The 141558-nt window shown below is 50.1% G+C and overlaps 3 protein-coding genes and 1 long non-coding RNA gene across 7 annotated transcripts; 1 reads left to right on the plus strand and 3 right to left on the minus strand.

Moving 5' to 3' along the window:
- Positions 1–7229: 7229 nt before the first annotated feature.
- Positions 7230–89335, minus strand: CUEDC1 (CUE domain containing 1). Of its 2 annotated transcripts, none has more exons than XM_066364648.1 (11): positions 88876–89314; positions 27317–27972; positions 23068–23195; positions 17855–17981; positions 16716–16908; positions 15755–15838; positions 13565–13636; positions 12635–12728; positions 11559–11617; positions 10809–10879; positions 7230–8735 (listed from the first exon to the last, which is right to left on the minus strand). In XM_066364648.1, exons 2-10 carry the CDS (start codon positions 27659–27661, stop codon positions 10812–10814), a joined length of 1170 nt encoding a protein of 389 aa, XP_066220745.1. In that variant the 5' UTR covers positions 27662–27972; positions 88876–89314; the 3' UTR covers positions 7230–8735; positions 10809–10811. The 2 variants fall into 2 exon arrangements, with proteins under 2 accessions (XP_066220745.1, XP_066220746.1); XM_066364649.1 differs by lacking the exon at positions 7230–8735 and adding an exon at positions 8750–10239 and having other exon boundaries at positions 88876–89335.
- A 12893-nt stretch (positions 89336–102228) lies between these two features.
- Positions 102229–118730, minus strand: VEZF1 (vascular endothelial zinc finger 1). 2 transcript variants are annotated; one of them, XM_066364652.1, is made up of 6 exons: positions 118556–118730; positions 113180–113874; positions 112351–112414; positions 111111–111294; positions 109483–109620; positions 102229–105569 (listed from the first exon to the last, which is right to left on the minus strand). In XM_066364652.1, exons 1-6 carry the CDS (start codon positions 118586–118588, stop codon positions 105142–105144), a joined length of 1542 nt encoding a protein of 513 aa, XP_066220749.1. In that variant the 5' UTR covers positions 118589–118730; the 3' UTR covers positions 102229–105141. The 2 variants fall into 2 exon arrangements, with proteins under 2 accessions (XP_066220749.1, XP_066220748.1); XM_066364651.1 differs by having other exon boundaries at positions 111111–111312.
- Positions 118631–120888, plus strand: LOC136392491 (uncharacterized). The gene is made up of 2 exons (XR_010748944.1): positions 118631–118736; positions 119926–120888. It is a non-coding gene; the product is annotated as an uncharacterized lncRNA (long non-coding RNA).
- Positions 120889–136884: 15996 nt separating this feature from the next.
- Positions 136885–141001, minus strand: SRSF1 (serine and arginine rich splicing factor 1). 2 transcript variants are annotated; one of them, XR_010748945.1, is made up of 5 exons: positions 140667–141001; positions 140095–140279; positions 139191–139363; positions 138314–138991; positions 136885–137398 (listed from the first exon to the last, which is right to left on the minus strand). XR_010748945.1 is itself a non-coding variant. In XM_066364653.1 (4 exons), exons 1-4 carry the CDS (start codon positions 140858–140860, stop codon positions 138797–138799), a joined length of 747 nt encoding a protein of 248 aa, XP_066220750.1. In that variant the 5' UTR covers positions 140861–141001; the 3' UTR covers positions 136885–138796. The 2 variants fall into 2 exon arrangements, 1 of the variants encoding a protein (XP_066220750.1); XM_066364653.1 differs by having other exon boundaries at positions 136885–138991.
- Positions 141002–141558: the final 557 nt, after the last annotated feature.

Genomic DNA, 141558 nt, shown 5'->3' on the forward strand with positions numbered 1-141558 from the left:
GGGAGAATGTTTTTATTTATCCCTCCAAGTTTGACCTGGAAAGAGTTTTTATTTATATTTGAACGTTTTAATCCAATGAAAGTTTTGAATCACCCGCACACACACACACACAAAAAAGTTCATTATCTTTGTCAGCAAGAAAGAGCATGGAGTCCTCCCAGAGTCCGCCCTCTCCACGGGAGGCTGGTGAGAAGGAGGAAAGGAATGTGTGATGAGCAGCTGCTCCTTGTTTGTGTTATCTCCCTGGATCCACACACCTACCCACAAGGTGGCTATTATTATCTCCTTTATAGATTAGAAAGTGAGGCCTCAGGGAATGAAGTAACTTGTCAGAGAGGTAACTGACACAGCCAGGCGTCCCTCCAGCCCAGCCTGGGCCCTTTCCAGAATCCACAGTGCCTCCCTAGCTAAGCCTCAAGTGGAAGACTGGTTAACAGAGGTCAGGCCAGGCAAAACTGGCCCCAGGGAAGGCAGAGGACAGGGTGATTTGAGGCCCAGGGCTAAACTAAGAGGTGGGCATCACTGCTGCCCCAGGGACCTCTGGGACAGAGAAGGGAGAGCACCGCTCTGGCCGCTGGGCGAAGTGCAGAGGCTCCAGCCTCCCAGGCCTAGGAAGGTCTAGGAGACTTTGCTGGAGGGAGAGGCTCCAGCCTCCCAGGCCTAGGAAGGTCTAGGAGACTTTGCTGGAGGGAGAGGCTCCAGCCTCCCAGGCCTAGGAAGGTCTAGGAGACTTTGCTGGAGGGAGAGGCTCCAGCCTCCCAGTCCGAGGAAGGTCTAGGAGACTTTGCTGGAGGGAGAGGCTCCAGCCTCCCAGTCCGAGGAAGGTCTAGGAGACTTTGCTGGAGGGAGAGGCTCCAGCCTCCCAGGCCTAGGAAGGTCTAGGAGACTTTGCTGGAGGGAGAGGCTCCAGCCTCCCAGGCCCAGGAAGGTCTAGGAGACTTTGCTGGAGGGAGAGGCTCCAGCCTCCCAGGCCCAGGAAGGTCTAGGAGACTTTGCTGGAGGGAGAGGCTCCAGCCTCCCAGGCCCAGGAAGGTCTAGGAGACTTTGCTGGAGGGAGAGGCTCCAGCCTCCCAGGCCCAGGAAGGTCTAGGAGACTTTGCTGGAGGGAGAGGCTCCAGCCTCCCAGGCCCAGGAAGGTCTAGGAGACTTTGCTGGAGGGAGAGGCTCCAGCCTCCCAGGCCCAGGAAGGTCTAGGAGACTTTGCTGGAGGGAGAGGCTCCAGCCTCCCAGTCCGAGGAAGGTCTAGGAGACTTTGCTGGAGGGAGAGCAAACACGCTCCCAGCTAAATATAGTCTTCCCCGGCCTCAGAACACGTTTCTAATTCTGTCGGAGTCGGAGCTAGCTGTCAGCCCAGACCACAGACACACTTCCCTGCTCTGGCTCAGGCCCGCCCTCATAGGCCACTGCAGGTACCGCTGCTGAAGAATTCGAAGGGTTTATTCCAGGTTCAGGGAAAGAACCTGAAGACACAAACCCTCAGTGGGGGGGCGGGGGGGGGATTGCAAGACAAGACTTTTCTCTAGATCTTCTTAGAGAAGTCTCTTCCTCTACCGAGCCTTCAAAGTTTCCCCCTCCAGCGTCGTATCTCATCTTTCTGTGACCAAGGGTGCAGAATGTTGGCGGATAGAACAGGGGCACCATGAAGATGTGAGGGCAAGATGGGTCGGGAAGCCTCTGAGCCTACAACAGGAAGTGTGCGCCCAGGGCGTGTTCATTCATAACGCAGGAGGAAGGTACTGGGCAGCCAGGGGAGGCATCAGAAGTGTGTTTTCTTCCCTCCACAGCCTCTCAAGGCTGCAAGAGGCTGAGACACGCATGCCAAGCACTGCACCAGGAACCTGGATTACCTCTTCCAACTGTCCAGCCACCTGATGCCATAGGCAATGCCCTGAAAATCTTACCGAGGAGGAAAGGGAGCTTATACATTCTCCAAAGGTCCTAATTCCTTTCACGATGCCGCTCGGCCCCAGTTCAGTCCCGCTGCATCGCGTTGCAGGTGTGCCCGCTGATCATGTCACCTTGGCACAGTTCCACGGCGCTTCAAGCCTGTTTCCCCCTCTGGTAAAATGCGGATGGCAGGATCAACTGTCTGCATGGCTTGTGCAAGAGTAAAAGTGGTCATTCCTAGAAAGCACTAATCACAGCGCACACAGTGAGTCCTCATGGTCAACAAGTCTGATGGCTTTTACAGCATCACTACTGCTGTTGTGTCCTGCACACCACAGGTCACCACCTGGGACTGCAGCACACAATATTTCATTGATTGCCTTACTGGTTGATTTTCCTGTTAAGTGATTCATTCGTCCCACAAACATTTAAGCATCTGCCTGACCCTGTGCTGAGTCCAGTGGGTTAGACAGACAGACAAATTCCTAATTGATAACTTATGCGCTGAGTAACTTGTTGATTGTATAGTTTGCTAGGGCTGCCGTAACAAAATACTCCAGGCTGGGTGACTTAAACAACAGAAATTTGTTTTCTCCCAATTCTGGAGGCTGGAGGCCAGGATCAAAGTGTTGGTAGGTCAGTTTCTTCTGAGGCCTCTCTCTAAAGACTTCTCCATACACAGTTACATCCTGAGGCACAGGGAGCTAGGACTTCAACATATAAATTTGGGGAACACAATTCAGCCCATAATGGTGATAAGTACTTTGTTTGCCCATCTAGAGCTACCTGCCCTCTGTGCCCTTCCTCACCTGGCTCTGGGCCCCAGGAGGCTGACTTGTCTGGACGGCACCCCACCCAGCCCCTTGCCTTCAGCTGCCAGTTGAGTTCCAGTTGGTACTGCCAGCGGGAGGCATTGGCAGAGGAGTGGGAGGAAGCAGGAGAGTGGACCAGTCTCTGTTCCCCTGGCTCCCTGCCCGCACAGCCCAGGAACTGAAAGTCACAGCTCCCACCATACCGACCCTTCACAGCTCTCTCTCGCCAGATTCCAGTCGCTGTTTCTTCCCTCATCTCTTCAGACTTAGACACAGCAAACTGTGCCCCTCCATTATTACTAGCCTTGAGGTCTAGACCATCCCTTGTGGCTTCTCTATACTCTGCCCACATCTTTGTGAACAGTGCCTGGGAGTTTGTTACACAAAAAGAGGAAGAGCATCCCCAATATCAGAAAAGCATTGTTAAGTAGAAATTCCAGCATATTGACAAAATCATTAATATTGCTACTCACCTTTGGCCAAAAAAGCCAGGATCAGGGGAAATTAGCTGTTGCTTTAAAAGAGGAGAAAGGCAGCCCTGGCCAGTTGGTTGGAGCATGGTCCCAACACACAAAAGTTGCCTATTCGGTTCCCCATCAGGGCACGTACAGAAACAGGTGGTTGTTTCTATCTCTCTCTCTCTCCCTCTCCTTTCCTCTCTCTCTAAAATCAATAAATAAAGGCCCTGGCCGGTTGGCTCAGTGGTAGAGCGTCGGCCTGGCGTGCAGAAGTCCTGGGTTCGATTCCCGGCCAGGGCACACAGGAGAAGCGCCCATCTGCTTCTCCACCCCTCCCCCTCTCCTTCCTCTCTGTCTCTCTCTTCCCCTCCCACAGTGAGGCTCCATTGGAGCAGAGATGGCCCGGGCACTGGGGATGGCTCTGTGGCCTCTGCCTCAGGCGCTAGAGTGGCTCTGGTCGCAACAGAGCAATGCCCCGGAGGGGCAGAGCATCGCCCCCTGGTGGGCGTGCCGGGTGGATCCCGGTCAGGCGCATGCGGGAGTCTGTCTGTCTCTCCCCGTTTCCAGCTTCAGAAAAATACAAAAAAAAAAATCAATAAATAAAAATAAAAACATTGAAAAGAGGAAGAAAGCAATAGTATAGGTTCCAGGCACAGTCCAAGGAGCAGGGGGAGGAAGGGCAAGGAGGAAGGTTTCCAGGGGGAGGCGCTGTGTCTCCCGCTGCCCGGGGCTGTTTGGGGCACACACTCAGCCAGACTGGGTGAGTGTGTCCCCAGGGCCTGCTGCCTCCCTCCCTCAGCTTATCTCTGTCGCAGCTGGCAGCTCGGTGTTGTAACTCTGTTTACTTGTCTGAGGCTGTCTAACTAGGCCTCTCCAAGGGCAGGAAACGGGGCTCTTATCTCCGCCTCTCACACCCAACCTGGTGCTTGGCCTAGAGCTGGCTCTTAGAAAGTTTTCTAGTGAACAGCGCGGATGAATAAAGCCAAGTTAGAACAACTGAGGATGCAGCCATCCCAGGCCTCCCTTGGTGCCGACTCACATCCAGCCCTCCTGCCTGGAGGCCCTCCCCAGCTGCACTCACAGGGAGAAAGCTGTGGTTGACGGGAAATAACCATCCATCCCTCCACACACCTGGTCATTTCCAGTTCTGGCTGTCCTTTGTGCCTCACTGATGGATAGATCCCTTTTACAAACCTCCGGGCCTCAGTTTTGTCATCTGTAAAATGGGCATAACCACAGCACCTACCTGATAGTCTTATTGTGAGGATTCAGTGGGTTAACACCTGCAGAGTGCTTAGAACCCCGTGCCTATGTGGTAACCGCTCAATAAATAGGAGTGATAATAACGATTTCTGACCATTCCATGCTTAAGAGCAATACATCACGATTTATTGAACCACACCTACAATTAAATCACACCTGGCAATTTGCAAGGAATTTTCACGTGGCTGCCCATTCATTTCTTCAGCAAACAGCAATTCTGCCACCAAGGAGAACTGAGTTCAGGCTGGGGAGGGACAAGCACTTTATTCCTGCACCTGCCCTGGGAGGTCTGTATCTTCGTGGTTCCTTTGTAGTCAGGGAAACAGGAGCCTGCGGGCCTGGAGCAACACTCTGACCTTTTGTTATTGGAATCACTCTGTTGGAGTTATCCCAGCGGGGATAAGGCCCTTGAAGGCAGACATTTCTGGGCTGGTGTGGGCTCTTCTTTTCTTGTGGAAGGCAAAGCATCTCAATCTTTAGTGTGCACCTGAACCCCCTGGGGTTCTTGGGAAATGCAGATTTAGACTCAGTAGGTCGGGAGTAAGGCCTGGAACTCTGCATTTCTAACAGGCTTCCAGGTTGATGTCAATGATGACCGTATCCGCAGACCACACTTCAAACAGCGAGGTTAGAGCAAGGTTGACTCATGCTGAGTTTGTACTGAGCTCCACAGCTCCTTACTTCAGAGTCCCTGGCATAATCTTTTTGGCTTGATAAGGATTTGTGCCTCTCTACTCTCTAGAAATGACAAGCAGGGGAAATGCTGGTTGTGTGGAGCCTGAAGCTTGTATAATCTTAGTGTCCCTTTTAAGAAAAAATATGTATAGCCCTGGCCGGGTAGCTCAGTTGGTTAGGGCATCATCCCAATACATCAAGGTTGTGGATGTGACCCCCCCCCCCCGGTCAGGGTACATACAAGAATCAACCAATGAATGCATAAATAAGTGGAACAACGAATTAATGTTTCTCTAAAAAAAAAAAATCAATAAACAAAAAAAATTTTCTAAGTGCAAAATATCTGTTTTGAAATTTTTACAAAATATAAGACAAGTGAACAGAGTAAATTCTCTTTGTTTGGCCTCGGGCCGAACAAGTACTCACATCTTCCTTCTGGGAAAATGGTGTTTGGCCTGTTAGTGACCTGCGACTGCCATTTCCGAGATTACCACCAGGTGGCAGTAGACTTACACAATCCCATTCAACACTCAACTCCCCGCCCCACTCATCAGAAATTTCCAACTCTTCCTCCAGCTGGTCTAGCCAGCTAATCCAACAAATTAATCTATGTTTTGATAATGGACAAAAAGAGTTCATGTGCTTCTCTCTCGGTAGCATATTTGCCATTTATGGGAAATTCTAAAAGATTGTTTTTTTAAACCAGATCAAGAATGCTAATAGGTGAGTACCAGGCTCACTTTGGATCCTATGTGACTATGGAGACGTTTTTAGGCAGGTGGACCCTTTCGTGCTCCACAGACTGCATCTATGCAGGGGTTCTAATTCTTACCACCTGTTTCCTCTCCCTAATATACAGTTTAGTGTTTCAGCACCAGTGCTAGCATTCAGCTGCCAGAGTTCATATCCAGGGACTACCACTTACTAAGGATGATGTTGAGTAAGGACCTTAACATTTCTGTGTCTGTTTCCTGATCCATGAAGTGGGAATAATAATACTGATTTCTTTTTTTAATGTAATAGCTGTAGGGATTAGGTAAAATAACATAAAGCACCCTAGAAAAGTGACTAGCATACAGAAAAGCACCCCTGATTGGCCATCATCTTCATCGTCCCACGCCTTACCTACTTTCTGCAAACCAAGTTTCTCTCCTGTCTTTTCTCTGACCTCAACCCTCTACCAGGTGCCTCAAAGGACAGAGGAAGGGTTGAGACCCCAGCCTGGTGACCACCAGGCCAGTTCTTCTGGGCTGAGAACTGTCATTTCTACTGAGGTCCCAGGACAGCTGCTGTGTCCCAGGGGCTGCACGGGTCCGCGGCTCTCACTAGAGTGTACAGAGCTGGGGTTAGAGGATACTCGTGGTTTGCCCGGATCCCAACGTGTCTGGAGCATCACCAGCTGTCCCAGATGTGCCCATTTACCAGCTCACCTCGGTCCAGCTGGGGGTGTGGAGGGAAGCTGGGAGCCTCCACGGTTTGTCCTTAAGGAGAGAACCAAGGCCACTAGTTCAAACATGGCCTCAGGGGGCAGAGCGGTGGCCTTGGCCTGGGTTACCTGGGGCCCAGAAAGCAGATGTGCAGGTGGAAGCCGCAGGAGGCCTTGGGGCTCAGCACAGGAAGACCCCTCTAACCTTGAGAACTGCCCTGTCTGGAAAGGGCACCAGCTTCCCCCTTCAGTAGTAAGTTCCGCGTGGGAGGTAGCCCGGCTGGGCTGGGCAGTAGGGAAACCAGAGCTGTTTAAATGGAGATGTCTGCGGACCCTTTGAAGTCTGAGATTGAACATCCCTCCAGCCTCCAGTCGGCCTTCTCTCCTGAAGCTGTTTATTTAAGGAGGTGACAAGCTGCAGCTTTTGCCAGAGGCTGCCTTTCCTGTCCGTGTTTTCTTTGCCTATCAGCGAGCAGTTTGCTTTCTCAGGGTAAACAGGAAAAGCCAGCAGGTCGGCAAGGTGGCAGGTGTCGCCTCCTGAGGGAACTGTAAGGAGGTCTGAGCCCTTGGGGCCTTACAAACGCTACGGCTTAATGGGGGCGTGAAGCAGGTGGCCTATGGGAGTGACACGGGGCTGCCGGGGCCAAGCCCTGCGCGGGAACAGAAGAGGGCTCAGCCCACGCCGCCAGCCACATCAGAGCACCAGGAGAAGAACACCAAGTCTTTATTACAGGAAGTCCTATGAAATAGCCCCAAGAGAAAACCCACACAGAGGGGAAAAAGGAGGCGGGAAAAACACTAACAAAACAACACGCACAGACGTGGGGTCGGGTCCTAGCGCGGAGAGAGGCCGGGGCCATAGCCCAGGGGCCCGGTCCTCAGCCCCCGGGGTCAGCCCCAGCAGGAGCTCGGGATAGGGGCCCAAGGTGCCTGGACGGGGGCCACAGCCAGCGCGGCACGCCGCGGAGGGCAGGGCCGGCCCCACGCGCTTCCAAACTTGGGCATGCCAGGCGGCGGCGGCGCGTCTGGCCCCTACGCGCGCGGCGTGGGCGGGAGGAGGTGCGATCGCGGTGTCGCCTCCGCCTGCGGCCCTGAGCGCCCGCCACGCCCTCGCTATCTCGGGGTGACTTGAGGCCATCGGGCCCGCAACGGCTTGGCTCCCAGTTCCCGCCCGCCCCGCGCGGTGGGGTGCTTGCACACTCGAGGGGGTGGGCGGCTGAAACGTCGGGCTGCCCAGGACTCCCGGGTCTCCTGCGAGGTCAGCGCGTTCCCATCCCGACGGGGGCGGCGGGGGTGGGCAGAGAGACGGGGCGGTCTCCCTCCCATTGGCAGTGGTTGGTGCCGGCTAAGGTTAGTAGAACCAGAGTTTTCCTCCTGGGATCATTTACCTTCTCACTCTTGGCAAAGGGCACCCAGCAAGCTCTTCTGCCCCAGGCGCTTCCAGCCAGGGCGGCAGCTCTTCTCCTTGCCCAGACCATTCCTGCCCAGCCAGAGTCCTCCAGCTCCGGGGCGGCCGCCTCCCCATCCCCGCTGGGGGTCGCGCCAGCCCCTATCAGAGGCAGCCTGAGGGGCCCAGGCAAGGCCGTGGGCAGACACCTCTCCCGTGTCCCATCACTCCTCAGGGGGGGCCAAGTTGCTGCCCAGGGCTGCCCCACCTGGAGGTCCGTGCAGGGGCTGTGCCCAAGGTTCAGCAGGCTGAGAAAGATGCAGGGGACAATGGGGTACAGGGCTCAAAGTGCCCAGGGGGAGCTGGGGATGGGGCAGATGAGGCAGCGTCTGGGGCCCAACAGGGGAGGCGGGGAGGGGGGGAGCAGGGGCTCCTCCTTCCGGTCAAAGAGCCTCTGGTAGGGTCGTCCTGCTCTCTGTGGCACTCCAACCTCTGCATGTTTCTGGGGCTTTGTTGTTTTTTTAGAAGGGGGTTGGAGCCTGCATTTCCATTCATCGCCCACAGAACAGCCTGCCTACAAAGGGGGCCCTGGTTGGCCACTGCCCCCCCCCAGGTCCTTCCTCCAATCACAGCATGCAACTCTGAAGTCCTAAGTCCCATGGAAAGTGGCAGTGGCAGTGGCGGGGCTGGACTGTGGCCGAGAATCGCTGGGCCTTGGTCCTCAAGCACCATCTGTCCGGCTGCAGCTCGGCTCTCCAACTGGGGCCGGGTTGCTCTCGCTGCCTCCACCGGGTCAGGTCCTCCCCAGCGGGGAGGAAGGCTGTCATCTGGTAAGGGAAAGGGACGGGAGACATCTTTTTCAATGGAGCTCAGTGGTCTTTCATCACCGGTTCCCAGAGAGATGGTTTTGGGCAGAGCTATCAAAGACAGGAACCCGCTCCTTCCTCTGGGGACTCTGTGTCAGCCTTGGAACTCCGCCTGGGGACACACACCCAGTCACAGAATCCAAGCTCCCAGAAAAGGTCCACCTTGCAGAATCCCAGGGACTCTGGCAGCTGGCGATGGAGTAGGAACCACGCTTCCAGTGGACACGCTGCACGGGAAGGGCCGAGCCGCAGGGAGGCGCCCGCCCATTCTGATACAGTCCTGGCTCCGGTGAGCCAGCCCGAGGGCACCTGCTGCAGCAGCGAAGTAAACTTGTGCCCCACGCACCGGCCTGAGGAGTTCGCGAGCCTTTAGTACTCAGAAGACCCACTCAGAGGGCCAGGATGATCGGAATTGACGTGTTCTGGTGATGGGGCGGACAGAGTAGGGGCAGCGGAGGGACCAGCGGCTGTGAACCAGGTGAGGAGAAGGGAAAAGGAAGAGAAGTGAAATGGAAAAGACGGCGGGTCGGGGCGGGGAGGAGAGACTGGCCTTCAGTGAGTTGACATCTAGAGCTAGAAAGATGACCGCGGGCCCAGCTGGGGTTACGGAGCAGACTGGGGGGACAGACTGAGATGGAGATCCAGATTTTGGAGTCAAATGCACAGAAGTATTGCTGACACTGTAAAAGCAGGTGGTGGCCTTGCTGTGGGGAGTGAGAAGATTTCAGAAGGTCAAGGGCAGAGCTACCAGGAGAGCTGGGATTGAGGGAGCAGGAGAAGTAACCGGAGACCAAACAGCACCCTGAGACTCAAGTTGAGAGGAAGAAGGCCCAGGATTCTGGGGCCACAGGAGGCAAGGGAGGGCGACTTCAGGAAAGACTGTGGGCACAGCGTGCAGAAGAGAGGGCCGGGGGACGCAGCACTGAAGAAGGCCCTGCGCCAGCAGGTGTCACTCTGGTGGTGGCAGGAGGGGTCACCAGCCTGCAATGGGTGAAGGAGGATGCCACTTTTTTGTAAGTTGGGTGATTTTTAAGATGGGGAAGCGGAGAATGTAGGCTTGAAGAAGAGGCTGGAAGGGGAAAAGCTAGAAGACTCAGGAGAGAAAATGATGGGCAAGGTCCTGATGGCTCTGGACTGGACACGGTTTCCCTGGGGACCCCAGGGAAGGGGACAGCAGCAACACCGTCAGCAGCGGGCCCTTCCTGTGGCGCTTGGCGAGCCTCCCAGGGAAGTGGGGGTAGAGATCCGTGGATGAGACAGCCCGAGAGAATGAACAGGTCTGGAAGGGCTCGGTGGAGGTGATGAGCAGGCCAGCTGCCCACTGGTAACTGTTCCGGGCTGTGTCTCTGTGACAGCTGTCCTGAGGGCAGCAAATACACCTGCACAGTCTGCAGCAGGGCCATGCCTGCCACACCGTCAGCTCAAGAAAGCCTGTTGATGCCCACCGCTGGGACCAAGGCAGCAGCTGGGGGGAGGGGCCGGAAGAGTGACTGTCGCTAGGGAGTCCTGGAGGAGGCGCGGACAGTCCCTTTCTCCCACAGGGATGCACAGGGAGGGGGAGAAGGTGGGACCAGGGCTCCAGCCGGAAACAGAACTGCCCTCAGAGGGGCTGTTTCCTCGCCAGCTCGTGGCAAATGCGACACCGCCTGCCCGAGAGGCCAGTGGGAGCGCTGTGTGTACACCGCTTGCGTGAGGCCATCCCTGCTTCTCCTACATTGTCCCCTCAGTGTGCCGGGTGTGTCCTGGACTATTGTCGCAGCTAGGCTGCAAACTGTTCAAGGGCAAAGCTGATTTGTTTTTCCTGTTCCTAGCATTTGGCACCGATAGGTGTGATTACCTTTCATCAAATGAATAAATAAAACAAAATGCAAAAGACCCATGTTTCCTGCCACAATGACGAGAGAGGAAACCCACGGCCCGCGCTCTCTGGTTCCGGAGCCCAATGCCTCTGGACTCCTGGGAAGACACTAAGGATGTGGGGCATTGGGGTCCCGGCCTCAGGCAGTCCCTGGGCAGCTGTGGCCCAGGCCTTACCTCTTACTGTCCTTCCCTTAGGGTTTCCTCCACCTTGGGGACCTCCTGTCGCCTTCCCCGGAAGTCTTCATCTGAAAAGCAGAGGGACACTGCCTCATCCTCTACCCTGCATGCCCCCAGACTGGGGCACGTGCTGGCCCCGGGGGAGGGGGCATCTGGTGGGAAGGCAGCAGAGCACAGTGTGGATCAGGACACCTGTCTGCCAGCCTGGCTCCATCACTGAGCTCCAAGACCCCGGACAAGACCTTCCCTCAGCTCCCTCATCTATAAAGTGGGGTGGGGAAGTTGGACTCTACAGATGACCTCGAAGGCCCTCAAGTCCTCGTTTCTGGACGCCTCCTGACCACTGAAGGCCCCTCTCTCGGAAGCACGAGGACCAGGGCTTGGCTTTGCGCCAGCTGAGTTGGCAGCAGCGTCTTGCTGAAGGGCCTCTGGGTCCAGACACTGGACCTGCCCAGAGCTTGGTTCTCAGGTTGAAGCCTGTCTGCGCCTCGCACTCCAGAGACTACCCCCAGCAACAGCACCTGGGATTCTGAGCTCCAGGTGGAGGTGTGGCTGGGGCACCCCTCCAGGGGTGGAAGGGAAAGGCAATATGGTCCCAGTGGGAAGATCCATTTCTTTGGGTCACCCGCCCACCCATCCTGGATGTGTCCCCAGGTTGGGTCCACCCATAGGACACACAGGCCCTCTTCTCGGAGGGCCACTGATCACTGGCCGCTCAGAGACCCGCTCCCCGCACTCCGCGCTCACCGCAGGTGTGGCCCTCCACGTCGTCCAGGAGGTTGGCCGTTGACGCAGCCGCCCCCAGCCTGCCCGGCCATTCAGGAAAACTGTCCTAGGGTGGGTGGGCACTGCCTAGCCCTCCAACTCACGGCCCTTAGTCCTCCACCACCCACTGCAAGCTCGGGAGGCTCCTGCCACACCAGCCTTACCCCCAACACCCCCAAAACCTCCCCCTCCCCAGGCTCCTTTCCTCTCCCCCAGCCCCCAGCCCGGGAACAGAGAAGCTAGTCCCTCCTGTTCCCCTTTGGCTGTTCCAGCTTCTAATACCCTGGACCCTGCTTGGCCAGCATGGCTGGGAGCCCGGGGTAAGGGTGGGAAACCGTCTTCTCCCTCGAGGGATTGAAAGTGAGAAAGCAGGACCCATATGCTTGAAATGAGGCGGGGAGACCTGAGGACGAGTTCAGGTGGAGACGTTAGTGGGAGAACCAAGTCTTCTCCCAGGATGCAGTGTACTCCTGACAAAATGTACGAACGCTGCAGGTTACCTTCTGAGTCTCTAGAACAGGGGTCCCCAAACTTTTTACACAGGGGGCCAGTTCACTGTCCCTCAGACCGTTGGAGGGCCGGACTATAAAAAAAACTATGAACAAATCCCTATGCACACTACATATATCTTATTTTAAAGTAAAAAAACAAAATGGGAACAAATACAATATGTAAAATAAAGAACAAGTAAATTTAAATCAACAAACTGACCAGTATTTCAATGGGAACTATGCTCCTCTCACTGACCACCAATGAAAGAGGTGCCCCTTTCGGAAGTGCGGTGGGGGCCGGATAAATGGCCTTAGGGGGCCGCATGTGGCCCGCGGGCCATAGTTTGGGGACCCCTGCTCTAGAAGGAAGATGGGGAATGGGATGCTGGTCCTTTCCCCAAGCCTGGTCACGGTGGTCCAGATGGGCACAGAGAGACGGGACAGCGGGTCTCAGGGAGAGGGGCAGGCCGCAGGAGCGGGCGGACCCGCAGCCGGGAGAGTGCCCAGCCCAGGGTCCAGTGCCTCAGAACCCGCCACCCTCACCCGGGACCGGGCCAGAAAGGATACGACTGATGCTTCAGCAAGTGTTTCCTCTTTGACTTCCTCATCTTGGTCTTCTCAGAGAAGGCCTTGGCCAGTTCAAACAGCTTCCTCCGAGTGGCTGGGGGCACAGGGGCCTGTGAGCCAGCAGCCAGAGCAGCAGGGAGCCGCCCGCCCGGGCTCAGGGGCGGCTGGGGCGGGCCCTCTCCTCCCTGCTAGGGCGGGGGCAGCTGGGGAGGTGACGCCCGGCTGGGGCCCCGGGGGAGTGAGGTGGCCACCGGGCTTGGCCCGCAGGGGCAGCACAGGCTACCGGGAGCTGGCCCCGGAGAGCTGGCCTGGGGACAGCTGGCCGCCCGAGCCCTGGGTATTCCTCCTGAGCCTGACAAACAGCAGTGCACACTGGCTTTCCTCCCCGCCGCCTCCTGCCGCCCCCGGCCACCTCCAGAGCTGGCTCTGGGATTTCCGTGACTAATCCCAGATTTTCCCTGAAATGGAGCCTGAAAGGATGGCGGCCTCCTTCACAAACGGCTGTGTGTCTGTGCAGGGGGTGGCGAGGGGCAGCGGGAGGCACGGCCTGGCTGGCAGGACTGCAGGCGGAGGTCACGGCCCCCACAGGCCTTCCCACCTGCAGAGAGTGGGGGTAGCGAAGACCTCCCAACTCCGGCCGGCTAAGCCCCCTCCAGCCACAGAGAATGTGAACACTAAAGCTGGGGGGGGGGGTGCAGCGCATGATTTTTCTGCAGACAGCTGGCCCAGGAGGATTTAAAACTTAATTTGTACCCAGACTCAGCTGCAGAGGGAAACGAGGCAAGAAGGCTGAGGAAACCAGCCTGCAATTTAAATGTCACTCGGTTCGCCCAGAGCCAGCTGCACAACAAGGTCCGGGTGGCTCCCTCCCTCCCGTGGCCACGGGGCCTGGCTGAGAAGATCGGGGAGGGCGACACTGGCTGGACTCACATTTCCCCATGTGTTTCAACTTGTCCCTGAATAAGGCATCTTCGGACACAGCGGGATTGGCGTCGCTGGCTCCTGCAAGGGGGAGACACCTCTGAGGGCCAGCATGAGAGGCAGAGTGGCTTCCCCAGGCACAGGGAGGCGGGTCAGGGCTCCCCGAAGGACAGGGGTTCACCCGACCCTGCTCTTGGAGGAAGGAAGCAAAGAGCAGGCCCCTCCCTTGACCAGGATGGAGCTTCGGCGAGGAGGACAGCTGGGGTCTGAGGAACGCTTCTTCCCCACCCAAGCGGCACATTCCCCCTCTATAGTAGTTAAAAGGCGGGGAGCAGTCCTGGCCGTGGTGGGTTAGCTCAGTGGGTAGAGCATCAGCGCAGCATGCAGATGTCCTGGGTTCAAGCCCCAGTCAGGGCACACATGAGAAGCAACCATCTGCTTCCCTTCCCTTCCCTCTCCCCCTTCTCTCTCTTCCCCTCTTGCAGCCAGTGGCTTGATTGATTTAAGCGTTGGCCCTGGGCGCTGGGGATAGCTCAGCTGGTCCAAGCATCGGCCCTATACAGGGGTTGCCAGGTGGATTCCGGTTGGGATGCATGTAGGAGTCTATCTTCCCTCCTCTCACTTAAAAAAGAAGGGGGACAGTCCTATGATCTGCTATATGTGTGGAGAAATAGCTCCCACGGGCTCCCAGCTGGCTGCTTCCCTGACCAACTCCATGTCCCTGAAGTCACATTGGTAGCTTGACATCAGCCGTGGTGAGAGTTCTTTACGCCATGCAAGTCACCAGACACTGCACACCCAGCCTTCCCCTGCGCCCCGACCTCTATTAAACATTCACCAGCACTTGGTGTGCCTGCCTGCATCCCACAGGGTGTGAGAGTTACTGAGGTAACGGGCGGAAGGTGTAGGGCTCAGGGACATTCGCCCGTGGTGGTTCCCGTGCCCTTCCCCCCGCGGTCAGCCCCCTCCATTACCCCCCCCCCAACATGGAGTTTCTGACTGGTTACAATGAGTAGAAATGAGAATAGGCCTGTCTCGGTGTCAGGACCCAGGTGGCCACCTCAAGTCTCCCCCCTTCCTCAGCCCTTACGCGGGTCTCTTACTGCCCTTTTAAAGCCCCTGCTCTCCACCGTGCGATTCGGCTAATCCAAGTCACCTTGTTTGCTAAGTCCCCTGTGAGTCCCTCTGATCCATCTCCGCGGCCTTGGTGTCTATAGTTAATTCAGGATCAAGGACAGAGTGTGCCGTTAAAACTCTCAGATGCACATCTGGTGGGGGCTGAGCTCCCCGCCTGTTGCCTGTGAATCAGTTCCACGGGATTTTCTCCTTTGAGCCGGGATCAGCTGAGCTCCCCCACCCTTCTGCTCCCCAACCCCCACTCCACAGCACCGTGTCAGGTCTGCAGATTCCGCTTCTGGGTGGGTGGCCTGTGAGTGTGTGGAGGGCTCTGGCCGACGAGGGGCCACTGTGCGCATATACAGGCTGAGCCCAGTGCCAAGTGTGGAGCAGGGGTCTCTGGACCCTCATCTGTGCATCCCAACAGGCTGCTGTCCACCCCTGACCCTCCTTCAGCCTCTTAGGGCTCCTGGAGGGGTCTGGCCTTCTCTTGAGGCAATTCTGTTTCTCACTATCTTATATATTACACATGAAGTTCAAAAGTCTCTTCCTCCAATACAAGGGCAGAGCCTGGCCCACAGCAGATCCTCCCCAACTACTGAATGAATGAATGAATGAATGAGTGAGCCCTTCCCACACTGATCCTGCCCTTCTCCTCTGACCCATCTGCTCGAATCAATAGTGTGTCCTCAGCTTTGCTGGTTTGCTCTACCCAGTTCCTGGCTGTATCCCCGTAAGTTCCCCCTGAGCGGAGACCAAGGCTTGTAAGTCTCTGAGTCCTTCTTGGCCTCCTCCCCACATGGGACACAATGTGGTATGGCATGGCCCGTTCTCACCCGAGTTCCCAACACCTCCGAGGAGCTGAGCCGGCCGGTTAGCCCCCCCGACACCCCCGGCGGTGGGCTCCGGCAGCCGCTGGACTGTGAGAACGCAGGGCTGCCGAGTGGAGGGGTCGTCTCACCCCACTGTGACCCTCCTGCCAGGCCATTTCCTCGCCCTACCCCCAGCTCCACACATGCCAAGCACAGCTGGGGTGTGCGCCCCCGTGCCCTCCAGCCCTCTCTCACAGGAAGGCAAGGTTACCTGGGGCAGGAGAGGGGAAGCCAAAGTCATTCCCCACCGCCACGCTGCTGGACTTGGATTTCTGGGACTCGTATTTCAGTCGATCTGGAAAAGGACCACGTTCAGGTCAGGACATTAACACCTGGGCTGAGACCTAGGGGGCGGTTGGAAGTCAGACCCTGAGACACGCACATGAGCACACACAACATCTGCTGGCTGTCAAAGAATCGGTCAGATCACAGAAACTACTGCCCTGAAAACATGGGAAGGGGAGACTGTCAGAATGAGGAGGACCCTGAGAGTTCGTAGAGTCCAACCCCTTCATTTAACAGGAAATGCTCAAAGACCCCCAGCCCTTTTGCTACAAAGCTACGGCTGGCCGTGGGCCTCCGTCTCAACTTACCCTTGTCCCTGCCCACAGGTGTTTCCCTACGACATGCTGTCGGACACACACACACACACACACACACACACACACACTGCCACTGTGACACGCACAGGAGCCACCTCTCGCAGCCCTCTGGGGCTGCACTCCATCCCAAACACACTCTCACCCTACAGGGGAAAGGCAGCCAGGCTGGAGAGCATGGTCCCCAAGCCAAAGACAACCCAGACACCCCAAAACTCAGGAACCCCTGCTTTAACGTCCTCTCCTCGGGAGACTCTCACTCTGGCACCTGTGGACCAGCCACTCTGTTCCTGGAGCTCCAGACACATCACGCCAAGGCCGGCGCCTGGCACTCAGCAGATGCGCAGGGGGAGAAGAGGGCCTAAGCGGGCACACCTCTCTTCCTCTGAATACGGGGGTGGGAGAAGGGGTAGCGGGTGACAGGTCCCCGTCTGGCAGGATCCTGGGGCTCCCACACTGATCGTGGCCGTAGGGGCCATGTCTCAACAGTGCAGAGGTCACCCTGGCCCCTGCTCCCTGCCTCGCCTGCACCCCAAGGCCGCAGAGTGGCGGCCGAGCCCCGCCGTGCGCCACCTCTCTCCAGGGCCAGGAGGAAGTCTCGGTTGCGCTGCAGCTCCTTCATGAACTCCTCATTCTGCAGGAAGAGCGCGATCCTCTCGTCCTCCAGGTACTGCTTCCAGCGGCTCTCCTGGTCCCGGGTCCCGAGCCCCGCTGCGGGGGGCAGGCCTCCCTCTCCGCTCCCGGCCTTGGAGCCCCCAGGGTTGCCCTGAGCAAGGGAGTGAGCATGTTGAATGCCTGTTCACAAGGGCACGCGGTGCACAAACATCTGTGCACATCTGGTGCACACCTGTCCTTTCCCAGGATCTTCCAGCTCCACCCTGGGGCCTGCACCTCCTTTTGAGACCCGGTCATAGGCCAGGATCCAGCTGCAGCGAGAGCCAGGGTACTCTCTGCTGGGGAAGCAGCAAGGGCTTAGAAAACACCTTTCCTCTCTTGGACCTCCCCACCCCTTTACCTGCAAACTGCTCAGTAGCCTACTCACAATTCCCACACTCAAAAGTCCCCGCACCAGCTGTCTCAGGGAGACACCCCTCTACGAAAGCACCTTAGGACATGACAAGCTCTGGGGGCAGGCGGCCTCTGGCCCTTTCCCGGGAGAGGGAAGGAAGGTGCTCCAGCCCTCTGCCATTGGCTGTCCCATCTCCCTCAGGCCTGGGAGGATGGCTGCGGCCTGTCTCCTCAGGGCTGTCACCTTCCCTGGGGGGAACAAGAGACCTCCAGGCCCAGATAGGAAATGAGGTTTTCAGTTCAGCATTCTTTCCCTACAAACCCGGGGCAACAGAAATAGCTCAGCCGGGGCTTAAATATCAGAAAGTGCAACTGGCCAGCCGAACTGTGTGGGCCAACAGGGACGCTGCGCAGGCAGGTGGGGCGCCCCCACGTGTCACCTGTACGCCGTGCAGCTGCTGAGGCAGGGACGCTGCGCAGGCAGGTGGGGCGCCCCCACGTGTCACCTGTATGCCGTCCAGCTGCTGAGGCAGGGACGCTGCGCAGGCAGGTGGGGCGCCCCCACGTGTCACCTGTATGCTGTCCAGCTGCTGAGGCAGGGACGCTGCGCAGGCAGGTGGGGCGCCCCCACGTGTCACCTGTATGCCGTGCAGCTGCTGAGGCAGGGACGCTGCGCAGGCAGGTGGGGCGCCCCCACGTGTCACCTGTATGCTGTCCAGCTGCTGAGGCAGGATGCGGAGGAAGTCATCAGGGAGGCTGCCCAGCAGGGGCGGGTTCCAGTTCCGATAGTGCCTCTGGCTGGAAGGGGTCGCGGGGCCCAGCACATCGATGCTGCAGGGCAAGAGGCAACAAGGAGGCGGGAATGGTCAGGCTCAAGCACGGGTGTCCTGGCCCACCGCACCGGGGTCCTCCTGCTCAGAGGGCACTCCTGCTCCCCACAGCCTCTGCTTCCAGCACAACGACCGCCACGCCAGCTCATCTTCTCCACCAGGCCTCGGCCAACCCGTCCCCCGGCCTGGGACTGGGTCCCTGCTGCCCAGACGGTCACTGCTCCCAGCCACAGACCTCTCAAGGTCTCTAATGTCTCTAACCCTATGGAGCTCTCTGCCCGTGGTGCTGTGCTGGGTGCTGGGGATTGAGACACAGATGTTCCTGAGTGTCCTCTAGAGCCATCAGGAGTCATGGCCTTTTATGCTCGTGTCACTAGCACTGAGTAACAGGTGTGCTCCAAATGAACAGACACATAAGCCACCAACAGCCCAGCCCGCCTGAATGCTGGTATGCAGGGGTGGGGGGACATGGGGACACCAGCATCCCCAGAGAGTAGAACAAATCCCGGCTCCAGTTCTGGCACAGCCACAAGCCCGCAGGGTGGTCTGGGGTGAGACCTGCACCCCTCCGGATTGACCTTCCTCATCTAGAAACTGCTGTCTCCCTGCCAGGGCGGAGGGCGCCCTCACCAGGCTGTGTGAACAGTGTTCTGAAAGGCGGCGCAGACAGGATCTCGTTCCAGGGAGCGCTGGGGCAGCTCTTCCCAGGCAGGGGGCCTGGCAGTCTGTGCCAAGCACGGCAGAGGCCACCGGCCAGGTGGGAAGCAGAGGAAGAGAGGCAGTCACTTGCGCCCTCCCTGACCCCAGGCCCCCGCCTGCCCTGGGCCTGAGGGCAGCCTGGGGCCCGGCCAGCAGCTCCCACAGCTCCTCGGAGGCCTGCAGCGTGGCAACCGCAGGACACATGTTCCGCTGAATCAGGGAAGTGACACATGCAGAAGGCAGCCAGCGCCGGGGCGGCCGGAGCGCCTCTGGCCCTGGGGCCTGGCTTTGATTTGGTCTCCAGCTCCAGGAATCCCGCGGCCCCCTCGCTGGAGGGGGGCTTTTCCGGCTGGGCCGCTCTGCCGGTGGAAATGACTTCCTCTCCTTTTCTATTTCGGGAGGGCGGCCTGGTGGGGGCCGGGGGGAGGGGCGGGGGCGGCAGCAGATGGGATAACAAGCTGCGAAGTGCGGGGTGGGAGCGCATGGCTGGAGCCCAGGGAAGCCCGGCAGGCGGCCCGCCCCCGCGCTGCAGGAGGGGGCGGTCTGCAGGGGCCGCCTCGCTCCCAGGAGTTCCCGGCAGCGCTCTCTCTGCACGGCTCTGCCTTCTCTGGCCCCGCTGGAACCTTCCATTTTCCCAAGGCCCTGAGAGCCGGGAAAGAGGGCGCCCCATCGCTCAGGGACTTGAAGACCACCTTTGATTAATCCCGCACAGAGAAGTCCTCTCCAGGGCCGCCACCCTTCCTTGGGCTTCGGGGTCTTTATCTGGGACACGGGTGCCCACCCCAACTCAACCACACCTGGAGCTGCCCAGGAAAGCTGCGGAGGGGGTAGGGGAACCCTGCAGCGGCATGGACTCCTCTGGACATCTTACTGAGGGCCCAAGACGGGAGGGGGTGAGGAGCAGTAGCCTGTCCTCAGTTTCCCCTGCTGCTGGCCCCGAGGTCCTGGAGCAAAGGCAGGCGTAGCCCCTCCTGGCCCGGTGCCCTGGCACCGGCGGAGATGAGGTCAGCTCCTAGCTGTGAGAGACAGGGGGCCCTGGGCCCAGGCAGCCCGGGCAACTCCACTGTGGTCCGGAAAGAATGTCAGAAATGAGCCCAAAGGCAAATAAAAAACTCCCAAAGCTGTCATTTCAAGGGGGAAACAGCAGGTGGCCTAAGTGGAGGGGTGCCTCAGGGTTGGACAGGCTGGGGGGGGGGAGGAGAGAGAAGGGGGGCTCTGAGCCTGCCCCTTGGGGCCCTGGATTAGAACCCCCTCCCAGTCAGACCTCCAGGGGGAACCCATGGAACACCAAACCCCAGAAGGATTCAGAGTCAAAACTGCCAGGCAGGATTTTTAGTTAAGCCTGGATCCTGAGGCTCAGGGGGGTCAGGCGCTCTCCAAGGGCACCCGGATCACTCAGGCCAAACCCGGGCCCTGGGGTCCTGGCATTCCAGGCACACTTCCCTGGGATGACCCGTGTCTCTGTGCCCCAGCAGGACAAGCTTCCAAATCCCGGCCCAGCTGTAGTCTCACAGGTACCCCAGTGACCAGAGGTGACAGAAAGGCACCAGGCCATTCCTCCCCCAACCTCCTACTCGAACTGATCTCCACCAGCAGCCAGAGGGAGATTCTAGAACACTAACGGACCCTGCCACTCTCCAGGAAACCCACTGGCTGCAGGAGAGGGCCCAGCCCCTCCGAGCACCCACAGGGACCGTGGGATCTGCTAGCCTCTCTGGGCTCATCCAGCCATTCCATACTTCCCTGAGTCCCCCAGGTGGTTCCCTCTTGGCTGCCTCCAGGCCTTTGCACATGCTGTTTCCTTTGCCTGGAATGCCCTCCTGTCCTTCGCTTCACCAGATCACAGCTTGGACATCAGCTCCTCTAGGCAGCCTTTGCTGTACCCCTGCCCCCACATCTATGCCTCCCCTAGACTCTGATCTCCTTGGGGGGGGCATCAAGGCAGTGCTCTGTTCACTACTGCATCACACACATAGTTCAGCATCTATATACTGCAGGCGACTCAATAAAGGCTGGAAATGAAGGTCCCGGATGGAGAGACCGGGAAAAGCCTAGGGCCGGATCTGGGCCTAGCGGGGCCATCCTGGAGCAAAGGGGCACGTGCTCAGAGGCTGGCCCTGGCTCTTAGGAACACTGGCCTCGGAGGGAAGCCTCGCCACTGGTCTCAGGGCTCAGTGTTAAAGCTCAGAGGTCAACCCTGCAGCAGAGGGTTGGAGGAGCTGTGGACCACCGATGAGCAGGGATCAGCACTTCCATTTCATTGATGAGGCACATTGAGTAGTGAGCCACACTGCTTAAACGCCACACAGCAAAGGCACCGAAAGAATCCGAAGGGAGGGGGGAGAAAGAGTATTCTGCTTCTGGCCGAGTCCACAGCTCAAGTTCCCTTCCCTCAGTTTACATCCACCCCCAGTGTAGCAAAGCTTTCACTTCTGGGTCAGAGACCAGGGTCCGAATGAGGCCTCCTGAGCGTTAGTCTAGTGCAGGGGTAGTCAACCTTTTTATACCTACTGCCCACTTCTGTATCTCTGTTAGTAGTAAAATTTTCTAACCGCCCACTGGTTCCACAGTAATGGTGATTTACAAAGTAGGGAAGTAACTTTACTTTATAAAATTTATAAAGCAGAGTTACAGCAAGTTAAAGCATATAATAATAATTACTTACCAAGTACTTTATGTCGGATTTTCGCTAAGTTTGGCAGAATAAATCTTTATAAAACAACTTACTCTAGTTAAATCTTTTTATTTATACTTTGGTTGCTCCACTACCGCCCACCATGAAAGCTGGAACACCCACTAGTGGGCAGTAGAGACCAGGTTGACTACCACTGGTCTAGTGCCAAGGTCACCTTGCCCCTAACTGGGGCTCCCATCACTGGGCTGCACTGCCCCTGCCCCCCAGCCCTACCCCAAGCACAGCTACTGAAAAACCAGCCAGAGTAGGGGAGGGACGACATGGCCAGGATACGCACGCCAGGTTCACAATGGGACCCTGTCTCTTATGGCCTCAGTTTTCCCTTCTAAAAAATGGGTAGAACCATTCTGCCTAATAAAAACTGAACCAGTTGCAAAAGCACTTTGGGGTAAAATTTTTTCAAAGTCAAAGGGAAATCATTTAGCCCCACCCCAGGCTGAAAGTCCCGCCAAACCCACCCACTTACTCCCTGTCCCCCACCCCATTACAGCCTCCTAGGACCACTTGTGATAAAAGGAGCCCAGCTTTGTTCCTGTCCGACTCAAAACATTGCTCCCCTACCTCCCCCCATAATCTTCTAGGCTCCTATCAGCTCCCGAGCTTCAATCCCAGAGAATTTTCTCATTGGGGAGGCGACAAGGCACAGCAATAAAGAACCCTGGTTTTGAAGTCAAAATGGCCTAGCTTCAAACCCCAGCTCTGTGGTCTCGGGGAAGTCATAGGAACTCTCTAGACTCGGTCTCCTCATCTGTACAACGGGGCTGACAACAGTGCCTACCTGAGAAGCTGTTAGAGGATTTGAATGTGACGGTTTCCGGCGCTCCGTTCAAGGTAGCTGTCACTAGTGTCTATACCTGTGTGATAGCAGGGTCCTCCCTACCACTGTCTGAGCCTCCCAGGACCCCCAGAAGAGAAGATCCACTAGAACTAGCCCCTTGACCCACTATTCCCACCCCTGTTACTACCCCTGGCCAGAGTCATTCTAAGGGCATTCTAAGGACAGAGACACCTGGGCCCCACCACAAACATGAAGCCCAGGAAAACAAGCCCCTCAGAGACCCAGGGCACCTAGCTGGCAACCAGTTTCGTGTTTCATTTCCATATTACCGAGTCCCTGACCTGGAAGAAGTCTCCAAGGACCTAGCAGTCTAGGCCCCTGCCTCCCGTTAGTGAACTATCCCAGAAAAAGAGACACTTGCTCCCGTTACTTTGAGAATTCTTCACGATATCCTTAGACCAGGGATGGCAAATACATACCCACCCCATCAGTTACTGGTGACAGTCTGGCAGTAGCGCGTTGAGGGGGGCTTTTCGCAAGTGAGCGGGCAAAAGCACAGTGGTCGGTTAGTAACGCGGGCCGTGGGCTCGAGAGGGGAACTGTCACTACACAGTTCATGTACTTCTCATTTGCACTCTGCCTCTCCCTTGACTCCTAGAAAGCAGAGGCTGGGCCTTGACTCTGTGTCCCAAATGGTGTTCAGCTTAGCACCTAGCCTAATGCGGGGGTTTAATGAATGTTTGCTCCCAGAAGTTCTCCTTTGTATCCGGCTAAAATGTTTCTTGCTGCAGTAGAAGCCTGTTCTTGCTGAGGGATCAAGCCAAGATTCCCACTGGGTTTGTGCTCGCCCCAGACCCCTGGTCCCTTCCCCACCCACGGCCCTGCGCACTGCTGGAGAGGAGCAGGGGTTCTCACCGGGGAGGTGGAGTGGGCGGAGCCAGAGGGTAAGGCCTGTCGAACACGTGCATATGGTAGGCCGGAGGGGAGTACACAGGCGGGGGCTCTTCATCAGAGCTATCAGGTTCCAAAGTCCTTTCCAAGATCTACATCAGAGAGAATAAAAGAAATGTTAACAACCCTTCCTTGAACTTGAATAACATTTATACAAAATCCAGTGCGTTGCTGGTGGGGATGCACATTGTTACAACCGGCACTTTGCAAAAACAGTCTGGCTTTACATACTGAAGCTAAAAGCATGGCTACCCCTGACCCTACGAGTCCAACTCACTCAACAGACATGAAGGCACATGTCCCCAAAGGAATGTTCCGAGCAGCATTATCCATCCAAGTAAGGTTCAGAAACAAGCAAAGCAAATCACTGTGATCGAAGTCAGAGCAGTGTGACCTCCGCCAGGGTGGGGAGGGACATGGGGACTTCTGGGTTCCATTAATGTTTCCTGATCTGGACGCTGGTGAAACGTCACTGAGCTGTGCACTTACGATTCGTGGACTTTTCCATACGGGTGTTATTGTTGAAAACTAACTTTAACACCATCCACGCCCTCTCTCAAAGACTTCCACATGGATTATCTTGCCTTAACCTCACACAACTTGGCAAAATAGGATATGGATCGTAACCCCATTTTAAAGATGAGGAAACTGAGGCCCAGGTTGACTAAGTGACATGGCAAAAGCCACACAGTGTTCTTGGAACTGAATCTCAATGTGGACATGGTCTCTCCAGCCAGGGTCCCTCCTTCAGTCGCAATGCCTGCACCCCCAGGGTGGCTTCTCAGGGTGGACACGCCAAGGGGGGCGCCCAGGACACCTCGCCCTCCCGAGACTCCTCTCTTCACCCAAGAGCCAGAAAGAGGGATGGGGAACGGCCAAGGGTTGGGCAAAGGCTGCGGTCCCATGTGGACTGACCTGGACCCTTCCCCAAAGTTCCATAGAGGAGTCTGGGGCAGGAGGCAGCCATCAACCATGAGATCCCAGACCACACAACCCCCACTGGCCTTTACCTCAGCCTCCTTCTCCTCCCGGCTCTGTTCCCATCTCCTTGGAGACCGAAGAATGTGGGAAGGGCTCAGAGGCTGTCAATCAGCCCGAGTCCCCAGGCCCCGTGTTTAAGCTCAAGTGAGTTTGCAGAAGTCACTGCTAACCTGCCTCCGCCCTGCCTCTGCAAGCCTGGGCTGGGCCGGGCGACATGGGCACATCCCTGCCCCGAGCCCAGCCGTGCCCAGGCTCCGGGACTCTCGCAGGGACTCCCGGCAGACGGCTAGGTGGTGAGAGAGCACGCACACACTCACACTGCCACGCTCTGCGCATCACAGCCAGCCTGACCCAAGGAGGCCTCCCGCCCTGGAATGCACTAACGTTCTTTCCTTTGAGGCGGAAAGTATTTAAACAGATGCTTTTGCAGAAAAAGAATGTCGATGCTTCGCAGGCCACTGCTCTGCCTACCCCAAATTTCCACAGGAATAAAAGAGAGAGAGAGAGAGAGAGAGAGGGCGCTCCATTCCCATTCATGGGCAAACCCGTGGGGCCTGGCACAGGACAGTGGCTCAGCGACTACCTGGCACAGCCAGAGACCGCGCTGCTGCTGGTCCCCACACACACACACACTCCCCGGTCCCCAGACTGCACTGCTCAGAGGGACAGGGTTCCAGGCTGGGGCCTTGAGACCAACTTCTGGAGTCTGGGCCTCTCCCGGGCAGAGGCTGGCCTGGCCTGTCCCCACGGAGGCTGGTCTGAGTCAGTACTGAGGAAGGGAGAGCTGGGCGGGAATCGTCCCCAGAAGGAAGCTGCTTGGGGTTTCCCGTGACTGGCCCGGTGGCTGGCCCCCCACATTCAGGGAGGTCAGGTCTCCACAAGCACACGGGAAGACCCCATGGTTCTCAGCCGCTCCTGCACCTCAGTGCCGGCTCCTGGGGCCGCGAGAGCCAGACGTTCATCGGAGGCTCTGGGACAGAATGAGGAAACGCCAAGGAGGCGGCAGCCGGCCAGGCACGCTCCGGAAAGGCCGATCCCCAGGCTCCGGGGAGGGTAACCCCAGCCGTGCCCCCGCCTCCCCCTCCCCTCTCCCCCTAGCCCCACCAGCCACAGTGAGGTTGTTCTTCTGGCTCGAAAGGTGTTGAAGTTTTCGGCTCTGCAGTCTCCCAGCTTAATTCAGTGCGGGTGATGGACGCCTGCCAGGTGTTCTAAGGGTCAGAGTCTGGCCATTTATCTGACAAAAGATGTTCCTCTGCGGCAAGGGGACCCCTCGGGCCAGCCCACCATCCATCAGCCCCCGGAGAAGGGGCTTTCTCCAGTTGACAGTTATTGTCATTCCAGCTGCTGCTCATAAATTTCCCGAAGCACTTTCAGCTGGCTCGGGAACTGCCCGCCAATGGGCCCAGGCAGCGCTCCAAGCGGGTGGGGGCCGGGGGGAAACAGCCCAGGAGGGGTGTTGAGAAGGGGCTCGATCCGGAAAGCAAGATTCTTAGAAAAACAGAAGCCTACACAGCACAGGCCCATCTAGGGGACACGAAGCCTTGCAGGGCCCGCAGGGCTGCGGTTGCTGCGGACCGAGGAGGAAACAGTGCCCTATGAGGCTGCAGAAGGGTCCGCGTTTGCAGAGAACCTTCCCTCCAACTCACCCTTAAAGGGTGTGTCTGCAAACGCACATGCATACTCACCCCTCCTTTTCCCAAAGAACCCCTTGCTTTTCCAATACTCCCTCCACTTGCTAATCCAGGCAGGTCAAAGGAGTGATCTCCAGGGGAATGAGAAACTGTGTAAAGACAGCAGCAACATTTATTCATTCAACAATCTTCCCCGAGTGCCTGCTACGTGCCAGGACTGTCCCAGGTGCTGCAGGTGACAGGGGATAGTGAGCCAGAGGTCACTGCCCACAGAGCTTCTCCTCTACCTGGAGAGAGACATCTCAGGCAGCACGCACTGAGGGAGGAAGAGCGTGTAGGCTTTGCCCCTGCAGGGTGATTCTGATTGCGGTACAGCGGCGACCTGCAGGGCTGTGTTGAGTCGGACTCTGAGGCCATGGCTGGGTCTAGGTTTTCCACTCTAAGCGAGGTTAATAATCACGCCACCTCAAAGTTTGTGAAGACTAAAAGAGATGATACATCTAAAGCATGAGGATGGTGCCTGGCACAGGCCTGGACTCAATGAAGAGCAGAGTTAAAACCCATCCACTGGGTCCTTCCACCCATGGCTGCCTGTCATGGGCCACGTGCCCCTGCAGGCACTAACCCTCTCACTCAAAGACTGTGTGTCCGTTCCTCGCCCTGCTCTGCAGGTCCTGTGGAGACTGAGGGACCAAACCCATGCTGAACTCTTGGATGGGGCCAGGGAAGATTGGCTACACCCAGCAGGGGGCCTTGAAGCACTGGACTGGTCACATCTCCACAGCCACCCGCCTGGAGTGAGTGCAGAAGAGTTCGGTGTCTGTCACTCACTGCCTCCTCCCTCAGGCCTCAGTCAGAGGAAGTCTGCTGTCACTCCTCTCCCACGGCTCTGATACTCTAGGGAGGGACACAGCCTCACGCTCTCCGCTCTCTGAGTAAGGCCTTGTCGGCCTCCTGGGCTCGACTCATTCTGGATCCTGACAGATGGTCTTGCTGCCAGTTCCCCAATGACTCATGCTGTTTCGCCTCTGAGCCTTTGCACAAGCTGTTCCCTCTGCCTGCACACCTTTCCTCTCTCTCTTCACTGTTCTTTTGGGTCTCAACTTAGCCATCTCTCCTCTCCTGCTTCCGTTTCTCTCCATCATAGCACTTACCACTCCGGGATGTCACTGCCTGAGTCCTGTCCCTAGTCTCCCCTGCACCGGGGCTCTGTGAGGCAGAAACTCTGTCTGACTTGACCAAGGTGGATGCCCAGAAGTTTAAGAGTAGCATTTCTTGAAAAAATATAGACTAGAAGGCTCTAGCCTGGATTGACATTCACTGTGTTTGATGAGACCCAGGTATCTGTATTTTTAACCAGCTCCTTGATTCCGATGACCCCTGACGCAGGCTCTAGTACCACGCCTGGCATACCACTGAGTAGATGCTCAGTGCTTGTTGAATGACTGCATGATTTCTGCCCATAAAATAAGGCCACTGACTGGCTTGGGGACCATTTCCCTAGGAGAAAGAAGGCTGCTCGCTAGTGCGGACCCAGGCAGGGGTCTAACCCAGGAGCTCTAAGCTACAAAGGCCCTCGCACTGTCAGGGCACGCCCCTACCTCTGGGGGGATGCTGTCCTCGGAGTCCGAGCTGTCTTCGTAGACGCCGCCCCCGCCGCCCTCCAGGTTCATCTGCAGCAGCTGGTCGATGGTGGCGTCCACCGCGCCGCTGTTGGCGCGCAGCACGCATTCGATGATGTCGTAGTCCATGTTGGGGAACATGGTCTTGAAGTCGTCCATGGCCTGGTTGAACTCGAGGCGGCGCACCTGGCGGGCGGGCCGGCTGTTGTTGAGCTCCTGCGAGGTGGCGGTCGCGCTGCCCCCGGCCCCGCGCGCCCCGCCGGAGCCACCACCGCCACCGCCGCCGCCGCCGCCGCCGCTGCTCCGGCGGAACAGGCTGGTCATCTTGCCGAGCCGTTGGGCAAAGGTGCTGCCCGCGGGCGCCAGGCCCTTGTCCCCGGGTCCCTGCGCCGTCGCAGCGTGCTCAGTGGGTTCGGGAAGCTACTCCCGCGCCTTCTCCAGCCCCTGGGCGGCCAGGTAGGGACGGGACAGGCACGGTCCCCGGGTCAGAAAACTACGGCGCGGGGCCGCTGGCGGCCCGAGGGGTGCGGGCCTCGCCGGGCGGCGGCATTCGGACCTGGGCCGCGGTGGGGCTGGATGGCTGGTCATCCACACCCCCGGGGCATCCTGGGGGCCGGCTCCACCGAGGGTCCCACCTGAAACGGAGGAAGACAGAGTCAGGGGCAGAATGCAACAGACTGTAGCTCGGGGTGATAGCTCTGGGGATTAGGAGACTCCCGCCATGCCCACAGGGGAACCGCTGCCTTCTGCTTTCTCTCCAGCTGCAATAAGGAGCCAGCCACAGCTCTTCACTGACACTCTGCGCCAGGCACCACCCTAGTGTTCTGTGTGGGCTAACTCAAGACCTCACGAGACAATTGCTAGTATTCCCATTTTGGAGATGGGAAAACTGAGGCATGGATGCTTACAAAGTGGAGGAGCTGGAATTTGAACCCAGGCCTGTGGCCTCGCAGCCAGTGGTCTCAACCACTACACCCACTGCCAGAGACCCTTGAGGACCTGGTTGGGGCAGAAGGAGCTCTGTAGAGGTGATGTCCTGCCTCTCTGGTCTCTGTCCCCACCCATACACACTCAGTTTTCCCATCTCCAAAATGGGAATGCGTACTAGCAATTGCCTCGTGAGGTCTTGAGTTGGCCCTCATCTTCCCTCCTCAGGGTCCCACCATCATGGTCCCACAGCATGGCGTCCAATCTATGCAGAGCCCCGCTAACTCTGTGACAGAAAGCCCTCCAACCTACCCAGATCCATGCCCGTAAGTCACTGCCAAGGTCACACTTCTGTGAGTGCCGTCAACTGAGAGTTGACTGTGTCTAAAATCATTACATCCTGAGTTTCTCACATTTATCCCAACTTTTACAGTAATTTTGCAAATTATAGAAATGAGGCAGCTTTATTTTAAGGGACTGTTGTATCAGAGGATATTCTTAAGTTTGATGAAATAGGTGCAAACCTGTCTTCCCTTTTTTTAGGACCTGAGTCATAATCTTAGCAGCTGATATAGAAATGTTTGGGTGAGAAAATCAATGTGATGGTCTTCCTTGTCATGATCTCAAGAGTCAGATAACTGACAGCGCTGGGAAGGTGAGACCCGAGGGAGCGAGGAAGGTGCAGCAACCCTGCCTCACCACTGGCTCAGTCCCCTCACAAGTAACACAGGACCTCAGACTGCCCCTCGATACCTCCCAGAGCCACCAAGCTGAGATTCTAACCTCCACCTCCTTGGAGGGGTGTGGAAATAGCCCAGGGCTCCAGTTCTGGGGCTTTCTGGGTGGGTGTCTGCCTATTCCCAGGGAGGTGGGCTGAATTTAAAAATGGAAAACTAGGAGCACATAGGTGCCACCCAGCCCCCGCCCCAGCACTGGTGTCACAGAACTGTAATCCCCCCGTGCACACTTCCAGAGGAAACCAGCTAACACTCTGGTATAGCTACATCTAGATACTTTTTCTGTGCATATACTACTATATGTATGAATTTATTGTACTAAAATGTGATCAAACCATAAATTCTACTTTGCAGCTTGTATTTTCTACTTAACAATTAATTATAGCCATCTCCTCGTGTCAGAACATACCGATCTACTTCATCATTTTTAATGCCTGTTGACTGAGCGAAGCATGATTTATTATTCAACCTCCTCCTCCCTGTCACTTTCCAGATAAGTAAGTCACAGCCCAGAGAGGCCAAGCCATTTCACAAGGAAACACAGAGCAATGACCTCAAGTGGTCAGTACCAGAATTGTTATGAAAATGGACACAGGAAGGTAGCCAAGTATGACACGGCCCCCCACAGCTGGCTTCAGACACCACAGCGCCGCACCCCGCACCTCGCACCACCCGGGATGCACAGGGAGGCTGGAGGACGCTGCAGGGACTGCGGGGACGTCCTGCAGGACAGGTCCCGCCCTGGCGGCTGCCTCTGTCCTGGGCTCTGAAGCCAGCTCTGGGGCCTCCAACAAGGACCACAACTTAAGAAGCTGTGTCCACCGCTGCCACCTGCTGCCCTGGTGTCATCACACATAGGGGTCAGTGCCTAGTACAAATGCCTCCTGGCACCACCATCTCCTGCCCCTGGAGTAATTCAGCAAGAGAGCTAGAGGGATGTGGCTCGCATTTGGCCAAGGACAATCCCTTAGAGAAAAAGGCCAGGTGGAGTAAGAAGGAAAATGACGGCCCACACTGTCCCCATTAAGAGCCCTCTTGCCTGACCTGTGGTGGTGCAGTGGATAAAGCGTCGACCTGGAAATGCTGAGGTTGCCGGTTCGAAACCCTGGGCTTGCCTGGTCAAGGCACATATGGGAGTTGATGCTTCCAGCTCCTCCCCCCTGTCTCTCTCTCCTTTCTCTCTCTCTCTCTCTCCTCTCTAAAATGAATAAATAAATAAATAATAAAAAATAAAAAGAGCCCTCTTCACCCATGGCCCGGGGCCTCTCTGAGTGTAGGGAAGCCACTCTCGCATGGTTACCATTTACATAAGTGCATGGGTTCAGACGCAGGCTGCAATTCCTGCCGTCATGCCCCAGCTGTGGGACCTTGTTCAAGTCTCCCCTCCTCTCTGTGCACAGTGTCCTCACCCACATGTATGGAGCTTCAGTGAGAATTCAACAAGATAACCCTCAGCTCAGGGCCTGGAACATGTTAGCTCTGGGACTGCTGTCCCCACTGCCCCAGAAGGCTAGCACAGAGCCAGGAGCAGGCGGCACGTGGCCATGCTGCCCCCCAGAGTGGATGGGGCGGGGGAGCCTGAGGGATCCTTCCCCACCAACTGGATGGCAACCTCGGGAATTCCCTCTAGGAAGGGACACTGGTCCTCGAAGCCTCAGGGGAAGCCTGGCTGGCCGGGACAGCTGGAGGCACAACAGGGCAAGAAGGCTCTTCCATTGACCCCCAGCGCATAGCCTAGAGGAAGTACTGTGTGCTTATGTGCGGGGACAGGTACAAGGCGACACCTCCAAGCCAGCCCCACCCCCTGCTCCACAACGCAGATGAAGCGATGAGACCCAAGACCAGGAGGGAGTTGCCCAAGGACACAGAGCCAGTGGTGGCAGAGCTGAATTTCCCATCCAAGGGCGGCTCTGCGCATGAAGAGAAGGTGGCTCAGAAAGGGTAATGGGAATGCAGTGGGGGGAAGGTCTGACGTATGGAAGTACTACACACTTTCACAGGACCCTGCAAGGACTCCCAGACTCCCCGGCCAGGCTACCTATAATTAGCACCAGGCGGGGCTGTGAGGCCCCCACCTCTCAGAGGACCATCCCCCTGCCGGCCCCCCACTAGACTCAAGTGCAATCAGAGCCGGGACCTGACTGAGTGTGGCTGCAGTGACAGAGCAGGGAAAGACCGGCCTCAGGGTCACAGTCCCAGGCTGCCTTTTGCAGCCAGCACGGCTCAAATGGACAGCAATTTCAAACACATGAAAGAATTAAGGCAGGACGTTTAGGTTTATGAGCTGTGCCAGGTGCTTTCTCATTTAACCTTTATTACAACTCCAGAGATAGAGGTCATCCGTCTCTCCATGTTATAGCTGTGGAAACCGGCTCAGAGAAGTTAGGTGACTTGGGCAAAGTCACACAGCCAGAACTTAGGTCAGAATTAGGAACCTGCTACCTAAAAGCTAAAATTGTAAAGTCAGGCTTGCAGGGCCAAGAGCCAAGAAGCCTCCAAAATGCAGCCATGTGTGCCCCAGGCTTGAGTCCAGGCGCAGACTGGCTGACATTCAGCAGAGGAAATGTGACCCAGACAGCACTGAGGGAGGGGAGGAGGAGAGAGGAGGAGGGGTGTCTGTCGGTTGGGCCCCAAAGCTGGCTCTGTGACCTTGGGGAAACCTCCTCACCACTCTGAACCCCAGCTGCTGGGCACAGGCAGAGAAATGGATAACCCGGCCGGTTTCGGAAGCAGGAAGTGAATCAAACCCGCTGCTGAGCCCTTTAGACATCTGGAAGGCTGACTCAGAGGCTCTCCTGAACTCACAGCTGTCAGTGACCTGGGGACTGGGGAGCAGCCGTCCCCCACCTGTCCTCCCCCCAGTCCCAGGGAGCCAGACCTTTCACTTCCTAATGAAGGAATCCAGGCCTGGCAGGGCTGGCAAACTGCCAACCTCCCCTCCAAGCCTGAGTGGACGGCCAAGGCCTGAGTCACTCCCTCCTGGTCCGGAGAAGTGGGCAGTCTGCCCCAGTGTTGTTCTGACCTTGCCCAAAGTCACCCCAGCCAGTCTCCTGTGGGCTGGGGGAGGGGCCCACAACGGGGAACGGGAGAGCCCAGGAGCCACCGTCCCGGGTCCCATTCTGACCGGGCCCAGTGACATTGTGTGACTTGGAGAAATTATTTCACTTCTCTGAACCTCAGCTTTCTCGTTCACAAAAACAGGGGTAATACCTACCCAGCAGGGGTGCTGTGATAGAACTTATAAGGGCACCCCCCTGCCCCCCGCATAGTAAGCGCCCAATGAGACAGGCTGGCGTGGCCTCAGGACTCAGGACTCAGGCCTTCTCCTGGGCTACACTCACACCCTGAGTGATCTTATCCAGACCCCTGGCTTTAAATACCATCTATGCACTGAATACCAGCTCCCAAAACCTCGGGCCCCGAGGGCTTCTGGGACATACCCTTCAACACCACACCTGCCCATCCGACCCGCTGCCTCCATCTGAATGCCCAACAGCAGCTCCGGCGTAACAGGTCACCCACCTCATGAGTCCCTCCAACCCGGCCTGCGCCTTCTCGCCTTCTCCGTCTTTACTAACAGCGACTCCGTGTGGCTCAGGACAAACACTTGGGAGTCGTTCTTCAGTGTTCACGCTCTTTTACACCCCACACCTGATGGCAGCAAATCCAGTCCTCCCTGTCTCCAGCACAATTCCAGAACCCTGCCCCCTCCCCGCCTCCACTGCTAGCACACCTAGTCTTTCTCCCTGCCTCCCCCATTGCCTCATGGCATTCCTCTGTCTCCAACCCCAACGGCTCCCCAAGTTCTCAGAACACAACCCAGATGGGCCTTACTGTGGCCCACCAGGCCCCACACAGTGTGTACTGTTTGACTTGGCCATCAGACAACACACACAGGTGCACACGCACACCGGACCCCCTCCCTCGCTCTGGCCACACCAGTTCCTCGCCAGTCCCTCCACAAGCCCCGGATGCGCCCACCCAGGAGCCTCTGAACGCACTCTTCGCGCCATCTACTACGTTCTTCTCATAAATGTCTGCACGACTGCCTCCCTCCCTTCCTTCCGGCCCCCACTCAAGCAGCGCCTTACCAGAGAGGCAGTACTACACCCCACCTGCCGTGTTCCCTCACCCTTCCTCCGCATGAAACAGGTCACCGGAGAGACTTCACAGCTCAGCGTCACTGGCCACCTTCCCCACTGGAATGGAAGTCCTGTGAGGGCAAGGTCTTCGCTGTCCCCACCATGGTGCCCCCGGGCCTAAGAGAGTGCCCGGCTCTGTCAGTAGGTATGTGTTAGGTGGGTAAGTAAAGGGAAGGAGAGGCTCAGGTCGCCTTCTCTTCCCTTCCTTCTTGGGCTTATAACACCGGGGGGGGGGGGTTCCAAAGACCTCTCTCCTCTGAGCTCTCATTTAGGGGCCGTGCACTCCTAGCCCTCCCACTTCACAGACCAGGCAACCGAGGCTCAGGCAGTCCAGGGGCATGATGAAGATCTCATGAGCCTTGGTCGCCTGGCCTGAGGACCACACTTGTTGTATGCAGGCCGATGTCAGACTGGTCCCCTTTCCAAGCCAGAGTTAGCTCCAGGGGGCAGGAAGTCGACCCCCTTCAAGATCTGACTTGGTGATCCACTGCCCCCAACCCTTCCCTGAAGACCAGGCTCAGCGCTGAAAGGCAGGGGTTAAAAAGGGGTGGGGCTAGAAGGCCAGAGGCCCCAATTGCCAGCACTTTCTGGTCCACCCCTCACTCTTCTGAAAGTGGCCAGGACTGCCCCAGCCAGCCCTGTCCCTACACAACCTTGGCTTTCTTCTCTGAAAACCCCCCATGGACAGGGACAAGGGACAGATTGGCACTAGTGAGCCATCTGTAGCAGCTTTGATCACAATCTGCAGAGGGACTGTCTCGTCTAAGATCTGGGCCCGGCTCCCTGCCACCGTGCCAGGCCACTAGGTGGAGTCCCAGGGCGCAGGCCAGGGCGGCTACTAAGGGAAGGGCAAACAGCAGCTCCTCTCTCAGAACCCGAGAATCGGCCCTGCCCCCACCCCGGGACTGCCTAAAAGGGAAAGGAACCATCCAACCTCCCCAGGGGTCTTAGAATCCAAGATTCCAGAGTTTCAGAATAATTTATTCCCGAGGTAGGAAATACAGTACATACATTCCATTAATTTACATCCCGTGTCCTTGGCAGACATCACTAATCCATCCAGGTATTATTTTCCTCAGAACGGTTTTTTTAACAAAGCGTTCTGAGCAAGCCACTACCAAGTGATTAGAATTGGCAAGCCAGACACAAGCTGCTTGCCAGCCCTTTCATTTCCCGTACAAGAAGAGGAGGCCCTTGCTAACTTTGTCTCATCAAGAATCCAGGCTGCAAAAGCCAGCGGGGCCAGAATGAGGTCATATGACCCCCGGGACGCTTGTGTAACTGTGGTTCAGTTCTGGGGAAACCTCAAGTGGGTAATGTCAACGTTCATGGAGGGGCGCGGGGCAGCTGCGTCCTCGTCAGTCCGATTGTCACCCCAGACATGGTGGGGGCAGGGCGCAGGACATCTGCTGAGCTTCTTGGATCCAAGCTGGAGAGGCCCCACAAGGGAGCGAAATGAAGGGAGAGTGGGACCAGAAGACAGAGGCTCTCAGGGGTCTGTGCAAGAGTGGGATGAGTGTGTAAATGTGCGTGTGTGAGCGTGCAGCGGGAGAAGGGGGGCGCGGTGCTGACAGAGCGCCTTGTCCTGCCCCTGCACGGGCTTGTTTTCTTCCCAAGCTATTAATGTCGCTGCAGCTTCAAAAGCCGGGTGACCTTTAAATGCCGGGCCTCCTGCTCCTGCCCAAGGCTGGGAAGTGGTTTAATGGAAACTCAAACGGCCCCAGCTGCTGGGGCTGCAACAAAGCCAGCCTCATTCCCCAGGTGCCCGGGCTCCTGGGCAGCCACACTTGTGCCCACCCCCAGGGTGGCGGGCGTGGGAGTCAAGAAGGGCAGAGAGGACCCTGGGGCCCAGCTTTCGGGGAAAGAAGTCCTGGCTGGACCTGAGAGGAGGAGCAAGAGAGGGAGAGACAGACAGGCCCTGCCATTCCCTGCTGTGTGGTCTGGGGTTAGCCATTTACCTCTCTGGGCCATCCCCCACCACTTAGTCTAATCTAAGGGTGGGGCAGGAAAAAAAGATCTTTTTCCCCTGAACAAATCTTTTAAAAATCTGTAGAAAGAAAAAAAAAAAAAGATATTTTCTCTCCTAATTTTTTTTCTGTCTCTTGCCTCAACCTCTGTGGGGCAAAGTCTTTAGCCAGTGGGGGCTGACAGGCAAGGACCAAGACAAGAGGTGTCCCAGGGAAGGTAATCGGTTCCTGCCCCTGCAGCCTCAGTTCTGAGGACACCATCATTCATGGCTGTCCCTACCGCCCAAATATCAGGCTTGGCTGCCATCAAAGGCACAATCGAGAAGCCAACCCTGCCTTCGGTCGAGAAGACCCAAGATGGTCGTCAGGCCTGAGCGCCGCGTGAGTCGTCGGCTTGGCTTGCCTGACAGCTAATGGTAATAATAATGCTAATGATAACAGAAAGCTCTTGCCTGCTTCCTGACGTGCCAACCACTACTCCAGGTGCATTCTGCATGTTAACTCCCTGCCTCCTCTCGACAGTACTTACCACCACTGCTGTTCCCACTCTATAGATAGAAAAAGGAGGCACAGAAGAGGCAAGTAATTTGTTCAAGGTCACAAAGCTAAGTGGCCACGCTGATATTTGAGCTCAGGAAGTGAGTTCAGAGTCAGCCCTCTTAATCCCTGGGCTCGACCACGCCTCTGTGTTCCCTAGAGCTGAGCACAGGGCAGGGCACACGGCAGAAACGGCAGAAATGCAGTCACTGTGCCGAGCCCTGCGGGGCAGAGGTGCCCCGGAGAGGCTGGGCAGCTAGGGAAGAGTCTGCCGGCAAAGCCTCTTCAGGGAGGAAAGAACCATGGCAGTTTCCTGACAAAAAGCCTTTTCCCCACCCCACCAAGGTTATCGAGTTGCTGGGGCAACCGTTTCTACCTCTACCTGAGACGGTTGGGACTATTTCCACAACAATCCCTCTCACCATCAACAAACAGCACCAGCTCAGCCAAACACTCAACCCAGCCGCTTGGGAGGAGATCCAACCTCACCGCCTGACCTGGAAGCCACCCCTCGCCTGCCCTTGGCCTCAGCAGGCCCTCGAGGCTGGCCTGAATGTGTGTGTACCTGTGTACCTGGGACTGAGTGCAGTGGCCCACACTGGGCGGCGGGGGCCCCTGGCAGCTCAGGTGTGAGGCCGCGAGCTGGCCTGGCTCCAGGCATGAGCTCATGCTGGCCCGGGGCCAGCCCCACCCCTTGGGAAAGAAGAGCCGGCTACCCTTCCCTGGGCCTCTTGTTTAGGCAGTTGGGTGAAGTCCCCTCCACAGGCGGGGCTCCGTGGTCTGGGGCAGAGCCCCAAAGTCTGGATACCCACAGGTGACGTCTCTGGGCCTCTGGGACAGGTGGTCAGTCAACGACACCACATTTAGTATTTAACTCAGTATCTGAGCATGCTCAGGGAATGCAGACCAAGGGACCAAGATTAGGGTTGAGTGCTCAGGGTGAGCAGTGGAGAATCCTGGGTACAGAAGTCCCAACTGCTGCCCCTCCTCTCCCACACCAACACACGCTTCTTTGCACCCACTCGTTGACCCTAATTCCACTTCTATGAAATTCATAGTATATAATGGAATTCATATCTATAATGGAATACTATACAGCAGTAAACAAAAGTGAGGTCTCACTATATGTCTCTATGCCCAAAACCTATTGCTAAGGGGAACAGTGCAAGGCAGAGAACATGAGTAAAGAGATGCTCGGTTCGGCTCCAGACCACCATAATAAAGGGAATATAGCAATTAAGCAAGTCGTAATCGTTTTGCAGGGGGAGGGTCCTGCCTTCAATCTGTAAACAACGCAGCATCTGCAAAGTGCAATAAAGTGAAATACAATAAAACAAGATACACCTGTATACGGCAGTGCATTGTGGTACGTGTATGTCTGTACGAATGGAGAGGGAGGGAGACAGAGTACTCGGAAGAGACTCATAAGAAACTGATCAGACAGGTTGCCTATGGAAAGCAATAGGTCAGAAGAAACAGGTCAGGGCAACTTCTCTGTAAACCTCTGTATCTCTTTTAAATGTCGCTTCATGTTCATTTATTAATTTTAAAATTAATAAATCCGTGCCGGCCTGACTCTGCCCTGGAGAAGCTCCCGAGGGCCAGAGAAGGGACTGGGCCCTGGGTGGCCCAGGCCTCTCACTTCTGCTGGGGCTGGGGGAGAGGGGGCGGTTTGATGGAGGCTCCCTGGGCCACGGGCCCATGGGCACACGGGCACAAGGGCACACGGGCCCAGTGGCCTTCTCAGAACTGCTGCCAGTGACAGCCGAGGAATTCAGGCCCAGGGCCTTGGGGAGCGGGTGGTTAGCCCTGAGCTTCAGAGGAGCTGCAGGCAGCTGTGGCTGGCAGGGCCATCACTCCCCAACCCCCCAGTGGCCAGGACACCATCAGAAATTCCAACCCAGGGAGAGGGGCCCAGCCCAGACAGCAGATGAGATTGTTTAGAGCTGCTTACCAGACCAGCTTCTCCCTCCAACCACAGGCTGCTCCCTCCTTCTCGCCCCCGCCCTCCTCCACCACTGCAGCGGCAAAGCTCCCATCCTGCAGCCACAACCCAGGCGTCCAGGGGCAGCTGCCAGGCCTCCTCTCCCCACCTGGACCCTCCCTGGGCCACACGCGCCCACACACGCCCTCTGGAGAGGCCATGGTTAGAAAGACAGGAAGAAATCTCATGTTCTCACTTCTGACATGTATTGCTGAAGGTCACAGAACTCTGTAGCCACAGAGCTGGGATTTGAAACCCCATCTTGAGACTCCTGGGCCCGTGCCTTCTCCCTGTGCTAGCGGACACACAAGCCCACTCCAAACCAGCTCGTGTGTCTGGGTGTGCCCCAAGCACCAGCTCACTCAAACCCTCTCTCTCTCTCTCTCTCTCTCTCTCTCTCACACACACACACACACACACACACACAGTGCCACACACTCGTCTCGGGGCCTCAGCCACAGGACACAGACACCTGCTTAGATTTCTCCTGAACTCTCCCACCCAGCCTTGCACTCAATCCATTTCTCACTCCACCAACTCCAAAGCTGTGTTTTTGAAATTATAGCCAGCCTCCTAACCCCACACTAGTGTGCAATCACAGCACCCTGGCCCTCTGCGTGGCCCACCCTGCACGCCGCTCCCTTTACTATGCTGACGGCAGGGCTAGACGTGGCCCCGGGCCCCTATCTCTTCCCCATTTTTGCCCAGGATGGTTTTCACAGCATTTAGTACAGCAACAGTGAGGTCGGGCTGACCGGACTCGCAGCAACACTGGTCAGAACCGGGGCGTGACCCACTCCGGCCAAGATTTCCCGGCTGCCTGCAGAACCATCCCCTGGAGGGGAGTGCAGGAAAGGGCCTTGGCCGGCGGGCGCTGGTAGCCTAGCCCTCAAAGCTGACAGTCAGGGGGAGGAGGCAGGAGCTTCTAGGGGTCCCAAAATCTACCTTCTTTGCCTCCACGGGGCCTCAGTCTCCACCTCTAGAAAATGGAGAGAAATAGTCCCTACTCAGTCTGATCTTTCCTGTCACTGAAACCTCCCAGGGATGCAGGGACGTGGGTGGGGGAGGGATCAGGATCAGAGAAAGATGCCACTCTATGAGGTACAAACCGTGAGGCCTCTGCAGAATGAGGTGGCTGCATCCCAGTCCTTCAGGGCTGGAAGGCCCCGTGCCCTTACTTTACCTACAGAACCAGACCCCTTTCCTCATATGAAATCCTCAGCAGAAGTCCGTTCTGTAAAGACATTAATCAGAAGCCTGACCTCACCCCCTTCATCCAGCAATTATGTGTAATCAGAGAGCCTGCTATTTACTGCGTGCTAGGCAGTGTTATGGTGCATGAGGTCAGCTAATGCTCACAATAACCCAGTGCCATGGACTATCACCTTCTATCTTTATCAGGGCCATTTTACAGGTAGAAACGCTGAGTTCTGTGTGACTCAGAGGCCGTCCAGGGCAGAGACCAGTGTACCTGTCAAGTCTCCTGACACAGCAGTGACCTGCACGTGTTTTTAACACCTGGGTTTAACCCCCTGTGCTCTCATCTCCCAAGCTGTTTATACCTCTGCCTGTTTCCCCCACTATTACCAAGCTGCCCTAGAGGAAATGAAAACTTACTTCAATATCAGTCTAAGAAATAATGCTCTTTGCACTATAGCATTGTAGCTCAGAGGGTGGTGAACCTTCAGCAGACTCCCCTGGGGTGTTTGCTGAGCACACGGATTCTCCCTCCTACCATTCAATCAGAATCTCTGGGGGCGTGGTTGGGAGTCTGCCCGTTTACAAGCTCCCAAGGTCAGCCTGATGCCCAGGATAGTGCGATGCAGTTTAGAGCCCTGGATTCTGGTGTTAGCTCCATCACAAACCAGCCAGGTGACCTTAGACAAGTCACTTTACCTCCTCAGGTTCCCATCTGCAAAATGGACAGGAAGGATGGTAAGATCTCCAAGACCACTTTCCCCCCTGACATCCTCTGGGTCTGACCTGAGTCCCCAGATGGTCCATCGGTGTATGAATTGAGTTTCATGGACAATTCAGTCCCTTTAGCAGCCAATATCCTACCCTGTAGGCACACATTAAAAAGAATTACTAACTTTCTGATTTAGGGAGATCTACAAAAATACCTCTGGCTCCAGGCCCTAATTGCTTTTTGGATTATCCAAGATATCTTCCCTGCCCCGTGATACCAATTTTCTTCGCTCCAGCCTGGGCCAGCCAGATTCTGTAAACACTGGGTCCCACACCTGAGCTTAGTCAACAGTCATCAAACAGAGACACTGCCAAATCACCCTACAAGCCCAAACTAGTCCAGTTCTGTCTGTCACAGGGAAGCAGCAGCCTTGGATGTGTGGACCCTGTCCCTTCCTCCAGTCATAGGATGGGCACGAGGAGCTCCAGCCTCCAAACGGATTACAACGTTATCCAGACTGAAGGGGTATGTGGTGACAGCATGCGAAGCGTCCAGCAGTAGCAGGGACCTTCCAAAAGCAGCTACACATGCCTCATTTCCCCCGCTCCTGGATAGCGCCATTAAAAACGACGTTATTTCGCTGGTGCTCAGGCATTGCTTGCTAGTGGCAAATATATGACCCACTCATCCTTCAAGGTCTATGAATCCTTGAGTGTGGAATGTGGGGGTTATCAGGCCCATTGCCTGTGGGCCCGGGGTGAATTCTGATTCGTGCTACCTTTGTGTATGGAGGACCTGCACGCGCGGCACACGCGGATGCGCATGCGCAAAATAACCAGCGGGCAAGGACAGGCAGTGGGAAACATCTGTGAATTTTCCCCAGGGTCTGCTGATCCTAGTCATTTAAGAATCCTGAAATAGATCATTCTGTCACTCTGAGCACACTGTCTGCCCCAAATGACTGTGTTTTACACGTGTACAGCACGAAACAGTTTGCAATCCTGGAGAAGTGGCTACAAGCCCTTTCCACTCAGCCAGGCTCTAGGCTGGGCATGGACCCCAGAGCAGGGGACACCCCCTGAGCACTGCACAAGGCACTTTCCCTACAGGGGACCCTCACGACAGAACTGCGAGGTAGGAAGTGTTATTTTGCAATGAGGAAATTGAGGCACAGAAAAATGAAAAAACTCACCCCACGTCTCACAGGCAGGAAGTGGTGGGGTCAGGATTTTACCTCAAAGCCCACACTTCCAACCGCTCACCGCACTGTCACCCCACTTACAGTGGCGGGCCTCTCTGGCTGGGCAAGGGACAAAGAGAGAAACTGAGGCTGGAGAAGGGCTGGGAACCTCGTCAGCTTGGCAAGGGGCCCGCGTCCAGGCGGCCTGACGCAGGGGAGAGGCGCTGCGGAGAGCAGGCCCGGCAGCAGGGAGGTGGGAGAAGTGGGCGCGCGGAGCTCAGAGGCGGGCAGGCCAGCCCCAGCACAGGCCCCCTCAGCACTGCAGCCAGCCAGGCGGAGGGACCCTCTCCGGGCTCCCACTCCCACCCCAGCAGGGCCTCCCTGTCCCGGTCTGGGCTCTGGTCAGGTTGGGTTTCCATCCCAACCACACCGGCAGCAGAGCAGCCCGAGTGAGTCAAGGCCTGGCAGGAGGAAGTGGCCACACTTGAAAATCATTAACACACAGGGCTGAGCTTGGGGCCTTTGTTCTTGAGCAAGGACTGGAGCATTTCACTTTCAGGAAGGAGCCGGAGGGTGGGGCAGGCTCACAATTGCACAACCGGCGCACAGGCTCAGACACACGCAGGTCCCACGTGGACATCGGCTCAGACACACGCAGGTCCCACGTGGACATCGGCTCAGACACACGCAGGTCCCACGTGGGCATCGGCTCAGACACACGCAGGTCCCACGTGGGCATCGGCTCAGACACACGCAGGTCCCACGTGGACATAGGCTCAGACACACGCAGGTCCCACGTGGGCATCGGCTCAGACACACGCAGGTCCCACGTGGGCATCGGCTCAGACACACGCAGGTCCCACGTGGGCATCGGCTCAGACACACGCAGGTCCCACGTGGGCATCGGCTCAGACACACGCAGGTCCCACGTGGACATAGGCTCAGACACACGCAGGTCCCACGTGGGCATCGGCTCAGACACACGCAGGTCCCACGTGGACATAGGCTCAGACACACGCAGGTCCCACGTGGACATCGGCTCAGACGGCCCCGGGGAACGCACCGGCAAACCCACTGCCCTCACACCTGGTGGGTCCACACGGACAGAGCGTACTGGCCAACCGAGCTTCCCTGCTCTTCAAACAGAGAGGCCGTCCAACAGGGGGTTCAGGAGGGTGGGCTGTGGTCAGCTGTCTTCCACGTCAGAGAAGCCAAGCAAAGGAAGGACGCAGAAAGGCGGCAGAGAGTGGGAAGTCAGGTCAAGGCACCACTACCATGGTGGCAGCCCCAGGTCCCAGGGATGAATGACGCCTCCACATCTGGGTGGGAGAGGCAACCCCCGCTCTGGGAAGACTGCCTTCCTGAACCTCCCTGTCCCCTGCACTCCCCTCTCTCAAAAGACGGGCATCCCTCTTCCAATCATGCAGGTGTCCTGTGTCCCCGGTGTCTCCCAGATGCGAGGCAAGAACAGCAAACAACTTCACAGGCCCCCCTTGTGCCCCGAAACACCGTGTCCAGGGCAACGATTTTCAGGGAAAATGTCAGTTGACAAGGAGAAATCTGTTTTTAAAAATGTAACACAAACAACAAAAATAAAACAGGCTTTGAGCAAGCCCCCCAGGCCCTTGGAACGAAGACTGTCCCTAGGTCCCAGGGAATGGGCCCTGCTCCCCAGCCCACCTCGCAGGGGTCAGTCAGAGGCTACGGTTCCACTCTGCTCCCCCCCTGCACCTCATTAGAGCTTAACCTCCCGGCCCGGAGGAAATTGGGAGAAATGGGACTCTTGTACTTTGTCAATTATAAAGTAAACAGCTCTTGAGGGGGGTGCCCTCCTTTGGGGGGGTCCTCACCTTCCCTAGGCTCCACTGTAGGTGATGGCCTGTTAAAGGAAGCTGCCCTTTCCATCGGTGTTGTAGGACCTCTGCCTGGCAGGGGCAGGCCACCCACCGGGTCCAACTCACCCCCCTCAAAGCCTCTCTGTTTGTAAAGGGCTTTCAGGGACAGGAAGCAATAAACAGAGTCAGGTGGCCAAGACGCAGGGGCTGATGATGCAGTTTATGGATTTTCCAGGCCTCTTTGTACTCTCCCACCAGCAGCCCGGGGCTCTGCAGAGAAAGGTACAGTACTGGCGACAGACAGGTTGGTCTGTGGTGTAAAAGGTGGCTTTGTGACAGGACTCAGCTGGGTCTTTCTGAGCCTGTGAGCGGACTGCATGCCTCGATGGCTCCTCAAGCACTTTCTCCCAGTCTCCAAGAGACAAAGAGAAACCCCCATCACTAGAGCCCAGCCTTCTAATAGGTACAACTTCCTCTCTCTCTCTCTCCAGCCCGTTCACCTCTCCACCAGGTCCGTGTGGACCTAAATTACCTGCTTACTTCCGAGGAGGCTGACTCCAGAAGGAAGGGTGTGCCGGCCAGGCTGCCAGCTAGCTCAGGCCAGGTGGGTGGCCAGCTTCACAAAGACGCTCACAGCTCAGCTTTCTGTAGCTGCCCTGGGAGTGGAGAGCAGCTTAGGAAAAGCTGAGACTGGTGAGGAAAGTGGCTCTGGGCTCCACGGCTTCCCCAGTGCCAAGCTCAGCCACGCTCCCCAAAGGGGCTGGAGCTGAGGAAATGGTGGCCCACGTGTGCAAAGCCCTGAGTGAACAGCCGCTGTGACAGCAAAAAACTAAAAAATAAAAAGGTATTCTCCTTCTTGTCTCTCTATACCCAGCAACCAATAAATAACACAAGTCGTGTCCACAGATGGAAACACATTGCAGCCGGGACCTTGGCCTAAAGTCCCAACCTGGAATGACAGGAAAAACCAAGTTGCACAGCCTCGTGTACACAAGAGTTTTTTGTTTTTTTTTAAGTGTCCTTGCATATTTGGATATGCACAGGAAGATGAAAATGTTGGCGTGAACACTAAGCGGCAGTTATCTAAGAAGCAGGGTTGTTCGCTGCTTACTTCACGCACCTCTACATCCTTTGAAGTTTTACAACAAACGTGCATTATTTCTGTAGCTTAAAATTAAGAATTAGAAAAAACAAGGCACATTCCTGGTGGAAATGTAAATGGTACAGCTGCCGTGGAAAAGAGCTGGGTGGTTCCTCAACAAGGTAAATCTAGAATTACCCTGTGACCCAGCAATTCTCCTCCTAAGTATATACCCCAAAGAACTAAAAGTGAAGATTCAAACAAATATTTGCACACCCATGTTCATAGCGACGTTATTCACAATAGCCCAAGCGTCAGTCAACCAGTGAATGGATAAACATAATGTGATACAGTTGTGCAATGGACTATTACTCAGCCATTAAAAGGAATGAGATTCTGGTATATGCTAACATGGAAGAAGCTTGAAAACACCTTAAGTGATATAAGCCAGACACAAAAAGACAAGTACTATACAACTCCACTTTTATCAGGTACCAAAAATAGGCAACTTTCTAAAGACAGAAATGAGAACAGAGGTGCCAGAGGTGGAGCAGATGGGGGAATGGAGAGTTATTGTTTGGTCTGATGAACAAGTTCTAGAAATGAATAGTGGTGACGATTATACAACATTGTAAACATACATGCTATCAAATTTGCCATTTAAAAATGGTTAAAATAGTGAAATTTTTTGTCATGTATATTTTACCGCAATAAAAATACATAAAGAGCCTGACCTGTGGTGGCGCAGCGGATAGAGCGTTGACCTGGAACACTGAGGCCACTGGTTTGAAACCCGGGGCTTGCCCGGTTAAGGCACATCCAACAAGCAAGCAATGAACGACTAAAGTGAAGCACCTATGAGTTGACACTTCTCGCTTCCACCCTCTCCTCTCTCTCTCTGTAAAATCAAAAATAACCCCCCACCCCAAGAAAGAATACATAAAGAGAAATCAGGCAGGATGAGGCATGGGGCTGTGGAAGAAACTGAATCCCTGGGCAGAAGGGGGCACTGCTTGGACTCTTCAGAGAGACAGCAATCAGCACACAGGAAATCCTGCCTGCACAGAGGAGCTCTGTCCCCATCTGCATGGAGTGGGCCCGGGGACAATGACACCCCTGTTGATGAGGACTGTTCACATGGTCGGCAGTCACACATGCCACGAGGCTGGGAGGAGATGGCGGCGCAGGGCTACTTTCTGAGGCATGTGAAATAGCGGGGTTATGTATGAGACGTTAGAAAAGGTTAGTGTGCTAGAAAATGCAGCGTGCAGTGGAGACCTTGGGGAGAAGAGGAGGAGAGTGGGGGACGGCGTGCTTATACCTCAGGGGGGTCGGAGGGAAGGTCAGGAGAGAACGAGAGGAAAAAGAGAGAGAAAGAATAAGCAGAGGTCTGTCCTCGAGGGTGCTCTGGCAGGAAGACATCTCATTCATTCATCAGTCGTTCCAGAAACGTCACAGAGCACCCCAGGTGCAGGGGGAAAGTGGGGTTGAGGGGATAGGAGGACCCGCTCACCTGGTAAATACCTTAGTGTACTTTCAGTCCCACCACCCACCTTGCCCCAAAAGAAACATATATATATATAAATAAAACAAGGGCTGCCCCCACCTCCACCTTCTCTCAAAGGGCGAAAGCTGCTTTTACTTAAGGCCAAGCACGTCCATCCAGAATGGGATGTAAGTTCAACATGGCCAGCGTGGGCTGGCCTCGCAGGTAACAGGGCCTCCTTCACACAGGCGTCCCTGTCCCCACCTGCTACCGGGCATCCACCAATACCAGGTTCTTCCTTCCCAAAGGGGAAGGGCAAAGAGAGGAGCGTGGGCATGCCAGGGTGGGCCACCCGGTTTGGAGGCTGTGACTGCTGAATCCAGACTCCTCCCATCTGTGGTTTCCCGAGGTCTCCCCTGCTTATCTCCAACTGCGCAAGGACAGGGGAGCCGTGCCTGGGGGCACCTCGGTGGTCCCAGCCGCTCCGCCTCCCTCCAGATAAGAATGTGTAAGCAGTGGCTCTGCTGTAAAAGGACGTTGTATCCAGGGCCTTCCTGGAACGTGCAATGTGGGTATACGTGCGTGCGCACTGGAGGAGAAGGCAGGCGGCTCTGCAATGTCTCGGCCACTCACGGCCTTCGCGGAGACCCACTCTTAGAACTGCACTGTCCAATAAGCCCGCCGCTGCTCACAGGTGGCAAGAGAAATTTAAATTTTAATTAATTAAAACGAAAAGAATCTAGAATTCCAATCCTCCGTCGTATCACCGCATTTCTAGCGCTCAGCAGCCACCCAGGCTGACGGCCGTGGTGTTGAACGGAGCATTTCCTGGGTTGCAGGAAGTTCCACCAGGCAGTGCTGTTCTAGAACCCAAAGGGGAGCCCTCCTCCTCCAGCAGAATGACGATTGAAGGGCTTTCTTACAATTGTCTGGGGGAGACCAAGGACTGTGGACAATTGATCCCCAACAGAGAAGCCCTTTCGCAGCCTTCTGGGAAGTGGGTCCAGGCAAACACCCTCTTCTTGTGGGCAGGCAGAACCACGGTGCGCACTAGGCCCTCTTCATCCAAGATCAAAGCTTTGGCCCGGCTCCTGTGAAACTTGACACCCCAGGCAGAGAGGAGAAGCCCAGTTGGGAGCCCAAGTTCTGGTTTCAACATGTATGGGGGGGGGTGGCCCTCCAATTTGCTTTGCCAGGAAGAAGGGGGTGCGCCCCATGGTGGCCCTGGCAGTGCCTCCTTGGGCTTCTCCAGAGCCAGGGAGGGCGTCCGGGGAAAAGAGCAGCTGAGCTGAGGCAGGGGTATGTGGAGAGCTGGGGAGGGGAGAGGCGGCTTACTAAGGAAAAAAACATCATTTCAAAGAACCTGATGGGTCAGGCTAAGGAAATGAATAGAAAGGGGTTCTGAGAATGCAGATGACAACTGGGTCTTTTTTTTTTTTTTCTGAAGTTGGAAACGGGAGGCAGTCAGACAGACTCCCGCATGCACCCGACCGGGATCCACCCGGCACGCCCACCAGGGGGTGATGCTCTGCCCATCCGGGGCATCGCTCTGTTGCAACCAGAGCCATTCTAGTGCCTGAGGCAGAGGCCATGGAGCCATACTCAGCGCCCGGGCCAATTTTGCTCCAATGGAGCCTCGGCTGCAGGAGGGGAAGAGAGAGACAGAGAGGAAGGAGAGGGGGAGGGGTGGAGAAGCAGATGGGCGCTTCTCCTGTGTGCCCTGGCCGGGAATCGAACCCGGGACTCCTGCACGCCAGGCTGACGCTCTACCACTGTGCTAACTGACCAGGGCTGACGACTGGGTCTTAGGAACTGTATCTCTGAACTAACCAGGGAGAAAATTTGGTCAACATCAATCCCACCCCTGCTGCACCCACCACCCAGCTACGTGAAGTAGCTGGGACCCCTTCACTTAACCGACCTTCTCAAGGACTTCACCACCAGAGTCAAAGGACCATCACCATTCCCCGCAATGGGCCTCAGCTTGTCCTGAAAGCCAACCAAAATGAACTATAAATCGGCAGTGTTTCTGCCAAAGCCCCCGGTTCAGGGCTGGGGGCTGGGGGCTGGGAGGGGAGTGAGCCCACAAACTAGAAAGCGTGAGAACAACAGGAAAGGAAGACTCGAGGTGACAAGCTGAGAACCCGGGCTCTGGTCCTGGCTCTGCCACGTGGATCCTTGAGCAAGTTTCCCTTTTCCTCTGAACCTTTAAAAAATAATAATAAAAAAATAAAACAGGTACAGAGAAACTGCACAAAACGAAGGCACATTTAATAAATGAATTTACCAAATAAGGCAAACACCTTGCAGCCACTCATGTCAAGAAACAAAACTTGGCCAGCCAAGCCAAAGCCCCGCCCACATGCCACCAGCTGATTTTTGTAGCAATCACTCCCTTGCATTTCTCTGTCACTCAAATGTCCATCCTTGGACAGTTTAGCCTTGACTGTTGTCTTTCAAGTCTATTGTAACCTACAGATTCCTCTCACCCGTTTCTTCCTTGTAATTTATGAGTTAAAGAACCCAGGCCGTTTGGCTATCGACTTCTCAACTGTCTGCAGTTCACAAAGCAAATTTCCTTTTCTCTCTGATCCTCAGTTACTTATTCTTGACCAGCACTGTTCTGCTCATTTTATGGGGCTCCTGTGGCAATAAAAGAGACAGACTGGCCTGACCTGCGGTGACGCAATGGATAAAGCGTTGACCTGGAAGGCTGAGGTCGCTGGTTCAAAACCTCAGGCTCGCCCACTCAGGCACATACGAGAAGTAACTAGTACAACGTGATGCTTCCTGCTCCTCCCCGCCTTTCTCTCTCTCTCCCTACTCTGTCTAAAATCAATAAATAATCTTTACAAAAAGAGAGAGAGAGAGAGAGACAGCCTGAAAGCTCATCAGGAAACGCTTATTTTTGTTAAGCAAAGAATGCAGGATGCAAACTGATACATATGGTATGCTTTCAACTACATAAAGAAAAAAATGCGTAGGAAAAAAGGACCAGAAGGCAATAGGCCAACATATCAATAGCTGTACTGACGGTGGAATTCTGCATGCTCCTCTTTTTTCTATCTTATATTTTCCACAATTAGCACATAACAGTGTGACAGGGGACAGGTCATTTTTAAACATTTTAAAGGAAAGAGTGCTCTTAAAGTGTGGCAAGAAATTGAAAGTGTCACCCAGCTTGTCCACAGTCCCGTCCCAGGACCACCTGGCTTTACTTTCTGTTCCCACGGCCACTGCCAACCCAGATGTGCTCCTCTGTACCCCGGACTGCTTCCTTTGAAGCCTCCTAGCTTGTCTTCTGTCGCCCTCCTGTCTTCCATCTGTGCCGCCAACGGAAATTTCAATCAAGCCGAGTCACTTCCCAGTCCTCCTGTCTCCCATATAAAGATCAGACCCCTATCTTTTTTAGCATCAAGAGTCACTACCCTTAGTGAGCATCAGGGTGACCTGTAGGGCTTGCTAGACACACACTGCTGGGCACCACCCTCAAAGTTCCTGGCTCCCTAGGTCTGGGGTGTAGCCCCAAATTTTGCATACCTAGCAAGTTCTTGGATAATACTGATGCCACTGGTTCAGGGACCACACAGGAACACTGACTGACTGGCATTGCTCTGTGTCCTCCTAAGCAGCCCTGTCCAGTCTTCAAGACCTAGCTCAAGTTCCCCCGTTCCCCGAGGCAGTCTCTGGAAACTTCTGCCGGTATTGCTCTCTCTCTGCTCTTCCAGACCACCTCGAGCACTTACAGTGGGCCAGCGGTCTGAAAAAAGGGGGAGAGCACGTAGTGGCCGTAATGACCGCCGACATGCCACTTCATCAGCTGCTGTCTCCCTCCATCAATATCAGCTCCTAAAGGCAGAGGCTGGGCCAGATCAGGCGGTGGCGCAGTGGATAGAGCATCGGACTGGGATGCCAAGGACCCAGGTTCGAGACCCTGAGGTTGCCAGCTTGAGTGTGGGCTCATTTGTTTTGAACAAAAGCTCACCAGCTTGGACCCAAGGTTGCTGGCTCGAGCAAGGGGTTACTCAGTCTGCTGAAGGCCCGCAGTCAAGGCACATATGAGAAAGCAATCAATGAACAACTAAGATGTCTCAATGCACAACGAAAAACTAATGATTGATGCTTCTCATTTCTCCATTTCTGTCTGTCTGTCCTTGTCTGACTCTCTCTTTCTGTAAAAAAAAAAAAAAAAAAAAAAAAAAGGCAGAGGCTGGGAGAGACACTTCAGCGACTCCCGCATTCCCCAGGAGGAATTCTGCATGTCCCAGCTGAACAGAATCTGTTTCATTCACAGGCACCCCAGTGACATCCACACAGACTTGTAATTATTCACTCACTCCTTCCCTGTCAGTCAAAAACACTTAGCAACCCCCTGTACGTGAGAATGCACGTACAGAAATCCCTTCATGGGGACGAAGAATAGGTTACAGAAGAAGCCCGCAGCTTGACCAGGAAGTGGCGCAGTGGATAGAGCATCGAACTGGGACAAGGAAGACCCAGGTTCAAGACCTCGAGGTCGCCAGCTTGAGCCCAAGGTCACTGGCTTGAGCAAGAGATCTCTCGGTCTACTGTAGCCCCCCAGTCAAGGCACATATGAGAAAGCAATCATTGAACAACTAAGGTGTCACAATGGCAACGAAAAACTGATGATTGATGCTTCTCATCTCTCCGTTCCTGTCTGTCCCTGTCTATCCCTCTCTCTGACTCTCTCTCTCTCTCCGTAAAAATAAAAATTAAAAAAATAAAAATAAAAATAAATTTTAAAAAAAAAGCCCGCAGAAAGGGCGCTGGGAGGGACCCTTCCAACTGCAGCCAAATGCCACCCCTTCCCCGACCCCAGAGACCACCACACACACACAACCGTGGCTGAGATGCAGGTGTCACTGCCACCAGCAAGGACACACACAGTTGTGGCCACACCCACATGTAGCCATGGTGAAGGCTTGGCCACTGGTCGCAGACACAGGGTTTATGGGCAGTTGTTGCTAAGAGAACAGATGTCCAGGCAAGAAAGCAGAGCAGCGGACAGAGTGGTTGTGGCTGTGCAGGCCTGGGCCCCAGGAGGGAGACAAGAAGACACCGCCTCTTAAGGACAAGCTGGTGAATCTGAGGAGCAGACCCCTGCCCCACCCCCTCAGACATCGGGGGCCCTGGGCACTGAGGCCTCTGCAAGACGTTCTGAGCAAGCTGAGGGGACCGTGGCTGCTCTGGGACGTCAGGCAACTTTGACTTCTTTGTGCCCCAGCTGACTATCTGACATCTTTTTAAATAGTAGTCAAGTCAAAGAACGAGGTGATAGAGATTGCCTTTGGAAGAACAGAAGAACAAAGAACGCTAATGCCAATAAAAATTGTAGAGCAATCATGCCACTCTGTAAAAGGAAAAGAGAAACTGCAAGGAGCCGTCAGTGCCCGGGGGGGGAGCCCGAAAATACAAGGCTCCCAGCAGCGGTGACTGGTGACCGCAGCTGGAGGGAACAGCAGCATCTCCGAGCTTTTGAAAGACACAGGTCCAGGGCTTCCTACGGAATCAGTGTCTCCTGGTGCACACAACCCCCATCCTCCAAACCCAAGCAAGCCAAAGAGGTTTGAGTATTCTGGGTCGTTATTACTTAAGGAACATTACGCCAGAGGTCAGGTAGCAAATCATCTTCTAAGAGGGGCGGGCGAGGCAGTGGCCACAGGGGCTGTAAAGGGCCCCGGGTGGCTGGAGACCAGCTGCGAGGAGCAGAACGTCAGCAGTGACTACTTCACCCTGGACTGCTCCTCCCTACGTTCACCCCTACGCCCCTCACCCAGCACGTTTCCCTGGTCCTGCACCCGACTGCCTTGGCTCCAGCCGCTGCTCCCTGACCAGCTGTGACTCTTGATTTCAGGATTCAGACTTCAGACCACCTCCTCCAGGAAGTCTTGCCAGATGCACTCCTTGGCTCACCCCCACACAGCTTTCTTCCGCCTGTTAAATTCTTACCCCTCCTGCACAATCAATATGGCAGCACTAGTCACATGATATCACAGTTACTAGTGTGCCAGTTGGTAGCCCCAACACACAGTGCCTACCTGGAAGGCAGGGGTTCTTTTTTTGGTTTTGTTTTGGTTTTGGTTTTTTTTTTTGGTCTCATTCAGCTCTCTGTCCCCAGCACTGGGCTCAGAGCCCAGCATAGAACAAGCACAGAGTAGGCAAGCAATATGTATAGATATGCTGATCAGGAGAAAGGGAAGGGAAGAGAGAAAAAAAATTTTTTTTTAATTAAATTTTCTTCCATCACCATTTATACCCCCTTTACCCTCTTTTACCTACTCCCAGCCCCCAGGACGGGAAGAAATTTTAAATCAGACAGCTCCACTAAGCAACTTCTTCAGAACTCTAGGGAAACCACAGCAAGTATCTTTTTAAAGCACTTCCTGTGTGCACAGGGAGGACTGAGACACGGGAGGTAAGCATGCCCACCGCGGCAGAGTTGGACAAGAAGTGGGCAGTCTGGCTCCACAGTCCTTGCCCTCAACCACTCTGCTCTGGTATCTGTGGTTCAAAGGGAGAAAGGCTGCTTTAAATCTGGAAAAACAGAGCTGCCTCTGAAGTTCTTGCTCTCTGTGGCTCTGGGGTCACAGCGACTCCATACTTCACCCTTGGACAAAGCACTGATCCAGGTGGCTGTCCACAGGAGCAGGAGCACTTTGTGCCTCAGGTCCCTCTCAGCGAAATACCAAGGACATTGCAGCATCCAACTGGGGAGCCCAAGAGTCAGTGGTCCCAGGCTGGGAGCTCTTGAAGGCCAATCTAGAAACAGGAATAAGGATAATGCCATCCAGGGCCTTGGCATGAAAAGGCTGTTTTCTCCTGTGCCCAAGTCTCCTGGCGTCTGGTTTGGGAACAGCAGAGGGGTGTGGCTTGCACCTACCCCACCCGGCTGCTCTGGGTCCGGGAACAGGCCAGTGAAAAAGGAGAATGTCCCACCAATCCAGGGGGCTTTACTAAGAAGAGGCTATGAAGAAAAGCAGGAACCCTGAGTAGCACAGAAGTAGGCAGAAAATAAAATGTATTCCTAGTCAATTAGAGTATTTAAAAACGAACCATATGCCAGGTACTTGGCAAGGTACCTCCCCACAGCCTTCATTTAATTTTCACACCAACCCAAAGTGGCAGCTACTTTTTTCCTTGTCTTTTTAAAATATATATATATAGATAGATAGATGATAGATAGATAGATAGATAGATAGATAGATAGATAGATAGATAAAGGAAGGGGGTAGGGAGAGAGGAAGAGAAGCATCAACTCATCACCCCACGTAGATTGCTTTTCATACGTGCCTTGACCGGGGATGGAACCTGCCACCTGTGAATCCAACCTGCGACCGAGGGATCAGGCCAGCAACCCCGGCACCGCTGTGCCACCACCGGTTCAGGCTCCCCTTGTCTTGCCAACAGGAAAGTCTGGCAGCAGGAGAGAAAGCGAGGAGGCAACCCTCAAAGGCTGAAACGTTTGGCCAAGGCTGAGTAGAGTTAAGGACCTCTGAGTCAAGCATTCAAGATAATTGTTCTTTGTCCTCAATCTTTCTTAAAAGCAGACAGAATAAAATGGAGCTTAGACTAGATTCCAGAAGAAACTTCTTGACATTAAAGAGGCATTATAGAGAGTTCACTTCCCGGGATACACCCCCAAAAGTGGCAGCTCCAGCTAGTGCCCCTTGTACAGGCAGGAGGCTGGACACCTTGACCTTTACCACCATGAGAGCATCACCCTAACACACTCAGCTCTCCTCGGGAAGCTTGGCTCCTGCCCCAGTCTCGAGGGATTCTGCTCAATTTAACAAGCAAAGGGGTCTAGAGAGTTCAGATGTGAAAATGAAGTGCAGAGTTTGTGGATTTAATGAAACAGGTTAATGTGAGCGCGTTCCAGTTAGCAGGAATGCAGGGTTGTGAGAAGTCTGCCGTATCCCTCTTGAACAATGCAGTTTGTCAAACGAGCCATGAGGAGAGGACTGTGGGAAGTGTGGCAGGCAAACCGCTCGGACAGAAACCTGCCGCTTGGCCTCCAGAAGCCCCGTCCTGCGTGGGCCGCCCTTGCTTACTCGCTGCTCAAACGCTGGGAGGCCCGTGAGGACAGGGCAGGTCTCGGCTGCCCCGGGCTGCTCAGGACAACACGTGTGCTTTGGCCTGGGCCAGAAGACTCCCCTAATAGGCTGTGATTGGCCTGGAACATAGAACACCCTGGGCAGAGGGAAGCTAGATCCTAAGCGAGGTGCTCAGTCTGAAGAGAGGTTCCTGTTTCTGAATGTTTCATTTCAAACCAGGCTTTGCTGGTTTGAATCTAACACAGAATTTACTATTCATCATAGAACAATCACGTGGCAATAACTTTGCAGACTCTACCCAGATGTGAGGTTTCCTTAAGGTATAAGGAGCCACATTACCAACAAAGTTCAAAACCTCTCACCCCTGCAGGAGAAAACACGGCCCAGAAAGGGTAAAGGCCTCTCCCTCAAGGTCCCACCAAAGAATCAGAGCTTGTGCCCAGCTCTCTCACCCAGCATCCCATCCCAGGTGGCCAGCAGCTCACTGCCCTGAGAATGCAGTGGGCCCAGGGGTCCGAGAGTGTCTACAGACCACTGCATAGCTCGCTCCATCTGATAGCCTCATGATGCAAGAGGCGTGGACCACACGGGCAGGGCAGTCCGGGCCAGGCACCACACCCCAGAGCCCCTGGCTAGAACTAACCATAACTTTCCATTCAGGGCATTCCAGGCCACCACGAGGCCTCCGGACAATCCCTGCACTGCCCCCACCTTCCCCCTTTGATCCCCAAAAGGGGAGGGGACTGGAGAGCAAAGAGAAACCTTCACTGAGCATCGTGGATTTACCCAAAGCAAAGGCAACACAAAGGCTGCACCTGTTTCCATGGAGACGCGATTAAGCAAAGAACAGAGGGAGAAACACAAGCCCATCACCGCCTTCCGGGCCAGCGTGATAGATGTTGGCAGGCCAGAGCCCCGGCAGGAAGACAGCGGGAAGATGAAAGGTAATCAGAAGATCTAGAAGCCATACCAGGAGCCCTTTCAATTAGCAGAGAGGGTGGCCCCCACTCTTGAGAAGGATCCTGAACAACAGCAACAACAAAATCCCAAAGAGAAATCCAGAGTGGGTGATCATTCACTTTACAGAAGGATTCCTCGCAGGACAAAGGGATTCCTTGAAACCCGAATCCCCAGGGTGCACTGAGGTGCTCGTATGGTTTCACTGGTTTCTCCTCTGAGGCTGAGGAGGACAGAGGAGTAACTTTCAGTTGAAAGTTTGTAAGAAAAGATGACAAAATGCCTAAGGGGAAGGGAGGGGAGGTGGGGACAAGACATCTGTTTATAAGATATCTGTTGAGAGTGTGAGAGTGGCCCACAAGGAACCGAGACGGCCGCTTTAAAACAAAGGGGAGCGGGCTGGGCGCCGGGTGGAGCCACAGAGGCCGAGGGGCCAGGATCACTCGGAGGAGGCCGGGTGGCCCCATGCTTTGGGGGGTATGGCACTCTCAAAGGCAGTAAGCTAAGAGCAGATGTGGGGAGCAGAAGGGTCAACCCTCATCCCCCCAGGGGTTGAAATGCTCCTGGGTGAGGGCCGCAGGGAAATGCCAGCGGTGGGCTCAGCAGACGACAGGGGCCCGGGAGCAGCAACAGCAGCCTCCTGGCTTCCCTCACTGTGACGCGTACTAAACACCTCTTCACACGTGTTGTCATCCTGGGAGCCACGCCGTGCACAGCACAGCCCTGCCCTGGGAGAGTCTCAACCAGGCCTTCCCTCCGCTCAGTCTCCTCCTGAGCACAATTCCTACAGAGAACACACACCAAGCATAACAGCACCAGTGATATATACCGAGCATGTCACACGGGCCAGACGCTACGTAGCCATTGTCTCATTTATCGTCCCAACCGCCCCACGAGGGACAGAATGATTCTCACCACCATTTACCAACGGGGGAGACAGGCACAGAGAGGAAAGTCCCGAATCATGCAGCTAGTACTCAAACACAGGTCTGCCCAACTCCAAAGCCTGTGAACACGAGACTAAGCGCCGGCCACATCGGCCCACTCAACAGATGGAAATGTTGAGGATGACAGAATGCAAGCGCTGATGCCCGGCCGGACTCTGAAGACTTGCTCTCCTGACCTCCCCAGGCTTTTTTTTTTTTTTTTTTTTGCCTTGTGATGCCTCCCCTGGGAAGGCCAGCTGGCTTTGTTGGTGTGATACAGGGACTGCTCTGTGGGCATGGAGTCAGCCTCCCGTCCTGGATCTCAGTTTTCCTGTAACCAGGAGGCATTAATGTAGTGTGAACCCACCGTCTCACTGAGAAAAGAGGGGCCAGGAAGAAACAGAAGCCGTGCATCCAAGATGTCACCGGGAAGTCCATGGGAGGAACAGGCTGAGTCCTAGTTCTAGCAAAAGATTCCCAAAGACCCACAAGCTCTGGAGTGAGCCATGAGCAAACTCCCTGGGCGACATCTCCAGGAGGCATCTGGTCCAACGGTCTTCCCTCCAGGGTACATTTGGGAGACCCGGAGACTTCCTGGGGCTGTCTGATTCGGTTGGCTTTCAGGGAATCAATTTCCCAAACCTCCACTTCTGTGTGGAGTCCTTCCTTAAAGTGAGGTGCTGGGAACCATCTGGTCTACCCTCCTCAGTTCTTCCCAAAGGAAAGGCCTACGGTTAGCCATCCTACTTGTACCCTCCAGCTCTGCTCTGGGGTGTAAAAGCCACCAAACAAACAATTGGGAAATGCAGCAGACCTGGGAAGAAGGAGGGGGGGGTATGGAGAAGGGGAACTTATCTATATATCTTATCTCCCCATCTGTTTATTTTAGAATTAGAATTAGGAAGCTAGGAAGCTGCCACAGGGTCACTTGTTTAACACATGTATTGGAATAAAAAAAAGTAAGTTGGACTTTTTCTGATACAAAGTCTGATTTGACTGATGGCTCTAACAACAAGGTCCCACTTTGCCGATTAGGAATTATGGCAGGCATTTCCCATAGCGGCATGGGCCGAGTTTGCCATTCGAAGGCTGTGACAAAAATATATTTTAAACAAGTACATGACACACAATAAGCCTGAAAATATACTCTACTTAAAGTTATGATAAAAATTTTTATATGTGAATTTCAAAATGTGTTAGGGGATACAATTTTTAAAAATTATTTTGACAGGTATGGAGGCAGTTTGAAGCCTGTTATGTCACTTCCCTGGAGTCACACTCAGAGGCTGTGGCTTCCACGCCACTGACAGGCCCACTGGGCCACACACGTGGTGGGTTCTCAGGAGAAGGCAGCTGCAGACTATATGACGAGCACTAAACCTGGAGCCTGGGTGGAAGTTTGTTTCTGCTCCTTCTGAGTGGTGTGGATCTGGTTAAGTCCCCACACTCCTTGAGCCTCAGTTTCCTCACAAGTAAACAGGAATACCACCATACACAGAAGGCATATTAAAATCCTGAGGAGGAGGAGGATATTAAATGAATAATGGAGAAGTGCATCAGCATAAACAGCCCCATATAGTAGTTAACCAGCAAGTGTTTTCTGTTGGGCTTGGACAACTTTATGGTATTTTTTTTTCTAGATGATGCTAATAACTGATATTTACTGAGCACTTTCTATGTGCCAGGCACAGGTCTCAGTGCTTCCCAGGCCCCGGCTCATTTGTTTTCACAACAATCCTACGGGCACGGTGCCATTCTTATCCCTGATTTACAAGGATAGAAAACTTACACCTTGCCCAGCTCAGTCAGCTAGCAACAAGAAGCCCAGGGCTCCAGCTGATTCCAGAGCCTGTGGCGCTAAACCCCCCTGGCTCAAAGTGTGGCCTGGAACTAGCAGCATCTGCACCAACCGGGGCCTTATTAAAAATGCAGGGTCCTAAGACCCACTCCAAACCAACTGAATCAGAATCTGCCTCCTAACAACATCTACTGGTGATTCCTATGCTTGTCCACGTTGGAGAGTCACCGCTCTAAACCACCAGTCTGGCTGATTAACCATCCTGCTTTTAACTTGCTGAAGGTAATGTTAGAATGTTTGCTTTCTCCACGCGCACACACACAGCTGGCAATTAAAGCAAGCAAGGTGGCTGGGGATTATAATAATCCATCAGTAACACACACAAAATGCATTCTGTTCAAGGGGTAAGGGAAGAGTCACATACTGTGGTCACCAGTGGTCACCTCTGAAGCATGGGAGAAGGACTAGTCAAAAGGGCTTTCAATTTCTATTAGTTGAAACCTTTAATAAAGATAATGTCATTGTTTGTGGGTTATATCATTAAAAGGGAAAGCGTATTTTAAAACACACACACACACAGGCCTGACCTGTGGTGGCGCAGTGGATAAAGCGTCTACCTGGAAATGCTGAGGTCGCCGATTCGAAACCCTGGGCTTGCCTGGTCAAGGCACATATGGGAGTTGATGCTTCCAGCTCCTCCCCCCTGTCTCTCTCTCTCCTCTCTCTCTCTCTCTCTTCTCTAAAATTAATTTAAAAAAAAAATTAAAACACACACAGGTCCCTGGAAACTGTATTTTAGGAATCACGTCTATCCAAAGGTATGGATGGTACACCGCGCCCTACAAGGTCAAGAGAGAGTCAGTAGGGAAGGGTTGGTGGAATAAAAGGAGTCAGAAGACCCAGATCCAAGTCCAAGCTCTGCCCCCAATTTTCCGAGGGACCTGAAGGCTCTCACTTAGCACGCGTGGGCCTGTGTTTCCTCTGCAGCAGAATGGGGGTCACCCCACACACACTTCAGCCCCTCAGCGCTGGGGCAGGGCGAAGCCAGACAGTAAAAAAGAAAAAACGCACCCTCACTAATTACATTCACTAAACACAGATAGTCCGTGGCTTTATAAGGAAGAGCTATCTACTCAGCAATCTGGATTTAGATTCTAGGAGCCTCAGGCTGATTTTCAAATCCTTATTCGAGCTTAAAAGTTAGGTTTGGACGTGGTTCAAAGCAGGAAAAGAAAGGGCCATTTCTCCATCTGGCCCATTTTCTCTGCGCTTGTCACAGGCTTTCACCGCAGGCTCCCAGCTCCCAGGAGGTTCTGTTCTTGGGTTCTGTGGACTTCCTGTTCGGATAGCGCGCCCGCACTCCCGGTGCTTTCTATGACTCCCGGGCACGCCCGCCCCACGCTGCCTCCCAGCTGCTCTCCGCAGCTGCGCAGAAGACTTGGGGCCCCCTGTTCAGCTGGCTCCTGGCCAATGCCTTAGTTTCCCCGCTTTTATCTTACAGCTCAGATTTGCAGAGCTGGAAAGAGCAGTAAGCGTCACCCCTCGCTCCTCTAGGGAGGGCGGAGCTTAGGTACAGAGGGACGAAGTGACTTTTTCAAACTCACATTGCTGGTTCTGAGTAAAGAGAGCCGGGTCAGGGCTCTATGACCTTGGGAAATACGGCCTTTCCTGACAATTTCTCTATCATTTGTCTGCAACTTGTCTGTCACTGACCTTGCCCCTCCGTCCCTTCATGCTCGGGGACTAAAAGCCGCTGGGATGCTCGTCACACTGAAGGATCCCAAAACCACACAATCTGAAAGTATCCTTGAAACGGAGCCAGATAAGAATCCCCTGCCAGACTTTCTAAAGAGAAGCAGGGCCCCCTGAGCCATTATGAGCTTCAGTTACAGTAAAGAACTGGCAAACGGTGCCTGGGGCAGACAGCTCCAGCCCCACTGCTCCCATGTGAGACACTGAGAGCCCCACCGCCTCTCAGGTTGGGAAAGAAGATTCTAGATAAGAATAAAGCCCTTCATGCAGAGTAGGAGCTCAAACAGCAACTGTGACCATCACCATTATACTCATTCGAGACCGTCCGCCCCAAAGACAGGGGTCTAAATCCAGATGCACATTAGAATCACGTAGAAAAGTTATTCTTTTTTTAATACTAGCCTGACCTGTGGTGGCGCAGTGGATAAAGCGTCAACCTGGAACACTGAGGTTGCTAGTTCAAAATCCCAGGCTTGCCTGGTTAAGGCACATATGGGAGTTGATGCTTCCTGCTCCTCCCCCTTGTCTTTCTTTCTCCCCTCTCTAAAATGAATAAAATCTTTAAAATAATAATAGTAATAATAATGCCCAGATCTTATCCTCAGTGATTCTGATGCAATGATCTGGGGTGCAGCCTAGGGAATCAGTACATTTTTCTTTCTTTTTAAAATAATCGTTTTATTGAGATATAATTCACCTACCATATAATTCAGTCATTTAAAGCAGTGGTCCCCAACCTTTTTGGGACCAGGGACCGGTTTAATGTCAGAAAATATTTTCATGGACCAGCCTTTAGGGTGGGACGGATAAATGTATCACATAACTGAGACAAGCACCAAAAGTGAGTCTTAGACGGATGTAACAGAGGGAATCTGGTCATTTCTTAAAAATAAAACATCGGCCTGACCAGGTGGTGGCGCAGTGGATAGAGCATGGGACTGGGATGCTGAAGGACCCAGGTTCAAGACCCCGAGATCGCCAGCTTGAGCGCAGGCTCATCTGGTTTGAGCAAAAGCTCACCAGCGTAAACCCAAGGTCGCTGACTCGGTCTGCTGAAGGCCCGTGGTCAAGGCACATATAAGAAAGCAATCAATGAACAACTAAAGTGTCTCAACGTAAAACTAATGATTGATGCTTCTCATCTCTCTATTTCTATCTGTCTGTCCCTGTTTGTCCCTCTCTCTGACTCTCTCTCTGTCTCTGTAAAAAATAAATAAATAAATAAAAATAAAACATCATTCAGACTTAAATATAAATAAAATGGGAATAATGTAAGTTATTTATTATTTCTCTGCGGACCGGTACCAAATGGCCCACGGACCGGTACCAGTACCGGTTCACAGATGTGTGGTTGGGGACTACTGATTTAAAGTATGTAATTTAATGGTGTTCAGTGTAATTCAATGGCTTTTAGTATATTCACAGATGTGGCAACCACTATCTCAGTCAGTTTTAGATCATTTTCATGATCTCAAAATAAGAAACCTGTACCTATTAGCTATCACCCACCTTGATGAGGTTTATTTTTTAAATCCTATCAATTCTTAATGTAAGATGTTTTTATCACAATATCAATATTTTGTCTTTTGTGCTTCCTTCGGCAGCACATATAATGAAATACTTGATCTTTCTACATCTGTGTGACATGCATATCGTCCTTTTAGCCTGTAGTGTGAACAGGAAATTACATTGACAAGTTCTTACAGTACTGGGTAAACACAGTTCAGCTACAAGGTTCTATCTTATACAGAGCTGGTTTTGATTTTCTTAATATTTTATTTCAGATCGTTGACAGCGCCTTCACTGAGCCAGCTCGTAAGGTGACTGCTGTGTGCCAGGCAATGCGCAGGCGCTCAGGATGCCAGCAGACAAGGACAGAGCCCCTGCTCCTGCAGCTGCATTCTGGTCTGCATTCCGCTTTTTGTACACTCTCCCTGCCCGGCTGTGGCTCCAAGTACATTTTTAATCACTCTCTAGGTGATTCTAATGCGGGCTCTGGCTGAGAACTGTGCCCTAAATCAGTGCGTCGCCACCTTGAACATGCATACACGTCTCCTAAGGAGCTTGCTAAAATCCAAGTTCTGACTTTGCAGGTTTGGTGTGAGGTCTGAGATTCTGCATTTCTAACTAGTTCCCAGGGGGCAGGCCCACACAGCTGGTCCATGGCCTCAGGAGGAAGAGCACCCAGAACTCAAGGTCTTGGGCAGATGGCTGGAAAGTTTCTAAGATTTGTAACAGTCTCCAAGACCAGCTCTGTCTAGCCAGGCCAGAGTCCACTGCCTCCTGGAAGCAGACAGTCAATTAACTATACGACCTCAGACTGGGGCAGAAGAACCCAGAACCAAAGCCTGTCCCCAGATGACTCTTTGACTTCCTGTTGGCTTTTTGCGTTCTAACAAGAGTCTGCAGACAAATGTGGCCAGAAAGACTCACTAGCAAATTAATCATGACACCACACCCTGCATTCATGCGCAGTAGCCTTCTCAGCGCCGTCCCAGGGAAAAGCCAGAAGGAAAGGGCCTTGTTACTTTCCCTTGGATGAGCGGGTGCAGAAGAACACGGCCTGACTTGGGAGGATGTCCCAGCCAGAAGGAGCTGAAAACAAGAGCAGCTCTCACCCCTCTGGCCAGCCAAGCAGGAAAGCTTCCTGCCTGGAGCTGGCTAGGTAAGGGCACAGTTGAAGGGACTCCAGGAAACGTGAGCAGGGGGGAGCTGGGCGGGCAAGTCCCTTCTGGCTTTGAGGTTGGTGCATTTTGGGACCCTTCACAACACCGCAAAACAACACTGATGGGCACCCACTGTGTGCCAGGGAGTTTTACAGAAATACTCTCATTTGATCCTCACACCAACTTTGCAAGTCAGGCAGCACTGTTTTTATTGGCTGGATGAGAAAACTGAGGCTCGGTGGGTAAGTGACAATAGAATTTACAGAAGACAGAGCCAGGATTGGAACCCAAACGTCCTCACGTTGCTGCTCAAAACCCTTAAATCTCTCACCTCAGTTATCGTTCCACTAGAGTAGGGAAGAAAGGGAAAAGGGTATAAATTAATGGAACGGAGAGTGGCTTTGGGTCCCCAAGAACAAAGGAGAGTGCTTATTACCATTATAGTGATTATTAATCATTTTCATCATTAGAAGTGTAATTAAGAGACACTGGGAGAAAAGATTGGAGTTTCTCCTGACATTCAGGTGGCTAAGCAAGGGTGATAGCACCTGATGACTCCAGGGTGAATACCCAGAAGCCTTTGTGGGAAGGCTCTGTCTATGGAATAGAGCGACTCCAAAACCCAACAGATCAGCCTGACCAGTGGTGGCACAGTGGATAAAGCATCAACCTGGAAACGCTGGGGTTGCCAGTTCAAAACCCTGGGCTTGCCTGGTCAAGGCACATATGGGAGTTGATGCTTCCTGCCTCTCCCCCTTCTCTCTCTTTCTCTCCCCTCTCTATAATGAATAAATAAAATCTTAAAAACAAACAAACAAACAAAAACCCAACAGATCAAGGAAGGAGTCCAAGCTGGGTCAGAGCAGCAAGTTCCTGGTGCTTGAGTCACCATGCCAGGCCCAAGGCTGAAAGAGAGATTCAACTAATTAATCAGTGGGCCCCGAGAGCGAACCTGAACCAGCAGCCCATCACTTCACCCCTGCCTGAGTCACAAGAACCTTCCCAAGTCCCTCCGAATGAGTGCCACGATTTCAGGACTATGGGCCTGAGGAGTGCAGACGCCACACCAAGACCCAGATCTATACCATAGCCAGGCCCCTTCTTGCCACGGCACTGATCTTGGCAGAGGCCCCACTCTGGATTACTTTTATACCAACAGAATGCAAACACATGGCTCATGTTGTGCTCCATAGAGTTCTGAGGCTTATAGAGTTGGAGCGGGGGTTGCCAACAATAGGAAACTGCTCAGGGAAGAAATGGTATAGCCAATATTTCACTAGATGAAATAAAATACAGCCATTTTAAATAATGTTGTTTTTTTGTTTGTTTGTTTGTTTTTACAAAGACAGAGAGAGTCAGAGAGAGGGATAGATAGGGACAGACAGGAACAGAGAGAGATGAGAAGCATCAATCACCAGTTTTTCGTTGTGACACCTTAGTTGTTCATTGATTGCTTTCTCATACGTGCCTTGACCGTGGGCCTTCAGCAGACTGAGTAACCCCTTGTTCGAGCCAGCGACCTTGTGAGCTTTTCATCAAACTAGATGAACCCGCACTCAAGCTGGCGACCTCGGCGTCTCAAACCTGGGTCCTCCGCATCCCAGTCTGACACTCTCTCCATTGCGCCACCACCTGGTCAGGCTATATAATGTTTTAAAACCAGATTATTTCATTAAAAATGCTAATTATGAGGCATTACATTAAAAAGCTATATACAAAATGACAATCAGTGAGATCATAAGTTTTTAATCTATGCACATAAAAAAACAGAAAACAGAGGGAAATACAACCAAATGTTATCAGTAGCAGTTTTTAAATGATCAGAATGATCATTTTGTGTTGGAAGTTAAACATTTTCCATTTCTTCTTTATTGAACTATTAAACTACCAGGGGCAAGAGGAGCACATTCTGATTAAACTCGCCATGTCTGAGACGTCAGGGTGAAGACCTGCTGTAACAGCATAAGCCCCGCCCCACCCAGGAGACGAAACAGACACAGGTGCAATCTGAGGCCTTCGGACAAGCCAGCCGGCGGGGTGCCCTTCCCCAGGGGCTGAAATTCTCCAAGGAACATGGCAAAAAGCCCATTAGCCCTTCAAGTGCTCTAAAGGATTTAGGGGAAGATGCCAAAGTGAAACATCGTCCAATCAGGTGCTCTGCCCCAGGCCGAGAGGCAGAAGACAGCTGCCACTGTGGGTGTCCCTCAGAGACCCCCAAGCAGATGAGGACTCCTGCCCACTACATCCCACCCCAGCACAAGGACATAGAAGAGACAAGCGTCACCATATGGGGCTCAGGGGCCTCTCGGGAATATCAGTGGGAGGGAGAATGGCAGGTCCCTAAGCCACATGCAAACGTGAATAAGGAAAGGGGTTTAAAGAGAAGCAACTGCACCAGCCGTCTCTAAAAGAAAACTAATTACAGGAGCTGCTCCTCCGGAACGGGGCTCGGTACTGCAGGCACAGCTCGTCCCAGGGGCCCGGCAGCCACCCAGCGCCTGTGCCTACGCGGCCGCCCGCGGCTGGCCCAGAGGCGCAGGCAGGAATCCAGCTGGGGCGGCCAGCCAGCCGCCTCCCTCAGCCGGGCAGGGAGGCCCAGGTCCACCAAGCAGCTTCCACAAGTCCCGCTTACTGAGAAGTCATAGCAGAGGTCAGGAGGCCTGTGCCCTGCGCCAGGCTGGGAGACACTAGAATGTGGAGAGAACTAGAAATTTCCTTCTCTGGAAATGTTAAAGACCTAAGCATTTGGAATAGCTCAACAATAACATGAGGCTGGCGGGTGGGGGGTGGGGAGTGATGTCCTCTTCCCTCAAAGCTGGGGAAGGGACATAGTCAAATAGAGTAAAAATGCAAGTTCTCAGGGGTTCCTCCCTCAGGTTCAGGGCAAGGGGCCCACGTTCGCCATCACGGACGGGGCCGCTTGTGGATGTCGCCTGCTGCCGGCACTGCTGCTGAGACACTGGGGAGAACTGGGAAAGGCCCACACTCCTGAAACCAAGCGGGCAGGAGGGGCCTGCGGGCTCAGCTGGGGTCTGGTCCCTGTTCTGTGGCTTCCCAGCGGTGGCTGGGCAAGCCCCTCGCTCCTCTGCAGTGCACGTGGTCTCCATCCTAGCTACTGTGTGAAAGACATTTGCAGAGCCTTGGCCTGCGGTGGTGCGGTGGATAGAGCGCCACCCTGGAATGTTGGGGTCACCGGTTCGAAACCCTGGGTTGCCCAGTCAAGGCACCTATAACAAGCAACCAGTGAACAGCTAGAGTGAAGCAACTACTTCTCATCCCCTAACCCCTGCCTCCTCTGTTCGTAAAAATCAATAAACTAAATCTTTATAAAAAAAAAAGGTTTGCAGAGGAATATGTGGAATGGTCCTTCTAAAAGACGACCCGATTCTAAACAAACGGAAAGTGTCACTATGATTAGTGGGGTGTCATTATGATTAGTGAGGTGTCGTTATAAAGCGGGGACACTCTGCTTCCCTTTCATGACAACACGCACATCAGAAGCAGAACCAGATGAGCACATTCATTTTTACTCAAAGCAGCCAGGATCGGAGCGGAGGCCCCGGGAACGCACGAAGCGGGCGCAGAAGTTGCGGGCCCCACGGGACCTGGAGAGCCAGAGGCGGAGGAAGAGCCCAGGAGAGAGGGGGTAGGGGTGGAGTCAACAAAACCAAGGAAACCAGGGAAAAGTAAGAACGTTAGAACCGAGATCCCACCCTCCTGGGAATGAGCCCGCATCCCTGGGAAAGAGGCCGAAATGAAAGGGAGGCGCAGCTGGGGGGAGCAGGCCGTGAGAACAGAAGGGCAATTGTTCCCCAGGACGAACCGGCACTGCGCCCGCGCAGCCAGCCCACTGTCGCTTTGTGCCTTAATGTAATTAAGGGCCCGGTGGGGGCCCATGTTTGGAATCCTTTAACTCCTGCCATTCTCACCAACAGCTGAGCCGGCCAGGCCTGCGGGCGGCTGTGGGGGGCGGGGGCGGGCAGCGCTGGGTTTCTGGGCAGCGCAGCTATAAGGGGGCAACGGGGCCAGGGCGGCAGGAGGCCAGGCGCGCATTCTGGGCCGGGTCTGCGAGGGAGAGGCACTTCCTCCTCCGCACTGTCCCCAGGAGCTCCCTGAAGCCCTGCCACTGCCCTAACCCCAGTTAGCATGCCCACTAATTGCTGGGGCTGCAGAGAACAAGAAAACCCAAGGAGCAAAAGAGACAGAGTTAATTAAGGAGAGAGAAAAAAAAAAAAAGCCTGCTTCTCAGCTTCTCATTCCCCTCCTCCTCGCACGCTCTGGGCCAGGCGTCTGGTTTCAGGGAAGCTCTGGAGGCAGGGTCTCCACGCCAGGAGCCAAAAGCAACAACAAACAGCACATGGAAATGATTGAACAGGAGCAACTGGAAGCAGAGGGCTCCTAAGGGCTTGCTCCACAGCTCTGCAGCCCTCCAAACTTCCCAGAGGTACCGTCAAGGGTCCACACGCCACCCACCCAAAGGAAAGCCTCATGTTCTCAGAGGGCAGCGGGACGTTCTCTAGGCTAAACTATAATAATGCAACATAAGCATCTGACAAATATTACTTCATCTAATCTCACAACTACCCTATGAGGAAGGTACTAATCTTATCCCCACTTAACAGATGGGAGACTGAGGCTTAGATGAGATAAGTACTTACTTAAGGTCAGCAAGCTAGCAAGTAGCAGAGGACTGATTCAGACCCGTGGCACCCTGACTCCAAAGCCTGTGCATTTAACTTCTACTATGCTGGGGGCCACTCAGATATTCTCATATGCCAGAAACGAGCCTTATGGAGCTAAGAAGGTTCTTAGCCATAGGTCCTTGAGGTTTTTGTGGGTTTTTTTGTATTTTTTTTATTTTATTATTATTATTTTTTTTTTTTTTTGTATTTTTCTGAAGCTGGAAACGGGGAGAGACAGTCAGACAGACTCCCGCATGCGCCCGACCGGGATCCACCCGGCACGCCCACCAGGGGCAACGCTCTGCCCCTCCGGGGCGTCGCTCTGCCGCGACCAGAGCCACTCCAGCGCCTGGGGCAGAGGCCAAGAAGCCATCCCCAGCACCCGGGCCATCCTTGCTCCAATGGAGCCTTGGCTGCGGGAGGGGAAGAGAGAGACAGAGAGGAAGGAGGGGGGGTGGAGAAGCAAATGGGCGCTTCTCCCATGTGCCCTGGCCGGGAATCGAACCCGGGTCCCCCGCACGCCAGGCCGACGCTCTACCGCTGAGCCAACCGGCCAGGGCCAGGTCCTTGAGGTTTTGATGAGATCCTGGAACCCCCACCACCACCGCCGCCAACATCAAATATACAACTTAATGTGTTGGTGTGTACATGCATTTTTCAGGGTGGAAGGGGGTATCAAAGTTCTCTTTAGATAAGGATTCTGAGACCCAAAAAGAGATCAAGAACCATGAGTCAATAAGGTTTGCCAAGTTGGCTCTAAAACATGCTAGACCTTCTGATTTGAGTCCTCTACTCCTTCACCTCACCTCCCTGCTTTGAGGAAACAGCCAAGAGGGCCATGCGAATTTCTTCAGAAAGGGAGGATGTGCTGGCAATTTAGAATTTGGCAACTTGGCTCTATAAACCCACCCAGCCTGCTTGGGAGAGGGTGCCAGGAGATGCACAGTGGGACAGGGGCAGGAAAGGGTGAACAGCTGGACCCTACAGGATAAAAAGGATTTCCGACATAGTGTTTATTGCTTCTCACTATCACTTCAAAACAAGTTCCAACACTGTCCCAATTCTGATCCTGGATTTTGCTTGGATCCACATAGAAGAAAATTCATTACCTGACGCCCCAGATGATCAGAAATTACAGGGGGGGGAAGTTGCTATTCCAAACTAATTTGCTACAGTTTTAAAGACCATTGTCTGTCTTAAAGCAAAGGTATCCCTTAACTGAGGCCATTGTCCTCATTTTCAGATACTCCAATACAGCGAATAATAGTGATTGTGCTGCTGCCCACATCTGACAGCCAGTAGCATCCAGCACCCATTCTGTGTGCTGGGCCCCATGCTTTAGTCCCATTTATCTAACTTAATCCTCACCTCAGCCCTAGGAGGCAAAGGCGTTATTATCTCTGACTTCCAGATGACAAAATTAAGGCTCAGAGAGGTTAAACAGCTGCCCAAGAACATACAGCAAGAAAGTGACAGAGCCAGGATTCACACCCGGGTATACCCGACCCTAAAAGATGAGTTTATAAACCAGGGTCGCCAAAAGTGGGTCCACAGGCCCGTTCACACACTATTAGTTATGGGCCCTTTAAGTACAGAAAAGAAAGGTAAGGATTTAGAGACATTTCTAGCAATCTGACATTGCATTAGCACCTGCGCATGTGACGATGGACTTCCTCTTTGAACAGAGAACAGTTCAGTCATTGTCACACTTGTGCAGACTGCTCATGCTCATTGGAACCACATATAAAAATTCATCCCCGAATGAATAATAATAAGAAAAAGAACCTGTCTGTCCTTCACATCAGGTAGTTTGAGAAGCACTGTTTCAAAGGCTTCTGTAAAGACGGGGCATATATGACACTCAAACGAGGCCTCCAGTGGTTTTCTGGCACGCTGCTCCGACTTGAATGTGCACACAAACCACTCGGGGACCTTGTTAAAATGCAGACTGCCTTGGGCCTGAGACTGTCCATTTCTAACCCAGTGAGGTCGGTACGGCTGGTCAGGGACCAGACTTTGAGGAGCAAGGCTCTAATTGGACAAACGCAGCAGGGCAGATGAGGCCAGTGCGGGGAAAGCCCACCTGCAAAGGCAGCCAGAGCCTTGCACAGGGCCCAGGGCAGGCTCCCCACGCAGCCCCAGCTGTCAGGAGGGCGGAGGCTTTCTGTGGGATTGGGCTCGGCTCACAGGCAGCCCTTCCGACTCACCTTCCCCCCTCCAGCCTGAGCCTGGGATGCCCAAGGGCCCTTTTATCCTCAGTTGAAGAAACAGAAGCCCTTTCTGTCCCACGGGCTTGACAGAAGGCCGAGATAAGCAGCTCGGAGGCACTTGCAAACATTCAGAGGAACCTATAACCATGCCCAAGAAGAGATGTTCTGAGAACTCCGTGCATCTGCCTTGACTCTGCTCGTGCCCGATCGCAGCCAGTTCTCGGACAGGTGCCCCGGGAAGGGTTTCTACACACATGTGTTTGGGCAGCACTTTTCCTTCTTAAAAAAGAAGTGAGTGCTAAGAAATCTAACTCAGAGCTAAAAGCCTCTGAAGAAGGGGAATAATGTCACCCCAAGAGGGCAGAAATGGCCCCTTGGTGGCCACTCCTGCTGCCAGAAAGTGCCAGGAGCCAGAAAGCTCAGCTCCAAAAGAGGACAGTCCCCACCTCCTTCAGGTAATCCTCAAGTTACCTGTCCTGTTCCCTGGAAATTCTTGACAATAGTGACCTTCCTCCTTCTTACCAATCCCAGTTGCTCCTACTTCAACTCCTTGGCACAAGGACTGAAGGATTAGGTACTTATTAAAGAGGCAGTTACCAGTAAAAGCCCCAGATCTCCTATTCATTCAGGGGTTCGCTCATTCATTCATTTATGGAGCAACTGCCACGTGCCAGGCACCATCAGGAGGTGGACATACAGCATGGACTCAGAAGACAAGGGCCTTTGCCTCCCCCTTCTCTAAGAAGCAGAGACTCCCTGATAGAAGGGGCCAGAGAGCCGTTAACAAGGCAAAGGGCACTCACTGCCTGTTCCTGGAGCCAAAGGGAAAGTAAGTTCGCATATGCACTGGCTTGGGAAAGTCGGCCCCACGGTGAACTGGGCTTTGAAGTTGATGGTACTTGACAAGGGCTCCTTCACTCCACACACAAGGTGAAGAAAGGCCTGAGGTTTACTGCCATCCACAGCAAATGCAGTCAGAGGGGCTTAATGTCCCAAACAAAAGTGTCTGGACAAGATGCCAGCCCAACCTCAGGGAGCATCAGGCTGAAAACTTCCTCTAGATCTCAGATGACTCTCATGACACCATGAAGCTCTTTCTCCTTTGCAAAACCCAAATCACCTTCTCCTCTCCCAAACCGAGCCATGCGCTATTTCCCTATATGATGACTCCACCCCACCCCTCTTCCCGAGCCATTTCCTTCCCTCTCCCAGAATGTGCTTAAATCTCCAGGCACTAAAGCAGAGCTTTTCAACCTTGAGCATTATTGACAGTTGGAGCCAGATGACTCTGTCTTGGGGGGTTGCCCTGTGAATTGGAAGATGTTTAGCATCCTCCCTGGCCTCTACCCATAAATGCCAGCATCCCCCCCCCCCCAGCTGTGACAATCAAAAATATCTCCAGACAATACCTATGTCTCTATAGGGACAAAATCATTCCCACGTGGCTGCACATGGGAAACACCCAGGAGCTTATAAAATTCACCCATGCCTGGGCCCACCCCACTTCCACTCTGATTCGGGTCTAAATTCCACCCGTAAACAAGAATCACTTTCAAAGTCCTTAATGTTCTTTTTTTTTTTTTTTTTTTACAGAGGCAGAGATAGACAGGGACATTCAGACAGGAACGGAGAGAGATGAGAAGCATCAATCATTAGTTTCTCGTTGCACGTTGCGACTTCTTAGTTGTTCGTTGATTGCTCTCTCATATGTGCCTTGACCTTAGGCCTTCAGCAGACCGAGTAACCCCTTGCTTGAGCCAGCGACCTTGGGTTCAAGCTGGTGGGATTTTGCTCAAACCAGATGAGCCCGTGCTCAAGCTGGCGACCCCGGGGTCCCGAACCTGGATCCCTCCGCATCCCAGTCCGACGCTCTATCCACTGCGCCACCTTAGGTCACCTTAGGTCATTAAGGTCAGGCCTTAATGTTCTTTTAATGTGGGGGCTGGGCCTGACCTGTGGTGACGCAGTGGATAAAGTGTCGACCTGGAAATGCTGAGGTCGCCGGTTCGAAACCCTGGGCTTGCCTGGTCAAGGCACATATGGGAGTTGATGCTTCCAGCTCCTCCCCCCTGTCTCTCTCTCCTCTCTGTCTCTCTCTGTCTCTGTCTCCTCTCTAAAAAAAAAAAAAAAAATGAATAAAAAAAAAAATCTTTACTCTTAATGTGGGGGCTGGGTCATCAGAATCTCTCCAGAACCATGAACTAGACCTTTTTTACCCTCTCTCCACAGAGTTCCAGTGTTCCATAAGGTTCCTCCTATTTTGTGCTAACCAGAAAAATTTGGAAAGTTATTGAGACCCCCTCACCCCTACCTCAGAGGAAGAAGCCACTTTAAATAGCCCAGATTCAACAGCATATGACAAGGAAGAATTGACGAAACTGCAAACTTCAACAGGGAAGGGAGACACAGGAGACATGGGAGTCCATGAGAATTGAATGCCCTGATTTTGGTCCAAGCCTGGATCAGACCCCCTTCAGGCTTTCCCTTGGAGGTGAGGAAACTGTGGAGTGGCCAGGGTGCCAGCTCTGTACACTCAAGTTTATTGAGCCCCAGCCTTCTGAGCTAGAATGGCTGGGGGGCAGCAGCAGTAGAAACTCCAATCTACCAGCCTGGACCTGGCTGGCTTGCTCAGGCTGTCAGTGACTTGAGAACACACACACACACAGGCCTGGAGTCAGCTCCTTTAGGCCCCCTCCTCACACCACCCTTAGAACCCCCAGGAAGATCTGGGTAGTTAGTTGACTGAGAGAGGTCTAGTCCATGTTAACCGATGTCGGCAGGTCTGTGTCCTGCCTCCTCCCCACACCTGAGGCTGCCCCCACTGGCCACCTCTTCAGACAAGAACAAAGAGGACTGCAGTGTCACCAGAGAAGATCTGGTTATTAACCCCTGGCTTCCCTAAGACCTGGAAATTCATTCATCACTCACCCATTCACATTCAGTAGCAAAGAGAAAGAGAATACCTTTCAAGTGATCTAAGCGCTTAGAGAGCAGACATGCTTCCTTCCTGGTCTTTATGCATGCTTGAGTTAGCTTAAAGACAACTGATGGGAGGGGAATCCAGGGGCCACGCTCCCCCCAAGACAGCCAAAGCTATTCAAGCCCCTGGTCAGCCTTCTCCCTAAGATTCACTGGCTAATGCAGAAGAATGCAAATTGCCGATGTGGTTACATTACATTCACTGAATGATTTAGAGTCCCCCCCCCCCCCCCCTCCACGATTATACTTGTTTGAGCTTCATGGCCAACAGGAGGAGCAAGCCTCAGTGATGTGCCTCAGGTGGCCTGGGCCAGGTTGCTGAAATCAGTCTAGGGCACTGAGCCCTTCCATTTCGAGGCGGCCCCCGCGGGGATCGCGATTTTTTTCAAGCTTCCTTCCCTCCCTCAGTTACACAGACACACACACCCCGTTGCCTAGAGACTGAACACATTCCTGATGCTTCGGCTTCTTTTCATTCTCCAGAAGCTGGCGCTTTGGAAATGGGGCCTCCAGGAAACATGCCTGAGGCAAGGGAGAGGAGGGAACCCAGAGTGACATTTCCTCGGCACAGGCCCGCCGCTCCCCGCCGCCCTCCCCCTTCTCCCGGGTCTGAACGCCCCAGCAGGCTGGCACTGAAGGGCTCCCACAGGGAACAAGGCCCCCTTTGAAAGTTGTGTTTACCCCAGCCTAGGGCAGGGGTTGCCATGGCCACAGGCCACCTTGGCGGGGCGCAGAGCAGGAACTTGCCTTGACCTTTTCCTAGGGAACCCTCCTGCCCCCCCCACACACACACCCCTCTCCAGAACCCCCGCAGCTGCTGGGAAAGCTGCTTTTCTTTCCTTTTACTTTTTCTATTTCATTTATTTTATTTTAAAAATATATCTATTGAATTTTGGGGGGTGCCATTGGTTAATAAAATTCTAAAGCTTTCATCTGGATACTATATTGTTGGAAACGCTGATTTTTGTCTTTTATCAAGTCTTCAACTGAAAACATAATCCCGAAGGGAACGAAAGCGGATTAAAACTCCTCCCAGAGCAGTCCAAGCGCCCCACCCCCACCCCCCTGCCGAGAGAAAAGCCGGCCACTCGACTGCCCACTGCCCGCTCTGGGCTGAGCCCGCGGCCGGAGAGGCGGCCTGGCTCCACCCCCGCGGCCCCGCCCCGCGGCCCGCCCCCTGCGCTGCTAATGGCGCTGACTTATTTATGAAATTCATCATCGCCGCGTCCGGAGCGGAGCACGGCCCGGTGAGACCTCAGCGGCGCAGGGAGGGCGGGCGGCGCCGTCCGCAGACTGCGGGCCTCCACCCCCGCGCGGCCGAAGGACAAAGGCGGAGGGCCAGGCCGACAGCGTCGCCCGGGGCCCGGGAACTTCAGGCCTCGCCAGGACCACCCCATTCCTCCCTTGCCCCTTCCCGCAGGAGAAGCCGGAGGGAGCCGAGCCTCTAAATAATTCAGCCTTCAAATCGCTCTGTGGTCAGGATTCCTTCATTTATTTTTTAACTCTCCAGGCTCTGTAGTTTCACAAAGGGAAGCACTTGAATCCCCAACCGGGACCTGGCGTGAGACCCAGAGCCTCCCAAGCCCCTAGCCCGGGACTGGGGTGAAAGAGCCACTAAACTTCCAGGTTTCACAGTCATCTGGAATTCAACAAATTGCTGGGCCCCACCCACGTGGCTGGGACGCAGATGAGACAGTGGGAGGAGGGGCCGCAGGCACCCCAGGGGCTGTGTCTGCACCACCTTGCCCCTGCAATGCTGGCGAAATGAACACAGACCCCAGGGCAGCCTGCTAGACTTACCTCTCTGTCAGCAAGGCCCCCGCCCCATCCAGCTTCCTAGCCTCTCTCGGGCTCGGTCCTGCACTCCACCTACTCTAACTTACGGGGCTGGGTACACACTATTACTACTCAGCCGGAGGGCCCTGGAACCGGCAACTTTGCCTCTTATTAATAATCTGCCTATTAATTAGCTGATATTCTATTGAGCACTCATTTCATGTAATCCTCACAATAACCACATGAGGTAGATACTACAAATATCCTCATTTCACAGTCAGGAAACCGAGACTCACGGAAGTTAAGAAATTCTCCCAGGTCATTCAGCTAGCAAGTGAAGAACAAGGATTCAGACCCAGCTGTCTAAGCCCAGACTCCATGCCTTAATCCCCACATTACGTGGACATATGCATGTGCTGCACACACAGAATCTTCAAAGAGCACAACTAACTAAGCCCAGAGAGGTCAAGTGACTTGCCAGTATTCACACAGCCAGCTGGGACTGTCAGGTGGACAGGGATCAAAGTGCCATAATCAGGGCTAACATCCTTTCCACATCACACAGTTTCAACTACAGAAGCATCCATGTTTACCCCAGTGAGAGCGGACTCAAGGTTCTCTCTCTTATACAATATACAGCAGGGGTCCCCAAACTTTTTACACAGGGGGCCAGTTCACTGTCCCTCAGACTGTTGGAGGGCCAGACTATAAAAAAATATGAACAAATCCCTGTGCACATTGCACATATCTTATTTTAAAGTAAAAAAACAAAACAGGAACAAATACAATATTTAAAATAAAGAACGAGTAAATTTAAATCAACAAACTGACCAGTATTTCAATGGGAACTATGCTCCTCTCACTGACCACCAATGAAAGAGGTGCCCCTTCTGGAAGTGCGGTGGGGGCCGGATAAATGGCCTCAGGGGGCCGCATGCGGCCCGCGGGCCGTAGTTTGGGGACCCCTGATATACAGTAATGGTCTAATGGCTTATAAATCTGGCTTGACCCCTGGCAATGCCCTGCGCTAATCCTATCCACTCTCTCAGGTCCCTGCTCCATGACTTTCCAACAAACAGCTCCCCTGCCTCCATCAAGACTTTTAAATTCTCTCAAACAGCATTATAATCCCTCCCCCCCTCTTTAGGGCAGTGCAACCCCCAAGATTCCTAACGAGAAATACCAAACCACCATACCATTCACACTTACGCAGCACTTTCCTGTGCTCAAAGCTTTCTTATAGATATTACCCAGTTGACTCTAGGTAAGCTTGGGCACCTTTTTGAGCACTCCCTCCTGCCCCATTCACAGGGGAAGGCACCCCCAAGCTATGGTGTTACTATAGGCCATGTCCGCCAGGCCACAGCTGATTGGACCAATGGGAGAAGCTGACACAAATAGGCCAATCAGATTCTTCCCCCAGGAATTTGAATCAAGGTTCTAAGATACTATTCACTCTGAATGAGGTGGGTATCATTGGCAGCTGACTGCCATGACATCTGGCACCCAACTACAGAAGCAATGGCACCCTGCAGCTCTGGGCATTTTAGCAGCTCAGCCATATTTCTTGCCCTTGATTCTTCCATTCCTGTGTGGCTTTAAATAGCTCGAGCTGGTTTCTGTTACTTGCAATCAGTAGAGTCTGAACTGAAAGATGGGCTGCGTTATTATCCTCCTTTTATAGATAAGGGAAGAGGGTCACAGAGGTAAAGTGACTAAATGAATGTCACATGACCAACATGTCATAAAGAAGAGCTTAAATCCCTATGTGACTTTCCTTCAGTGCCATCTCATTCCTGCTTCCCCAGATTAAAGGAGGTGGCAGGTGTTCCCTTCCTGCAAATGTAAAAAAAATTGTAACTGAGGATAAGTGATTAAGCCAGAGGTACTCCAAAGGACTAAAGCCAGGGACAAGAAATATAAAATCCTGCCCTTGAAACCATGAAGATAACCCTTTGCCCCTCCACATTTCCCAGTCTCCTTTGCAGTTAGGTTAGAGCCATGTGACTAGTTCCGGCCAATGAAATATGAGTGTAAGTAACAGGTGTCAGTTCCTTGCCGAGGCAGTCAAAAGCCAGGGGCTGCCTCCATCTCTCTCTTCCCCTCCTAAAGGCCCCACATTCCAGATGGTGTGGCTATTAGGTGGAGGAGAATGGCCCAACCCACATCAGACTTTCCATGAGCACATATTTCATCCACATTGTGTCAAGCCACTGGGATGTCAGGACTTGATTATGAACACAGCATAGTCTAGCCTGACCAATGGTGGCACAAGGGATAGAGAATCAACCTGGGACACTGAGGTTCCAGGTTCAAAACCCCAAGGTTGCTGGCTTGAGCGTGGGCTCATCGGGCTTGAACACAGGGTCACTGGCTTAAATGTGGAATCATTGACATCCTATGGACACTGGCTTGAGCCCAAGGTCACTGACTTGAGCCCAAGGTCGCTGGCATGAGCCCAAGGTCACTGGCTTGAGCAAGGGTCACTGGCTCCGCTGGAGCTCCCCATAGTCAGGACACATATGAGAAAGCGATCAATGAACAACTAAAATGCTACAACTACGAGTTGATGCTTCTCATCTCCCTCACTGCCTGTCTCTCTCCCTTTCTCTAAAAACAAACAGCCTGACCTGTGGTGGCGCAGTGGATAAAGCATCGACCTGGAACACTAAGGTCACTGGTTCAAAACTCTGCACTTGTCTGGTCAAGGCACATATGGAAGTTGATGCTTCCTTCTCCTCCCCCCTTTCTCTCTCTCTCTCTCTCTCTCTCTCTCTCTTTCACTCTTTCTCCTCTCTAAAATGAGTAAATAAATAAAAAATTTAAAAACAAACAAACAGCATAGTCTAGCCTCTCCTAACTGAAGCAAACCAATTATTCAGCCTGGGCCCCTCTGCACATTGCTCTGGTCTGCGGGGTGCTACATTTGTTAGTTTAACATTCATTCATTAACATTCATTTGTTTAACGAACATTTCTAGAGCACTAATGCCAGATGCTTTAATGGGTACAGCCAAGAGCACCAGTCGAAAATAAACCCAATCCCTTCCCTTAAGAAGCTCCCTATCTGATAAACCCAGGCACCACTTGGGACTGAAAGGAACAGTTCTACAGGTGTGAAGGCAGGACCTCCCATCCTGCCACTGGCTAAACTGAGCCTGGAGAAAAGGTAAGCTGCCAGGAGGCAGAGACAGCTTGTCCCCGCCACTCCAGGAGAGTGGCAGCCAACAGTGAACTCATACCAGGCTCTCACGCCCTGGGCTCTCCCAGCTCCCTTCCTGCCGGCCTCATGGCCACACAGAAGGGTTTCCCTTGCCCTGGGCACAGAACAGAGGAGAGAAGGCATCAAGGAGGAGTCATCAAGCAAGCAGGTGGCTGGTAGAAAACAGAAGTAGCAAAAGAAACAGCTCAGCTGCCCTCCCCGTCCTCTGCAGCAGAAGTCTCTACTCTGGGAATCACCCTCCTGCTTAATTTATTTCCATCCAAAAAGTCCCCAACAGCTGAGCTCTTCCCCCCACACCCCCAAGTAGTTGAGGAGCAACCAGAGAAATCATCACTCTGTCAAGAACTGGTGTCTGGCTACACCCTCCTTTATGCCAAAAGCTAGCTGAGAATTTAAGCAGGCAGGTGAGCCATAAACAGTGATGTGGGCTACTCACTGCACAAGGTGCCCATCCAGGGATGTGAACGGGGCTGGAATCCAGCCGGTGCTCTGCTTACCAAGCTGTGTACCCAGGAGAAAGGGTCCCTTCTTCTAATACAAAGGTGTCTGCTCTATGCTGTCGCCATAGAAGCCCTGGAGCTGGGGCTTCCTGGTAAGGGGTGACGTTTGAGAATGGGTGCATGGGAATTTGCTAGACTAGTGTCTCTACTTTTGTGTATATTTGAAAATTTTCACAAGAGGTCACAACAAAAAAACAAAAATATCTCACCCAGTGAGTGGCTATGTTACTTACACAAGTTATAGGCGGTCCTCAAATAGTATCGTCATTTTGTTCAGTGTGGTTTTGTTACAACGTTGACAAGATGCCAGAGGAACTCCTGTTTATGTAAGTTAGCCTGCAGGAAAACTGGCCTCATTATGCACTGTTCTGCCACCATTCCAAGAACCTACCAATGATATTAAGTGAAGAATTACCGTACTTTACCCCCTAGCTCTCAGCCGCAGTTCCCACATCTCAAAAGACAATAATCCCTGGCTCACAAAGTTGGCATAAAGACTCCATTACAGGCCCTGGCCGGTTGGCTTAGTGGTAGAGCGTCGGCCTGGCGTGCAGAAGTCCCGGGTTTGATTCCCGGCCAGGGCACACAGGAGAAGCGCCCATCTGCTTCTCCACCCCTCCCCCTCTCCTTCCTCTCTGTCTCTCTCTTCCCCTCCTGCAGCCGAGGCTCCATTGCAGCAAAGATGGCCCGGGCGCTGGGGATGGCTCCTTGGCCTCTGCCCCAGGCGCTAGAGTGGCTCTGGTCGCGGCAGAGCGACGCCCCAGAGGGGCAGAGCATTGACCCCTGGTGGGCAGAGCGTCCCCTGGTGGGTGTGCTGGGTGGATCCCGTTTGAGCGCATGCGGGAGTCTGTCTGTCTCTCCCCGTTTCTAGCTTCAGAAAAATACAAAAAAAAAAAAAAGACTCCATTACATTGAGTGAAATTCTTGACATAGAGTAAGTCCTCTTACAAATGGGAGCTATTAACAGTAGCTGTGGAGGATGACTGGGGGCAGGAAGGAAGTTGAGGCAAAATGGGGCACAAGGGCTTTGCTGAGAAATAAAGCAAACGCCCTGGGAAACTTACGTGCCAAGAAGTCCCCAAGAGTTTGAAAACACAACCAGCCCATTAATGTCCCTACATCGGGCTTCCAGGGGCCTGGTCAGATGAAGGGAGTTTTCTCGCAACCCATCCCTCCAAGGTCAAGTTTACATTCCTCTAGAGACCCCAGCCTCAGCTCAGAATCCAAATTAGGGTCCACAGAAAGGTCACAAAGAGGGGCTCAGGAAAGGATGTGCTCTCTAGCCTCCTGGCAAACTCAGAAGACAGGGCAACTGGTGGGTGGGGTTTGGCAGGCAGGAAGCACTCCCTCCCTCCCTGAAGGCTCCTTTCTGGAGTCCTAGAAGAGAAACAGAAGTCCCCAAAATGTCTCAGGGGTCAAGCATTCACACAGGAGGGCCCCTGCCATGATTTCACTGGTCAGTGTATGAATAGCCATTCACATCCCTGAAGGTCAAAAGCTATTTCTTAATTGTCTATTTCCATGTAATACAACTTTATGTTAATGTCTTCAAAATGATCACTGCTGTGTGTGAACTTCCCCAGTGGTTTGTTATTAGAAAATGACACCTTACACCCACTACTCATTTCCCCTTAAGGTTCATGCCCGGAGCCTCACAGGGATGGAAGGGCTGCGGGTGGCAGTGATTGGAAGCTGGAAACCCTTCCCAAAGTCCCCGGTGGGACCTCACCCTTGGCTCGAACCCCCACCGAGGCCCAGGGGGTTATCCTGGCTTCTGTCCTGGGTGACCAACACAGAAGGCTTCTGGTTTCAGTCAAATGCCATGTCACTCTCTCACTCTCTCCTGTCTTTCTTCTTTTCCAGGATCAAAGCTAATAGGATGATTCATTCATTGATTAAGTCGACTCCTGAGAAAAAGGGAAGTCACCCAAGTTCCTGATCCTCCCTCTGTGGAACACAAGCCTCTCCATGGCTCGCCCCCATACACATGGCATAGAAATGCAGTAACAGAAACTCCACTAAAAATGGCCCATCCTTCACCGTCCCTTTCATGTCTCAAGGGATTCGCTCTGCTTGGCAGTGCTCAAATTCTCCAAAGCTGTCACAGCTTACCACTGAGTTGGGACTTAAAGGCAGGTTTCCAAATAAAACGCGATAGGAGAGGAAAGAGACACCTGGCCCTTAAATCCGCAAATGACACAATCCCTCTCAGCAGATAGTAAAAATCCACCCAGAAAATGTCCTTCTCTGTCCCTGCTGGCTGTCTTCAGCTCTGTCCCAAACTTAGGAACAGCTGTTTCCCTGTAAGTCCAAAAAAAGCTCTCATATGCTCTGTCCCCTCATTCTTTCCAGCACTGTGATCTGTACACTTAATCTGCCTCCAGGCTCGGCTTGCCCCTCCCTCAGCTCGGGAAGGAGGAAGAGGAACAGTCACGGAGTAAGAAGTACAACACTACAACGTGATGAAGGAAGCCCTCTCGTCAACACCCTGGACAGACTCAGCAGCCGGACAAGCTGAGTTCGGAACCGGCACCTCAACTCACCAGCTGTATGGCCTTGGGCCAGCTGACTTAACCCTCTCCATCTCAGTCTCCTCATATGTAAAGTGGAGATAATACTATATTCACAGGGTTGAGTAAATAAATTAAGACGCTTAAAACACTTAAAAAGGTTCCTGGCATGCAGTAGACACCTAATAAAGCTTAGCTATTATTATTAGAGCATCATTGCTATGCTGGGGGGGGGGGATTATTACCAGCTTTATTTAACTGATGTATTCAACAGTCACTTCTTATTGTGCATATAATAATAGATTAACCTCAAGAAAAGTACAAATTAAGAAATTAAGGAACCTGTTCAGAATGGCACGGTCCATACATGTCTGCACTGAGACTGGGTCTCTGGTCCTGAACTCCATATCAAGCACACACACAAGTTTCACCCTTGAAAATGCTCCCTCCTTCTAGCATGGAAACATGAGAAGCCCATGGGTCAGCATTAAAAGCAGGTTTCAATTCTGCAAGCCCCAGAGAGTGGCAGAACTCAAGGGAGTGCTGCAGGGTTTGCCAAACAAAATCCTTTTTCAGATTCCAAGAAAATCTATTACCAAGGCAGCCTGACAGGAGAGGGTGCCACCCCACCCAAGGTGTCCAAAGAGCCCGCACCGCTGAGGATCACACAGGCATCAACAGTGTTTCAGACTACTGTAAAAGGGCTCCCAGGGGAGACTCCTAGGCTGTCAGCGATGAGCAAAACCAAAGGTCAGTGCAAACCATTGGGAGCGCCTGTGCAGGCACGGCCGAAGCCATGTGGACATCTGCCAAGCCTCTACTTGTTTAAGACGCGCACTGTCTTCACCCTTGATAAACAGCAGGCAGTCTACAGAAATATTTCCATTGTGACCAAAAGCCGGCATGCCACCCCTCCTCACTGAAGTGGATATTTCCAGTTTGACAAGAACTCCTCAATAAAAACAACTAAAAACACCCCAACCTTTCCAGTGGAGGTAACCACACTGGCACTTAGGAAAGTTACAAACACTAGTTAATTACATCTGTGGAAACAGATGATTTGGTAAACATACACCCTCACGCCCAAAGTTTAATTATATCTAATAAATGGATTGAGCCCATCTTCTAGCTCAATTATGAATATTCATTAGAAGATTTAAACACAAGGACTTTCATAAATGCTCTTCATGTAGTTCAAGACTGTGATGAACTCACTTCATAGCCATACTGGAGAGAACTAGGAATTACAAGAGTCCAAGGCCCTGGCCAGGTAGCTCAATTGCTTAGAGCGTTGTCCGATACGCCGAGGTTGCAGGTTTGATCCCCAGTCAGAGCATAAAAAGAATCAATTAGTGAATATGTAAATAAGTAGAACAATGAATCAATGTTTTTCTCTCTCTCTCCCTTCCTTTCTCTCTAAACAATCAATAAATAAAATTGTAAAAGAAGTCCAGCATTGTAGCCCTGGCTCTACCACTAACTAGCCATGTGATTTCGTGAAATAATTATAATAATAACAACAATAATAACAGCAGCACATAACATTGACTGAGGAATTATAATATGCCAATCATTGTACTCAGGGCTTTATAAGTATTGAATCCTCATCAAACACAGAGACTATTATTTCTCCCATTGCATGGATCAAGAAGCTCAGACTCAGAGGGACTGAGTGATTTGCCCCAAGAACACAGCAGCAACTAGCAAAGCTGGATTCAGACGAGGGCAGTCTGACTTGGCATTCTTCACCACATTCCATGGGTCTTTGCAAGGTGCTTAGAGACCCAGGACCACAAATTCCTCTAGGAGCCGTCTGGACGATCTTCGAAATCCTATCCGGCTTTAAAATTCAATGAGTCTTTCTTTTAGAAATAAAATGAATTTATGACTGTAGAAATAAAATGCAATGATGCTCTAGCCCTGCCACGGTGGAATGAAACATCTGTGTGAGCCTCACCCACACCCAGTCAGGGAGGAAAACTGCTGATTTTGAGGCTAAGGATGCCCTGGGCAACACCAGGCTGGCCCCAAACCATCTCGTGGAAAATGACAGCTTGAGGTTCTTAGAGGATACACCAACTCGCAGAGGTCTGCAAGTTTTCAACTCTCGGCTCTAAACCTTAACTTGACCTTTTTTTCTTTTTTGTCAGTGAGAGAGACAGACAGGCAGACAAACAGGAAGGGAGAGAGATGAGAAGCATCAACTTGTATTGATAGTTGCAGCACCTTCGTTGTTCATTGTTTCTCAAACATGCCTTGACCAGGGGGCTCCAGCTGAGCCAGTGACCCCTTGCTCAAGTCAGTGACCATTGGACCATGGGGTCATGTCTATGATGCCACAATCAAGTTGGTGACCCTGAGCTCAAGCTAGTGAGCACGCGCTTAAGCCGGAGACCATGGGGATTAGAATATGGGTCCTCAGCATCCCAGATCGACAGTATCCACAGTATTACCATCTGGTCAGGTGGTGTTGTTTTTTTAAAGAAAACTCAAATGCAAGAAAATGCTGCACAGTAGGGGTGAGTGTTGGCCTTGTGGCATACTCAACACTGCTTGCCTCTAGCGTCTACACCTGCCCATGGAGAACCCACTTCACCCAGGTAATCTGTCTATGTTCTCCCAGCCCACGGCTCAATAGTCCTGTCATTGCACAGGGCTTTGTCCATCGCACACCTGCTGATGTCGTCACACACTACCTCCCTCAGCGCCCAGCGTGGTCTACACACACACACACACACACACACACACACACACACACACACACACACACGACTCTCCATCCGGGCTTTATCTGCACCCTCTCCTGGCTCAGCCCCGGAGTTCCCTGCCCACCCACCTTGCCACTAGCCACAGCAGCCAATGGTGAAACTCTCTCCCAGCTCTCCCTCCTCTCACCCTCCCCAGCTCCCTCTTTCAGCTCCTGGTACAGCCTGAAACTGAAACTAATCTCAGATCTGAATGAAGTGAAATCATTTCCTACACCTGATCATCCTACATGACCGCAGAGAATCTCCTCCTCAAAAGAGCTCCAAAGCCAGCTTGCTGGTCACCCAAAGAAACAGGGCTCTGTCAGGTCCCCCTCAGAACCCAATGAATGCTTCCTTAACAAATAGGAGATGACAGGGTTAGAGGAGGAAGCAAGAGTTTGTGCCAGTGTTTTCTGTTCCTGCTTCTCTTCAATTTGCACAAGTTGATTTAAATTCACCCTAGGAGCTACAGTTCACCGCCCGGTATTTTAAACTCATTGTCCAGCATCAGTTCTTATTTAGCTAATTCTTAATAAGATTCTCTTCCGACAGACAGCAAGCCTTGTTCTCTCCGGAGGTCTCTATGGCATCTTGCTGAATGCAGCTCAGATTGCTATACCACATGCTTCTCCCAAATTTGAAAAATGCAAACTTTACTTCTGTGCAAAGAACAACAACAACAACAACACAACTAAAACAAATAAAGCAAGTCGATGCAAATGAACATAACGTCAGCCCGTGATGATCTGTCAAAGAACTGTACATTTTAGGGAAGACCCTAAACTGTTTTTGTTGATTACCCTTGCCCCCAGCACAATTTTGGGCTCCTTTCTCTGTTGCTGGGGGCAGATGATACAATGATAATACTTTTGGTTTAAGCAAAACAGACTTGGAAGGGTAAATGCATTGGCCGGACAGGGGGAGAGCAAAAGAATAATAGCTTTCAGATTGTCTGCTGTTTATTCTTCATTCAACAAAGGTTACTGAGAGCCCCAGATGTGCGCTTGAAGGTCTTCTGGGTGCTGGCTCCCACTGGGCACACCATTCTCAGGAACACGTGAGTACAAGCTGATGCTTTCTCTAGTTTCAACAGCCAGATGCACACACAGTAGTTAATCTGCAGCCCTCCTCGCAAGGCTTGATGGGGCTCCATCCTGTCCAGCTGCACGCACTCCCAGGAAGATTCCCTCTGCCCGGGGTCAGTGCAGGGCAACACCTGTGCCCCTTGTTGGGCAGATATGGTTTGTGCCTTGGCTCACTCATTAATGGGTGCCTTGCTCAATGTTACTGGACATTCTTCAGTCAGTTGCGTGATAAAATGAGGGGTTAGGCCAGAGATCAGCACAACCTTCTAGCTCAAAAGTCCCAGCTCCTCTGACCATCCTATCACTGAGCTGACACAGACCTCTTGGGGCCTCTATTTCATCTTCCTGCCTCCAGATGAAACCTCTTAGGCCACAAAGACAAATGGAACTGGTTCCCATTTCCAGAGACCTTTGGGGGAGGCCATTCCCCCTCGCTCCTATGAGTCACTTGTCCTTACATCCTATCTGGAGCATCGTCCTCGTCCTTCCTGCGCGGCTTGCATTCATTTGCCTCTGGTTCTGCTTCTAAGGGTGCGGGCAAGAGTGAATCACAGTGTTCTGAACAGTAACTCTTACGAGATTTTTATTTCTTCTTCAGAGTGTTCACCACCGGCCTTACGGGCGATGACTGTTACAAACCACAAAGACAGCAAGAAAGCCAGCCGCACTTCCCAGTTCCTGCCTTGTCTGGGCAGAGGTGTTGCAGGATCCAGACATGTGACCCTTGGTTCCACTTCTTCAAGTTCACCGAGTAGGAGAATAATGTCACTGCTCCATGCCCAGATCAAAAGCCCCCAAAATAGTAGCCACTTGACCCTCATTTGGCTCAAGTGCCCCTCTTGCAGCAAGCCTTCCCTGCCCCAACTTCTCTTCTCAATGGCAAAGCACCCTTTTCTTCAGTGTTTTACCTCATTGCAGCACTTGCAATGGCAACTGGAGTCCCAGGCTCTCCCCTAGGAGACTGGAAGCATCTTGCGGGCAGGGGCCATCTCTTAGTGACTTTTGTACTTGGGGACAGGCTCTAGTAGAGTGTCTGGCACTTGGCCAGAGATTCTCAGCAGACTGTGCTAGCCTGAACCCTCCAACGATGCCTGAACACTGGCAGCCCTTCGAACAGAGCACAAAACCGCTCCGATTTCCCAACCCTCCACCTCCCAGGTAGGTAGAAATCTCTCTGAGAACTTCTCTAAAGATGCAGACTCTGTAGCCTGGCCTCTTAGGTTCAAATCCTGGCCCGGCCACTTTCTAGCCACGTGATCTTGGGCAAGTTCTTGAACCTCTTTGTGTCTCTGTTTCTTCACTGAGAAATAGAGATGATATCTCATAAGGTCTTGTGCGGATTAAATGAGCTGCTCCATGAGAAGCATTAGAAACAGGGTCTGAACCATAGCAAGAGCTCAGTGAGTGTTGGAAATATTATTTCCCGAGCCTATTACTTCACAGAACCCCCGACCCATCCACACCCTGCAGTGTTCATTCCTGTCTACATAGTGCCCGCCCCTCAGACTCCCTTCCGCCAGGACCCCTTTGCCCAGTTCCTTCCGGTCCAATGTTAGCGTGAACATAAAGTCTTTCACCCCTCCTCACCAATTTACGATCCTCCCCCACCCCACTCTACTAGTTTATAAGGCAAATTCTCCAAAGAGGAGGGAGAGGGCCTGGTCCCACAGAAGGGCTACAAATGCCGAGTCCTTCTGCCCCCAACCCTGCTTCTCTATCCACTACCCTTGTCATTCCAGGCTGCCCGTTCCCCCGGTGCGGTCCCCCTGCTTATAATATAAGCGCCTCGTCGCATACCATCCCACCACTCCAAAAGCCAGCTCCGCCTCTACAGTTTTCACCAAAGATCTTCCTTAACGATAAGGAGCGTTAGAACATTAGGACCACGTGCAAAAATAAAAATAATAGTGTCTGCTCTAAAAATGTTTACTCCTGGTTGCCAAATGGGAGGGGGTTTTGGGTGTCTGCATGAAAAAGGGGAAAGGATTTAGGAGAGCAAGTTGGCAGTTATAAATTAGTCACAGGGATGTGAAGTATAGCATAGGGAATATCGTCAATAGTATTTTTAGTCAATATTTTAATAACTATATATGGTATCAGGTGGGTGCAAGTTATACAGATGTCTAATCACTACACTGTACCTGAAATTAACTTAATATTGTCTGTCAACAGTAATTGAAAAGTAAGTACGGTTTTAAAGAATGCTTATTCTTAGCATGCATGTTAGATCTCCTTTAACACTTTCTATAGCTGAGAAACTGAGGCACTAATGAAGTCATAGGGTGAGATGGAGAGCTGAGATTCTAACTGGGGATGAGTAACTCCAGACGCTATACTCGAAACCACTAAGCTATGTGGGAATGCGCACAAGGTGGACGGATTGCCTCCTGGGGGTGGAGCTTAGACCAATGGCGCCGGAACTTTCTTATCCCACCAATCATTCCCCAGACACTCAGTGCCAATGCAATGAAAACGAAGTCGTCACATTTTATGAAAAGGGTGTTTATGTTTATAAGCATTGTTATCGTATTTATCATATGACCCGTTTTAAAGATAAGAGCTCTGACATATCAGAGGTGCTTCCTGGGAGGCTGGAAGCAGAGGGAATCAGAGAAGCGCTGAGTAAGGTGAGACTACCCAGCGTCCTAAACTCACCAGCCTGTGACAACCACGGCAGCAGCACACAGGCAAGGCCTGGCCACCAAGGCACGTGGATCTTTATTCACCACCACAGGACCCTTACAGCCCACCAAGACTGGTGGGTCACGGCCCCTCCAGGGCTGGTTATGGCTCTGACGTCCCATTAGTGGAAGAGCCAACACAACAGAGGCATCGCCTCCTCCAAGCCACCTCCTTGTACAGTCGAAGGTGATCCGTGGCTGACTCCCAGCGTCCTGCCTCTGAGGCTCTAGAATACTCCTGCCTATGTTGCTGATTGCCAGGGTGGGAATAACCCACCAGGGAGAGTAAATGGAGGAAGCTCTGAAGCAGGCGTCCCCCTGAGGCCATTTATCCGGCCCCCCGCCGCACTTCTGGAAGGGGCACCTCTTTCATTGGTGGTCAGTGAGAGGAGCACTGTATGTGGCGGCCCTCCAACGGTCTGAGGGACAGTGAACTGGCCCCCTGTGTAAAAAGTTTGGGGACCCCTGCCAGGAAGAAACAAATATGAGTGCTACTATATGCCAAGCGCTGTGCTTGCTACACTGCTCACAGAAATGAGGGGATCGGGGAACGTGCAGATACTCCGGTACTTTCAGCCTTTTGTGTAGTGCATTTTCACCAATGAAATATAAGTTGGTTTTGCATCTCACTTGCATAACCAAACAACTTTCTTTGATTTGTTTCCTTTTCTGATGTTCTTGTTTAATAAAAAGAAAATCAAATGCTTCTTTTTTTTATCACTTCATATTCATTTTGAATTATCCCCTAATTTTTGTGAGCAGTATATTTAAACAAAGAAAAATTCCCATGAGCTCCCACTGTCTGGGGACACTTGAGCCTAAGAGGGGCTTCTCAATACCAAGGCAAAGAAGTTGTAGATGGCAGACTCTACCAAAGGCTCTTCCAGATTCCCAGCAAGTGTAGATGTCATGAACACCTGAGGGACAGCCAGGGCACAGTGAGCTTTGTCTGAGAAAAAAAGGCAGGCCAGGCCTCCACAGGGCTGCGCTGGGGATGGTGACAGCCATCTTCTCTGGCCCCTACGAGCCTTTCAAGTTCAGAGGGTTCTAAGGAACCTACAATACGTAGACCTTCGTCTCAGGCAACTCCACCCCGATACCTCCTCAAGAGGGGGGGCTCCTTTCACATTTAAACTTTCCACCAAGGCACCTTTGCCCACCTCAACCCCTTTTTCCCCAAGACTGAGCTGGGGCTCTCCAAGCACCTGGTTCTTATACACGGCTAAAACACCACAATACCCATCCTTTCCCTTACCCCTGTATGTACTTTTAATTCAAGAGCCCTGTGGCCCCCACCCAGTGCTCAAAGACTTCTTACCACTTAGAGAGCAAAATGAGCCCCTGGTGAAGGGCGCCCCATCTGTGCCACCCTCTGGCTCGCTGTAGAGAGCTGGAATCTGGTCCAGAGTTCACAGGTCTCCATGGCCTTAAGCCCAAAGTGGCAACAGAAGGCCATGAGAAAAGACAGCTCTGCTCTTCATACCCTGGAATTATTCACTGACCAGCCACAAAGCAGGGAACTGCTCTGAATGGCTAAGGCTGTACCAGACTCTAGATCAGGGCTCTTCATAGGACCCCAGTTCCGAGGAGTATATTGCATACCTGGCATACATTCATGTTTTGATGGGGAAGGGAAAGTTAGAGTTTTCATCTGATTCTCAATGGGGCCCATGACCCCAACCTCTGGCCCAAGTTCCCCCTACTCATCTTCCCTAGACCATGCTAGCTAGCCAAGGTCTCTCTCCTACTCAAGGAGGGGCCCAGGCCTGAGGCTCTACTCCTGTTCCCTTGTCTCCTGCTCCTTCCAGCTATAGAAAATGGACAGGGGTTTCGAACCCAACCCTCCAGCTCCTGGTAACCTGAAGCAGGTTTTTCTCTCCAGCCCAGGGATGCCACCCTCCATTCACACTGAGTTCCCAGCAGCATGGACCCCCAACAGCAGAGAGAACCCAATTGCACACTTCATCCTACAGAGGCCAAATCTCACTGTGAGATGACTTCTTCCATGAGAGAATTCCTGATGGCCCTCACCTTTCTCGGGCACACCTAGCTCACTCTACCCAGGCTGTAAAAATGAGCATGATTGGCAAAGAAAGGATATTAAAGGCCAGAAAAATCTTCCTGAGTCCTTTCTCTTGGGCCAGTGGTGCAGGGTGTGGCAGGGTAACCAACTGGAAGGCTTGCTCCTCATGATGCATCACCAGCATCTTTCCTGACACCAGCCAGAGGGTCAGGTGGGGAGGCGACGCCTTCCTCAATCCTGTATCACCTCTAGCACGTCTTACTTCTAAACTCCCAGTCATTCCCCTCACTCTCCACGCTCACAGAAAAAAAAGAGAGAGAGAGAAAGAAAGAAAGAAAAGAACGAAAAAATTAAAACCTCTCTTCCCTGCTGTCCAGGAATTTAATTTCAGTATAAATTTCTTGGAGCTAAAACTTCTTTGAAGAGGAAGAGAAATGATCAAGCCATTCCTAGGTGTAAAGTAACCATTCAAGGAGAAAAAACGAAGAGGAAAGAATGAATTAACGCAAATACCAACCCCCGAGAGCTTAGAGCCCGGGGCACAGCCAGCCTGCGGGGCGGGGGAGCAGGGGCGGGGACAGTGCTTTCTGAACTTTCCCAAGCCAACACGCCGGGAGACGAAGTTCCCAGGGGACCGGGTGGGACCAGATCAGGCTGAGGCGACCTGTAACATCGGCGGGGCCAGGAAGCGAACCTCCCATCCTCCTAAAAGGAGCTCAGGCGCCCCCGCCAGCCGTCGCCGGCCAGCCAGCGCGTCCAGGCCCGGGCAGAGCCGGGAGGGGCGCCCACACAAAAGGGGGAGCGGCCGCACAAGGGACTCGGGGCGACGCCCGCTGGGAGGCCTCGCTGCCCGGCCGGCACCGCCGCCCGCGCCCACCCCTCCCCCGCGCCCCGCGCCCAGTCCCCCGATGCCCGCACGCCCCGCGCGCCCACGGCCGGGAGGGAGGTGGGGGCCTGGGAGGGGAGCGAGGCCGGGACCTGCCGCACGCGGCCGGGCGGCGCGGGCTCCCGGGAAGCCGCGGCGCCAACAGCACCGGGAATCAAACTCACGCCGGCCCGGCGCTCCCGGCGGTGCCTCGGCGATCGGTGCCCGAGAAGGTGGGGCCCCCCCGGGTCGGGGCCGGAATGGCGCGCGGAGCGGCCGGAACGAAAGGGAAATCTTACCGAGCGGCCACCACGCGCGTCCGCGCCCCGCGGGCCGGTGGGGCCGGCGGGCTGGGGGAGGGGTGGCGATCCCGCGGCGGCGGCGGCGCGGCTGGGGCGCGGGAGGCGGAGAAAGCGAGGCGAGGCCGGCTTCCTAGCGGCGGGCGGCGAGAAATGCAGCTGTCCTCGCGCGCCCGCCGGCGGGGCCCCCAGTGGGGCCGCGCGGGGAGGAGCGGGCCGCGGGCGGGGCGGGGGCCGGCGGCGGCGCCCCCAGACCCTCTCCGGCGCCCGACCCCTTTCTAGAGAGGCAGGCAGCGGGAATCGGGAGGGCGGTAGGACAGCAGCACGGAGACGGGAGCGGGGGGTCGCCGGGCGGAGAGCAGGAAAATCCCTGCCGCCCGCACCGGCCGCGGCGACTCCCCGGCCGGAGGGCAGGAGGGCCTGCGCGAGGAGCCTCGGGATCCCGGACAGGGCCGCGTGCCGGGCGTCCCGCCCCGCCAGGCTCGGGGAGCGGCACCGGGAAGACGCATCCCGGAGAGGAAGGGGGGAGGGGGCAGGGAGACCCGACACCTCGGCTCCGAGGGGAACCGAAGAGCAGGGCTGCCCCGAAAAGGTTCGGAATGTGGACTCACATATGGGGCCTGGGGCAGCTGAGATGTGGGGGAGGGGCGGCCCCCTGGGAATTAGGGCTCAGGAAAGGAAACAAAATGCGAGGTCAGAGCAGATGGTGGGAAGAAGGGCAGGAAATCAAAGATGCTTAGGCATTCGCACCATTAGCTGCCTCCTGCCATCTTCCTATCTCCTCCCCAACATCCCTGGTCATTTCAGGGTCTTCTGAGGCATGAAAAAAATTTCCACAGAACTCGTTCAATAAATGGGACGTCAACTTTGTTCTTTTTCCATGTGGTTTGGTTTTAAACTCCACTTTGGGGGTGGGCAGGGTGAGGCAGGTGGTGATCACCAAGCACCTGCTTGGAACAGAGGCTACCTAGGGGTTCTGAGGAGGGCAGAAGCCAGAATGCTGGCCAGCTCTGCCCCCAGACCTCTTGCAAAGGGTGGGTGCCCTCCTCCTGGACAAGCTTACCTTAGAGACCCACTTTGCCCATCTAGGCTCAGACCCCCAGGAGAGCCCCCCCTCCTCTGAGGGCTTGCAGTCCCCTAGCTCTGCTGAGACAAATCAACACTCTCAGCTACAAAGGCATCTGATGGTAAAAGCCGCAAACCAAAGTGCCCAGACACCAATGGGTTTCCATGATTTGCATGAAAAGGGTAAGTTTCTTCAGCAAATTGAGAACCTCAGAACCGCACCCTCCTTGGGGAGGTCCCATGTTAGATGAGCATATTGAGTGGAGTTCCAGAATTGGGTCCCAGACCCTCCGGGCATCTCCTCTCCCATCCCATGCTCTTTCCCTTGGTGCATTCGATTGGGGGGAAGGGAGGTTGAAACCCCAGGAAGTGATCCCATCAATCCCAGGTTAAAGATACTAATCTAGATTCTAGAGGAACTGACCCATGCCTCCATGCTAACTCCCGGCTCCTGTCCTGAGAGCTCAGGGTTTATCCTCCTTGCTGGTCCTCTAGATTATGTTATCATGTGTGTCACCTTACTCTTGCCCACAGTGCAGTTTATCTACCCCTTTTGGGGGGGTTTTGTTTTTGGTTTTTTTTTAAGTGAGAGGAGGAGAGACAGTGAGACAGACTCCTGCATGCATCGGACTAGGATCTACCCAGCAACCACTGTCTGGGGCTGATGCTCTAATCAACCGAACTATCCTCAGTGCCTGAGGCTGAAGCTCGAACCAATCAAGCCACTGGCTGTGGGAGAGGAAGAGGGAGAGGGAGGGGGGAAAAAAGCAGATGGTCACTTCTCCTGTGTGTCTTGACCAGGAATCGAACCCAGGACATCCATACACTGGCTGACACTCTATCCACTGAGCCATCTGGCCAGGGATTCTGCTACTTTTCTGTTTACTTGCAAGATCTTCCCTGTCACCTTGGCATTTCAGGGGCCAGGAAAAGGCATCTGCAAACATGGAGCTCTTCCTGTTTGTCCTCCACTCTAAATGCTCATAAAAGCATTTAATATATTATTAATATAGTTATCCAATGAACCCAGTCACGGTAATGGACGCTTTTCCTTGAAGAACTCTTCCTCTCAAGGCTGTCTTCCTGGAAGCTTTCTTCAGATGCATCTCCTGCCTTTCAGACTCCCAGGGAACCTCCCTAACTCCCACCACTGCCTCTGCATGAACGTGGTCCTGGGCCCCAGGCCGGCTCTCACTCCTGAACGTGGTCCTTGGCCCCGGGCCGGCCCTCCCTCCTGAAGGTGGTCTGTGCTCCAGCCCCTCACGTGCAGCTGCCCACAGCGGCTCTCCCCTGCGTGCAGGTCCCTCAGACACCTCACAGCGAAGAGACTAAAAGCAAACTTGAACCTGGAAGCCCTTTCCTCCCCAGGCCTCCTCCTGCTCACCGTCTGGCTTTGCAGATGGAAACTTCAGTCCTCATGTCCCTTCCCCTGAATCCTATTGGTTATCAGGTTCTATTTATTCCTCCTTCACTTCCCTCGCTCCCTTACTCCCAGCTTCTGCCCTGGTTTAGGCCCCTATTGCTTGTGCTCATCTCAGAGGATGAGATGTCCCTTTTGCTCTGAAGCCCAACCCCGTTGTCTGTATCAAGAGACTCTAGATTCTTTCCCCTTCTCCCTCTCTCTGCTTGGAACCCACAAACACTACAGGATGCCCCTTTCTGAGGAACTTGCCAGCCAGGGACCTAGTTCTCTCTGGCCCATTCATCTACTTCCTCTAAGAAACCACACTTACTCTCTCTGCTCCGTCAGTTCCCATGTTCAGTCTTCTGCAGGCCATCTCCTTCCCTGTCATCCCATTGGCTCCCAGTCTTTTCAACCCATGGCCCCTCCTTACTCTGCTTGTCAGCCCCCTTGCAGCTCTGGATGCAGTTAACACCTCCTTGAAATGACTTTTGTGTACTGCCAACCCTGAATGCTCCACTGGCATCCACATAACTTTGGGCCAGTTACTTAACTCTTTCTGTGCCTCAGTTTCCTCTTCTGTATTTGGGGCTCACCACAGTGCCGACCTCAAGATTGAGAATTAAACAAATCCACACACATGAAGTGTCCTGAACAGCGCCTGGCACATTAAATGTTCATAAATGCTACTGTTGTTACTGATAATGACATTACCACATCTGCTGTCAGGAGGAGTGTGTTGATGTCTGACTCCCACACGTGCTCCCTCTCTCTGGCTCCGCACTGGAATGTGTAGCTGCCACTGGAGAGGCTGTCCTACAGTCACCTTGCCATCAGCATGGCAAGCCTGGAACCTGTCATCCCCACGTCCTCCTTCACCAGAATTCTCTGTCCCAGGGAAGGGCACCTCCCACTCTACCAACTTCACATGCCACCCGTTCCCCTCTCCCACATCAACCCTAAGTAAGCTCAGGGCTTTCTACTTCCCGGGTTTCTCTGGACTCTGCCCCTCTCCGTTCAGTCCCAGTGCTCTGCCCCAGTGCAGGCCACCAGGCCCCTGCCTTTTAGTCCATCCTCAAAGCCAGCAGGGTTTCCTGAAGCATAGACTAGGGATGTCTCCCTCCCGCTGAAAAGGTGGATGACTCTCCTCCGCCTAGAGAATGAAATGTAAACAGCTTGGAGAGGCCCTTCCCAGCTTGCCCTTAACCTACAATCCCACTCCTTCCCTTTCCTACGCTCTCCCCAGCTGCCCGCCCCCAGGCTGGAAGAGCAGGCCTCTTGCTGCTCCGTAGAGTACCAAGGAAGCCAAGCGAAACCTCGGGCTAAGTCTCCGGGTATACTAAGCACAGATAGATGGAAGCATGTCTGCCACGTCTCACCCCCACCGTGAAGATGAGGCTGAGAGGGAGCTGTGGAGCTCAGGCTTGGAACGAGCAGGTTCCAGCTGGACCACAGGGCAAAGAGGATATCCCCTTTCTGGGATTTCCGCAGCCCAGGACGAATGCTGGGGCGCGAATGGTGCATAGAGCATGTGCCTGCCTGCAGCTTAGGACCCAACCACATCGTCCCAGCCCCCAGGAGACTCTCTCCCCTCCTCCCACCATAGAAGGCAGCTTAATGAGACCCAAGGTGGAAGAAAAAGTGGTGTCAACATCCAGATAATGTGGGGAATCCTATTGCCTTGTCCATTGTCACCAACTTGACCAAGATGCCCAAACTTTGAGAGAACTGGTGCTGTGCTTGCTTCAGTGGCGTATATTACCAACAATTGGAAAGAACTGCTGCTATCACTTGTGGGTTTTTTTAATTTTTTTATTTATTGATTTTAGAGAGAGGATAGAGAGAAGGTGGGGGAAGCAGGAAGCATCAACTCATAGTAGTTGCTTCTCATATATGCCTTGACCGTGCAAGCCTGGGGTTTCAAACTGGTGAACTCAGCGTTCCAGGTCAATGCTCTGTCCACTGCACCACCACAGGTCAGGCTCACTCGGGTTTCTTGTTTGTTTGTTTTGCTTTGCTTCTGTAGTTTTATTGAAATATCATATAATTGACATATACTATTGTATGAGCCTCACTTGGGGGTTTTGAAAGAAAACATGGGTGACAGGTGGAAGCAGTGACCCCCCCAAATGAGTAAACAACCCCCTTCTGGGACAAAATCTAGATGGATGCCTGTGGGCTTGCCAATCTCAACCCCATCTTAGAGAAAGCTTTCTGGAACCTTCACCCTTTCCCAGAGCACCAGCGCCAATGGCATACCTGTGGACTTTCTTTGGACCTTTCTTCGCTTGCATAACAAACTGCTCCCTTGCAGTGCCTTCGTCCATGCTGCCAGCCCGTGTGTCGCACGTGGTATTGTAGCTGGTACCTCCCTGCATCCCAGGGAGGCAGGGGATATCTTCTGTCTCAGGGCCTGAACCTCCCAGCCCAAGGCCTGGCAGCCCCATGAGTGAGGAAACATTTGCCGAAGGGCTGACTTCTGACAGGTGGGAGTGATGCGCCTGGTTTGCCCTCTCAGAAACCACGTGTCCTCCCTTCACTGGTAATAGTTTGTGAGGCTGCAAGTGTCCTGCCTTCAGTACAGAGGCTGCTAGCTCGCCCTGAACAAGGTCCTGAAGTGGAGAGTAGGCATAGAGAAATGGAATCCTATATAACCATTAAAATTGCTTTTAAAGAATAGTGAATGCCTATAAAAATGTTATGAAAAAAAATGTTACGATACGTTACAGGGAAAGGGAGGCTACAAACCAGTATATGCAATATGAGCCAATTTATTTTTATTTAGTTATAAACATGAAAGAAAATATGCCAACATGTTAACAATTGTTCCATGAGAGTTTTATGGATAACTTTTACTTTTTTACTAATATTTTTCCAGATTGAACATACATTCCTTTAAATAGTGTGTGTGTGTGTATGTGCTCATATTTAATCTTCAAAATTTTATGATTGGAAATTAAACATAACTAGCTTTCCTCCTTAATTATGCTTCACTTAGACTATTTCAGTCCAGTTCCATGCCCATCCCCAAAGATGAACAATGTGTACCCCTCTTTGCCCTCCAAGTCTAAGGGGACAGGAGATGTGACCCCCTTAGCTAGCAAGTAATACAAGGCAGAATGTGACCCCTCCTAAAATCAAGGTGTATACGAGCGGAAGTGGTTAATTTTCATGGGGAAGAGGTCAGAGAGGGCGCCTTTGAACAGCTGGCTTTCGAGCTGTGCCTCGAGAGAAGAACCCTTTTGACCGGGGTTAAGGGCATTCCCACTTAAGACATAACATAAGCTGGGGCACATCTGGATGTGGGTGAATTATCTACTGTGGCCAGATTGCGGGGTGGGGATGTCAGACAGTGAGATGAGGCTGGAAAGGTGAAGGGTCTGTGACAGTGAATGGCCTGAAACACCAAACTCAGGAATCAACAGGGAAAGCGTGTGTCCCCTGAATTTCAAAATCAAATATTAACATTGATTTTGACTTTTCTGACACCACCAAGAGTCGGGGCAGTAAGGTCTCCCGCTCCTGCACCTGACCACCTCCTAGGGGAACCAGCCTGGAGTTAAGTATTTGCTACAAATAATTCCTAGAGGCTTAGCTGAGCTCCAACCCCAGCTTGGAGCAGCAGTTTAGTTCCTCCTACACTCCCTCTCCGTTTGACAAGTATAGTGTAGCGGCTAAGTGCCAGGCAGCCCAGGGAAGCACTAATCCCTGCTGTACCCACTTACAAGCTGGGTGACCTCACTTGAATTACTAAACCTCTCTGAGTTTTTGTTTCCTCATCTCTAAAATGAGAAGAATATTACCTTTCTCCTCACTAGGTAAAAAATAATAATAATTTCGTGAACATTTTTTAAAAAGGAAAGAGTCTGTAATTTTAATTTAAAAAACCCAAAAACCAGCTATGTTAATGTTCCAGGACCCTGGTCGGCAAACTGTGGCTCGCGAGCCATATGCGGCTCTTTGGCCCCTTGAGTGTGGCTCTTCCACAAAATACCACGTGCGGGTGCTACCGTGATAAGGAATGTACCTACCTATATAGTTTAAGTTTAAAAAATTTGGCTCTCAAAAGAAATTTCAATCGTTGTACTGTTGATATTTGGCTCTGTTGTCTAATGAGTTTGCCAGCCACTGTTCCAGGAGACTAAAGAGACAGACACATCAACTAAATGCGGGGGTGGGGAGGTAAAGGTGGATAAATATATAGTCACAGAAGATGGTTTGACTTCGGGTGGTGGGCACACTACACCTTGTACTGGAGGGGAGAAAATGCTAATTAGATAAGCTCACAAAATTAGAATATGGATGGTAGATTAAATAAAAGTATTATACAAATGTAAATGTATACAGTTAGGCCCTGGCTGGTTGGTTAAGTGGATAGAGCACTGGCCTGGTGTATGGACATTCCGAGTTTGATAACCGATCAGGACACGCAGGAGAAGTAACCATCTGCTTCTCTTCCCCTCCATCTCCCTTTTATCTCCCTCTTCCCCTCCTGCAGCCAGTGGCTCAGTTCAGCCTCCATCCCTGCACTGGGTGGGAATAGCTGGGATGGTCCCATCAGGTAAACCTCAGGCACTAAAAATAGCTCAGTTGATTTGAGCATCTGCCCCAGACAGGGGTTGCCCAGTGGATCCCAGTGGGGGATGCATGCAGGAGTCTGTCTCACTATCTCCCCTCTTCTCACTTAAAATAAATAAATAAATGCCTGACCAGGCAGTGCTGCAGTGGATAGAGCATTGGCTTGAGATGCTGATGACCCAGGTTTGAAGCCCCAAGGTTGCCAGTTTGAGTGCAGGCTCATCAGCTTGAACGTGGGGTCACCGGTTTGAACATGACCCCATGGTTGTTGGCGTGAGCCCAATGTTGCTGGCTTGAGCAAGGGGTTACTGGCTCTGCTGGAGCCCCACGGTCAAGGCACATATGAGAAAGCAGTCAATGAACATCTAAAGTACTGCAGCTATGAGTTGATGCTTCTCATCTCTCTCCCTTCCTATCTGTCTGTCCCTCCATCTCCATCTCCATCTCTCTCTCTCAAAATTAAATAAATAAATAAAGTTAATAACTGGGCTGTGGTCTAAATACATATCTCTGTTTTTAGGAAATACACACAGAAGTATTTAGAGGTAAGGACCATGATGTATAAAACCCTGAAATGGTTCAGGAAAAAAATTTAGAAAGATAGAGAGGGAGAGCCTGTATGTGATTAAGCAAGGGGTAAAAAAATATCTTTTTTTTTTGTATTTTTCTGAAGCTGGAAACGGGGAAGCAGTCAGACAGACTCCTGCATGCGCCCAACCAGGATCCACCAGGCACGCCCATCAGGGGGCGATGCTCTGCCCATCTGGGGCGTCGCGATCAGAGCCACTCTAGCACCTGGGGCGGAGGCCAAGGAGCCATCCCCAGCGCCCGGGCCATCTTTTGCTCCAATGGAGCCTTGGCTGCGGGAGGGGAAGAGAGAGACAGAGAGGAAGGAGAGGGGGAGGGGTGGAGAAGCAGATGGGCGCCTCTCCTGTGTGCCCTGGCCGGGAATCGAACCCGGGACTTCCGCACGCCAGGCCGACGCTCTACCACTGAGCCAACCGGCCAGGGCCTAAAATTTTAATAATAGGTGAATCTAGGTAAAGAGTATACAGTTGTTTCTGGTATGATTGTTATTTTTGCACTTTTTGTAAGTTTGCAATTATTGCCAAATTAAAAGTTTTTCAAAAATATTCCAGGTTCACTTTGTGTTTTTCCTGCCCAAAACCTGCAATCAGCTTTTTCTCCAGAGGGTCCTACTGAGTAGGAGTATTTAACCACATTAAAAATAATAATAATTTGAGCAAAAGCTCACCAGCTTGGACCCAACATCGCTGGCTAGGGGTCACTCGGTCTGCTGAAGGCCCGCGGTCAAGGCACATATGAGAAAGCAATCAATGAGCTAAGGTTTCGCAATGAAAAACTGATGACTGATGCTTCTCATCTCTCTCCGTTCCTGTCTGTCCCTATCTATCCCTCTCTCTGACTCTCTCTCTGTCTCTCTCTCTGTCCCTGTAAAATAATAATAATAATAATAATAATACATTTTTTAAGTAGGTAAATGAAAAGGAAAAGCATTCTTAGCGTATGCAATAGTATGACCAAAGGCAAAGAAATGTGAAACATAAGTGCAGATGAGAGAAAGCAAAAGTAGGTCTTCTTGAAAGGCAACCCAGGATAAGCTGTAGCCTCCCTGGGATGCAAAACGCAGGCCCCAACAGCCTCCCATAGTCCTTTCCCACTCACCTGCACGGGTGTGATTTGGGTGTAAAATACAATAAGCGAACAGTTTTGACGTCCTTCAGAGGGCCAGCACTGTACTCGGGGACACGTCATCTGCGGAAACCACAGAACTGAATTCTATTTATTTACATATAATAGAATGCGTACAGATATTGTGCAGAATCTAGAAAGTGAAGCTGCATTGGAGATGGAAACTTCAGCAGGAGGGAGGGTGGCAATGCCCACTCGACCAATCAGAACGCAGGAGATACCACCTAATCACAGCTCGGCAATGCTCTAGTCCGGGCGCCGCCGGCACGCCCAGAGCTGTTCTTTTGATGTGACCGTCCGCCAGCCCAGCTCTAACTCGAGCCTACCTTGGGGGAAATCGGGGAGAGGAGGCCGGCAAAGTAGGTTAGGCTACTGGGTGGAGGTCATCAATGCTAGGCCTAGCAGCAGTGCTGCGAGGGCACCACAGGAGGCTGACTGACACAGCCCGGGCACAACCCACGTTTGCCGCGCGCTCTGCCGGGCCCCTTTCTCAGGCGCGGGAGTCGGGGGCGCCGTGGGGAGAGCAGGTGCAGCCGATGATCTCGCCTGGGTTGGTCGTGGCGCTCCCTGTCCTCTTAGGAAGGCAGGAGGTCAGGCCTGTGCCAGGCTTGCAGCAAGCTGTAAGAACTAACTTTTCGAGAGGATGGTGAGCTTGTAGAGGGAAGCAGTGCATGTGCCTTCTCTGGATACAGTGCATGCGGGGGGGGGGGGGGTAAGCTGGATGGAAAGAATTGTCTGAAGCAGGATGCCCCATCCCCAGACAGGCACATATCATGGCTCCTCTTCCAGGTCTTCCAGCCTGGAGATTCTTCCCTGGGTCTAACCTGAACCCTTCCTGCCACATCTCTAGCCAGCTGCTTTTGAGATGTGTGTGTCTTCCATCGAACTTTCTCATTCCTGGGATGCGGGTCTGCTCCCAAGCTGGACACCCATCCTCAAAAATCTCAGAGTGAGGTGGGCAAGCCATGCAGGAAGGCATCCGATTCGTTTGCAGGTCTTTTTATTATTATTATGATGATGATGATGATGTTTATGTTTATTATGTTCACTTTATTGATTTTAGAGAGAGGAAGGGAAAGAGAGAGAGACAGGAACATTGATCTGTTCCTGCATGTGCCCTGACCAGGGATTGAACCAGCAACCTCTGTGCTTCTGGACAATGCTCTAACGAACCAACTGAGCTATCCCATCAGGGCTCCTTTGTGGGTCTTTCAGAGAATGTAGTTGGTGCCTCCGAGCCAAAGGATGTTGCCCTCACCGAGACAGGAAATAGGAGGACCAGGTGGGGGTAGAGTACATTGAGTTTGTGAATTTGCAGCTCCTTTCTTCATACTAGGCTCTGTGCTAAACACTTTATGTGAATTAGATCCTCAAAAACATTACTAGGTTGGAACTATTATCACCATTATTTTAACAGCCAAGGAAACTGAGGCCAGAGATGTTATATATCTTGCCCAAGTGACAGTTCCAAATGACACTGCCTGGATTTATACCCAGGCCTGTCAGAATCCAAGCCAGAGATTTAGGGGATGTAGCAAAACATTTGTAACTAGTATAATCGAGCTTAGGAACTAGCCTCCCTTCTGTGGGATGCTGGACTACCTCTACTTTATTTGAATATTTATTTACCAACTCCTGTTATACCAAGGAGGAGTCAACCAACTGCCTAAAGTAACAGGGAACGTTTCAGAGGGATCAACATTTAAATTGGACTTTGCAGGACATCTAGGGGCTCACAATGGAGAAAATGCGTTGGAGGTTACCTGTGGGGAGGCCACTGTAGGCTAAGGGAACATTAGATACAAAGGCCCTGTGGTCGCCTTTCTTTCTCTTTCCCCGACTTGCTCCTTGCCCCCTTCTTCTCTTTCAGAGGTCCTTGATAGTCACAGAGCTTCTGGGGTTAACAGAGTGGCAGAACTTCCCTTGTGTTAGACAGGATAGGGGGCCTGGCCCATGGTGGCACAGTGGATAAAGTGTTGGCCTGGAATGCTGAGGTCACCGGTTAGAAACCCTGGGTTTGCCTGGTCAAGGCATATATGGGAGTGGATGCTTTCTGCTTTTCTCTCTCTTTCCTCTCTAAAATGAAGTCTTAAAAAAGATTTTTTTTTAACGGCAGAAAAGGGGTGGCCCTACTACTTCTTCAGCTAGAAGTAGTTCATGGGTCTCCACCACAGAGGTGACGATTCTCTACTAATTACTTGAATCTTGCCTGTTTCTTTAGCTACTGATTTTGTTCTTTTTCTGGCTATGAAGAGCATGTCTTTTCTTCCACCCATTGACTAGAGCTGAAATTCTTACAGCTGGCCCGGACGCAGCCTGGAGCCCTCTGAGTAATCATGTCAAACACAGGACAGAGTCACAGAGAGGGAAGGATGTCAGCATGGGGGTTACACCACAGGAAGCAAAAGGACTTTTTCTCCAAAATCTCTTTCTTTTCTGGGCCTCTTTCCAACTTCCAAGTTCTCCTTTTCTTCCCCCCCCCCCCATAAACGAAGGTGATTTCTGACTCTACCCACCATTTACAAAGCTAGGCATTTGTTGGCTCGTGAACAGGGACCTTGGGGATCCAGGCTTCTTCAAGCCAGATCTCTGAGTGGGTTTAGGCTGATGCTATAGAGACTGTGGCTTTAGTGGATTCCAATGGCCCCTAAGACGGACAAGAGACCTAGCTCTCTGTCCCAGTCTCCGAGGCTGCCTCCCCTCTCCATGAGCAGCCTCTAGAATTGACACATTTGCTCCCAGTGTTGGGCCTAGATACTCTGCCTTACAGAGCTGCTGGACCCGTCACTGGAAGAGCATGTCCCTTCCATTCCCTTGGTCTGCTTGTCCTTTTCAGCTGCCATGACAAAAGAATAGCTCAATTACAGAAAAGAATACAGTCCTCAAATGCCCATCTTTAGCATAATAGTAGTTCTTGTTTCAGGACCTTTATAGATGTCTTTAGGAAAATGTGACATTCAGGTAACCATGGATGCAGCCAAACAGGTGGATTTCACTTTAAGAAAACTCCATAAACAATGTGAATTTATCAAAACACCCCAGATAATTCTAAACACCCTACATGGTTGATAAATACATCAGAAAGAACTTACTCCAGTAAGAATAGTGATTTGAAGTTCTTATTTTGTGTACTATTCAAAGAGATATTTAGGTGTTGGGAGGGAAATAAATTGTCAAAGAAGATAATTAGGGATGAAGAAATTTCTGAAATCATGATGCAAGTCAGTGGTGATACAGAGTCTTAAGTGAAAACCCTTTCCTTGACCACAACAGAGCAGTTTGGGTCATGTGAAGTGTACTTGATCCTCATGGTCCAGGGCCAAGGTTGGAGTCAAGTGCCTGTCATGGGAAAGGGAAAGCTAACTAACCAGTTTATGATGGGTAGGTCCAAAGACAGGGCTAGATTACACAAATCCAAAGCAAAACCCTTGACCCTCCCTTGATTCCTTTCTTGAAAACTAAATGGGCCTTAGATTGCCCCAAAACGGGCAGCCAAGAAAAGCTGGAGTCCACACTGATGCACAGCCTCGGTCGGTATTCAGCCCTCCTACTTTGACAGGACAGGGGAAGATTATCCAGTAATCTGCCTGGGCCAGATCAGCTGTGGGGATTTCCAGGCCCAAACAGGGTCAGATGGTATTCTTTCAGGCTCCAAGACTCTGTAAGAAGGAAATGGAAGAAGCGCAGGGTTGAGGGCCAGATTTATCACGGCACAAAGGGGAAAGTGATTACCATCCCATGAACACACTGGACTTTTAGTCCAATGATCCTTGAGGATACTACAGAAAACACCTCCACTACCCACATGGCAAACCCAGGTCCCTCCAGAGAGGACCAAACTGCAGGGCCCTTTGAGAAGAGCACAGCCAGGACTGGACAGATCAACGAGCAACTCAGTGCAATTACGCTTCCTGTTCCCAGATAAAAGCAACACAAGGAACACTTCTTCTGCTCCAGGTGTTTTCACCAAGTCAATAAAGAGACTAAGGCAATAATTAGCAGAGGAAGTCTGGGAAGCTTCAATTCTGTCTAAAACAGATGTAGATATCTGCAACTTTTTCATTAATGAAGTTTCAGATTCATCTAGATTCGCTGTCTAGTGATGCTCTCACTTGGGTACTTGTCATATCTCTTAATAGCCTCCTTGTCCTCCTCATTCCCTTTACATGCTCTTTAGTGCTAACAGTATCTGACAATGCTATTGGTACTCAGTAGACAAATGATGAATCTAGTTGAACACAAATAGGGTGGGGACCCAGCCTAAAGCCCTTTTCGAGTAAAGAAACTGGGTTCTGGAGCCTGAGAATGCATTAAGCCCATCTTCTCTTTTTGGTAGGACAGGGGCCTAAGCCTGGGGCCACTGCCCTAAGGCCTGGTTTCCTGGGCTTTCACTCAGGATGATTGGCAGGGGTCCTCCTGCAGCCAGTTTGGTGCATTTCCACCCTCCCGTTGTATCTCAGACCTAACTAGCCTGACAGTCCCGCCCTCTTTCTCCAGCCCAGTACTGACTTGTGTACACGTGAAGAAGCAGTGCTTCAAAAATTTCTCTGTCATCATAGTGAACTGGTGAAGCATCTGAGGTATTAAGCAATCCATAACATTTGTGACCGGTTAACTTTAATTTGTCAAAATAAATCTGCAGTATTTTGCATGTTAGTAATACAATGCTGGTATTGACAGGAAAAATCATCATCTGCTTACAGAGAAACCTTCATTTAGGAGCACACCTTAGGAGGGAAATGAATACACAATAAAAGGCAAATGCAGGCCAAGCAGCGAGCCCTAGAGCATAACAGGCTGATGTCAGATTTGAGGATTATCTAATACAACTGTTAGCTGCTAATCTGATAAAGGGGAAGCTTTCAACCGGGTTACAACCAGAAGGGAAAAACAAAATCTGCTTTTTCGTAGAGCGGTGGCTGTTGTGCCTTCAACACTTGGTCGAATCAGTTCATAAGAATCAAAACTCAATTCCAGTTCCAAGACACAGGAGACTTTCACCATACAAACAACTAGGTCCCCTTTCAGTGGCCTGTTGCCACCCCCATCCTGCCAACTCTCTCCCTCCCAAAAGAAGACACAACGTGGCTTTATTATTGCAGACAGCTTCTTGAGTGAATAAAGAATGCATACAAAATAGTATTTTAACTGAAGTCATACAATGAAGTCTCACTCCTGTTTATTATACAATGAATTGATAAAACAATCATTTCTAGTATATATCTCTTTTTTGTTTTTAAAGAACTAATACTTTCAGGGTTCTGACAACCACACTCTAGCCTGGGGTAGGGCCCCCACTGAGTACTGCTCCTTGGGCCAGCATGGAGGAAACCTGGGCTGTTGGAATCATGGAGGATCGTGATTACCAGCCCAGCTGGAGATGACAGGTCCCAGCAGGCAGAGCCAGAACCCGGTCCTGGGGCTGCGTGCCGGGAAACGTGGGCTTCCTCCAAATGTAGCCACCACCTGCCCAGTCCAAGCCTCAGCAGGGCTGCGCATGGGCCTTCCCTACACGAGTCCTTCCAGTAGTCCACACATAATGCTCTACATATTAAAATCAAACCATCTTTGTACTGTGGATAGAAACAGTTGTAACAAAGTCATAGCTACATATTTTTCTCTACATTTTGTTTATTGAGACAAACTAATTAAAAGGCACAAACATAGGGCATGTTTACATGGACATTATAACAAACATATACATTAAAAGTGTAGGAATGTGTTGCCTTCCTGCTAAACAGAAAGTTCCTAAGCTTTTATATATACAAAAGTTGTACAATTTAATGTCCTAAAGTACAAAAGATCATTTATAAAATTATTTTACACTAAGTACTATTTATTTTTTACTATGTAGTTCAACCCCCTCGAACTGTTTGTATAATGATACACAGAGACCTATCCCTGATGTAGGAAGTCTGCCTCAGATACAAGGTATTCTGATGCTTGAACTGACACAGTGGGGTATAAACGGAAGTCATCCAGTTTGATAGTCCTGCAAACATTCTGCAAGATAACCACAACTAATTGCCATTTCTCTTAACTGCAAGATTTTAAAAAAAGGGGGAAAAAACATTGCAACTTAAAAAAAAAAAATCACAGCGTCTTGGTTTTAGTAACTATTTTTTTTTTCAAAACACAATGCTTTAAAAACATTAATGTGTGGCATGATGGTTTAAGAGTACTGTTTCCCTAGCTTTTGGTTTCTACTCTATGTACAGAGATAAAGTATCCTGCTAATAAAAAGCACATGTCTTAACGTGCACAATTGTAGCTGGTTTCCACAGGGAGTGCAGGAAGCTAGCTATCTCCCTGAAAACACCACAAAGCTGATCAAAGTGTTTTTCTCAAAGAAAAAAAAGTGATGTCCATATATATACAAAGTTGAACAAATCTGCACAATACTTGGTTAAGAAATGAAAGAAATGAAAAAAAAATACACTCTGCTTGTTCCGAAGGGGTATACTACCTAGTTAGTGGTTAGAATAGAAACTGTATACAATTTAATATAAGACATAAACTCTAGTGAGCAACTAACATAACTTTCCCTGTTGTAACATCAACAGGCTCTGATTGGGAGAGAGAGGGGCATATCACATCCCAGTGCCTCCAGCGTCTTCCAATTTAAAGCAATAATTTTAAATGTTCCAAAGTATTCCTCGGCTCCTGAATAGGAGTCCCATTGGCCTCCACTTGTTAGGAGTCTGCCTGTCCGCACGCTTGACTTCTCCTCTGTCGGCTGCGGCCTTGTCTTACCAAAACACAATTTGTATATTTTGGTGTTTTTTTGTGTTTTTTTTAAAGTCAACTACAGTGCTATATTCCATCAGGATTAATATGCTGAGCAATATTTACATCTCCAAATATCAGGTCACAATCCCTATTATATGTTGAAGTTAGAATGATAAATTATCATATGCTTTGCATATCAGAGCTGGTATCACCTTTCCCATAGGGAATGCTGCCTGAAATTAACATATTCCCAAAGGTAAAATGCATATTCTCTGAAATGCATTTTATTATGATAATGCATGTATTTACTCATAAAAACAATAAAAGACAATTCTACACTAGCTCTCAATCCATGGATTTAGAACTTCAGGTTAAAATCAGCTATCCATCTTATATTGAGAGAAGAGTTCTGCTAGTGTTTAGCATAAAATGATTTCTTGGAATTAGAAACTAAATGCTGTTTTTATTTATTTTTATTTAAAGGGTTTTGTTTTTTTATGATTGGTTTTAGTTCTGGTATTCATCTGGCCAACTACTATCCTGTTTAAGCAATACTGTCAGCTAAAAGGAATTTCTGATTAAACTAAAGTGGTCCAGTGATAAGTTACACACACACCCTACTTTGAACAATCCCAGCCAAATTGAAGAAAAATGCTACTACACTAATATTAACTAATGTAATAAAATCTCCCAATTTCATGGTTTACTTTTTGCTTTAATAAACTAAAAGTTGCTGGTAAGTATTTACTTTAACCCATGTTTTGATTTCAGAATACCGTTTACCAAGGTGGCGATGTAGGCAAAGCCTGGGGTAAGAAAGGCATGCTCTCTACAGGCCTCATTGCTATATTGAGAGGGGCAGCTAACGTCATAGGTGTGGGCAGATTCATCGGAGACGTGATTGTGACAGGGTGTGCTATATTCACTGGAGCAGTGACAGGGGTGGGGAGGTTGACCGGGGTAGTGAGTGTTAAAGGAGAGGTCATGGATAATGGACTGGTTATAGTTACAGGGTGCCCTATGTTCATCGGGCTGGTTATGTTAACTGCACTTGAAACATTTACTGGACTTCTCATGCTCATTGCAGCTGCCACTGTGACTGGGTTTGACATAGTCCCAGATGACACAGAGGACGTTATATTGAATGGAGTAGTTAGAGTCACAGGTGTCGAAGCAGCCGTGGAGGTTTGGCACAGGTTAGCAGCTTCTAAAATAAGAAGACAAAAGGGCCTTTAGATTCTCAAAACAGTAAACAAAATTCACAAACAGCTTCTGAATCAACTTTTAATTAAAAAGAGCAAATACTTAATAAATTAAATTTGCTTTTTATTAAGTATTCAACCGGAAGGGAGATTCCTTCTGAGCACAAGACTGGGGGCCAGGAACCCACGTGTGTACAAATCTCTTTTCTGATACTGCACCTCTCTCAAGCACTTACACAACTTGTTTAGCCCTGGCACTTTTGGTTTCAAATTTAGATTTACTTACCTAGCTCACAGTGATACTGGGAAGATGAATGAATTTCTGTAAGGCACTTTGGGGGTTGGCAGACAGAGATCAAGGAGAGCAACAGTATTCTCCTTACCACTGCATGCAGTCCTCTGAATTCTAAAGACTTTCCTGGGAAGAGCCAACTACTGGCAGGCCACACAACAAGATTTGAACTTACTGATTTGAGAGAGAGAGAGACAGACAGACAGAAACATCTATCTGTTCCTGTATGTGCTCTGACCAGGGATCAAACCGGCAACCTTGGCGTATCGGGATGACGCTCTAACCAAATGAGCTGTCCAGCCAGGACCAGGGCAACAAGGTCTTATTTACACAGAGCTGAGCCGGTGGTTACACAATAACAGATCATCAGAAAAATCTTCTCATAAGGCACAATGTATCTAGCAGAGACAGAGGTGTGTGTCTTCAATGCTATATTTACTCTTAAGCTGTTCAAAGGTGAAGTCACATTCTGTTAAGGTTTTAAAAATCCAGAATTAGAGCCTGACCAGTGGTGGCACAGTGGATAGAGTGTTGACCTGGGACGCTGAGGACCTAGGTTTGAAACCCCAAGGTCACCAGCTTGAGGGTGACTGGCTCAGCTTGAGCCCCCTGGTCAAGGCACGTATGAGAAGCAATCAATGAACAACTAAAGTGAGGCAAGTAATGCCTCACAAGTTGATGCTTCTCATCTCTCTGCCTTCCTGTTTCTCTCAAAAAACAAAACAAACAAACAAAAAAACCCTATTGACTTAATTCAAGTCTACTAAATATCCCAAGAGGATTTTTCAGTGAGTGAAGTAAAATAAATGATTCTAAAATTCATATGGAAGAGCAAAGAACCAGGAAGAGACTAGACAAATTAAAAAAAAAAAAAAATTTGATAAACAGACATTGATAAACAAGCCATTTTAATATCGTCTATTTATTTCAATCTTAGGAAAATCATCTTAGTTAAACATCATCTGTTGTTTCTGGTTGTGTTTTAGCTATTTTAATAAAAAAGAAACATCCCTCAGTAGGTTTACGTTCTTCCCCACTACCATTTCTTCTTCCCTTTCTGTGGCTGACACAATCCCCCACTTTACGCCTAGAGACACTGAACTTCACATATTACACATGTGAAACCACAGCCAGGAGGACTAGCCCGGCAAGAAGACCAGGCAGTGAGTTGGGGGTTATCCAGCAAAGCCTTCATAAAGAAAATTTCCTCAAGGTGATAGATACCCCTACCCCTCAACAAAATTCAGCACCACCTGCTGGTGTGTCACAGAACGGTAGTAAGATGACAGGTGGGCTAGCTGTGAGTTGGTTGTCAAAAATGAAAAAGGTATTAGGCCCTGGCCGGTTGGCTCAGCGGTGGAGCGTCGGCCTGGCGTGCGGGGAACCCAGGTTCGATTCCCGGCCAGGGCACATAGGAGAAGCGCCCATTTGCTTCTCCACCCCCCCTTCCTTCCTCTCTGTCTCTCTCTTCCCCTCCCACAGCCAAGGCTCCATTGGAGCAAAGATGGGCCAGGCGCTGGGGATGGCTCCTTGGCCTCTGCCCCAGGTGCTAGAGTGGCTCTGGTCGCGGCAGAGGAGGGGCAGAGCATCGCCCCCTGGTGGGCAGAGCGTGGCCCCTGGTGGGCGTGCTGGGTGAATCCCGGTCGGGCGCATGCGGGAGTCTGTCTGACTGTCTCTCCCTGTTTCCAGCTTCAAGACAGTTAAAAAAAAAAAAAAAAAGAAAAAAGAAAAAGGTATTAGAGACTAAAGATGTCTGCACACATTCCTTGTGCGGGTCGTATCACCTCAGGCAGGCCCTTCTTTGATTAGTGCGATGTAACTTCGGCATACTCCATACTCTGTATCAGGTATTCCCAAATCTGGCTAATGATCAAAATCACTTAGGGAGCCTTTTAAAAAATGGCTTCCCAAAAAACCCAATAGTGAGATTTAGATGGAACCTGGGAAATCCGTATTTTTTAAAAAGTTGCAAAGATGATGACCTGATTGTCTTCCAATTTTGGGAACTTATATTACATTATTTAAGCCCAGTATTTAAAAGGGATATGCGGATTCAATTTTAGGTTTTCAGGTCAGGAATCTCCTCACCCTCAAAACGTGACATTTACTAATATGAATACAGAAGTTTCTAACACTGATGGTCATTTCCAGAGAGATTCATGGTATGAATGGGAACACAATAACATTTTGTTTCATGGAGGTCCGAAGATGAGCTAAACAACTGAGTCTTATTGTGCGAGCAAACTGAAATGCAATACCAAATAGAAGAGTGAAGAAAGAAAGAGTGAGAGAGAAAACTAACTCACTTCGGAGGTGATGGTCCCATTGCTAGGGATGTTCTCCTGTTTCCACCCCTCTCTCATCTACCATCTCCCCATGTTTTCTTTTTAATCTACTAGTTTCTATGACTCCAATACTTCCACTCTCAGACCCTCCCTAAGTAAAACATTCTTCATAATAGGCTAGGAAGCATACTATGCCATTATTACAGCACTTACACACAGACATCTTCCTGGCTTTCCTTCCCTTCTCCAGCCCTTCCCTACACCACACATCTTATCAGAGTAATGAAAACTCTTCATTTGGAAGACAGGAATAAGCAGCATCTGAGGAAGGGTGGAAAGCCTATCGGATTGCTGTCCTCTTTCCTCCAATGCCAGTAAATACAAAAAAGGAGACTATTCCTTTCATCTTTATCCAAGTACAGAGTGTTTAGAGGGGGACTGGGGAAGGAAACAGTTACACCACATGAAAGCAAAGGATGGAAGAAACTACACAGCAAAGAAATGACAGAGGAGCCCACATGCGGAAGATTCCTCGTGAACTTAGAACAGTAAGCTATGGCGGGGCGGGGGAGAAAGCAGGAAGTTAGGAATCTGTCCTGTGGCTGATGGTACACTGACAAAAGGATTGACTTGAAATGGCTGGACAACAGTCCAGAAGCCAAACCTACAACTAGTAAGTCAAAAATCTGTGCTGAAAACCGATACTCCAACTGACCCTTAGATATATGAGAGAAAAGTAGACCATTCTCAATTACAGCAATGTCTCTAACAACTGAAATAAATACATACATGTTAAGCTAATGCCAGCCTCAGTGAATGACATTAAAGGTGAGACCAAGAGAAAAGACATCAGCCTTATAGAGTCTGAAACATGAAATAAATAAAACAATACAGAAAGAACACTAATAGTAGAAAACAGCATGGTTGTAAAAAATGAATTTATATACACGTAAAGATATTCCGTGCACCTCTAAAAGAGGGAATATTCTAGACAGGAAAAAATTCAGCCCCGACTACACAAAGGCCGACATGAAAACAAACATAAAAGTGGACTTTGAGTATATACAGCAAAGGACCAAACTTGGTTTTCAATTTGTAACAAAAAAGTAAACCAAAAGAAAGAATACTGGGAATTTTTATTTCCTAGTAAAAAACACAAACTTATCTGGAAGCTTGAAAGCTTTGTTGCCAATAACTTCCACTTCCCAGCACACAGTGTTTCCACGTCTCCCTAAGGCTGGATTCCCTAAGCTGTGGCTTCTTGACTTGGATCACTCGGCATACCGGATGAAGACACTCCTCCAGCCACACTGGGAGCACCTGCCGCCTCGTCTCCCTTACCTTTCTTTCTTGCTTTGACAGCTTCTTCCCACAGTCTCAGTGTCTCTACCTGCTTCCCTGGCCAGCTGGTCACATGTTGTTGTTGTTGCTGCTGCTGTTGCTGCTGCTTCTGGTTGCTGGTCTCTTCATTCATGCATGCTACTCCAAAGACAAACCAGAAACACTACATTTACCTTGAAAAAGTACAGCTATCTTTTCAAAATCCAAAACATATACTTTAACTCTTTGTGCCTCTATGATCTTTATCATTTGACTTGACAGTTTTGTTTTTTTAATTTTTATTTATTGATTTTAGAGAGAGAAAGGGAGAGAGAAAGAGAAACATTGATCTATTCCTGTATGTGCCCCGACTGGGGATCAAACCAGCAACCTCTGCTTAGCAGGATGATGAAGTAACCAATCGTGCCATGCGGCCAGGGCAGACTTGATAGTTTTTATTAAGTGCATCTTTTTTGTGCTTATGTCTATATTGATCAAAACAGATAAAGTAAAAGAACTAGAAAGCTAGAGAAAACCAATATAAAAGAGAAAAAAATATTTGCTACATTAAAAAGCAAGTTTTAGAATAGGACTTGGATAATATTAGCATGGACTAAATTAATACTCATCAAAATATCTAAAACACTTGGTTACTTGACCACAATGATGTACACTAAAGGTAATTTTTTATAAAATTAACAAAGAATGACATCCTAGATTCTTAAATCTACTTAAAAGTAAGCAAATATACTAACAAAGAAGAAAAATTGATGAGATTAAAACACATTAAGCATTCTTTCCTAGTCATTTTTGTCCACCTACTTTCATAATCTGATGTTTCTGCTACATAAAATGCATATATAATAGAATATATAACACTGTAGAATACATAATAGAGTAGAATTAGGAAAATACTTTTTTTCTGGTGGTTAGGGAGATCTTAAAGAAAAAGCCTGGATAAATAAAAATATTAAATTTAAAAAAATATTAAATTTTATCCATAAGCCCCCGGAATATTCTACCAACTCTGAATTTAAGGTAAGCAAAGTGTTTAAACTTTAAAATGGATCTGACATCCCATTTCTCCATAGACTCGGGTTAGAAAAGCTAACTGATTAACACCTCTTTCATCTTTAAGGTAATTAAGGACATACTAGTAATAGATACTAGTAATTCTCAAACATCAGTGTCTCCTACAATAAGGAGTTAGGAGACACTGATATTTGAGAATATTCCCAACATTAAATAAAAGCTATTAAAATTGCCTGGATATGATGCAACTTCCTAGTGTGGCTTTTGCTGCCACAACTCTAATACACTAGAGCTTTTTATTCAAACCCCAAAGAAGGAACACATTAAAAAGTAGCGGTGGGGAAAATTCTACTCTTCTGACATGGGTGTTATTAGACAAGTCCAGGATTGAAAGCCAAATCAGTGCTGTTTGTACACATGCATTTGAAGTACATTTCCAATACTAATATACACTTTCCATTACTGCGTATTTGCACACTTTAATAATATAAGGTAACATGTAAGATGAACAGTAATAGTCTTGAGAGCACTGCAAAACATGCCTTTGATGCATTATAAAAACATCTAGGTTTCATTATATGAAATGCAAAAGAAAGACAATTCAAAGCATCCCTTACTTTTGCTGATGCCTTGTTTACACGTATTACAGTTGATACTTTGGCTCTGCCCGTGTGTCTTTAAGTGGCTGGTGATGTACGCTGCGCTCAGGAGCTTCCCGCAGATGTTACACGATACCTTGCCTTCGTGGCGTACCATGTGAGTCCGCAGTCTGTCTTTGGTGGCAAAGGCAGCAGTGCACGTCTGCATGAGGGAGGAAAACTTTTTTTAAATATAGACTATCCTGTTCTACTCATTTTAAAGTATGTTATATACTAGGCATTACCCTACTCATATCAGCAAGCCAACTAAGTTAGCTGAGTTCTTATTGTATGTGTTATCCAGTCATAATCACAATAAAACATTTTGTGAATTTAGACCCTTACATTTTAAGGGAAGAAAAATACCAACAGAGAGTAGTAAGAAGATGTGAGCTTTAGTCAGTTCAACCTGGATTTAAATCCAGCTCCCCGATTCACTCAACAGTGTAACACTGAGCAAGTTAACCTGTCTGAATTCGTTTCTTCACTTGTAAAATGTTGATAATACCTACCTCACAAGATTAAGAGCCTGACCAAGGCCTCGCACACAGAAGGCTCTCACTCAAAATGACACTAGCTTCCTTTCTCCAACTGGATTTTTCTTAGAATTCAAATCATTTACTTAATAAAATCAGTAGTTAACAAATTTAATGGAAAGAAACACAAAAAGACTTCCAGCAACAAATTAGAATCACCGATACCTAAAACAGTAATTTGATTTAGCAAGATTCTTAACCTTTTCATTATTACATGTTGAATAAAATCATTAACATGAATAAATTTTCAAACAACTAGAAAAGGTTGGCAGTAGCTGACAAAAATCCAATAAATAACTTTTGGAAGACAATTCATATTTTCTTCTGTTACAGTTAAAACAATCTCAACCATCAACCCAGAAACTCATTTAAAACACTCCATTTATTCGATTTCAATACACAACCTTTGCAAAACTATAATATTTTTATAACAATAAATGCTGTAGCCCAAGGAAAGGGAAATGTAGCTTAATAAAAACAACATATTTACATTATTAAATGATCTTGCCCCACAGAAATAGAAGTTGTCGTTTACATTTTATAAAACTAGAATTCAAATGGATCACACTTATTCAAGTCAGTGATTTTTAAGACTATTCAAGAACAGTGAGATTTGATTGGCTCAGACCTTCTGGACAATGTGCATTAGTGCTACACTAAGGATAAGTCATTTTAACTCTTACTTGGCATTTGAAGGGTCTTTCTGTTGAATGGACATGTTTTACGTGACAGCTTAAATGGTCAGGCCTGTGAAAGAGAGAGTTTCAACAGAAGATATAATGGAACACACATAAAGAAATGCTACTTACTGTGATGTTTACATGCTTGGCAGAGCTGGGAGGGCAGGTTAAAGAAAGCTAGCAAAATTACCAACTCCCCCTCCCCCTGTGCAAGCCTCCTTCCCTCTCTTACCATAAACAAAAGTTTTACCTGTCTTCTCTCCTAGTCAATATCAAATCATATTAGATCTTGCTTCTTTACAATTACTAAATACCCATGGTTTTAGTCCTAATACTTGCCAGAAACAGCTACTACTATATATTTTATATACATATTTTAAAAACCTTTAAAAATGAAAATTAGTGAAATGTTAGTAACCACAGAAATATGAAAAAACATGCTCCTAAAAGTTTTATTAAGAGTATCCAAGGTGATCCCAACTTCCAGAAAATAAGCGGCTTGGATTTATGCAGTGAACCTCACTCTAGTGTACCCAACTGAATTGGAATCTGGTGGTTTTGCAATGATAAGAAGTATCCACGCGCCAAATGAAGGCCTGAGTTCACCAAGGTATTTCTTAAATGAAATAATAAGTTAATCACCATGTCACCACGTGTCAACCAACCAAACTGAAATGAGACCTGAAGGTATAATCCTTTATCTATCACCAACCTCCTTTAATAACACAGGCCTGCGGACATCTATTCTCACATAAACCTTCTAGAGCACACAGAAACAAAACTGAAATTCAGTGAATACCATAATGAAAAAAAGCAAAGCAAAATGCAGTACCTCGAGAAGCCTTTCCCACAAACACTGCAAGTATAGGGTTTGGTGATGCCTCCTTCATGAGACCTCACATGGTAAGTCATCCGGTCCTTCCGCTTGAAGCGCTGATTACAAATCGGACACTCGAAGGGCTTCTCGTCGGAGTGGGAGAGCTTGTGCCGATTGAGGTGGTACACGTCTCGGAAGGCCTTCCCACACATCTCACAGGCATGGTTCTTCTTGACAGGCTTGCTGGGTTTCTTGACGGACTGGGTCACGGGCATCGCTGTGGTGCTGGCACTGCTGCTGGGGTTGGTGCCCGAGGAAGACGTAGTGACTGTGGACAAGATGCCTGCAATGGTGGAGACCAGCGAAGTTCGGCTGCTGTCCCCAGCGATGGTGGAGATAAGAGGAACCACTGTAGTGGGGGTTTTCTTTGCCCGGGACACCAACTTGATCCCTGTGTGGCAGGACTCGTGGCGCCTCAGGTGGTAGCTGTCCCTGAAAGCTTTACTGCAGTAAGTGCACACAAATGAAGTTTTGGGTTTTTCTTTTTTAATCCCAATGGCATCCTTTAATGTTTCTGGTGCAGCCTGAGGTTTCTGAGTTATTGGTATTGGAAGTAATGGTTTCTGATCAGGGGGCTCCACAGCAGAGCTCAGGAGGGGCAGCAAGCTGTTTTGTGCTGCCTGCTGTTGGTGATGAGAGCCTTCATGGGTCTAAAACCAAACATTTACACTTCAGAAATTCAACCTCTCACAATGACCTCCAAAATTCAACATGCTCCAAATAACAGAAACGAGAAGAATCAAAGAGCCTGTAAGCAACTCTCTACAGCACAGATCCAGCCATCACCTAGTTATTCTCAAGAGCTCCCAATACAAAGCATTAAAATCACTGTGCGGGCCCAAAACTTTCACGACTCAGTTGCTGAAAGTGATCTTGCTTTCAAACAGCTGACTAACCTACACAGTGCCCTGGTTCATACGGGACATACCAGCTGATGAAATCAGTTTGCATCAGTCTGTCAGTGCTGAAACCTAGTCTAAATAACTTGTCAAAAAATTACACTCCAGACTCATTTAACAGTAATGCTGCAGTAATGCACAACACACACGCACACACAGGCACACGCACACCATCATCTGCTTGTCTATTACCTACAAAAAGAAAGATTTATGTCTCTCCCTTTCCATCAGAAAATTCTTAGTGATTGTGGAAGGAGGCTGGTGCTAAGTGATAAAAGGAATCTAATTCTCTGAATACATATGCAATCTAAGTTTACTTTAAAACATTTCTCTTAACTCTACTAAAAGATTTGGCTGAAATGAAACCTGCTATTAGTCAACGTGGAAGGCATCTGTGAAGGTAGCCCACAGCAAAACAGCTGTTAGCTGTTTCTCAGCTCATAGAAGTCTGCATCCTTCAGCAACACTACTTGTTCAGACCCTAAACTCTCAAAGACAGACGAAGAGAAAACAAAAAGTTATAATTAAAATTCCTTTTATTTTCATCTTCTTCCAACAGTTATAGGTTTTGTTAAAAGTGTTAAGACTTTTGCTGGTATAATGTGCTTCTGCACTCCCAAACTGGGGCTCACATTGTCTGGAACTTTACTTTAGCTGCACTGAAACCAGAAGTTCTTCATGGATCAGGTTCTTGGTATTTGTGAACAGTTATTCTCTTGGTTTTAATTCTTTCAAAATTCTCCATACCTCCATACTGATAAATGTTTAGGAAATGATGGGAAAAAATTTCTGAAATAGTTCTTCCTAATATGTTCTACTTTACCAACATTATTTTTGAAACTCTTGACAGTGAGCCCAAGACCCTATGCTTGAGTTTTGTAATCCTTAAAGAATACAGGTGCTCAGAGGTTAAGAGTTCCAAATACTTTAAGCATACAACGTCCTAGGAGGAGCCCATCCCATCATCTTAGACACTCTAGGCATTTATTTATCCTTCTCACTCTATAACCACTAGTCTGACATTTAACTTGACAAAGGAGACAAAAAAAAAACAAAACAAAAAACCCAGAAGACACACACACACTCACACAGAGCTCTTCCCCTGATGGATTAGGACATCTACCACACATTGCTCCTTTGCTTACTTGATGGCGGGCGCACAACAGCTAAGCCGGAACCAGGCTCCCCCTAGTCATCAGGGGGGACGGTGTCCAGAGTGACAGTTTCAATTTAATAATTTTGATCAAATCTCCCTCTGAGTCATGGAAGTCCTCACAGATCTTGTGCTTACTTATGAGTATGTTTCTGGACTTAGGGAACATACTGAATTGCAGTCCACTTTTAATTTATGGAGCTCTTGTAAATGTCGGTGTCTAACCAGATGGCATTAGTAGAAACTGCAGACTCTGGACTCTAATCTTACTGCCTTTCCAACTTGGCTGTAGGATACCCAAGTTTCCATATAGTATACAAATGGTTAATAGCTGAAGATAGCTCAAGATATACAATTTCAAAGGCAACAGATCAGATAATAGGGAATGCAAATCTTCTGGACGAAGTTCAGACTTACAGTGTTTAGAGACATTTTTCAATTCTAAACAATCATTAGTTTGATGGAGTACTAAAAGCACTTACTGCCATTTTACCAAGTCAGATGTCTGTGGCAACATAAAGTATTTTTACAGCATTGCTGAAGCTCACTCTCACAGGAGGGTCACACCAGGTCCCTGCTTCTTGGGTGAAATGCTGTAGAATGCCTCGACCACTACAGAAATCTCTTTCTGAGGACTCCTAGGATCCCCACACTTCTACATGAAGCCCTCTAAGAGGGGAAGTGGGTTTCCCCAACTTGTTGTCTGGGGGAGAGACAGAGTAAAATAACCACAACCTGCCTTCAGTTAAGTGATTTAAAATACATATAGAACTTCTGGGTTGACTTTTATTTGCTAGCATTGTCAAACCAAAGTTTTAATTTTATCTCCCATCTCTTTCAATTGTAAGGCTTTAAAAACCCTCCCAAGCTTTCCTTTTTCTGGGGCTGGCAAAAAACAAAACAGAAATGTTATTTCATCACCCAGGGTGGTAGAATACGGCACCATGAAATCTCCAGTGCCAGCGGGTAAGAGATTTTGTACTGAAACAAATTAGCATCAGTGAGTCATATCTTGAATGTCCTGTTAGGAGAATCATCCATCAAACATTTTAACAACTCTGGTTTTCACTTTCCGCCAGGTTATCTGGAAAGCAGGCCTGTATTAAACTGGTTTAAAATATAAACTCAATAGGGTGCTCCAGGAAACAAAACAGGAGAGTTTAAATCTCCATTACCCCAGGGAAAATGACTTAAGAAGGGAACTAAGTCTATTCATACCTTTCCATAGAAAAGACTGAAATAGTCTCTTTACCCATTCCACCTGTCCTCAGCTCCAAATTACAAGTTTTCCAACTATCACTACACACATTGCCAAGCCCAGGATCAAATAGGAGCTTTCACACTTCTCCATCATGTGGAAAAAAATGATTTTAATAGCTGAAAAAAATTAAATAATATAAAATTGAATTTAAAAGTTGATCAATAAATGCTTGGCATTTGCTTTACCCAGGAAAAGAATAATAAAAATATCCCAAAAGGTTTTTCAACTAGCTTTCCAAAAATTAGTTATGGTTCTTTCCTTTTCACAAAGAACTCCCATTTTTTTCTCCCAATCTCCATTAAGTTTATAGACAGCAGGTTTAATGTGGTAAATCTAATTCATTCCTCACATGAAAATCACTTCAGTGGTTTAGTAATCCCGTATTTTAAGATGACCATTTGCAAGGTTTTTCTAGAAAAGGCACCTGCCACCTTCACAACAACCTGGATAGTTGTGAGTTACATATTAATCATTTTCCAATGCATTTTTAAGTATGCTTATCCCAATTATCAAACACATCAAAGCAAGATAAAACAAGACCAGATAAGAATGAGAAAGTGGGGACGTTTGTGAGTTCCATAATTTTGGATGTATTCTCAATATTAAGAAGCCTTAATATATTTCAATAACTACATGCTTAAAAATTAAGTTCCTGACATCGGAAAGAATATTTGTCTTAAAACAATCAACTAGTTCTACACAATAGGTTCTGTTTGATTTATCCAATTCCCAACATGAACTCCACCGGGATGGTTCCAGCGGCTGGGAGAAGTTTTTGAAAATTTTACATCCGTTCCTGGTTCGTTCCAAAAGGTCTCAGGAGCCCAAGCTACGCGTTTGGGATTTCACTAAGTTATTCAAAGTAGGAAAATAAGTCCAAGAGGCGGGAAGAACGCACTTAACGTGACGAGCTTCCTAACCTCCTCCGGTTTCCCCGTGAGCTCATCACTACTGCCCACTAAGTGCTTCGTTTGCAAATAGAAACGAAGCAGGAAAAACATAACGTTCCAGCCCAGGTCTTCCCAACAGGGGTCCCCCACCTCAAGTGGGCAGGCAAGAGGACTGCCAACGTACCGGCTCCAGTCACTTTGAAGTTTCTAGCAAAAAGTCAAGAGCAACACCCCGACCAATGAGTCATGTGGGGGCTCCGCGAGCGGACCTGGTCTGCTCCCTCCACTTTCTGTCTCCCCTGCTTGGGTGCAGGGGACGTTCCCAGTGGGCCGAGCGAGCGAAGCGCTCGGGCACAAGGTCGGAGCTCCCGGAGGCCCTCCCGGCGGGGGGACTCCCGGGCTGAACGGGACGGTGGGAGAGCCGGACAGAGGGAGCGGTGTCAGCTGCCAAGACTCGGCGGAGCCTTGGGCAAGAAAGAACGTCAATCCGGCGAAAAAGTTTGGGGAGGGAATCCGCACAACACCCCCGGGCGGGTCACCACGAGGCGGGGCGGCGGGAAGGGGGAGTGGCGGGGCACCCGGGGCACCCGCTATTCGCGGGCACGGGGGGTCAGAAAGTCGCCCCGCACAATCAAAAGCGCGAGGTGCGCTCGCAGCGAGGGGGCGAAGGGTGGAGTGCGCGGGGCGCGGGGGCAGCGCCGGGGTCGCCGCCGCCCTCGCCCTCACCCCGCGCTGCGGCCCGGGCCCGGCGCGCCGTCGTGGCCGAGCGGCCCGCGCCCTCCGTCCTCCGGGCCGCGGGTGGTGACAGCGGCCGGCCTCCTCCCTTCCCCTTCGGGGCGGGCAGCGGGCGGGCGGGGCGTGTGCGTGCGCCCGAGTGTGCTGGGGGGGCCGGGGCGCACCCCGAGGCCTGCTCTGTGCCCCGCGCCCCGGGAGGCCGCCTCCCTTCACCTCGGCGGCCCCGCTCCGCCGGCGCGGGCGGGCGGGCGGAAAAACAAAGGGGGATTAGGGCCGGGCCGGAGCGCGGCGCCGGGGAGGGAGGGAGGAGGAGCGGCGCCCGCCCGCCCGCCCGCCCGCGCGGGGCCCGGCCCCCCTGTCCCCCCCGCGCCCCCCCGGGGGGGCCCCCACTACCTGGAACAGGAACGTGGTCCAGTTGGCCTCCATGGCTGCGGCGGCCGACCCCCCTCCTCCCCACTCCCCCCGCTCGGGGCGCCTCCTCAGCCGGAGGAGGCGACAACAAAGCGGCGGCGGCGGCGGCGGCAGCGGCAGCGGCGGCTCCTCAACATGGCAGCGCCGAGCGCGGCCACTTCCGGTAACCTCCGGGACGCACCACCGCGGCGGCGAGCGCGGGCGGGGGGGGAGCCCCGAGCCGGTGGCCGCCGCCCCCAGCCGCCCCGACCCCTCCTGGGCGTCCCCGCTGCCGGCGCGCCGCCTCGGAGCCCGGCCAGTGCCTGCGGGCGGTGGGGTCAGGGCCCCCGCGCGGGGGCCGGGGTGGGGCCGGGGGCGGGGATGGGGCGCGGCGTCCCCCCCCGCGGGGGTGTGTGGTGCTGCGGTCCGTGGCTCAGGCAGCTGGAGCAGGGGGAGCTCAGGAGAGAAGATGGAGGACGCCAGGGTCTGGCGCTGCTTCGCTGGGCACCGCTGGGCCGTCGCCCGTGACTCAGACGCGGTGCCCTGCAGCGTCGCGTCCCTAGCAGACCCTCGGCGGAAGGCACAGGCCACCGCGGTCACCCGGCCCTCCTGCTCCGTTTGCGCAGCACAGCCCCCGCCCGCAAAGTGGGGGAAGCCCCAGCTCTCCCCTCTGCTATTTCGTCCTCAGCGAGCTGAGCCCTCCGCACTCGCGCCTGATCAGATATGCATCTAACTCCGAGTGGCCTTCCAACTCAAGCAGGGAATCCCACTGGGGTGCAGCCTCAGATCCTCCCAGTGCCGAGGGAAACACTTCCCACGCACAGACATGTCATAACTGGGTTATTCTTGGGTGAAGGGCTGAGCTTCCCCAACCTCCCCTTAACTCCAGATAGGATGTGAAATTCTACCCAACACCACCTCTCCCGCCAAAAAAAATAAAAACAAGTGAGAAGCTAGAGTCAAATGATTTTAGTCCTTTAGAACAGTTTCCTCACCCCCCACAACAAAAATCGAACTTCTGGTTGGACAGCGTCAGATGTCACTGAGGTGACCCCAGCCTCCGTTTGCAGTTCCAAGCCTTTCGTGTAGGCGTCACTACTACTGGTACTTCGTAGGATGGTGCCTGAACGTTTTCTATCCTTTGCTCACGTAGACGTAGCTACTGGGAATATCAGAGACAAGCTATTATTAACAAGTGTCTCCAGTCCAAGAAGTCTCTTGTGACAGGAATTGAGGGGTCAGAAGGTATCAGTGATATTTTTATAAACTCTGGTTTAAGAAAAATTTCTCAAATGGTCACATTATTTTAAGATTTCAACATTTTTCATGACCAACTGTTTCTTATCTCATCCCCTTCATTTATTTCTCTCCAGACACACTCTATCTAATCAAGGTCACCATCTCCAGCTTTCCCCATATGTACACAATTGGATACTGCCTGGAGGCCTTGGGGACGATGAGAAGTTCTGCAGTTTGGAAAAGTAGCAGCGACACATCAAGGAACCAGGCAGCTTAAGACAGCAGGGGACAGAAAATTAACAGCTTCTGATGCATTCCTCAGCTAAACTGCTACCCGCCCGTATGACTTCTATAAATACCCATTAGTCTCCTTTGGAAAGAAAAATGAAGTGATTCAGGAAGCCTAAGTTTATGTATGCATGCAAGATAGGGAGGCAACTAAGATGTAAACCTACTAAGCTGTGTCCTTGGACAGTGTAAATTCTTTCATTTGCCTGCCCTAACACACTTCTCTAACTCAGCTCCTTTGTTGTCTTTCAAACTGGGGTGAAAACGAAGCTTCAGGATTATGAAAATTAGTACTTAATGAGACCATTATTCTAATGACAACAGTGGTGGATTCTCCTGAGCTTCTTATCCAGCAGTGCTTCTCACAGCACTCTGGAGAGGGGTTTTCCCGCTCACAGGAAGTGGAGGTCAAGTGAAAACAGTCCAGTTCTCATTACTGAAGGGTTTGGATTCAGAAGTATTACTTTTCTTGAGGAGAACAACTAATTTTATTACTATCCATGAGATTAAACCAGAATTCCTGATTGCTCCCCAAACCCTCCCTCAAAAAGGAAATCTAAGGCTCTGGCCGGGATGCTCTGCAGATGAAATGTTGACCCAGGGCACCAGAGATCCTGGACTAGACCCCATCAGGGCACCTAGGAGAAGTGATAATAAATCCACAACTAAAGGAACTAAGTGAAACAAGTTGATGTTTCTCTCTTCTTTCTCTCTTCCCCTTCCTATCTCTCTCTCTCTCAAATCAATGGTCCTATCTCTCTCTCTCTCTCTCAAATTAATGGAAAAGTAAAAAAAAAAAAAAAAAAAAAGTCTAACAGTCCTAAATTCAGAAAAACTTTTAAACCTAAGAAAAATTATTTAAAAACAATCAGCTCCAACTAAATGAGCTCCTTTACAGACCCTACTGGGGGTCCAGTCAAAAAACTAGAGATGCCTGACCAGGCGGTGGTGCAGTGGATAGAGCGTCGGACTGGGATGGGAGGACCCAGGTTCGAGACCCCAAGGTAGACAGCTTGAGCACAGGCTCATCTGGTTTGAGCGAGGCTCACCAGCTTGGACCCAAGGACGCTGGCTCGAGCAAGGGGTTACTCCATCCACCGAAGGCCCACGGTCAAGGCACATATGAGAAAGCAATCAATGAACAACTAAGGTGTCACAAGGAAAAACTAATGATTGATGCTTCTCATCTCTCTCCGTTCCTGTCTGTCCCTATCTATCCCTCTCTCTGACTTTCTCTCTGTATCAGTAAAAAAAATAAAATAAAAAAATAGAGATATCTAAAGACAGTGAATTCATCTTGATTATTGTAAACAACTTTTAGTGCATGAATAAATAGTATTACCTTCAGATACAAATAATAACTGAAATATTTGATGTCTAAGCAAAAAATACACTGTGCCTACATTCACCCAAATGAAACGCAGATTCCCTCTCTATTCTGTTCAGGTCTGCCCCCCCACACCCCTTCTTGTATAACTTGTCAATTTAACCTTTCAGGGCCTCTGGAAAATGAGGACAAAATACATACCTGACTTATAGAGGTGACTTGTGGATTAAATGAGAAATGTATGTAAAATGCTTAGACTATTTCCTAGAATATAACAGGGGCTAAGGAAATATTTTTATTGTTGTTTTTGAGTGGTTCTACATTTAACTTTAGGGCTGGGGACTCTGCATAACAGCCAGTTAATTATCCCTCTTACTTTTAAAGTGACTAGTTTTTCCTCATGCCCTATCCCTCTCTCCTTCAAAAAACCCTAAGTGGTCAAAAGGCTAATAACACATGACAAAAGAAGATGGAGAGTAGCTTTTCTAAAGACAATTTTTAGCCTGACCAGGTGGTGGCGCAGTCGATAAAGCGTCGGATTGGGATGTGGAAGACCCAGGTTCGAGACCCCGAGGTCGCCAGCTTGAGCATGGGCTCATCTGGTTCGAGCAAAAATTCACCAGCTTGGACCCAAGGTCGCTGGCTCAAGCAAGGGGTTAGTTACTCGGTCTGCTGAAGGCCCACGGTCAAGGCACATATGAGAAAGCAATCAATGAACAACTAAGGTGTCGCAATGCGCAACGAAAAACTAATGATTGATGCTTCTCATCTTGCTCTGTTCCTGTCTGTTCCTATCTATCCCTCTCTCTGACTCTCTCTCTGTCTCTGTAAAAAAAAAAAAAAAAAAAAAAAAGACAATTTTTAGCAAACATTAAAAAGCAACAAAATACTTCTTTCCTATGTTGGAGAGGATTTTAAAATCCTGTGAATATATTAAGGACTAGGATAAGATTTAGAAGCCTAGAAATAGAAAGCATCTTTGCTTCATTACCTGTCCCCATGTAAGACTGTTCAACAAACCAAAGGCAAATCAAATCCAAAAATTTCAGTCCAGACTATTTAGTTAGAAGAAGCTTCCAATTGGCAGTTAATGGACTAACTCTTATAAAAGCCAGAACTGACAATTCACAAATCTAATAAAAAGCAAGACTGCAATAGATTTATTTATTTATTTATTATTGATTTTAGTGAGAGAGGAAGGGAGAGAGAGACAGACAGACAAGAACATCTATTTGCTCCGGTATGTGTGCCCTGACCAGGGACCGAACCGGCAACCTCTGCACGGGCTGCAATTTTTTAGAAATATCAAATAATAGTGGCCAGAGAGAAACGGGATCCTTCATTACCAGCCTCAAAGCAGTTGAGGAGAAAAGCACGCGCTATGCCAGAGCAAAGGGAACACCCCCTCTCCCCCAAACAAAAACAAGGAAACCTCCCTGAGAGGAAAGCAGAAGTAATCTCCCACCCCTTCCACTTCACCCCTAGCTCCATAAATACACTAAGGGCTTAAGCCAACTGCCTGTGGCCCATGTGGTCAGAGGTTGGGTTTGTGTTTCAATTCTACCACCTAAAGTGTCATCACTAGTTATTTTTGTTTTAACTGGGAAGGTGAGGAAGGGAAAACAAAGAATTTTTTTTTTCTGAATACCTATTTAAGTTCCTTGACAGCTGGAAAATAGTCACAGAGAACAAAGGGACAGGGAACAAACCTACGCATTTTCCTAGTAGACATTTAGTTCAGTTGGTAGCTGAGAGTTCTTAAATACTCTATGGTTTCTAAGCTAAGAACTGTCACACAGGCCCTGGCTGGGTGGCTCAGTGGATAAGTGTTATCTGGGTGTGCCAAGGTTGCAGGCTAGATCCCCAGTCAGGCCAATCACAAGAAGCAATCAATGAGTGGACAACTAAGTGGAACAAGTTGATGCTTCTTTCTCTCTCTCTTTCCCTTACCTCCCCACTCCCTCTCTCTAATTAGTGGAAAAATTAACAACTAAAAGAGCATCACATCCCCAATATGCCAAAAACAAGTCCAAAGCCATGAAAACCCATTTATCACCTTAACTCTTCTTGACAGAAGCTGCCAGAAATCAATGTTAAACTTATCAGTTTCATCCACAAAGTGTTTGAGTAGAAATACTAACTTCCATTTTACAACTCCTGAATGACTGACAGAGGACATCCAATAAATAGCAAACAAAATAGCATAGGACACAAGAAGGAAAGAAACTAAGGTCAAAAATACACCAAGTAAGAAATTCAATACAACTGGAAAACACTCTCAGGCACCGTTTCTCCTTTGGACACCTGTTCCTCCCTGCCCTCAGATGACCCAAGACCAGGGTAAAACTGAATGTGAAGTAAATCTCTTTACAGTGGCAATAGCCTCCGACTGAAATACATGCTACTGGTTAGGAGGGCTGTCACGGCACTAAACAGCATTGTGCTAGCCATCTATATTACAGAACAATGCTATTCATTTGCCAAAACAACAACAAAAACTACTAGTAAATGTTCTTATGAAGAGTAGAGGCAGAGCAAAACCATAAATATAGCAAGTGAATACTCTTTACCCAAACTCCAACAGAAACATCTGCTCAATTTCTTCTTCCGGCCTGACCTGTGGTGGCACAGTGGATTAAACGTTGACCTAGATCCTAGAGCACTGAGGTCACTGGTTCAAAACTCTGGACTTGCCCAATCAAGGCACATGCAAGAAGCAACTATTATGAGTTGATGCTTCCTTTTCCCCACCCCACCTTTCTCTCTCTCTCTCTCTCTCTCTCTCTCTCAAAACAACAAATAAATCTTTTTTTTTTTTTTTAATTTTTTTTTTCCATTTTTCTGAAGCTGGAAACAGGGAGAGACAGTCAGACAGACTCCCGCATGCGCCCGACCGGGATCCACCCGGCACGCCCACCAGGGGCGACGCTCTGCCCACCAGGGGGCGATGCTCTGCCCATCCTGGGCGTCGCCATATTGCGACCAGAGCCACTCTAGCGCCTGAGGCAGAGGCCACAGAGCCATCCCCAGCGCCCGGGCCATCTTTGCTCCAATGGAGCCTCGGCTGTGGGAGGGGAAGAGAGAGACAGAGAGGAAAGCGTGGCGGAGGGGTGGAGAAGCAAATGGGCGCTTCTCCTATGTGCCCTGGCCGGGAATCGAACCCGGGTCCTCCGCACGCTAGGACGACGCTCTACCGCTGAGCCAACCGGCCAGGGCCCAAATAAATCTTTTTTAAAAATTTCTTCTTCCAGCCCTGGCCAGTTGGCTCAGTGGTAGAGCGTCAGCCTGGCGTGCAGAAGTCCCAGGTTCGATTCCCAGCCAGGGCACACAGGAGAAGCGCCCATCTGCTTCTCCACCCCTCCCCCTCTCCTTCCTCTCTGTCTCTCTCTTCCCCTCCCGCAGCCGAGGCTCCATTGGAGCAAAGATAGCCCTGGCGCTGGGGATGGCTCCTCGGCCTCTGCCCCAGGCGCTAGAGTGGCTCTGGTCGCAACAGAGCAATGCCCCAGAGGGGCAGAGCATCACCCCCTGGTGGGCAGAGCTGGGTGGATCCCGGTCGGGCGCATGCGGGAGTCTGTCTGGCTGTCTCTCCCCGTTTCCAGCTTCAAAAAAATACAAAAAAAAAAAATTTCTTCTTCCAAAAATAAATTATTCTTCATATCATATTTGGGGGTTCCAGGATGGATTTTGTTTCTCAGAAGTCTCTAGAGTTAGCATATTAATACATGCAGATTTTATGTCTCCTTCTTTCTGAGTACCACTTCCTCTCCCTTTCACTGGCCTTGATTTTTAAAAAAAGCTTCATTGGGTCATTCAGGTATTCAGCTGAGGATCCCTCCATTCCTGGTAGTGAAGGGAACAAGAACTAACAAATTAATGTTGAGGAACCCATGTAGTATGTTCCCTGGGTGAGAGAAGTAAGCAGTGGTGACCTGAGACCTTGGTGTGCTAACACAAGACCAGTAGACTAAGCTTTAGAAGGCTGCTCCTTTCTAGAAAGCAATGCCAAGAGATGGCCACACAAGGCCAAGACAGCATGAGATCTGGTTAAGGCTCCTGTAGAGGTAATGAACTCCTTTAAGAGATGCTTCTTGCCCCTGCGAAGTCTCTGAACTAGAAGCTGCCTAGAGTTCCAGTCACTGGGTCCTGGCATAAAAGCAGGTGCAAGGACCCAGTAAGCTGGTTGCTAAACGTTTTGCATAGGGACAGCAGCTGTACTTGGCACTTCCTCCTCAGGCCACAAACAAAACACCAAGCTTATCAACAAATAGTATTTGAGGCATTTTACCCCTGGTTGCCTGAGCGGTGGCAGCAAACTCTGTTCAACCTGAAGAAAGAAAACCAGCTCTGGCCTGTGGCTGTGGCTAGAGCGTCCTCCTGGCATCCCCAGGTTGCAGGTTTGATCCTGGTCAGGGCACATGGAAGAAGCAACCAGTGAGTGCATAACTAAATGGAATATTCCCTCTCTCAGATCAATGGGGAAAACAGTTCAAGAAAAGGAGGAGGGCCAGAATTCCGAGAGGGCAGGATAGATTTTTGACTCCATAAACAATTTGCTATGGTACACAGGAAGGCAGACTCCGAGCATCTGCAGTTTTCCTTTGAAGCAACTTCAGTCTCTTCAACAAAGAACACAACTCGTTGACAGATTAGCCTTCTACCCCCAAGGCCTGACCCAGTCCTCTGCTTTGTTTTACTGACCTTACATAAGCACCACCCCCCATAGCTGCCCAGCTGTTTCCTCTTGTTCTCAAGCTTCCTCCCCTCCCCCACCTCTCCTTTTACTTTCTCTCCCCTTTCATTCTGCGGTGAATGCTTAGAAAGCAGATGGCAAGTAGTGAATCCAAGCCAGAGGAAGTGCTTCCTGAGCATCGGGGATAAAGCAATCCCACACAGGCATTCTGTTCTGGGTGTTGGGACACATTATTTCTGCGTTTTGCCCGAGGAAATCCCCATATATGTTCTGTACACAAGGTTATTTTGCTGAAGACAGTTACTCTGATACCCAAGCAAAGCATATGGGAGGATCCAAGTTGGTACTATTCATCTGTGATTAGCCCGCTCATTGGAGAAGAGCTGAGAAAATCGAAAGAGCAGCTTGACTACTAGAGGCAGGTTTGGGATTTACTCCGCAGTGATCTTAAAATCAGAGTTTGGGATGAAAACTCACCTGGGAAAACAGGGAGAGGAAGGGTGAGGGGGAAAGGGCACAAGTCCAACATCTCCAATCAATGTTTACTCAAATTTACTAAGTCTCTCCTGGTGGCCCTACATGCCACCTGGTAAACACCTGCTCCTAAAGATAGCATAGGTGATATCTAAAGAGAATAAGTCCTGATATGCAAAGATTGCTGATTGGATCCTCAGTCAGGACACATACAGAAATAGATTGATGTTTCTGTCTCTTGCCCTTCCTCTCTTTCCAAAATCAATAAATAAGATTTTTTTTTAAATAAAGAAAATCAGCTCAAATAAAGCCCCAAATTCAGACTATGCTAATTGCTACCTAGAATGTATAAGATGACAAAAGACCAGCCAGTACACCTCAGAGACTAACTTTCCAGTTCACAACGGATTCTAATCAGCTTGAAGATAAAACAAAGACCTCCTTAATGTACTCTGTCTTTTAAAATATAGCTCATGGCCTGACCGGGCGGTGGCGCAGTGGATGGAGCGTCGGACTGGGATGCTGAGGACCCAGGTTCGAGAGCCCAAGGTCGCTGGCTCCAGCAAGGGGTTATTCAGTCTGCTGAAGGCCCACGGTCAAGGCACGTATGGGAGAGCAATCAATGAACAATTAAGGTGTTGCAATGCGCAACGAAAAATTAATGATTGATGCCTCTCATCTCTCCATTCCTGTCTGTCTGTCCCTGTCTATCCCTCTCTCTGACTCTCTCTCTGTCTCTGTAAAAAAAAAAAAAATTAAAAAAAAATATATATGGCTCATGTGTAGAAGTATTCTGTAACTATTATGAAGGCATTGCCATTTCAGTTAACAAATATTTATTGAGCACCTATTAAATACCAGGAATTGTACTAGTTACCAGAACTACCTTTTTTTAAAGATTTTAAAAATGTATTCATTTTAGAGGGGGGAGGAGCAGGAAACATCAACTGCCATATGTGCCTTGACCAGGCAAGCCCAGGCCTTCCAACCGGTGACCTCAGCGTTCCAGGTCAAAGCTTTATCCACTGCGCCACCATAGGTCAGGCGGGAACTACTTTTAAGGAGCTCCTCCAGTAACCAAAACTTGAAAAGTAATATAGACCAGTTAGACATTTTCACAGAGGGCTTAAAGAGCACTGGGTAGGAAGCAAATTTTTAAAGGAAGTGTTTGTTTTTTATTCTCACTTCATTGGTTCTCACATGTTAGCTCTGATACTGAGAAGGATCATCTAGGGTTGTGATATCAAACTGATGCCTAAGCTGTATACTCAGGGCCATCATACAGACTTTTATAGCAAACTGGGAAGTGGGAAATGACCACATTGGCTTTTAACACCCATCAAACCTAGATGGTAAGGCAATTCAATCTGGTTGTGTTGTGGGTCCATTTTACTAATACAAATATGTGTAAGTGCATCCTCAGCTACCAAAACAAGTGCAGATGTTTGTAGGCCTTGACCTACACTCTTTTCTATGCTGCATTTCTCTGTGGGGCTGCTGCCTAGTTAGAGTGGCTGGCCAGGCCCCGGCCACGGTGTGACCGGCGGCTCTTCTGTAGGGCTACCTGATGAGCAGGCTACCCGATGAGCAGGGGTCAGTGGTGGGAAGGGACTCTCTGATGCTGGCTGTGCACCGCATACTGGAAAGCCAGGAAACAGAACACCTCACTTGCCTGCTGCTGGGCTCTGGGCCACGGCCACTGTGACTAGAGTGACTAGATGAATTCCTGCTTTGGAACTGCCCCCAGCAACAGAGTTTAAGAATGGGAATCAAAGATGGTGCCATGGGACACCCTGGTGGCATTAGGTGGATATTACAAGTTACATTCAAAGACTTATCCTCCCCCTAACCTCCCCACTGGGAAGGGCAGACTAATGTAAAGAAAGTGACGTAGCAGTCAAATGAACAGAAGCTTGTCACCAGGAGACATGGAATCCAGTCAACTTAACATCTCTGAGCCTATTTCCTCAAATGGGAAAATGAGGCTAATACTATTTGAAGATTAAAATGAATCAAAGTACTTCATAAAATGATTAGGGGCTCCTTTCAGTAAGAACAAGGTGTTTTTGTCCTATCTCCCTACATTCCCTTGCAGTTTTCCATTAAAAAAAAAAGTAGCGCCTGACCAGGCGGTGGCACAGTGGATAGAGCGTTAGACTGGGATGCAGAGGACCCAGGTTCGAGACCCCGAGTTCGCCAGCTTGAGCGCGAACTCATCTGGTTTGGGCAAAGCTCACCAGCTTGGACCCAACATCGCTGGTTCGAGCAAGGGGTTATTCGGTCTGCTGAAGGCCCACGGTCAAGGCACATATTAGAAAGCAATCAATGAACAACTAAGGAACTGCAACAAAAAACTGATGATTGATGCTTCTCATTTCTCTGTTCCTGTCTGTCTGTCCCCATCTATCCCTGTCTTTGTACATAAATAATTTTTTTTTAAAGGTAGCAAAGTCCATACTTTGGGAATAAGCCCAAAGTGACTGGAGGACGATACTACATTACCAGATCTAAGCTATGGGGTACTTCCACCTAGGATTTCATGAACCTATTTATTTATTATTCTCAAACATTTACTAAGGTGTATGCTAACATACTGGGCATCTTGAAAGCGTCAAACTGTTATTAACATGGTCCTTGCTCTGTAAGTTTACCATGTAGCTGAGGGAAATAAAACACACACACAGGAAACAGTTTAGATGCAATATTAAGTGCATGAACTGTCATTTTGTAAACAGGCTGAAGAAAGCAAAACAAATCCAGGGCAACCAGTCCAAGAATGCTATCTTTAGCTGATAATGAAGGGGTGGAAGAATTTTTAATGGCCAAAGAAATGGGATGTGTGTAGGATTTGGGTGTTTCGTGTTACATGTTTGCTGAATCTCTTGGCTTTGAGAGAAATTCTCTATAAGCCTAAAGGCCAGGGTCAGGGGCCTCAAATAACTCTTCCAAACCAAGTAATACATAACCTGGTTTCTTCACTCTCTATATAAATCTTTATATAGCAGGATCCCTTTATGGAATAACTAAGAAAAATGAAGAGAAAATTCCACTGGGAAATCTGCAGGAATGCTCAGAGACAGGACTACTAAATTTTAAGATGTTTTCTGTAATAATCAAGTTTAAGAATGATGGGAAAAGGAGGCCCAGGAGGAAGCAGCCAGAGGGAACTGCTCTACTCCTTTAGGAGATAATGGCATTGATTCTCGAGCTATACTGAAAGTGTGCACAGCTGGCAACAAAACAACTTGCTTTTTGACTTTGCAAGACTGATTTTTTGGGACGTATTTACTTTTCCAGTTACACTTGACTTAGGGCAGCATTTAAATTAGCATTTCCTTGCTGCCTGACCAGTGGTGGCACAGTGGGTAGTGTCAACCTGGGACACTGAGGTCAAAACCCTGAGGTCACTGGCTTGAGCGTAAGATCATAGAGATGACACCATAGTTGCTGGCTTGAGCAAGGGGTCACTGGCTTGACTTGAGCCCCCCGGTCAAGGCACATTTGATAAGCAATCAATGAACTAAAGCAATGCAACTTATGAGTTGATGCTGCTTATCTCCTCCCTCATTCTCCCTCTTGCTTAAAAAAGAAAAAAACAATTTCTTGATAAGGAGAAATTATTTAATGCATGTTAGAATTAAAATTACTTTCTCTAATAATCCATCCACAGTTAACCAATAGTTTGTGAAATAGACTTCTATATTGTGCTTTGCTTTTAAGAAGTACTAAGTACTTTCCATCTCATTCAACCAACATTTATTAAACATCAGCATTGCATTTGGCTCATTGGGAAATATGTACAAGTATTACAAAAATTCCATAGGGTATGGAAAATTAACACAAAACATTCTACAGTAATAAACTGTTAAGGAGACTAAATGCATCACAAACAGCTATTACTTGGGTTTAGCAACTTGTTTTTTGTAATTGCAGAAATGAAGTTCAACTTGAGGACGCTTAGGATTTAAAGCTGCAGGGTGACTGCTAAGTGGAGGAAGAAGTCTGAAAACAAGCAACACACAGAAGCAAAAACAAGCATGGTCAGTCATTACCAAATCAACCAGCACAGAGGAAGGTGTGATTGAGAATGGTGATCAACGTAAAAGGTAGATCATAACCTACTATTAATATTAGGTGAAGCGGCATGTTTTACAAAGACCAGACACGATGGCCAGGATGGAGGCTGGAGTTAGTGAACAAGTTAAAACATTTTAGTAATAAACTTGGGTGCAGAAAAGGAGGCTGGTATGGCAAGTGGAGATAGAAGACAAGCCCAAACAGGATTTTAAAGAACCCTATATGAAAAGAAAACACACCTCTGCCATCTAATTCAAGTCGTAAGTACAATGGCACTGGAGCTAGGAACTGGTTATCTTTAAAGACAGAACTTGACCATCACCTCTAGTTTGAGTAGTCAACCTTTTTATACCTACCGCCCACTTTTGTGTCTCTTAGTAGTAAAATTTCCTAACCGCCCACCAGTTCCACAGTAATGGTGATTTATAAAGTAGGGAAGTAACTTTATTTATACTTTGGTTGCTCTACCACCCACCAAGAAAGCTGGAGCGCCCACTAGTGGGCAGTAGGGACCAGGCTATCACTGCAAAGAAGCCATTTTTAGTTTTCTTTGTTGTAGTATGCTTGCTGTACTGCTAACCAACATTTCACATTTCTAGTCTTAAGATGGGGCCGTCATTCTTGGCTTATTTTTTAACAAAAAAAAAATATATTTTTTTTGTCTCCAAAAAGAATTAGAAACACTCCAGATGACAAAATGGAAAATGTTTTAATGTTATATATAAATAGCTTCTACTGCACATTAAGGATTTACTGAATAGGGATTTAGTCCCAACTTAGAAGAAACTGAGATTTATATTTACTGGTACTTTAAGATATTCAGAAAGGGAAATGATTCAATTTCCTAGGTTTCTCTTCCAAAGCAATTGAATTGAATAATCCATCTTTTGAGTGTACTCAGAGCAACAGCACTGTTACATAGCCGGGAGGAAAGGGAAAGAGATGTTACCACCTGTTGGAAAAGACAAGACATATGAACAACTCGCGGATATCAAGGTAGAATGGCATGTTTTAAGATACAGTATTAATTCTATGTGGGACCACTGAGGAAGGACCCATAGTGATTTCAATGAAGTATTCATCGTGTCAGGTAGTCTTGGTTCCTCAGAAAATAAATCATGAACCAAGAAAGGTAGATGGATAGATTCAGGGAGCAAGGTAGATGACATATATGATACTAGAGGTATGTATACAAAGTCTTCACCAAAACACAGAGTGACTGGGCCTGACCTGTGGTGGCGCAGTGAATAAAGTGTTGACCTGGAAATGCTGAGGTCGCCGGTTCGAAACCCTGGGCTTGCCTGGTCAAGGCACATATGGGAGTTGATGCTTCCAGCTCCTCCTCCCTTCCTCTCTCTCTGTCTCTCTCTCCTCTCTGTCTCTCTCTTTCCCTCGCTCTCTCCTCTCTAAAAATGAATAAATAAAAAATAAAAAAAATTTAAAAAAACAACAACAAAAAAAAAGAGTGACTGATGGACGTACAGTATTCAGAGACTTTTGAAGTACGTGAGGTAATTGACACTTCTATAAGTGAAGTGGTAGACACTGCAGGAAGAAAACAGGGCCAAATGCAAGAAATGCTGAAAAATACCAAGTCCTGGAAGCCAGGTTACTGAAAGCAAAATCTGACTTTCTATGGTGTGTCAACAATAAGGTTTCAAATAATTTTAGGTGATAAAATTTTCACTTTAGAGAAATCATTAGAACAAGTGGCTGGTGCAATTGGACTTGGCATGAGTTTGGCATTCACTGACTCTAGAGATGTAACTCATTTCTAAGCTTGTCACTTGAAGAGTGGATGAAATTCAGCACAGGCTGTAATAGGTTGTCTTGTTTGATGCAGCTCTTCCTAAGTATTAAATCTTATCAACTGCTGCAACCTGAAAGCTTATCCCAAACTTCCCAATACAAAAAGCCTCCCCTAATACCTAGGATGGGATTCAGCCATGCCTTTTGGCCCTTTAATAATGTGCAAACTAAGCATTTTTCCCTTACGAAGGGAATTCTGGATTTTCTTTTGTACAATCTTGGCTTTAGAGTGCCTCTTCACAAGCTAAGTGAAGGAGACATCAAGGTTTTCACTATCAGGATTAAGGATGAGCATGATCAATCTAGTGTACTCTCAGTGCTCAATTTGTAGCAAGGCTGTGAGCCAGCAACTGCCAGCTAGTCTCACCTGCTAAGTTTAGAGGCAGGGTAATCCGTTGTGTAACTTTCTCTCCTGGAAGTTTTGTCCTTGTGTGTCTTAATCTTCAAAGCAGACAAGTTGTGAATGTAAGTAGTTTAAGGAAAGTGCTCCCGTTATTTTCTTGACTAAATTAGACCAAGTGGGGCTAAGAATATATTCTTAGTGATCATTTAAACAGGAGGCAAGTTGAAGTTTGTGTCTTCTACGTTTTGCAATGTAAAGCTGGGGAGGGGAGATATGGATGACAAATGCTAAGTGCTAATGGAGATAAGCTCTATTCTAGACAAATGGAAGCTGGAAAGGAAAAGGATTTTGCTCAGTAGTTGAGACAAGAAGTCAACTCGCGGGAAGAACACTTACCCTGCCCAATTTTGGAGTCAATATACACAATTTCGTTTTCTACCTAGAGGTATGGACCCTGTATAGTAGGGTTAACTTCCTGGTTGATTTTGCATCATAGCTCCCTCTAGTGGCTAAGTGACTCCCTCTAGCCTTTACTCACAGTAAAGCGAGTTTTAAAAAAATCATTTTAAGACATTTGGCATCCCTAAAAATTTGTTTTGTTGTTTCAATTTCCACTATCTTCACATTGTTAGTTCTATTAACAGTTGATAGATGACACTTCTAAGTTGTATAGAGGAAGAACTCAAGACACTTTCTAACCTAGTGATGGTTGAGGGGTTAACTCCTTTGTATTTTTTAAGATAACAGAACACTCAGGACATGCTGAATTGTTTCACTGGTCTGTTCCATACATACCTAAATGGTAAGCAAAGTTATGAATGATGTCTCCCTCCCTGATCAACTGTTACATTATTTCTGCCTAAGTTCTTTTATATGAGAAAGACTAATTTGTTTTCTGTGTATTATAGAAGCACAATCAAAATCCTTTCGTTGTTCACTACAAAATCACAATCACCTTCAGGGTTATCAGGTATAGCTTTCAAAGTAAGGGAGAAGCACCCCTCAAGTTCTCAATCACAGAAACAAGTGCTGATTTTAACTACTTGGGCCTATATTTAAAACTAGTTTTTGCCCTGGCTGGTTGGCTCAGCGGTAGAGCGTCGGCCTGGCGTGCGGGGGACCCGGGTTCGATTCCCAGCCAGGGCACATAGAAGCGCCCATTTGCTTCTCCACTCCCCCCCCCCCCCCCCCCCCCCCCCGGTGGCAGAGCATCGCCCCTGGTGGGCGTGCCGGGTGGATCCCGATCGGGCACATGCGGGAGTCTGACTGTCTCTCCCTGTTTCCACCTTCAGAAAAATACAAAAAAAACCCAAAAACTAGTTTTTGCCAGGATTACTTTGTTCTGTAGACAAAATGAACAGACATTTCCTTATCTTTTTACTTCATGTCAATCCAGCTTCTTACAGGATCAGAATGACCAATGTTCCTGTAAAGAAAGTACAGAAAAAAAAAACCAAAAAACTACCAAACTACCCTACAATGCATTCCACTGTATACTTTAGGATGGCAAAATATTTGCTTCAGCAATGTGCAAATGTTTTGAGTCCACTCTAGCAACAGGGTACGTATAAAGAAATCTGAGTCATATCTTTTCTTGAGGCTACTTCAGCCTAAAAAGATGGGGAACTTACATCTCAATAAAGGATGAATAGCAACAGGTTTTCACTCACACTCGAAGTTACACAAACTCTAGCCCTACGTATCCTATTACAGTTCTTCAAGCCAAGATGTTATCTGAAATTCAGAGCTCTTTATACTTTACAAAGGTATGGTAATATAGACCCTATATATATAAAATATAACATCCTCAGCAAAGCCTGTGGCAATTATATAATGTAACATATCAGTATTTCTGCATCAATTCTTGTCGTTTTACATTCAACTAGTTCAACAAAATCGTTTTTCAATGGTTTTTGGATAAGAGATTGTGCACCCTTTGCACTCTTCACACCATAATAGAATTGTTAAACCAAAGACGGTTATAATAGAACCTCAGTCTAATAGTTTCTCTCCTTTTAATACTATTTCTGGTAAATACATATATATAACGTTATTTCATGTGTCATTTCATTACAACTCCATATACAAAGCAAAGAGGCACATAAAAATTCATCTTCAGACAATGGAAAAAACACCAACCCTAATGAGCAAGATGTTTGAAAGACAAAACAAAGTTGGAATTCTAGAATCATATTCCTCTTAAGCACAATGAGTGGACAAATGCACTCAAAACTTTTCAAGTATAAAACTTAGGAAAACATTTTAAACAAGGGAAATCCGTTCATATTTCAAACATTGAAAAATGAGACAAATTTTTAAAAAATTCAGATCCCAAATAGGAATCAGAAAATGGGTTTCTTACCTTTTGCTTTCCAGGGTGTGGGCTGAACAGCAAAGATGGGTTATTCAATCTGATGTTACGAAAAATAGGTGCTGCTTCTTAGACGTAAGTTTTACCTTGGTTAGAAAGTATAGGCTCCCTACTATATTCTATGGGGAGAAAAATCGGGAGAAAATTCAAGCCAGACTCTTTAGTTCCAAAAGTGTGGCTTTAACAATTGCCAAGATGGGCAGAGACTTATGGGCCAACTCCTTAGACTGAAAAGTCTGCATCGCCTCCCAGCTTTAGCCGTCTTGGTTTTAACTGCAATGCCTGTGCCCCTCTACCCTTGACTAATACACATTAAGTCCTCCCTAATCTTCACCAGCTGATACACCAGAAAAAAACTGTTTTATCTCATTTCAGTCTGGGGTTGAAATTACTAAAACTTTTAGTAGAGCATGTCTTTCAACTTAGTTTAAATGTACTCATCCTTGAGTGAAAGCAATTTTCATTTTGGTTGTTACCAAAACGTTCAGTGAACACAAATGAACCCAGGCTTAAATCTACTCACTTACCATTCCAAAATTAAATGTCACTTAAATACAGGTCTTAAAAACATTCCACACATGTAAAAGAACTTTCCTATGGCCATGCCACATTGAAAACACCTGCTCAAACTAAGCAGGGTCAGGTCTGGTTAATACCTGAATAGAAAACTCAAGTTTTAATAAATCTGCTTGTTGAACCTATTTTGGAGTTACATAAAATTACAAATCTACTTAGTTACTAAAAGTGGAAGCTTAATTTTGAATTCACTATCCCTTTTCTTCCTGACATTCCACAAGGTTCACTAACAGTTATTATTCAGGTTACCTTATGCAAATTTTGAACCCATTTCCTCTAGTACCAAGACAGTTTCAGGGGTTTGAAACTGTCACCTGAATAGCTGTCTTAAATTCAGCTTCCAAATATCATTAGCACCCAAGGGAAGTGTTAAGACTTAGTTGGATGCAGACAGAGTGATTTGATGGTTGCGACTATTAGGAAATCCACTGGTTAGGGATTTTAGGCAAAAATCCCCTACAACTCAAGCAAATTGAAAATTTAGAACCAAGGGAGTAGTATCAAGTAAAAAGATACAAAAAGCAGAGTGTGAGATATAATCACTACACTTTGGTATGTTTTATATACAGAATAATGACGTTATACTAAAGAAGGGTTTACAAGACAAAATTTGACAGAAAGCCAGGCTTTTTATTAGCAACAATTCACTCCAATAAGCTGTTCTTCTTCTAGTGTACTATTTACATTTCAAAAAGAAAATGTAAATTGTGTTGAGAATTCTGGTCTGTGCCCAATTAAACATTTAATTAATACTTACCAGTGAATCTCAAATGCAATCTCCAAGCTAACATTTGTCACTCAGTTTGCATAAAAGCCTGTTATCTAAATGATCACCAAAAATAAGCAGCAGCTATACATTTTAATAACTTTAAAAAATTAAAGTATGACAAACTTTTCTGAGACTATAGATCACCACTCATTTACATTACATATACAATTGCCTTTCTCACCCTTTTCTTATCTTCCTCTAAATCCTTTAACAAGAAATAACAATAACTGGTTAATACCATTAGAGTACCTTTCAAGAACCTTTCATTTACTAACACATAAATGCAAGCGTAGAATCTTATCAATTTAAAGTATTAATTGATAATCACCCAGTTAAAACTCTTACAAGAGGAAAAAGGACAACCATGCATAGTTTTTTAAAAAATGTTTATTATTTCAAAGAAAAACGGCAACAGCCAATTGGAAACCTACTTATTCTTCAACTCCAATTTTGTTTTCTTTAAATTTAGAAATGACTTACTGATTTACTATTTTAAACAAACCCCCCTTTCCCCTTTAAATGTTTACCATCTACTCGTGCTGAATCCTTCCAAGGAGATTGCTCCAGCGTATATCTCCAGGTCCTCGCTTTGCTCCTTTTACCAAAAAATGCAAAACACAATTCCTTCGTGCATCTTAAGGGCTCCAATCGTCAAAAATAGGAAAAAGAAAAATCTTTGGAATAGCCAATTAAGTTGAATAAAAAGAAAAATCCACACGAATGCGGTTTGGTTGGGGCAGGAATCCACTCCTATGTTCCTGGTAATCTGATCCCGCTCCATGAATCCTTGTAATTCATCCTCCCTATCCTATCCACATTATGATTTGAATCCAATGATCCAGCTCCAAGGATTGGGATCCAGTGAGCCCTCTCCAATCCAAACCTTTATAACCAGCAAAACCAAAAAAGAGGAGGCAAAATGTTAGATACTGTAATCAAAAAAGGTTTCTGGGGAATGATCAGTTATGTCTGTCATCAGTTTAACAGATGTACATCAATAACTATCAAATTCCCCAAAACAAGTTTCTGAATGGTGTTCAGATAAATTTTAGAAACTTAATCATCATAGAGACTAATTGGAAGAAGCATTTTACATTTACAGTTCAACTGATAATGCCAACACTTGTTACTGTACAGCGCATTACAGGTTTTGTGGTTGCAAAAAGTTATGTAGTTGAAGTTTACTGGCACTGCTACCCACCTAAGTCTAAACTAAATCTAACGCTCCCATCTGCAATTTAATTTGTAAAAGTGTTTTAAACATGAATCAATTATGAATATTAGTTTAAAGGGGAAGGTGAGACTTAGAAGTATTCCCAACTAGATTATCTATACCAATACGTTGGAATTCTATAATTTGCTTTCATTTTGTCTTAAAATAAAATGAAATAGCAACGCTCTATCAGTCACACAGAGGACATGCAGCTTTAGCAGTATTGATATTATACTCTATCTGGTTGGAATGAAAGACACCCTGTACCCACATGTACACCAACAGCAGGTCACACATTAACAGTTGTAACTAAGCACTCTGACAAATTAGCCAGTTCTTCCCACATTAGTCCCTATTAAAACAAAAAAGGGGGGTAGGGGGCAAATTCATTGTTACAAAATGGGCACTGTAATTTTGCCACAATTGCCAGGGTTTAAAGAACAAAGCAATTGTAGCTAAAAATAACTGCTTAAGATGTTTGCAAGTGTTTTCAGGTAGATGCATATAATCATTTTTAACCCCTGCCTTTTAGTATAAGGTCAATACTGCCAATTTCATCTGTGACAATAGCACTTGGAGTCATACCATTGCCTCCATTATTGATCTGATCCTCCTCAATCCTCCTTTTGACAATCCTAAAATGATTGAAATGTGCTCCACAATCCTTAATCCAAAGCATTCTTAATCCATCTCTTCAGATATGTCTACAGAAAGACACATGAAAAGCAAGATAAACATAAGAACTTCCCCAGGTAAGATAACCACAAACACCCCCAACATCCCAGTTCACACAAACCAGAGCAGAAGACATTTACACAATATCACAGTCTGAAGAGCATGGAGTTAACTAAATTTCAACAATCCTGTCTAGGACATCACTTAAAATACAATTTACCAGACATGAGGGGAATGTAGATGTTAGGAGCAAGAGGATATTACACAAGAATGCAATTCAACACTTTAGCCCATTCTGAACAAAAACAGTTTGAATTAAAAAATGAAAAGATTGTACTGAGTAAAGGAAAACTGTATACAACATGGGTTCTACAAAAAGTGTCACCAATCATCTTATGTACGAGAGCGAGATCTGCTATGACGGGGAGAATAGCGTGGTGATCCTCTGCTTCTCCTTGGGGAGTAACTGCGACTCCTGCTGTTGCTTCTGCTACGGCTTCTGCTACGACTACGGCTTCGAGATCGAGATCTTCCATAACTTGGACTTCTGGGCCCATCAACTTTAACCCGGATGTAGGCAGTTTCTCCCTATTGAATAGACAGAACTTTCGATTGAAAGATCTAAGCTTTTACCTGTCTTCAGGCATGCTGAATGAGTACAACGTAGCTAAAACCAGAAATCTGGCATTTTACTTGGACACCCTTGCCTGAATCTTACCTGCAAATTCCACTGTTAAGACCACTGTATCCAATTCTGGCCAAAGAAAAGAATAAGTGTATAACCTACCTCATGAGATCTAAACTTAGTGTTATCCAGTTTTCGAACTGCATAGGTCATATCTTCTTTCCGTACAAACTCCACGACACCAGTGCCATCTCGGTAAACATCAGCATAACATACATCACCTGCTTCACGCATGTGATCCTTCAAATCCTGCCAGCTTCCACTTGGAGGCAGTCCTGAAAAAGTGGATGTCGCATACCAATTACCCCCGATTCTACTTTAAACTCCAAGTTGACATTAGAACAAAGACTACGTTAAAATGAATGATGGCGTTCGCCTGACCGGGCGGTGGCGCAGTGGATAGAGCGTCAGACTGGGATGTGGAAGGACCCAGGTTCGAGATCCCGAGCTCGCTAGCTTGAGCGCGGGCTCAGCTGCTTTGAGCAAAGCCCACTAGCTTGGACCCAAGGTCGTTGGCTTGAGCAAGGGGTCACTGCTGAAGGCCCAGGGTCAAGGCACATATGAGAAAGCAATCAATGAACAACTAAAGTGTCCCAACGAAAAACTGATGATTGATGCTTCTCATCTCTCTCAGTTCCTGTCTGTCTGTCCCTGTCTATCCCTCTCTGTCTCTGCAAGAAAAAAAAAAGAGATGACGTTTAAGAATCTAGGTAAGGAGCCAACTTCTGGAATCCGAAGTCCAAAATAACTTGTAAAGTAAGGGTCTTCATGTTCTAGGGACAGCAACCTCATTGCATAGACATCCATGACAATATCCTTGGATTTACTGAACTCACCCAAGAAACTAAGTTATGCCAGCATAAAAACTTGGCGTTTTTCAAAACTGCTCGCGCAAGGAAAACCTTAAGCGGTTGCTGTCCCTTAGCGTCCACCCACAGTCAACGAACTATAGAAGTGATCTCTGCAAGTATAGTCTTGTCCTTCCCCAGTGACCAAGTCAACTCACCGGAGACAACCACTCTGTTTTCAGATCGCCTGGATGGGGGACCGTAGCGGCCTCGGGGAGCTCCGCCACCTCCACCCCCGCCGCCGCCTCGGCCTGTACCACGGCCGCTTCGGGGGAACTCCACCCGCAGACGGTACCCATCGTAATCGTAGCCGTCGCGACCGTACACCGCGTCTTCCGCGTCCCTGCAGAACCACAGAAAGCGAGAGGGCTAAGAACAAGGCCCCGGCGGCCCCGCACATGCGCAGCCGGCGCGCAGGAGCCCACATGCGCCGCATAATAGGAGCGGCCCCTCCCCCACTCAGAAGCGCGCCGGGCTGCCGACCACTCCACCGGCCCTCCACGCCCCGGTTTCCCGCCCCGAGCCGGCTCGGCTCTGCAAACGGCCACGGGGGCCCGGCCATCGGGAGAGCCGAGCCGACTCAGCTCTTTCCTCGACTCCTGCACGGGCGAGATCATCGTCTTACTCCCTCAAGAGCCCACCTTCCCATTTTCTAATATGAAGGCCTTGGAGCTTTCCCCAACTACTCCCGTCGTTTTCCTCCACCCCGCAAGCCCCAGGCCCTCCTCACCGCGGGTCCTCGAACTCCACGAAGGCGAAGGGCGGTCCTCCGCGGCGATTCTTGAGATCGATGTCGCGGATAGCACCGTATTTGTAGAATACGTCCTCAATGTCCTTGGTCCGGATGTCTGGAGGTAAGTTACCCACGTAGATGCGGCAATCGTTGTTCCCTGCCGGCCCACGAATCACACCACCTCCCGACATGGCGACGACAAAAAGCGCGGACGCGAGAACGGGCCTTCCCACCAAGCCTAGCGCACGGAAGAGCGAACTCGGAGCGACACCACGTCTCCCGCGGCCTCTCCAAAATGGCGCCTTTATCTGCTCGGCGCACGGATATGGGGGGAGGGAAGAAGAGAAGCGGGAGGAAGGAGCTATTCGATTTCAGTACGCACGCGCAAGAGCGTAACGGGTCTGCGAAAGGACGCTCACGCACGCGCGACGTCACCCTCCGCGCGAAGGGAAAAAAGTTCCCTGCGTTCCCAACTTGCGTGGTTTCCTAATGGGATTACCAGCTGTTTAGTTAAAAAAAACATGAGTTAAAGGGATTATTAATCTCTGTCGAGTCTTAAAATAGAGTTTTCTCAGGAATCAGCCTTTTAAAGCAACTAGGCGTCTTGAAAGGAATGGGTGAAACCTACCCTAGAGCCTGTCCCAGCATGCTCTGCGGTGTTAACGGCCCTTGGCGGGAAAGCCTCCCAGGGGCGGAGTCAAAGGAGGAGGGACGTGGTGGTGGTTCCGGAAACGGGTTTCCTAGCAGAGTGCAGCTAGTGCAGGAACCGAGTTGCCTTTGATTCAGTCGTGACCAGGGGTGATACTTTGTCTTTCCGCCCCTTCTGCGGACTTGCGGTGGGCTGCTTAGACGAGTGTCTGGTTTAAGGGGAACCTAGTTTAGAGACCTA

The sequence above is a fragment of the Saccopteryx leptura genome, chromosome 2 (assembly GCF_036850995.1).
Source record: "Saccopteryx leptura isolate mSacLep1 chromosome 2, mSacLep1_pri_phased_curated, whole genome shotgun sequence".
Classification (NCBI taxonomy): domain Eukaryota; kingdom Metazoa; phylum Chordata; class Mammalia; order Chiroptera; family Emballonuridae; genus Saccopteryx; species Saccopteryx leptura.

What these genes read in the sequence shown, in the direction of transcription:
- SRSF1 (XM_066364653.1), bottom strand. Translation starts at nt 140,860, where the DNA reads ATGTCGGGAGGTGGTGTGATTCGTGGGCCGGCAGGGAACAACGATTGC. An exon ending in GTGGAGTTCGAGGACCCGCG is followed by an intron (nt 140,280 to 140,666) that starts GTGAGGAGGGCC and finishes GTGGTTCTGCAG; the next exon opens with GGACGCGGAAGACGCGGTGT. An exon ending in AAACAGAGTGGTTGTCTCCG is followed by an intron (nt 139,364 to 140,094) that starts GTGAGTTGACTT and finishes CCACTTTTTCAG; the next exon opens with GACTGCCTCCAAGTGGAAGC.
- CUEDC1 (XM_066364648.1), bottom strand. Translation starts at nt 27,661, where the DNA reads ATGACCAGCCTGTTCCGCCGGAGCAGCGGCGGCGGCGGCGGCGGCGGT. An exon ending in AGCAGCTGGACAGCATACAG is followed by an intron (nt 16,909 to 17,854) that starts GTGACACGTGGG and finishes TCCCTTGCTCAG; the next exon opens with GGCAACCCTGGGGGCTCCAA. An exon ending in CTTCCCCTCTCCTGCCCCAG is followed by an intron (nt 13,637 to 15,754) that starts GTAACCTTGCCT and finishes TCCCCCTTGCAG; the next exon opens with GAGCCAGCGACGCCAATCCC.
- VEZF1 (XM_066364651.1), bottom strand. Translation starts at nt 118,588, where the DNA reads ATGGAGGCCAACTGGACCACGTTCCTGTTCCAG. An exon ending in GGACCACGTTCCTGTTCCAG is followed by an intron (nt 113,875 to 118,555) that starts GTAGTGGGGGCC and finishes GTTTGGTTTTAG; the next exon opens with ACCCATGAAGGCTCTCATCA. An exon ending in TGTGGGAAAGGCTTCTCGAG is followed by an intron (nt 112,415 to 113,179) that starts GTACTGCATTTT and finishes TCTCTTTCACAG; the next exon opens with GCCTGACCATTTAAGCTGTC.